This window comes from Aulostomus chinensis, chromosome 17 (assembly GCF_037954235.1).
Source record: "Aulostomus chinensis isolate RoL2024-O1b breed Wild chromosome 17, RoL_Achi_v1.0, whole genome shotgun sequence".
NCBI classification, from domain to species: domain Eukaryota; kingdom Metazoa; phylum Chordata; class Actinopteri; order Syngnathiformes; family Aulostomidae; genus Aulostomus; species Aulostomus chinensis.
In genome coordinates this window covers 5,293,195-5,432,500 of record NC_141336.1, presented here as the reverse complement: position 1 = coordinate 5,432,500, position 139,306 = coordinate 5,293,195, and the positions used below count along the sequence as shown (strand labels likewise).

Below are 139,306 nucleotides of genomic sequence, written 5' to 3'. Positions count from 1 at the left end.
TTTGCTCAGCTTGCGCCGTTAATATTTTCTCCTGTTGGTTACTTAAATCAAGCATTTCGGTCATTCTTAGGTAATCAAACCTTTATGAAACACCTGGGAGAGTGTCAGCAGGCTGATAGGAGGGCTGGTGGGGCGGGCATGCACAGGCAGTGCCAGTTGGAAAGCCCAAACTGCCTGAGGGAGGTACTTCAGCTGACACACCTCTGCAGCCAGGACTGCTGAATTGAAGCCCGGGACTTACCAAACATCTAAATAACAGCACTGTAATTTGTGGTGGTGTTCAACTGTACTGGGTCATACCAAGAGGCAATCTGACTGGGAACGCAATTTGGCTCCGGCAATTTTCGTCTGGACCTGAATAATGAATGCACGGTCTTTAAACATGACGGAGCATCAAGGTGTGTTTTTCTCTGTCTCATTTATTTCATCTCCGCTCCACACTAACCTGATTTGATTTCATACCTCAGATTGTTTCTCCCAGTCCTTGGCCACTTTATTTTAAGAGTAGTCACGCGAAGACCAAAAAAAAAAACAGGTCCATTTCTTTCTTTCTTCAAATCGCATGCAGACAGACAGGAAAAATTTACTTCACGCCTCTGTAAATAGTTGTCTTACTGGACTTCCTTTGTCCCCCTGTGCTGTCACTGAAACCGCTGTTCTCCCTCTCAATATTTACTTCATCAAGTGTGGGTGATGAAACATAGACCTATTGTCATAGGAATTTATTTCACCCGGCCTCTTTGACAACCTACCAACGCTAACATAGATAACCCAGCGCAACATCTAGGACCGTCATCATCATCACGCCCATCGTCATGTCTGGTGGTGCAACATGGTCCACTGAAATCAGACCTGCCCTGACAAGGATACTCTTCCCGTGTGTCCACTTAAAGATTGACCCCACAGATTTCCTCAAATCAGATCTTCTTCCATCAGCATTATGAGATCCACTGTGTTGTGTCCCAGTGCGGTGTCATGGGATTACATATAAATATCATTCCACTGTGAGACGCACTCTGACGACTCGTGACAGCACATTTACCGCATCCAGGTTAGTCGGTCTGATCCGCCATCATAAGACAGAGGCCAGTGAAGAGCTGAGCTCGACCGTATCCTGCACTCACACACACTTGGTTAGAGTTGGGACAAAAACAGCTTGCTTTTAATGTCCCTGATGATGATGCCTTGATTATTTTCTGTAAATTGTTTTTCGTATTAAACAGTCTTTGGTTCCATCTGACAACAGGTGTGGGTCCTCCTGATTTCTGTCTGAACTTTGAGCCACCTCATGACGGAATGGGGGCCCGTCAAAGGTTGGTGAGTTCATAGTGTGTTTGACACTTTTTGGCTAAATTTGGTCCACAGCGGTTTTTGTGGATTCAGATGAGAGAGCTACACACTGGTTTGTTTTGTAAGTGTGGTTATGTTGGTACTGAGGGGGCCATGTTTCCAGTCTGTGTTGGTCAAACCAGGGTTTTGGCATTTAAGTAACCTTTCATTAGGAGTCTGTTCCCCCTTGCTAGGCTTATGCCTTAGTTTTAGTTTTAGTTTCTTTTTTGTTTTGAGGTAATCCATGGCGGTACTTGTTAGTAGATGTGTTAGGAGAAGCGTTCGGACACGCGTTCACAGAAGTGTTTGTAGAAATATTTGTCTTGGGGGCATCATGCAGCAGTGTTAGTTGCTGATCATCAGTTGCTTATCAACCCACTGTGTGAGTGTGTGAACATCCCTTGCCTGTAGCTCTCTGAAGACTAGGGTTGAGAGAGTTAGGCTGTTTATTTTAGTGTTAGTAGGGGTTTAGACTCTATTCATTTTCAGGCTGTTGTTTGTGTGTGTGTGTGTGTGTGTGTTTGACCTTGTTACCTGGGTATTTGGAAATGGTGGACATCTGCTTTGGTGAGTAACACTGTTTTGTTTCTTCAAACTGCAATATGTCCTCCCTAGCTTCGGTGATTATTCAGTCTCCTTCAGATGAGCTGTTGGCACAATGTACCAAAGATCATCTTGTAAAGATTGCACAACATTATGACATTGAACTCCCTGAAAAAAAAAAATTGAAATACAAAATGAAAAGCAATAAATCCGAAACATAAATCCAATTTTTTTCCCCACATCTGATGTTTCACCATCTGAACAACAGAGTGAACTTCCACTGTTAAAGCAGGAACATGACAGGTTTTAACAAGAAAAAGATTTGAATTGGAGTTTGTGAAGCGAAAAGAACTGAGTCGGCTAAACCGGACTTAGAAGGCCGCCAAATGAGGCTGACACGAGATGGAATGCTGGGAGTGAGACCCTTTTGGAAAATAAATATGGTTTCTTCAGTAGTGAAGACTTTGAGGCCTTGTGTAACTTAGTGATACTTGAACACTTTAAGAACTTTGTGCCTGCCAGCATTGTCACTTACATAACGTAAATTCTGGACTATAAGCCGCGACTTTTTTTCGACGCTTCATGCCCCGCGGCTTATACTCCGGTGCGTCTTATACGAGGATTTTACCTTCACCCTGGGGTGTGGCGGGCAGCGGCAGCGGGCAGTAATTCCCTATTGTTCCTGATGGTAGCTCCAAGTACCGTACTTAGGGAAATTCCTCGCCAAATGTTATGGTAATTTCTCTAAGTACTGTACTTGGAGCGTCCAGTCCATGCCGCGGTGCAGTGTAAAAAGAGCATCACACGATATTTTCAGTCATTTGTACTAACCCTCAAGACGGAGAGCAGAAGAAGGAATGCTTATGATGCAGCTTTCAAGTTAAAGGCAATCAATCTGGCGGTTTAAGATGGAAATAGAGCTGCAGCACGTAAGTTTGGCATGAACGAATCGATGGTGAGACGCTGGAGGCGGCAACATGACGAACTGACCCAATGCAAAAAGACTACAAAAGTTTTCAGAGGTCATAATAGCAGATGGCCCGGCCTTGAAAACGCTCTGGAAGACTGGGTCAACACGCGAGAACGGGCGGCCGAGGTGTTTCCGCCGTGCACCGCGGCTTATTTACCGGTGCGGCTTATACGTGTACAAAGTTGATTTTTTCCCTAAAATAAGCATCTGCGGCTTATATAACGGTGCGCTCTATCGTCCGGAATTTACGGAAAGTAAATGACTGCACAGAGCCCCTCATGAAGCTTCTTTTTTTGTCTGATGAATATGTTTTGAGAGTAAAAGTACATTTGCTGATAAATTACCAGTTGATGGTTTTGAATATTATCTGACGGCGCAGGGTGGAATGTCTCTTCAAACGGAGTTGCCCATCACACTAAAATTTTAATACCAGTCACACTTGCAATTATTGCAGGCAGCAGGGTCATTGAAAGAACCGAGAGGTGGGCAAGTCAAGTCTAATGCCCTGCTGGCCCCTGTGTGTAAGTCAATTTGCAGTGATCCAGGTTAGAAAGATTTGGCCCTTAAGTCTCAGCACAAAATCTGACTATCAGGCATTCATTCCTAAAGGCTTTCTTTCACCTCCTCAGTCGACTGAAAAAGTGGCGGTCACCATTTTGCAAAATCCTGGTGCTTTGGTCTCTTTTGTGCGTGAGTCTGTTCTGCCTATCTGCAGCTCTATTGACACAGGAAAATGTGTTGTTGCATGAGGGAATCACTCCTTATGTTCAATGACATAAGATGGAGTTATTGTCAGGTTTAGCCTCTTGTGCGATGGTAGTTGGGCTGCGGCAGAAGCTTCCAGTGGATGGGGGTAGACATCATCCTGGGAAATGAATTGGCTGGCCATCAGGTGTAGCCCATCTCCACTGTGATTAACTCACCGCCAACATTGTTTACCGCTGCGCCAGCTGAAACTGAACCTGAGTCTGAGGCCACTCAGGGAAACAGACCGCAGTCAAGGTTCCCTACCTGTTTCATACCAGAGCCTCTGCAGCCTGATCTCACGGTGATTTCGTCAGAGAACAAAACAAGATCCTTCTTTGACGGCATTGTTTGAACAGGTGTCTCCTGCAGGGGATTTCTCTGGGTGGTATTGAGCATAATGACCCTCTTTTGAGGAAGAGCCTATTCTCTAAATTGTCATATCATCCAAATTCAGAGAAGCGGTGTTGACGATTGCACGCGATAGGTTGGGTCACACGAGCGTTAAAGACACATACGCTTCAATCTTGCAGCATTTATTTCAAAAGCATTTTAAAGCGTAATGTTTCTGCTTTCATTAGAAGAAGTCACATGTTAATTTCCATCCACCACTCAGCCATTTGAGTATTTATTCGTTGATTGTGTGAGGCCGCTTCCCCTTCAAAATCTGATTGCCAGCATCTTCTGACTGTCATGTGCCAAGCTACGCGCTTTCCAGCAGCCAACCTGTTGCAGTTGATCACAGCGAAGTCAATCGTGAAAGCGCTGCCTCTTGGTTCCAAATTCACTTCCACATTCTTTGAACAGGCTCTGTATCAGCTCAAGATAAAGCAGAACCTGTTGTCAGCATATCATCCAGAGAGCCAACGGGTTTTAGAGCATTTCCTTTCTTTTTTTTGAAGTCACTCTAGCGTTCTTTTTGTACTGAGCTTGGCTGTGACTGGGAAGAAGGATTACTGTAGTTTTCACTCGGGAGAATACTGGATTTTGTCCGAAAGATGTAGTTTTAGGGCACACTGCTCAGGGCCCGCTGGCTGTCTGGAGAAGTGAGTGTCAACTGCCTGAACAACTGTTTTAGCCACAGTCTTAACGTGGCACGTATAATCGCTAAAAGTGAGCTTCAAAAAGCAGGACTGTTGGACTTGGATGATTTTAAACAAGTAGAACTAACTGACCTTGGAAACAATTATCCACAGTTTTCCATCTTGTACAGTCCTTATCAAACATGACAATCAAGCAGCAATTCTCCCATCTTTGCTCTCTGAAATATGAATATGTCAAGTATATGTTAGACAGTAAACAAGTGGAGCCTTGTGATTCCAGCTGGGGATCACCTTTGTTGCTTATTAAGAAACGACTGAATTTTTAAATGAACTGATTTCAGGTAAATCAGGTCACCAATGCAGATGTGTTTCTTTTACCATATATAGAGGATTGTGTTGACTAGGGGTGCAACAAAATAGTCAAACGATACAAAATACGAAATAGGGCTCACGATACAAAATACTCAATATACAAAATAAAGAATTAAAAATCAGAAATACAAAAATCAACTATTCTTTATTTTCTTCCTTAATATGCAGACATACAAGTTATTGCTGTATCAGTACAAAATAAAACGCTTTTTGCTTTGAAAAAACAATATTTGTTTATATGTATGTATATATATATATATATATATATACACACACACATTGTCTTGTCTTTTACATGGGAAGCCAAAATAAGTCAACACAACTGATTTGTTGGATGAAGGAGCGTCCGCTATTTGTTCGACCTCATCTTCCTCCATTTTGAAACAACTGTTTCGCTTCTTCTTCTTCTTCTATGGCACTGCCAGTGCTCTTTTTCTTCTTGTAATATGAGTATACAGTAGGCGAGAGGGTAAAAAAATCATGCGCTGCTTTGCATTGTTTTGTTTTTTTAAACTTGATTTTTATTTTGTCTGTCTTTGTATTTTATTTCGTCATTTTTTTTATTTCGCAAAATTTTGTGAATTTTCGTAACACCCCTGGCGTTGACTGAGGTGGTTCAGCAAGGTAGGTCAGTACATTTGACTTATTAAAAGGTTACTAGCAGGTTCCACCTTCTCTAAGGGCCAGAGAGATTATTGCTTTCACAACACCAGTGAGACTCTTGTCTTACACAGTTCTGCCATTTGGGTCGTGTAGCTCTCCCCACCTTATGAACCAGGTTGCTTTGGGTTTGGTTGGGTGTGCTGTCGATTTGGGCAGTGTTGATCATTTCAGTGACAATTGGGAAGACCATGTCCAACGTATCGGTGCACTTTTTGACAGATGGGTGTGGCTATATTAACCATTAACTTAGACAAATGTGAATTTTTCTAAGCAACTGCTGTTAAAGAGGTAAAGATGTTGGCCACGGTACAGTACAACCAGTGCAGGCCAAAGCTGAGGTTATTCAATCCTTTCAAGCTCCAAACACCAAGAAAGAGCTGATGGTTGTTTACTTCAGCAGCACCCAAACTTCCCCACAGTTGTGGCTCCACTTACCAACCTGCTTTAAACTAAGGTCCAATTTATTAGGACGACTGAGTGCCAACCATCTCCCGTAACTGCTCAGTCTCTCCTCTGTGTGTCCCTAGTGTTGGCTGCCCCGCAGTTTGACAAGCCTTACATGAGTAATGTTGGAGCAGGAGTGGTGCAACGACAGGAGGATAAAACAGGGGTAGATAAACCAGTCAGCTTCTTCTCTAAAAAGTTCACTGCCTACCAGAGAAACTATTTAGTGATGGAGAAAGAGGCACTTGGTTTGCAAGGGTTAAAGAAGGGTTGTTTTCACTCTGATTCTTAAGGTGCGAGGTGCCAGGCTGCAGAAGGGAGTGGGAGGGAGGCCCAATGTGGTGAGTTAACTTTGGTGATTATACAGTTTTACAGTCCACTTTAGCTCTGCGGGGTTCCAGATGCTGATATTTCGAATCACTGGGGGATACTCCGGAGATAACATGCTAAATGACTGAAGAAACTGTCTTGCTTGGCACTTCGGATGAGCGGAGGCTGCGTGTCCTGACATCACAAATTGATCTACCAGACAAAAAAGTGAAGAAGTGATCACTTTCTAATCACATTTCATGTTTTATTTTCATGTCCAGTCTCACTTACATCAGTCTTGATAAATCTGATTTGGGCTGGCGGTCTGAACTTTGATGTTCAAACGTTTCCACTCGGTGTGTTGAGGGGATTCTCTTTCCGGTAAACCTCCTCCGCTATCACTCACCCAGGCTTAAACGAGCCAGAGAGGACTTAGTGTGGGTGGGATGGAAATAGGTTTTTCTCCTCCAATAATGAGCTTATCAGACCATTTACACGGCTAAGAATCATTAGCAGCCGTTTAATGAGGTGTCTAAATATAGAGGAAGAACATAAAGGGGCGGCGGAGCTCACTGCACCCACAACTTCACACTCCAGAGTGTGTGTGAACATTAATTCACTACCGCTCTGCTCCTGGATGGGCCCTCATTCGTTTTTTTTGCATCTCTGCGTTCCAGCCTGAGCATTTATGTGTGTGTGTGCGCGTGTACAGGTGAGTGTCCTGATCTTGTTTGTGCAAAAACATGTGTATTTTCTTTCTTCTGCACTAGACTTCTCACCTTCGAGACCTTTGACTGTATGCAGTCACGCTACAACAGGTGGTTACTGTCATATTTGATGGAACACTATTGACACCATTGGTCAACAGTTTCTGGCCTGAACAATTTCGACCCACTGAGATTCATGTCTGAGTGTTTTTTTTATGTAATTTAACACAGTTATAATGCCATTCATCTGGAATCAGAAAAAAATACTTTCAAAAACTGAAGAAAAGAAAGCGGAGTAAACAAAATAATATTTTCATACCTATCCAGACAATGAAGCAGATCTCACAGATAAGACGTCTGTTTATTGTTGACAAAAAAGAGCAAAAAACATGGCCAATAGCTTTTTTTTGATTAAAGAATCCTTGCCATATCACCCGGCAACTCCAACTTGATTCCATAGATTAATACAACAGATACAATACTTACTTACTTTGAACACCATATCATACTATAAGATTATTTTAAAGGCTTATCTGTAGATTATGGCCGCAATTTGCCATACAGATTTGCAATGAGTAACCAAAGCCAACAGGATCAAATATGCATGTGACAAAAATATGATTCCCGTTGTGAAAATGCTCGTAATGCTTGTGTTTATCGGGGTTTGAGAGAAGACCACTAGGCCATTTCATGAGATCAGCCAAACAACAGTAATGAAGGTAACATGATATTAACAGTGAAAACAAATGTTGAATATGCAGCTGACTGTTGTATGACTCTGTGCTGATAGACAGTAACTAGTTAAAGAGCAGCGTGTTCACGTCGGAGCAGAGGCGCACGCGGAACAACTGGAAAATTAGATGTTGAGACGCTTCGTTTACTCAAATTATTGGATCAGAGAGTTTACGGTCCAAGTCTGGCTGCTGCCGGCTTCGCTGAAGTGATGTGAGCAACTGTTTGGGCCGAGGGGGTCCAGTGGAGTGTGTGTGTGTGTTCTTGTACTTGCTACATATTGAGGACTAGAATACGTATTTAACCAACATGTGAGGACATTTTAGCCGGTCCTCACATCTTCAGAGGGCCGTTTGAAGGTCAAGACTTGGTTTTCGGGTCGAGGCTAGAATCAGGTTCTGGTTAGGTTTAGGGTCAAGTGTAGGCAGGCAGTTGAGATGGTTAAGTTTAGGGTGAGGGGCTAGGGAATGTATTACGTCAATGAAAGTCCTCACAAAGATATAAGTACAAGGATGTGTGTGTGTGTGCTGAGGTGGGGTGGGGGTTGTAATGGGTAGCGTAAGTTACAGTCTGGGGCAGCTGGAGCAACACCCACAGAAAAAAAAAACATAGGCACTCAGACAGACAGACAGACAGAGTCACACACACACACACACACACACACACACACACACACACACACACACACACAATCAGTTCAGTGAAGGTTTACTGATGACCGAATTGTAAATTAATATTTTCTACCGTTGATTTTGAGCATTTGACAGTGGAAGACAGCAACAGGATCCAACCAGGCTAGAATCTTACGTTACTGTACAGTCCAGAGGTTTCTGGAGGAAGGATAGGATTCTATAAACTGTCCCTTGAACCAACCAGCATCACCATCAGTTCTTGGCAGAAGCTTTGTGTTCAGTGATACAACAGGAGGAATACCACTACCACTACTACCAACATTAACCAATAACCAAGGAGCTTTTTGCTAAGTAACTCTTGTCCTTTTCCCAGGTGTTTTGAAGACATTTTCTGAATAAAATTCCATAGCTTTTCCACACCCTTGAGGGAAATTTTCATATATTTGCTAAAAGCCTGCTTACACATGAAAAGTAAACAGAGAAATCTATGTCAAAATTTAACTTCATACTAAAATGGATTTTAAGCCATGTGGTGTTATACAACATAAATGTGTTAGATTACATCAATATCAACCAAGTTTTTTCTCCGTAAATCTTAGCTAAAGCACATTTACTCAAATATACAGCTCTTTGGGAAGCAAAACATGGGGGGCTGGAGCCCATCCCAATAGCCTGTCCCAGCGAGAGGCGGGTTACACTCTGGACGGGACACCAGTCTGTCACAGGGCCATCAAGGGCAATTAATGAATTAAGGGTTCAGTACTGTACGTTGCTCAAGGACACTTGGACATGGTCACTGGGGGAAGTGAGGATCAAACCTGCGACCCTTCGGTTGCTAGATGGCAACTCTACCTCTGAGCAATGCCGCCCCTCCCTATCAGCTTGTATTGCATGATACAATTACAGTTATTAGCATGAGTAACAGTGACCAAAGTCTATACGCTTGGCCATTTGGGGTTGAACAAACCAAATAAAATGGACAATTGGAGCATTTCTCAAAATGTGTGTAATATTCTCTCATGTGAAACTAAGAGGTTTTCTCCCAATACCAAGCACAATGTACTTATTATGAAACAATCCTTAAACCACATTATACTGCAGTATGTTGTTGCAACTGTAACTGAGTCACCTTGGGGGTCCAGAGCATGTAAACATTTGCAAACCCCTGATTGTACTGTAGCACAATTACCACAAAAAATGCACTCGTTTCAGTGTGTTTTTGCAGCCAATTTGGTCATCGTGCAACTTGCATAAACACTGTCCTACTACTGTAGACAGGCGCTGTGAGTGGGTGGTTGGGGGCTCAGTAAGATTACTCCTCCAGCCTCTTGGCTTTAGCCCCCCCCCAGTTTGTTACAATAACTCAACCAATGTAGCAACTGCAGCCATAAATCAGTGCGACAGCAGCCCCTCTGTTGCTCTCAGTGGCAGCCCAGAGATACGCCTGCAAACAGGAGGATCACGTTTGTGCACTCAGAGCAGACAGAAAGACTGTTTATTTAAACCACAGAAATTATTTCACCACAATAAAGTTTAGAAATTGATTGGAAAAAATGTATTCATGTTCTCGTCAGAATGGTACAAAGCGATATTATTTAAAGAATCGGGATCAATGTATTCATGCCAGAACTATAATCCTTTTAATTCAATGCTTTTTCTCTCATAAACTTGCCGGTTTCATGATCTCTGATCTCCAAGGGGGAATTTGCAGGGTTACTTCACTCCAAGTCTTTTCACCCTGCATGACTTCTTAGAGGTTTTCCAGCTTAAATCGAATGGAGACAGACTGCTAACAACAGGGAAAATGCCCCCAAAAACTCCCTTTATAAACACTTAAAGTGAAATGTTTGCCATAAATAAGCTATTTGCACAAAGTAGATCCTGTAAAAAATAAAAATTCTGCATTCCTCAGCACAACTGGAAAGCCGTGAATGAGTCACTTGTGACCAACAGCCATGTTGGTAAAGTAAAAACGTTAACTCTAATGAAGGCTGCAGAATACAAAAATTCAAAAAAGTTAGTCAAAAGCACCTAATTTAGAGAAATTGATTGATTTTTTCTGATTTTAAATATTTTTTCCAAATAATTTGATCTTTAATGACATTGTAGTTGTTGTGCGAGGAAAAATGTTTGTAGTCTTCTTAATGCAGCACTTACACACACACACATATTCTGTATAACACACACACACACACACACACACATATATATATATACATATATATATATACATATATATATATACTGTATGTATATATATATGTATATATATATACACATATATACTGTATGTATATATATATATGTGTGTGTGTATATATATATATATATATATATATATATATATATATATATATATATATATATATATATATATATGCACACACACACACATAGTCAATGTTTCTTCTTTAATTTTACTACTTTCTATATTGTAGACACATACTGAAGTCTTCAAATATATGAAGCAAAGTATCTGGAATTATGTAGCAAAGACCAAATTGTTAAATAACTGTAAATATGTTTTATATTTTAGATTCCTCAAAGTAGCCACTCTCCTTGGCCTTCTCTAAAAGAGCTTCATGATGTCATCACCTGAAATGGTTGTCCCCTCACGTTCGCCTTTTCATGGTTCATTTGTGGAATTTCTTGCCCTCTTTTGTCCCCAAGTGCAGTGGAAAAACCACCAAGCTACAATGAAATTGGCTCACATGAGGACTGCCAAGGAAAGGAAGACCAAGACTCTCCTCTACTGCTGAGGATAAGTTCATCCGAGTCACCAGCCTCAGAAATCACAAGTTAACAGCACTTCAGATTAAAGCCCAGATAAATGCCACACAGAGTTCTAGTAGCAGACTCCTCTTTACATCTACTATTCAGAGGCGCCAATCAGGCCTTTATGGTCGAAGAGCTGCTAGGAAACAACAACTAAGGAAAAGCAACAAGCAGTGGGGATTTCTTTGGGCCAAGAAACACAGGGAATGAACATTGGACCAGTGGAAATCTGTGCTTTGGTCTGATGAGTCCAAATTTGAGATCTTTGGTTCCACCTGCCGTGTCTTTGTGCGACGCAGAAAAGGTGAATGGATGGTCTTACATGCATGGTTCCAACTGTAAAAGCATGGAAGAGGAGTGGTGGTGCTTTGCTGGTGACACTGTTGGGGATTTATTCAAAATTGAAGGCACACTGAACCAGCATGGCTCCCACAGCATCCTGCAGTGACACACCATCCCATCCGGTTTCAATTAGCTGGACCATAATTTATTTTTCAACAGGACAATGACCTCAAACACACCTCCAGGCTGTGTAAGGGCTATTTGACCAAGAAGGGGAGATGGAGTGCTGCATCAGATGACCTGGCCTCCATCTGACCTAAACCCAGGTCAGATGGTTTGGGATGAGATGGACTACAGAGTGAAGCCAATGAGGCCAACAAGTGCTCAGCATCTCTGGCAACTCCCTCAAGACTGCTGGAAAACCATTTCAGGTGACGACCTCACGCGGCTTATCAAGAGAACGCCAAGAATGAGCAAAGCAGTAATCAAAGCAAAGGGTGGCTATTTTGAAGAATCTAAAAATAAAACATGTTTTGAATTATTTCACACTTTTTTTGTTGACTACATAATTCCATATGTGTTAACTTATAGTTTTGATATATATTCGAGTCCCTGTTCGACTCCCGGCTTGGGCACAGGATCTTTCTGTGTGAGTCTGCATGTTCTCCCTGTTCCTGTGTGGGTTCTCTCTGGTACTCCGGCTTCTTCCCACAGTCCAAAGACATGCAATTGGGGACGAGGCTGATTGATACTCTAAATCAGGGGTGGGCAACCATGTGCCATGGAGAGCCGTGGAGAGCCTTCCAACCGAACACTTTAACAGGTGATTCCACTGATTAACACACCTTCAGCAACAGAAGAGTGTTAATCAGTGGAATCACCTGTTAAAAAGTGTTTGGTTGGAAGGAAAACCTGCATACACACGGCTCTCCATGGCACATGGTTGCCCACCCCTGCTCTAAAATGACCGTAGGTGTGAATTTTAGTGTGAATGGTTGTTTGTCTCTATGTGTTGGCCCTGCGATGGACTGGCGACCTGTCCAGGGTGAACCCCGCCTCTCGCCCGTAGACGCTGGGATAGGCTCCACCCCCCGCGACCCTTAATGTAGGCATAAGCGGAAGACAATGGATGGATATATATATATATATATATATATATATATATATATATATATATATATATATATATATATATATTTGATTTGTAAGTTTTAACCTTACTGTATTTATTTTATACTCCATAGAACCACAGAATTGTGTATTTGTTTGTATATTTAGCATTTCATTGTATTTTTAAACTTCCCGCTGTGCAGCATCCTGTGATTTCCCAGCCATAATGACACAATTTCCCACTTGGCTGATGTGGTTTCTGTAATCTGTATGGAAACAAGAGTGTGTTTCCTGGTGGAAGCAGGGGTGCTGATGTTGTGTGGAAGTGGTGGTAGCGGTGATTTAGCAGAACTGGTGTGGTGGGCGAGCTGTTGAGAGCTGGGAGAGGCCGGGATGGGAAGTCTGGGAAAGTCTTAATGACAGACTTGCGGCGAGACGAGACACTGAGCTGTAACCATGAATCACATCATAATTAATGAGCAGGTTCCCATGGTTGGGGCTTGTTTGATGCTAAAACAAAAGCTATCTGGACCACGCAAGCATTATTTACACACACATTAGACAGATGGAGGGGGGCGCGCAAGGTTAAAGAGAGCAGCTTATGTAGTGTTTGTGATAAGAGGAGAGCAGCAACATGACCAGCAGGTAATGTGGACTAATGAGGGAGTATGGGGTCCAGCTGGCTGTAGAGTGACGGAGAGGGCCAAAGGTCCTGCTAATGATAGCCTCGGCCTCCAAACTACACTGGGGGGGATCACACAGAGGGGCAATAAAGCCAAGTCTGTCTGCATGAAGACGTTAGCATAAGACATGGTGCAAGTGAGCTTGTGAACTCATGTGTCACTCGCTTTCTCACCTTCCCAGCACTGAATCACTGTCAGGTTCTCACAGGAAAGATGAGAGACACAAAGAGAGAAGGTTTATGGGATTTCTGTTAGAGCCGCAATAAATAAATTAAACAATTAGAAACGGTTAATGTCATATGAGCTCTACAAACATTTACAATACTGTCATGTATAGTTGTGATACAACCTCTGATTCATACATTTACTTGAAAAGTTCTTCAAGTAGTATTCCTAATCTTTTGTCATAATTTATCTCATCAACAGAATTTCAACCCATTCTCAAGTCGACTATCACGTCAGTGTATGACCCTGGATCAGTTACCTACAAAATAACCACAGTACACCACAGTGACCTCACCTTTATTCATCTTTTTATGTTTTCTCAAAGCTTTTTCAGAGTGTTATTCTGAAACATTCTGACCCGAAGTCATACAAATTTGTTCCTAGCTTGTTGTTCGCAGCTAAGCTAATATCAACCCATCTCTGGTTTGCGCTCTGGTTCAGTACACTACTTGGGCTACTCACCCCCGTTTCTGTGTTACGATACTACTATGTTACGTACTACTATCATTACATGCCTGTGACGTACTCGCAAAAAGCAACGTCGTTCTCATTCTTTACATTAAAGGAGCCCATTCTTCACATCCTTTGAGAGACTGTTGCTGTGTCCAAAATCGCGTACATTCCTACCTTCAATTTAAAAGCATGACATCTCCGTATGTCATTAAAAAAAACATTTTACCTTTGTCAAAAATCAATCTTTTGTTTTCTTGAAGTAAAGATCGTGCTATTTTGAGATGTTAAAATAAATTACTTGTGATCTGCATCAAAAAATGATTGCAACTGCAGCTTTTCTCAGCTTACGTAGATACACAGCAAAGGATCAAAATAATCAACGTCAGAGAAACTAAAAAAAAACAAAATAACAAAATCTGACATTGATCGTGTTGTAGATCTGCACTGACAAATGTGTTTACAGTTGATTGTACGTAGAACAGACGTGTATTTTCTTGGTTACACACAGATGTCAAACTCTGTTCTTACTCACCACAGTGTATACAAAACACATGCACTTCCTTTCACAATAAAAGCAACCACGCAGAACCAAAAACACGCTTCCAAGTGTGTAATGCGAGACAAAATTTTAAAGACGCTCACCAATTAAAAGGAACAATTAAAGGGAAGATGTGCAGTGGCAGCGAGCGGGCAGGCTGTCAGACACGCAGAGGGCGGGGCCAGCTGGGTGTGAGCAGGAAGTCTGAATGGGCGTGAGAACAGGAAGATGAAAGGCTGAAGGAGAGCTGGGATCATTGATGACACACACAAACACACTGCCAGGACATTCTCACGCTTTAGCAGCAATGCTAATCATCCCACTGCTAGCTGTTAAACTGAGAGATGCTGCTGCTCTGTGGTGCTTACACAGAGACGTGCTGAAAATAAATACAAACACTTTCGCAAACATATGCACGTGTAAGTTCTAACACAGACACTCACACACAGAAATAGAGCTGATAACAAGAATAGTTAAAGTTTCACACTTTGTCACATGGTGAGGGGTGTGTTTGCATGTATGCATTTGCAAGATAATTCATGTATTTTTTTTTGGACCACAAGAGCTGCAACAAGTGCATTTGTCTGCGATGAAGTGCAATATACAGTAAGAAGCAGCATCTTACAGTAAGAAGCAAAACCAGCATCTGTGTGTGTGAGCCACCTTAGCACGTAAACATGACACACATAATGGCTAGTTGACTAATTTCACTACGTTAGTTTGGTTTGGCTGGACAGTGACACGCAGTTATTTTTTCCAGCAGAGGTGGTTTAAGTTGTTTAATGCTGCTGGTCAGCTGGTTTCTCCAATTTCTGCCTTGTATGTTTCCGCTGGAGTTGGTGTTTCCACGCCACTAATGTTAGTGTCAAATCCCATGTTCCAGTTGAATTTAGAAGCCGTAATTTTCAAGTTCACAGTTGGAATTTTCAACCGAGGTCCAACTTCCTACTTGAGAACTCGGAGATACCTGACGAACCCCTTGGATCACAACTCAAAATGGTTTCTCCATGCATCAATAGTGTTAAAGTTTTGATAATTTATCATTTTCAGCATTTATGTCTTAATTGTGTAAGATTAAATCAGTTGCACACCGCATGATTCTATTAATCTATGCTTAGACATGTTTGCATGTTCAAAAGACCATTTGGAGCTCAATCGACTAGTACTTTGAGAAGCTGTCAACAATGTTTTTTGTCCAATTTTACTCCTACATCTCCAAGCGCATGGTCAACCCCCTGTCAGCTCTAACCTTCAAGCTCCGATGTGCTCAGATTGCAGCATATTTGACAATGAAATATCGTCCTCCTGATCAGAAAGTGCTGCGTCCTGAACTTAGTGTCGACTTCACTTTTCAGACTGAGAGCTTCGTCCATTCATTACATGTATATTTTAGGGGGCCATTCCATATAGTTGACTCTTAAACAGCCTGTCTTTGTTAATAGCAAGAAAAACCAAAGGCCTTTTGTGGACATAGTTGTATGGAACTATTTCACAGTTGTCAGTTTCAGTGTTCTCCTTCCATAATTGTTGTACCTATTAATCAATTTTGAGTGATGAGAAGCCGAAGCTCCAGACAGATCATTCTGGCTGTTGACAGTCATCAATTAAGATTTGTTTGAGCTCTTAAACGGTTAGAAGTGTGTTTATTTGGCTGGGAATAATGCAGTTAACAGTTTAGGCATTTTGAAATCTGATTAAAAAAACTTTTAAAAAGGTGTATTTGGGCTGAAAAATGGCACAGAAGACATACATGCAGACGTAGATTACAATACATGTTATACGAAGCCAAACTTCAGCTGGGTTAAGGAGAAAAAAGGCACAGACCTCAAAGAACTGACCTCTGGTTCCCCAATAATGATCTATCTATTCTATTAATGGAACTATAAACACCCTTGACTGTTTTAGTTTTTAAAAAAGAGCTGAGTGTAAATGTTCTTTACATTTCTTAATTAGATGTGTGTCATTTTTAATGAAGTGGCCAACACTGTTTGTCCATATTTTCAGCAGCTGTAATGAAGTCTGGAAGAATGAACTTACTTTTTCAGCAAAAACACTCTGTGTTGTTGGAATATTTTACCCACAGCAGAAGAGAGTGAACTCCTACTTCCTGATATCTGAGATTAGAGGACAGAATCCTCCTGTAAGAGTCCACGGAGGTGGCGCTCTTGTCACATCCCTTATGCTGTTTCCCTGTGGGCCGCACAATCATGTATGAGTTGCCGGACACTTCACACACTGGCGGGATGGAGCTATTTTCAGCCGGCGTCAGAGAAAAGCTCAGTGTGTTCATGTGTGTGTGTGTGTGTGTGTTTCCGAAGAGAAAGCCGTCAAGCAGCCAAACCAAATGCATCGCATTTGGGTCGCTGTGTAGTCACTTATCGGATGATTGGAACGTACCACTGAGGATGTAAAAGGTGCCTCATGTCCACAAGTCATTCTGAAAGGGGGTCCAACCTGGGATTAGCTCTATGAATATTATTCTTGAGATTGCATCTGCTTAAATACACAACCAAAATCATAAACCTGATTAAGCTAAGACTCCAGACTGCTAGCATGATTCCTGCCTTTTCAATTATTTTGTTGTGATTATGGTTGAAAATAAAAGGTTTCCTTTCATTTCACAATAAAGTACCGTTCTAAAGAGGAGGACTGTAACCACAGAACAGTGGCATGACATAGATTTATAGAGGCAGAGCACTGGGATAATGCTAACTCTCCATTATATGCAGGTGTCTCTTAGTGATTTTTTTGGTGAATAGTTGCACCATCCTATTAAACAGCCAAGTTCCAGTTGAAATTCTGTGCCAGGTACAGCCCTATAACTGATAAAAGTCACGCTTGAGCGTATAATGCTTTATAAACCGCTTGCTTCACTTGAATGGAGTTGCTGTAGGGGTGCCAGTATGAGTAAAATGAGGTTTTTCCTGTGGCTCTTGCATAACAACTCGAGCCAAGTCCCACAATTATAAACAAAGATGGGGAAATGAGTGTCATGTCACCTATACGGAGTTTGAACAGTCAGAAAGACAGCGGACATGTTTAGGCAGGTCAGCAAGTGTCGACGTGCTCACTGTAGCAGCTAACCAGCTACTCAGCAGAGATGCCAGTGAAGCGTCGGGGAGCAAAACCACCTCTGACCTGCTATCGCTTCCATCAGCAGCCTGGAGGCCTGACAACCAGCATCAGGAAGACAACACGGGCAGTGAAGCACGACCAAGAAGAAACAGAGATGGTTACTATGACGCTGCCAGATGCACTATGAGAGTGTGTTTCTGCCTCCGTGGATGCGTGTGTGTAAATGGTGTGTGTTCAGATGTTGTGTAAAGTTTTGCCCGTGTTGCGTGCGTGTATGTTTGTTTGGTTTGGCTCTGCAGCGTCTGCAGCTTGAGAAGCTCTCTTCATGCATTCAGTGAGACGAATGAACGAACATAGCTGGTCCTTGGTGTCCTAATGAGAGAGGAGCTGACTGGCAGCACATCCAGGTGAGATTACACTCCTCCCAGGCTCCTCACTTCACCTGATTAGACTTCTGACTGCTGAGAGAAACTTTCTGAAACTTGCTCTCCCTCTCACAGAGGGCATTAGCTGCTTTCACCAAGTGCAAAAAGTTCAAATGGACCCTCACTGATTTAAAGGACGTGACAAATTGGCAACAAAATGTTGAGGTTGATGTTTTCGTCTTGTTTTTTTTTTTTTTTTTGAGTATAGAGGTTATTGCATTTGCTAAAGTAAAGGCAGGGGCTGGATTCACAAAACAATTCTTATGGTAAAATTTAGGAGCTGCTTCTTGGGAATTATCTTTAGTCTTCTCAATAGCAATTCCCCAAAATATCTTACAATTTTTGTATTTGCAGGCAAATACAGTAGTTAAAACTTGTTACAATAAACTTGTTTGTGAGCATGTACCTCGGCTCTAAGTCCTCACCTGCAGCTGTAGGTTTGACTCCCACCTACAGCTCTTCGCTCCTGAATTTCCTCTCTCTCTCCAAAAAAAGGTTATACATATACATTTACAGATTAAAAACTAATAACCTTGTGTTTGTTTGGCAACAAAGAAAAGACAGAGGGATAATGGGCAAATGCTAGCTTTTGTGAGCGAGATGAAGAAATATTTTAACAAGCAGTGAAATATTTCACAAACTTTGCGACAGCAGTTTCCCCGGATTAAGTTAGTTTTGGAAGTTGTGATCAGAGTTTACAGCCGAAATGAAACGTTCTCCAAAATTTAAAGTTGTATGTTTGCCTTACAGAACTTTTTTTTTTTTTTTTAAATCACAGGCAAACCTCATCTCAGATGAAAGCTGACCACTCTCGTTTTTCCAGAATCTCATTTCTTCATAAAGGTGTCCTTTGTTGAAAGGCACTTCAGTCTGGTGTGAATTCTGCTTTACTCTTGTGAAGCATTTCCTTTGGGTCCAAATTTCTACTCAGTTCAGATGCAGCGAAGTTAAGTCATGTTGTGCAAATGTGCCGCTCTATTCTTTTACCTCTATTTTTATCCTCCGTGCCTTTGGCCCAAACTCAGATCTCCATATGCTCCCACTGTAGTGGACAATAAATCTTCAGATTTGCAGGATGAACGAGTGAAAGCTGGAGAAGATGGACCTGCGATGGACAGGAGGACAACTAGGTTGACTGTGCACAGATGGGATTGCTCAAAGTCGGTCTGGTTTGAATAAATCACAAGTTTATTGTGTTGTGTTGCTCTGTTTTAAAATCTGCTACAGTACCAGTTAAACTTCATAGCCCTCCAGTAGGCTGAAATGAGTCAAACCTGTTCCTGTTGACTGGTGGATTTTACCTGCAAAACTTCACAAACTGAGCTGGTGCTAGGTGCTAATGTAGCTCGGAGAAAAGAGGAGCCCCAGCTGAGAAATAACCCTCAGTCTTGCTCAAGAGCACAGCGGCAGAACGTTCCCCCTCCCCTCCTGCTAATATTACCACGTGCTGGAGGAGCGTGGATGTGTGCCGCCTCTCTGGAGGGTGATACCAGGGTCTGCTGATGTGCTGTTGACAGTGTGCTCGGGATGGAGGCAGCTGGGAATGTAGGGCCGGCGCTACTACAGTTTATGTCTTGCTAATCAGGCCTGTCCCGATGTTAGCTAGGAGCTCCTTTGCTCTCATACACAGAAGTTCAGAAACAAATAACTGTGTCCTTCGTTTTTCTTGCAGTTCAATCTCCTCCCCTCCCAGAGATCATCTGTGCATTAAACTGATGTTTTTGTGTAATACTGTGCTACAAGGGTACATCAATAATGGTTAGTTAATACTTAATTAGCCTTTTGTTGGCAGATATCTAATCTGTCTGATTATTTAATAACAGTTTTCATGTTAACAATATTGATTACAGCAAATATGGACGGAAAAAACTAGATGGTGGAGTTGGGGGTAAAGCTGAAGTGTCACATGTTCCCTACAACAGGGAAGAGGTAACAGAGGCTGCGTTCAGCGGACCCGAGTGGCCTGAATCCGATTTTTTTCACTCCTATGTGACCCAGATCTGATTTTTTTTCTTTTTAATGACGGTGTGAACAGTACAAATCACATGAAATGAACATGAAGCTTTACGAATCAGGTTTGGGCAACAATTAGAGGCGGTTCTAAATCAGATGCAGGTCTGACTGTTTTAAATGCAACCTCAGGATGAACAGCCACATGACCTGTATTGGAATCCAATGCAGCTTTTATGTCAAGATTCGTCACCATTATGCACAGGAGGAGAAACCGAACAAACATGGCAGACGTCTGCAATAAAGTAGCCACTGCTTCTCCAGAAATTGCACATAAACAGAGAATCTGCAGGCAGGGGAGAAATGTTGGGACAGGGAAGCTTCTGGTTCCATTTTGTGTTGGAGCTCTTCCGGTCTGAGTGCCCGCGATCCTGACCACGTCAACAGTCAATGAAGAGCACCAACGAGATGAAACGCTTTGGCCAAAACAGAAGGCTGCACACATCAAAGGAGAATTGTGGTATTTTCAATCCAGGCCCCAACTCTGATGGTTTCCGCCAAAAATGACGCCATGATGACCACGTCCATGCAGTTGTCCTCCATAATTTTAGCCACAGGCAGTCTGAAGCTTTTGTTTTCAGTGTCTGAAAACATTATTAAAAGGATCCTTTCTCTCGGTTTCACTTTCTGTAGCTGTGTTGTTTTGACATGTTTACAGGAAAGTCATGCTGGAACTCATCAGAGCATTTAGCAGCTGTCAAAGTGGATGGGCTCGGACATGGACAGTAATGTTTTACTGTTGCACCTGTGGCAGCTGTTTTGTGTTTACTCATCGTCATGACTAGTTGGGAAAGTCGGAACGAAGCAGATTTATAAAACAGCATGAAATAGTTTAAGATGAAATGAAAGGTATTGATGAGGGACACTCAACATTTGCGCACAAAGAAATAGAAGGTGATCAAACTGACACAGTCCTAAAATAACATCAGATGGGTCTTAATTAATTTTGATACCCAAAAAGCATTGCACACCACGGGTGAACAAACAGGACTCCACCTCTCAAAAGCACCCCCACTGTAAAGATTGTTTTTTATTTGACTCAAGCCACTCAAACAAGACCTGGGTGCTTAGAGACCAAACTAAACAGAGAGGAGCGTACACACACACATCCATTTGTCTTCATTTATGTATTACACAGTTCAAGGGTTATTTAACTTGGCAGATTAAGAGAAACAACATATTTTCCCATAGAGGCAGGCTGGACAGATTAAGTTATCAGTCCCTGTGGAGGAAAATATAGTCTTAATATCTCAAATATAGAGAGTGTTCATGAGAGGAAAGAATCCAGATCCGATGCTGATGCTGATAACAGCAATTAGGAGACTGATTTGAGTAAATTCTCTTTTATTTTTGTCTCATCTGATACCAGTTAGTGTTCATATGCAGCTTTACGAGTTAATATCCTTATCTGCTTGTGCAAAAAAACATCATGTATACAAATAAGTTTGTATAAGAATAAAAGGATATTTGGATAACAGTTATTTTGTGTGACTAAGATACAAATACTAGCTACTATCGCGATGTACATAACTGGGTAATAAATTGACAAATATTCTACAAAAAAGAGAAAAAAAAGAGGTCAGTATAGATAAATATTGAAATAAAATATAAATAACAATAAAAATACTTTCCAGGCATAAAATTAGTCATTTTAAAAATATTTTGTATGTGGTTAATTGTTCTTTCTATGTCTGACATGAACTTTCAGCCAACCTCCTCAAATCAGGAGATGTTATTCAACATAAGGAGACGTTGAAATAACGTTTTAAATATGGGATATGAGCTGGATACAACAAATTTATAACTGAGGAAGCAGTGACAACAATACACATCCAACCCACAAGTGAAGTCACCGCGGGCTCATTGGTTGACCCACGTGTTTGTGGCACAAGGAGGAACCCTCTCCTGATGTGCATTTCCTGGTTTATATAAGGGTCCTCCATGTCTCATAAATCTATTAATACCCCACCACCCATCTGAATGGAGCGGGCCTTCGAATGCACCAGTCTCCCCACGATGCAACACAACACAGCCTCTGGTGCACGTACACACTTTGGGCTTTGTGTGGTTGTTTGTTATCAGCAGGAACCTGAGTCTACATGAGGGAGGAAATGTTACTGGTTCCCACCATAACTCAGCGCAGGCGTAATCAGTGCTGGTGGCGTGATGAATGGAAGGCTACGGTACACACGGGCCTTTGTCGCGAGCCCTAAACAATGAGTCAGACGGGTATATCTAACAATTATAACCACCCTTCAAGGACTTCTTAACATATCCAAATGCGGTCCAAACCCCCCCTCCTCCGCTTTTCAGCGCCAGTCATGTGGTTTTGTGAAATGACAGGCTCCACGTTCTCACACACAGTAAATCAGATACACTCGACTCAGTAAATCACGGCTGGCGTTTACACTGTTTGACCTCCGTCAGGCCGTTAGCAAATGTCTGAATATAGAAACCAGCCATGCAGAAAAATGACAAAGCAGCAGTTTTCTTAGTGATAACCTCTGTGTTCTCACACTTAAATGTGGAACAGAACATCTCAGGGGGGTCTGACCTCTAATAAGGCAGGTCAGAGATTCAGTTCTATCCATCTAACTCACTACGTTACAGACACCTGAGCCTTTCATGCAGACTCTACAAATAAATACTTGAATGTCCTACAGCTTGTCAATGCTGCTTCTATGTATTCTGGCTCATTCCCACTTTCCAAAGCACATCGTTTTAACAAGTTCCAATGCACCTATTTGAAAACCAGGAGAGGTGAAGGAGAGGCACTCTGCCGAGGGAAGACAGGCACATGAGTACTGGTGTTAAAGCACATTCACCTGCTAGGATAGTGGCAGAAACATTCGGAAAGCTGACTTGCTGAGGGGATTCACACTTTCAGATCCATCACTGTAATCCAGATGCTGTACTTTGAGTGTACCTTCTAAATCTCTCCAAAACAATTAGTCAATGTCTCAGTCAGTTGTCTGGATTGTTTGTAAGACCTGCCCCAAAAGAAAGATGGCACGGTATCTGTCACAAGATGCACTGCAGTCCCCACAAAGTATGATTGTCCGTAAAATACACTGCTGAAACACCTCAGGTCAGGTTTGATCTTGCTTGATCAAAATATTCAAGTTGATAATATTACTTGGTATACATGCTGCATTTAGTTGACAATAACTTTTTTTTTAAACTGTCAAATTAAACTACTTCAATCCACTGAATGTCAGATTCAAAATCGTTACGAAAATCAAAGTGAAAACCTGAAATCACAGCTGATCCAACTCATAATCTGGCTCAGTCGAGTGTACGGCCCCCACGTGTGTAAGAACTTCCAACATCTGGGGATGATCTGGATGAGGTGGACCATAGTGTACAGGTGGATCCCTGCACAGGTGGATCAGGGCATCAGTACCTCCTGGACAGTCTGTGGTGCTACTCGGGTCAACTGGATTCGGAACCGGGGGAAGATGAGGACCAGTCAGTGGCTTCATGTTTTCGTCATCAAGAACTGCCTACACACTCCAACCACATGAGGCCTTGGTCTGCACCAGGAGGAACCCAGGCCCGCTATACCAGCATGAGGGTCGACAATGGGTCTGAGGACTTAGTAGTGCTGGTGCGACCCTCCAAGGATAGATCTCCCCAGACCATCACTGATCCCCCACCATACCTGTCATGCCGGGTGATTTCACAGACGCCACAGTCACAGGTGCTCAGAATGAACCTGCTCAGAAGAGCGGGTAGCATTCAGTTTTGATTAACTTTTCTGCTCGTCACAGCCCAAATAAAATGACTCATTTATTGATCATAATTTGATGTGTTTAGTCCAATAACATTTGGAAAGCCAAGACGAGCAAAAAGATTAAATCAGTCAATGAAATAATCAAATTCATTCCCTCATTCAATTTAGCCAAGCAACAAAGCACAAGTTTGCAGGCTCGACCAGCAGAAATCTACAGTGCTTGCTTTAGTCTCCTGTGTGACCCACAGAACGTGCACACAAGTGTTTGCTTTACACCCCAAAGCTGAACTTTTTTGGCTTTGTGCGCTACATGAATTTAGGAATGGCCCCATCTCCGAAACTGCATCTAGTTCATGCTTCCATGGGCTTGATGAGGAACAAGCAGAAAGAGACTACAAGATTCCCACCTCAGTTACCAAAAAATTCAGAAAAAACGAAACAGGCCTGGCCTCCAGAACACTCGTGAAGCAATTTTTCCTCTTGCAAGTTTACAGTGGAATATCATTCTTCAAGCTCAATTTTTACAGCACAAAAGAAATGTAATTATTTCACCATAGCTCCTGGAAAGTCAATGATCTTTAATGAGCATAATTAGTTCGTTTTATCAGATTGTGTAAACTGCAGCACAATGAGGACAATTTTCCCGCAAATTAAGCTGTGACGACTATGATTTATTAGCGTCAAGGCTGAAAAAGTTGACTTTACCAGTCCCTTCCTTACACATGCACACTTGAGTGCCAGTAATGAAGGGTGTAGTCAGTGTAGAGTTAAGCTGCTGAGGTTTGGACGGAGACAAAGGGATGCGCATGGTCATTATTGTATTAACCTTGGATATAAATGAGGCTTCTTCACCTTGTTTTTTCTTACCTAAGGTTAGGAGAGCATCAGTAATGAGCGGAAAGAAAGGGTGTGTGAGCGGGCGCACGAAAGACAGTGAAGTGTGTGTATTTGCGTGGAGTCGATACGTGTGTTAGCCGTGCATCACTCCCCGGCATTTAATCTGCAGGTCATAGCAGGCAATTTTACCAGATATGCGAGACTTTGTTTTGGAATAAAATCTAACCACCTATTGGTGTTAAAGGCCACACCAAGGCTATGCTCTTACATGTACGTCATGGAGTCTCAGCGCATCCCAAAGTGTTACAGTAAATGGCATAATGATACATTCGTCTGCTCTAATTATCTCAGCCGAAGAGGTTACATGTCTGGGTGAATTTATCTGTTTGCTGCCACTTTGCTGCCTTCACTTTATGATGTTCCAAGTGGTCTTGGATGCCAAACGGGGTCGGTTTTGTGACGTCCTTCAAGGTTTCACTGCGTCTCACTCTTTGAAGGTGGGTACCCTTCCCACTCAAGTCTTGCTTGTGCAACAAATGTCCAAGTCCAGGTGTCCTCTCCCTCCCCTCCACTTCCTGTCATGTCAGGTTAAGCAGGAGAGACGTATACTCACTTTCCCTCCGCCCAAATACAAATGCATTGTCTCATTTTTCTTACATGAACATCTGCACAGCAACGAGCTCTTTGAAGCCTTCCAATCTGGATTCAGGGAACACCATAGCACTGAAACAGCACTGGTCAGAGTCTCTAATAATCTTCTTATAGCTTCAGACAGAGGTCTTGTCTCTGTGCTTGTCCTTTTGGACCTCAGTGCTGCATTTGACACCATCGACCACAGCATCCTGCTACAGAGACTAGACTATGACATTGGGATTAAAGGAACTGCCCTAAAATGGTTTAAGTCCTACTTATCTGACAGGTTTCAGTTTGTTAATGTTAATAATGACTATTCAGAGTACAGTAGAGTTACATATGGTGTACCACAGGGTTCAGTTTTAGGACCGATTCTCTTCACTCTTTACATCCTCCCATTAGGTGACATAATCCGGAAGCACTCGATCAACTTCCACTGTTATGCAGATGACACACAACTTTACTTGTCGATGGAGCCAGACGACACATGCCAGCTTACTCATCTGCAAGACTGCCTGAAAGACATTAAACCCTGGATGTCCTCTAACTTCTTAATGCTCAATTCAGATAAAACTGAGGTAATCATTTTTGGACCTAAACCACAGGGACACACTCTTGAATCGGATCTCTACTCTAGATGGCATCACCCTAACTCCGAGTACAACTGCAAGGAACCTTGGGGTCATTTTTGACCAGGACCTTTCCTTCAGCTCCCACATAAAGCATGTGACTAGGACCACCTTCTTCCATCTGCGAAGTATCGCTAAGATTAGGAATATCATTTCCCAGAGTGATGCTGAAAAACTGGTGCATGCATTTATCACTTCTCGGCTGGACTACTGCAACTCTCTCCTGTCAGGATGTCCTAAATACTCCCTAAAGAGTCTCCAGCTGGTCCAGAACGCTGCAGCGAGGGTTTTGACGGGAGTTAAGAAGAGAGAACACATCTCTCCCACTTTAGCTTCTCTCCACTGGCTTCCTGTAGGATCAAGAATCAACTTCAAAATCCTTCTGCTGACTCATCAGGCTCTCAATGATAAAGCTCCATCCTATTTGAAAGAGCTCATTAGTCCCTACTGTCCCACCAGAGCACTCTGCTCCCAGAATGCAGGTCTTTTAGTGATTCCCAGTATCAATAAAAACAGACTGGGAGGTAGAGCCTTTAGTTACCGGGCTCCTCTACTGTGGAACCAGCTCTCTCCATGGGTCAGAGAGACAGACACTTTAACTACGTTTAAGTCCAGGCTTAAGACCTTCCTCTATGACAGAGCCTTCAGTTAGGACTGGTTCAGGTAGCTCTGAACCACTGATAGCTATGCTGCTGTAGGCTTAGACTGCTGGGGGACACATCAGGTTACATGGAGCCCTTCCCTCCTCTCCTCTCCTCTCCTCTCCCCCTCTCTCCTCCCTGCACATTTTTGGAACTGTCATTACCATTACTTGTTGCACTTTGTAGTTTGGCCTTGGTGTCTTGCAGTCTCTCTGTGTTTCCACAGATCCACCAGAGCCCCAACCGCCGCCTGCATCGCCCTCCCCCCCTTATTCCCTACTGTTACACCAGCCTGCGCTCCCCTTCCATGAACCAGTCTGCCATCCAGTCCCCCATCAAGCTGGCTTGCTCTCCCTGCCTCCCCTTCCAGAAGCTTCCTTCTTCAGCTGTTATTAACATTTCCATGTTTCCCACATTTTGTATTGTAAACTGTTTTCTTCTCTGTAACAACATCTACTGCACGTCTGTCCGTCCTGGGTGAGGGATCCCTCCTCTGTTGCTCACCCTGAGGTTTCTCAGATTTTTCCCTGTTAAAAGGGTTTTCTATGGAGTTTTTCCTCAGTCGATGTGAGGGTCTAAGGGCAGAGGATGTTGTTATGATGCCATGTGAAGCCCTTTGAGACAAACTGTTTGTGAAAACGGGCTATACAAATAAAATTGCCTTGCCTTGTCTCATTTTTGAAGAAGAATAAAAAGTAAAACCTGAGAACAGCACTTCAGCTAGCAGGGGTTTCACGCATCTTCAGCTTAAGCTTCATATTGCAAGAGGTATTCAGAGCTCGAAGGAGAAAGGAAAAGCATTATTCTGCATCTCAAAAGTTGGTGTTTCATCAAAATAAATACAAAAAAAAAAAAGGGTTTTGACCAGATACCAGATCTGCCGATAAATGTCTCTTGTCTTGGTCAAATGAAAATCATTGCAGCAGTAATGGTGGTGAAGGACCAACAAATGGTGAGCAGTGACAACACAGCCTCCTGCAAAAGTTCCATCCCCTGGCTTCTCGAAGACCTGATGAGAATGAGGATTGCACGGTGGCCCCCAGCATCTGTGTGTGTTGCGTGTGATTGGGCTTTGTGCAAACGCAAGGCTATCTAACTGATAGATCACATTACGGCAGACATATAAAGGTGTTATTATTTGGGTAAGTGACACCATTTATGACTGGGTCTTAGCGAGGCTTGCAAACAGAAAAAAAAGCCTCAAGAAGTTTATTCATTTGTGTGAAATGGAAGTGTCACAAACCAAATAACATCTACCAAAGGGCACTGATGAGAAACACTGTATATAAAGTATGTTTCATATATATTTTCATATACTATATCTTCTCGAACAGGATTAGTAGGAATAACGTTAATGTGATGCAAAACTTTCCATTTGTCCAGTAGAAAAGGTTCTCAGTTTCAAGGTGAGAGACTTGGTGAGAGGCACAGAGAGAGACCTTAGTACACCTATGAAAGAAAACAGCCTTCTAATGTTTACCTCCAGAAACATCCAACAGATTTGATCCAGTCAAGTCCCCTTCATTTAGAGTGGACAGGTACTTTACAAGCAGCAACTATTTACAAAGCACACACAGTTATCATGACGCTTTTATTTATTTCTCCAGTTCACCTTGAGATTACTCTGTACAAACACACACACACACACATACACTGGGTGTTTGATTAATTCAAATGTGAACAAATGTTTTCAAACCATTGATTTCATCGTGGCGGCACGGTGGTGCAGTGGTCAGCACTGTCGCCTCACAGCAAGAAGGTTTCAGGCTCGGGCACAGGATCTTTCTGTGTGAGTCTGCATGTTCTCCCTGTTCCTGTGTGGTTTCTCTGTGGTACTCCAGCTTCCTCCCACAGTCCAAAGACATCAAGAGGGGATGAGGCTGATTGATACTCTGAATTGACTGTAGGTGTGAATGGTTGTCTGTCTATATGTGTTGGCCCTGTGATGGGGCAACCCGTCCCAGCCCGAAAGCTGCTGGGATAGGCTCCACCTCCCCGCAACCCTTAACAAGATAAGCAGTAGAAAATGGATGGATGATTTCATCATATCAAAAAATTCTGCCTGGCAGAAAACATTCAGCTAAGGTAAATTTTTCTTGGCTTTCATAAGGTGAAAGGAACCAGCCAATCAAGATGTGATTGTCAGTTTCATGTTAGACCCTGTTCAGACAGTGCTAAGAACACTGCAGGCTGAACTGCAGGTGTGGCTATACAGACTGAAAAGCCTGTTAATGACAACCTATGCCCACAGTGTACGTGCATATTCCTTTACAAATCAGAATATCACAATAATCTGATTGCGTATGAGTGATGTACACGCCTGCCATAACTCCATCCATCCATCCATCCATCCATCCATTTTCTTCCACTTATTCCTGTTAAGGGTCGCGGGGGGCTGTCGCCTATCCCAGGGGCTTTCAGGCGAGAGGCGTGGTTCACTCTGGACTGGTCACAGGGCCAACACATAGAGACAGACAACCATTCACACTCACAGTCACACCTACGGTCAATTTAGAGTATCAATCAGCCTGTGTTAATCAGAATATTGGGGGGTGTGAACAGGTTCATCAGAAATGCCCCTTAACAGAATATATATACCTTATGTCTGCACACATTTAATTCACAAACAAATATTTTCCAATTTTTGGTGGACATGCGACATGCGTCGCTGCCTCTGATAAGAGCGCTGTGTTTACATGTTGCCTCCGTGTTGGAGGTGAAGGTGCACCATTCTAACACATCTGTGAAGCAGTGCTTATTGTGCAATTGTGTTACATGAGCTTACAGCATTTAAGACTATTTATCATTGTTTTTACTGTGAGGTCTTTGTACGTTTGTTTAAGAATGAGTTTAATGCAACTTACGTGAAACAGAAGTTTAGTAAGATCGCCTAGCCACGAACTGCAAATGGAGCAAAAGAAAAAAAAAATTGTTTTGGAATAAGTGAATTAAAAATCATGAAGTTATGTAATTTTTACAGTGCAGTAGGACAGATTTTAAAGTAAACAGGAGGGCAGATACATGTCTGTCTGGGGAGCCTTACAATAATGTCAAAACACACTGAAAACAACAATCCAAGTCATTTAAGGACTAAATTTTCATCAGAAATTAGTAAATGTGTGCCAGTCACTTTGTAGGAGTGAGAGTCGGAGTCAATGTGGCATTAATGAGCGTTTGCAGAGTACATATCCTTACTAAGTTGTTTCTTGGGGTTATAACAGTTCCTGGTCTCCCCCACATCCCATCACAGAGGTCATGATCCACCAGTACAGCACCAGTCATTCCTGTTACTGCTGCTACTGTTATAACAAGCTGCACGCCATTAGAGTAACTTCTGCAGTAGTACTCCTGACAAACACACACACACACACACACACACATTGTCATGTCCATTCAATTTCTGAGCCAAAGCGAACGAGTGAGAACAAGAGAGGAAGAGGTCATTACAGCAGATGGGAAGCTCTTCCACAGAACCACAAGAGAGACAAACGGAAATGATCCTCTGGGAACTTGAGCTGTGGACGGAACGACAAGTTGACGGACACAATAGTGACAGTGACAGCCTGATGTCAACAGTAATATATCACAGGAAAGATTTACTGTGAAAGTGTAATTAAGTATTTCAGGCCTTGAGTTTGAAGCAGCTTTACTCACCTCACCACATTAAGGAGCGAGGGGACACTGTTTGCTAGTGTGAACAAACGCTGAATGATATTTCTCTGGTGGAATCAAATGCAGCAGATGTGAGAACAACTATGACTTCATTTGTATATCGTAATTATAAAACTGAATTATATTCATGTGATTCATCAGTGTTCCTGATTCTAACTTTGAAGTGTCAACGCAAAACATGGTTGTCTCATCATGGTGTTTCTTTTATTTTCAATTTAGAAATAAAAAAGATCTGTCGGACATCATATGATCACGATTCACAGATGCTTGCAATTTCATAACAAAAGTCAGTGTTACGTGACATATTTCACTTTTATCAGTGAAGGCATCTCTACATCAGGCTTGTTCGTCTCAGGCAGCTAAATATACCTTAAACAATTATGGTCCTGCTCTATTTAGGTGGGCTACATGCTGGCTCACTGCTAGGACTGGCACGAGCTAAGTAGAACTGGATCAGGGTCAGACAGGGAACAAAATTCCCCCCTTGCAATTTTTGTTCTAGATGGACCAGCGACGGTGGGCGCCATCTCAGTGCGGGTCGTTGCCTGGGTGACGTCATGTACAAACTCCAGTGGTGTCATGTTGTTTCCAGGTTACTGGGTTCATGTGTAGAAGAGAGGACAAGCAAATGATTTGGGTTATTTATCACAAACAGTAAGTTAGAAACTGTGCCGCTCAGTTCAGATCCACCAGAATCAAAAGAAGTGTCACCTTTCTGAAAGTTTTTCATTTTAAGTCACGCTTCAGTATTGAAACACACGACACTCTGAAAAGATTGTTTCATTTCTCTTAGGGACGTTTGCAAACGCAACTTCGTTTTGAAAACTAATGTCACGGATACAGTTGGCCTGATAGCTTTTGTCCATGGTGGGTGACAGTGGGTGGCTACATTTTTGGGATTTCCATTCCAGTTGTCCTGTGAATAAAACTAAATAAAAAAAAATATCATCAGTGTGTCATGTTGTGATGACATCAGTGATAAGTAAAGGGACTTTTAATTGAACCGTGGACATGTGGCATGTTTCCCTCGACTGGAGGTGGTAATAAAAACAGACTATGGGAGACGTTGTCTTTGGCGAATGGAAGCGTTCTCTCTTATGTGTCTCCGTGAAGATCTCAACACAACCTTCTAATCTGTCTCTCTCCATCATCTTTAACATCATCTGACCTCAAATCTGTCCTCAAACTCTGCAGATATTTGTTGAATTCTTTCACAGCACCCATCATCTTAAAAGACAACATTTTAAGAATAAATTAAAGGATTATGTGACCTCACACTGCCTCTATGCAGCATGTCAAGGCAAATGAAAGGTCAGAGTGTTTAAAGCGCTGTGTCTTTTCTTCATATTTCTATTCTTGCAGGATCTTTTTACAGCACGTTGCCACTGAAACCTTCTCAGAGGGGCGTGCCAACAGCAGCCTCCCCCTTTCCATTAAACACAAGGAGGAAAAGCCAAATCGCCCACTCTCGCAGGTTTTGTTGTTGAGTCACTCATACAGCGCTTGGCCCCTGCGGCTATGAGTTTGAGATGTTTATAAGTATTTCACCCATCAAACACTTGCAGCCTGCTGTTTGCCCAGACAAGCACAGGTAGGCACGGCGAGGGTGGCGTGTTTAGGCAGAGACGAGGGGTTTAGCTTGCTGACAGGAATATTCAAAAGAGGAACAAAGAAGCACATTAAATCACTCAGGAGCCTCTGTCACACTAAGTTGTACGTCTCTTTCATTGAGGATCAGCAGAAAGAAAAAGTGGTTTTGATTTGATCGGAATTGGATTTTATCGGCCACAGCAGCGTGTGTTGGCATGTTTTCATGAGGATAATTACCCAACTTCAAATATCCAAATATGCAACATCTCCCACGTGCGCTTCACTTGCTGACATCCGGCTCTCTGAATGTTGAAGACAGACGTGTGACTGTCCGGGCTTCTGAAGGGCCCACTGAGGACCCGTCAGTCTCTTAGACTCACACTTTCAGCTTCATTTGATTACCACAGAGCATTGATTTGTTTCTGTGTTTGGTCACAACGTTGCATGAGGATCTTGAAGCCGGTTGTTTTAACTTACTGTCTACATTCATGTTTCCGATGCAGTGATTACTCCTGCATAAATTTGGGAAATTATTAAGCTTTTTTTCACTTCATACCGATGCGATAAAAACAAAAACAACAACCTCAGTGGGTGTTATACACAGTCATTAGCCATTACAGTGCTCCAGGAATGAGGCGTTTTGTTGAGCAACCTGAATACTAGGATCTCCATGGATTCCCTCCACCAAAAAGCCAAGGATACACATCAGTCTATCGGGTTGATCCACCAAAACCAGCGTGCTGCTCACTTTAATCTGAAGATGAGGATGTTCAGTTTTATCTTCCATGATTGCACTTTTATGAGTATGTGCTGTTTGTGTAATTGCACGCGTGTGTCTCAGTTGTGAATTTCTTCAGCAGCGCTGCCTGAAGGCACAAAACTAATTTTGGTGAAAACTGACAATAAAGTTATATCACATCTCGTGAAAAAATACGTGTAAATTCCCTCTAAGATTACAAAGTCTATCACATTGCCACCCAAAATACTGTAAATGCAATTGGAAATTATTTTTCTTGAACTTATCAGGGCTGGGAGAACATCGGTCATGTTAGAAGTTGAAACCTGGAGAGTTGAAATTGCTGACTTTGATATTTAATCTCTTTGCTCTTCATTGTGAGGCGGCATGGCTCAGAGGTAGAGTGGCCGTCTAGCAACCGAAGGGTTGATGGTTCAATCCTCACTTGCATCAGCGACCATGTCGAAGTGTCCTTGAGCAAGATATTGAACCCCTAATACCGATGGCCCTGCCATGTCACGGACTGGCAACCCGATCAGGGTGAACCCCACCTCTCGCTCATTGTCAACTGGGATAGCCCCCCCCCCCCACCTGTGACCGGTAACCCTTAACGGATAAGCAGAACAATTAAACAGTACAAATACAGATGTAAATGTTATTTTTCTTCATTTGTCCTTGTTGCTTGTAAATCATGAAAATCTCTGTGGCTTGTGTGTCACTCAAGCTATCATTTTGAATTATGGGCCGTGTTTGTTGTGTTTTTGTTGACTGCTGGTGCTGAGTTCATGACGCGAATCAAGTTTTTACTGCAGAAGCTCTGTTACTGTATTTTTTGAAATGCGCACAATATAAAGAAAAACCGCCGACAGCCTACACTAGAGCAGCAGAATTCACTGAAATTAATCACAAAATGAGCATTTTTCTATTTCGTGTTTACAGACAAAATAACATTGAAATACTTGTAATACAAAACTTATTGTCTAATGAAGTAAATAATATAATCAATTTCAATCAGGCCCATTGATGTGCTTTTGTCAATTGCTGTCGGTAATTTCCTGTTGCTAATTAAGATTTTACTGTTGAAATTTAATTACTACCTTTAAAAAAAAAAAAAAAATTAAACATGCATTATAAATGTTAGGACAACTTCACATTTATGGATGGTATGTTGCAACAAATGCCCACAACTTGGGCTGCACAATTATTTAAAGTTCATATTCAAAGCGTGTGACTGTTGATTCAGTCTCTATCGGCAGCAGCTCGGCTCAGTGACAGACATTTGCTCACTAAGAGTTGACGTGTCCTTGATTCAACAACCGCAGTCCCTCCAGTTTCAACATAAGAAAATAACACTGACATCAACATGTGCCTTTGGTCGTGTTACTAGATTGAACATGCTGTCAATCAAATGCTGGTGCTACTGCAGGTTTTGCTTTGCCTTCCATGTAGAGTCAACAAGTAAAAGACACTGGTAAAGGTACTCCTGGTGGACTGGGATGGGGTTCGATTCCCTACAGTGTCCTGCTGACTGTTTGGTGTTTACATGGAAGCCCACAATTCCCACTCCAGTAACTGGAACAAGTGTTTTTGTTAGGGAGTGTAAAACAAAGCACACATGAAGCAGAATCAACACAAAAGCACATTTTGCAGGGAACTAGAACAAAAGCACAACAGAACACTAACAGTTTTAAAGCTTCCTACATGGATCATTGAACCATAGTTCAAATAATAAAACACTAGAGGTGCCACATCCACTAGCAGCAATACTAAGAGCCAACAATAAGTCCATTCCCAACACACACACCCAACGGCTACTAGGCTAAATACATAAACACAATATTGTATTATTACTAATGTTTTCATGTGCAAGTAGATTACTTATTTATGTTTTAAGATAAAATATATCATTCAAATAGAGAGATCCATAAAATACAATATGACGAGTTAGTGGGTCACATGATGTCTGCAACTATTGTGTTCATAAAAAGTTCCTGCCGAATTGTTAAATGTGTCTGCTGCTGGTGAGGATCCACCCAGCGTGTGTGTGAGTTACCCTGCGTATGTGTGTGTACCCCATCTGTGGGTGGGTAACACACATCAGTTGATGTTTATTTGTTGTAATAAACACTTCACACTTACCACATTAATATTCTATGCATCGCCTCATTAATTTTGATGTGAAATTATCTTAATGACTGATGAGCCATCAGACACATAATCAATGATGAACTTGAGGTCAGAGTACAAAAAAATACTCTCAGTACTAGTAGGCAGAGTACTTGATCATATAAGCCAGTGTTTTTGTTGTTTTTTTGTCTTTCCATGAGTGAAGGAAACCTAAACATGGAGCATTTACCAGCTTTAACTGGCTGTTGTTAAGAAGGATGCTCGAATAAAGTGTCAGTGTAACATTTCTCACTGTTGAATTCGTATAACTCTCCTCGGTATGATTTCTATTCATGTGGCATTTTTGTGTGAATCTTTCTTGAAATTTACTTCCAGACTAAGGGACGTATGATTCTCTGATGGTCCCACAGGCTTGAGCAGCCTCATAAAGGGGGGGAGGGAACAGAAGCGAATGGCGATAGCTGCTGCCACCCGCGCTGCTGTTGGCCTGCTGGCTCAGGTCTGGGATGCGCAGGTGTCGGCTCGTCAGCTGTCGTCTCTCTCTTCCTCTCAGGTGCTTGGCTGGCTCAGAGCCAGAAGGAGGTTTTAAAATGATATCCAATCCCTGTTTTTGTGACTCGGTCTTCAACTTGTGCCGTAGCCTAATTTGACCCCACTTAATAGTTAAGCGGGTGAAGGTGCGAACATGTTTGGTGCATCCTGGTGGTGCTATGAAATAACACCTGTGACAGACTTCTCTCTCTCAATTATCTAATAACATATAATCTTCCAGGTAAAAAAGTACCTATGATTATTTTGTCCGGTAGTAACACTGGCTACAATACCAAGGCTTTAGGTAGCAGAAGCCTGATTCATCTGTTAAAGTCTTTAGAAGCTTCATAAAGTTGGTTGACAGATTTGGACAATCGGCTGACGTGTGTCCAGGTTACAGAGCAAAACAGAGGAGAAGTGAAATATGAGACGGGATCAGAAACAAGGCCACGGTCAGTAGTTTGTTTGCTGTACTGAAACATCTCGATGCCAAGGTAACGTGGATGGAGGTGTACAGCTCTTTTTCTAAAAAAAACCAACAACAACAACAACAAAAACTGATATGCTTTGGTTACTATGATACAGAATCTAGGCGTCAAGTACATTAGTCAGCACAAACTAGAGAACATCCTCTATGCTTGTTCTGACACATGAGAACGTGGTGATGGAAGGAGCGTTATTCTCTGGATCAGCTGTCCAGTCTGTATGAACACAGGGAGAATGTAAGCAGAGCTGCAGAATTATCCTGAGGGGTCAGAGGTCGACACATTAAATGACGTAAAAGGAAAAAGATGGACGATGACACCTGATGCTAACTCTCAACGTTCAGCTGTTCTGGACCTCGGTCCCAGAGGAGGTATGCAGGCGTTGCGGCTTGTAATGTTTTCACTCCTCGCCACATGGAGCTGGTAGCTATTTCCTGTTTGACAGGACCTTCACATGAAGCAATGAAATAGTGTGAGCTTGAGTCTGTATGTCACAGAGATGTGAACATGAAACCGAGTCTCAGCTGCAAACTGAAACGAGCAGCAATTCGTGGTCATTAATGCTGATATTTACATTTATTTTCTCATCGTGATCTTTCCTGATGTAAGAACCGTTTTTACATTATTTATGTTAATGACACAAGTTTGCGTTCTCTGATTCCTGCATCGTAGCTCATAACCATAAAGTTGACATTTGACCTTGAGTGTCGTGTAAGGCGCCACTAAATTAAATGAATTGTTGTTATTAAGTTTCCAAGCCTTCAGCTTCATGGTTGCTCTCTTGCTGGCCCCAAAGTGAACACCAACAAAGACACTCCACACTCTCGCAGTAAACCTCCACCCCCTGCAAACTTTGAAAAAGTTAATGGCTGTGCAGTCAGTTCCCCGTTTTTTTTTTGTTTTGTTTTATGTGAATGAACTTTAACTTAACAAATTACAGTCCAAACTAAATGAGAAAAACAAGGCAGACTATTGCCGCAAAGCAAAATGTGATGGCTTAACTTCAGAAAGAGTTCGGTGAGGAAAATGCAGCCCTGGCGAAAGTAATGGAGGTGACCATGGCAAAATACATCAATGAGGCCGAAGAAGACTTGAGACACGAATTGACATCATGCACGCTACCCTGTCACAGCACACTGAAGAGATAACAACTATGTGCTCTGAAACAGTAAATCGTGTACCGTGAATGTGGAAAAATCAACAGCTTGATGTCTGAAGAACCTACAAACCCATGAAGCTAAACTCATTGAAATGAAGGACAGGGCATGCAAGGATAACCTGCTCATATTCAAACTCAAAGAAGGAGCTGAAGGCACGAATGCTCGTGCTTACCTGTGCTGAAAAGATGCTGCATGGTTCCCCGCCCTCCGACCCTCTCTGGCTGAGCTGATGAGGTGCCACCATCTTGGGTATGGTCCTAGTCAAGGTATGCCCACGCCCGCTGATCATCAAGTGCCTTTGATAGAGACCGCTTACTCAATGAAGCGAGGAAAAACCCTCCTGTGGTTGAAGTTCACTGCAGACTACAGCAAGGCCATAACAAGATGTCGGAGACTGTGCTACAAACTCATGTACGAGGCCCGCACTCACGGATGTGAGGCTTTCCTTCTCTACCCAGCAAGAATCAAGCTCTCCTGGGGGGCAACATCTACACTTTTCAAGATCATCGCTTCCCTGAAGAAGGACTAAAAGCGTCAGTTGGTGAATAAGCAAAGAAAATGGTAAGACTGAACTAAGATGTCCCATAAAATCAAAATCTCCAAGAACCGTTCAGACTGGCGAGCCATGAATTATGTTCCTCTCCATCATTGCTCCTTATAAAGAGATCTTAATATGACATAAGCTGCCCTCCTTTGTGGTTATGGAATGTAGCTAATCTCAATAGCCTACTCAGACCACACGTTTAGGGTCCTTTCTGTTTAGCTTTGTCTTTCAAGGTTTAATGGTAGGATTGATATTGGTATTGATAGTGTGTTCTACTATGCATGTCTTCCTGATCCACAGTTTATAGGCACCCCTTATTTAATTTGATGGAGGGTGGAGGGGCAACGACTGTTCTTCCATGATGACTGGTATATTTTTTGGGGGGTGGGGTGTGCTGTCTTCTTCCTTTTTTTTTGGAGAGGACTGTTCATAGCCTTTTTTTTTTAAACTTTTCTTATTTGTATTTCTTTTCTCTTTTTTTCCTGTGTTCTCTTTTGTGCAGTTGTGGAAGTGTGTGTGTGGTTTACACGTGTGTGTGTGTGTGTGTGGGGGGGGGGTGCTGGCCCGGGTATCGATCCTATCTAAACTATTTATGATTATGATTATGATTATGATCATTTTGTTCTTTTATATCTATATGCCAAACTACAACTTACACAAATATAAATAAGATTAACATTCTGTCATGGAATTCTCGGGGCCTTAATTCCCCTCAGAACGGAACAAGCATTCTGAAGCTCCTTTATAGGAAGAATATTCGCTTTGCCTTTATACAAGAGTCATGTCTTCTTGAGGCTGATGCACACAGATTTAAGAATAAGCACTATCATGTCATTGCCTCCTCCTGATACACCAAGAAGAGCAAAGGTGTTTTTATAGCTGCGAAATGCAACCTGTGCCCAAAGCACAGGTGGATCAGATGATGGTCGAATCACTTAATAGCTTGTCATGGGATTAAAATGGCTCTTATTTGTGTTTATTCTCCAGACTGTTTCAACCAGCGTATTTATGACACACTGGCTTCTACATTAACAGATCTTCCAGAGAGCCAGCTTTTAATGGGGGGTGACTTCAGTGCTGTATGGCTTCACAATTTTGATAGAACAGGGGTAACAGAAAGTAGAGATCAACTACTGGCATCTATTGCATTGCACAAATGGTCTACTGATTATGGGGTGATTGATAGCTGGCATATGATGAATCCCTCTTCTTGAGAATTTTCCTTTTTTTTCCTGCCTGCTGTAAGACTTTTTCAAGAATCGACTATATCTTGCATCCAACACTCCTTTCAGTGATATCTGCCGCGCTGAAATGATTCCGATCATCATCTGATCATAGGGCTTAGATGCACCTATCAGTTTGGAAGAATTACGGTAAGGCTGGCCATGAAAGCACTGGACAGAGGCAGATCTCCAGGCCTGGACGGACTACAACCAGAATTATTAGATGCCTTCCATCCCAGCATCTAGTTGGGGAATCATCCTCTTCATCTCATCTCTTGATACTAAGGGGAAAAACAATGGTATTTTCTCTCGATGTAACTTCATAACTAAAGCCTCATATAAACCGCTATCACTTAACAGACTCTGGAGGACAGATACTAATACCTCCTTGGATCTAGACTGGCACACACTATATGGTCAAACATATCCTTGTCATCCAGAAACCCTGACCATCAAATGTCTCAGCGATAACCTGCATTCTGATTTCTGTCCAGACGATACCACTGCTACTTTTCTCATATGGCTTGGCGGGTCCAGAGGTCAACAGATTTTGGCATAATGTTTCATCCTTACGTCTGGTATTCTCGAGGGACCCGTTTCTCACTCACAGTGTTTGCTTCGACTTAATGACACCTCATCGAACTATAAATAACAAGCGTCTTCAATTAGATGGTCTCACAGCTGCTAAAAGAATGATAGCCTGTCGTTGGAAACCACAACACGCACTGTTGGTGAGGGCATGGCTTTCCTCCTATCGGGATACTGCACAGCTGGAGCTCTCTACAGCACGTCTACATTACGCCACAACATCTAAAACTGATTGCTGGGCCAGGTGAATCCAGAAAATACATGAGATGTTGTAAATACAAATGCTCAAACTAGCTTTCTCAGATGTTTACATATGATTCATATTTTCCATATACAATGTCCAGCTCTATGCTTGGAATGTTACGCAGACTTCATATTGCACATGTACATAGTATATTATGTATATCATTTGGTCATTTCGCATTCTGTGTTTTTGCTACTTCTGTGGATATCACATGATGGAGGAAATCATCATATATTGGATTTGTATACATATATTTTATGTATATTCTGCATGACTTCTGTGGATATCATCATATGATGGAGGAAATCAGTATTTATTTGATACTTCTATGTCTGAAAGATGTTTATTTTATGTATACAATGGGCACGAGATTCCTAGCTGGCAAGGGGAAAGGATGTGTGTGTGTGTGTGTGCGCGCATGTTTTTTTAAATTATTATTTTCCTCTCTTTTTGTTGTTGTTTTGTTTTCATACTTAGCTTCTTTTTCTTCACGTCTTTTAACCGTTCGACCCCGTCATTCTATCATGTTAAGGTTTAGAGGGTGGGAATGGATTGGGTGGGTTGGAGAGAACGAGGGAATGCGCGGAGGAGAGGAGGAGCAGGCTTCAGAACAAGTGATCTTTCACTCTACCTTTGTTAGTGTTATGGATTCAAGGATGCTCTAATCATTCTGCTTTTCCTTTGTTTCTTTTTTGGATGTAAAGATGCTTCCCCTCCACTGTGTGAATAATGATTGAAGAAATAAGTAAAAAATTGATCACAAAAAAAAAAACCCACCAACAAAAACACATTTCTGGTGAATATATGTACATGGGATCATAGTATAATATACAGTATATGACTCTAAATCCTACACACTGCCTCCAAAGGGGCTTCTGATACATCATCTGCAACATGCATTCAATCTTTTATCATCGCACTCTGTTGCCACTTGTTAAGTGATTCAGTCTCATATATTCAACAAAACTTTGTCTTTGGGGGGGGGGGGGGGGGGGGTTTGCAGTAAAAACCTGCACTAGAGCCTCATGACTCCACAACAGGAGATACTTGAAGTGTTTGAGGCAAGAGAGACAACAATTCAAACCATTTTTAGATTTAGATTCAGTCAGCTGCATTTTTGAAGTCCTGACTGATGAATTCCTTCAAATGGACGCAGCTTTGAATTCAAGCCTGTATTTTTCATGAGTGGATCCAGGCTTCCTCTGTTTCTGGGGAGGATGAGCGAACCAACCGGCCAGGAATAATCACTGACACAGCATGTGTGTGGGAATCAGAAGCGTGTGTGTGTGTGTGTGTGTGTGTGTGAGTGTGAGTGTGTGTGTGTTGGCTGGTAGAAACCCTGCACGCCATCTGAATCCGGTAGGTGAGAGAGAGGAAACCTGAGCTGGACCTCAACAATGAGCTCGCATCAGGTGGTGCCAGACAGGTTTTTCGGTGGCCAGTGATGTACAGCTCAGGTGGTTATGTTGCTCCTCAGCCAGGAGCTCGCTGATGGTGTTTTGAAGCTGTGAAACCCAACACACTCAACTGTCAAGCACAAGGGTTTTAAAATTGAAATAGTTAGGATTCGCCTCCTCTCTAGGAATATGATGATACATTTTTCACACATTAAATGAAAGAGATTAATAAAGCAAGATGCTAGGGGGGCCGAGAAAGCTCACCGCAATGTGAAAGCCAAAACGAAAATAAAAAAGCCTCGATGCAAATACAAAACAAAAAACGCCACAACAGAAAAAACAGCAGTCCAAGTCTTCACTTGAGGAGAGGGGCCATTATTGAGTGGAAGAAGACAGAGAAAAGAATTCTTTCATAGTTCAGTAAGTTTTCAGAAACGTATGCAATGATGCAAAACTCGTTCATCGATATTATCCTTTTTTTGCATTGTGGCGTTTGCATCGCGATGATCTTTCCCAGCCACCGTCACATGCACGCTTATTCTTCATTCTGATTGAAGTCATATCAGTTGAGGATGTCAGTTGCACTGTTTACATGTGATGTGACACAATCCAGTTAGCTGTTTAAACAGAGCAGATGCGTGAATAAGTCATGTGACTGATCAACCACATAAATGAAGATAGGGATTTGTCATCTGTTTCGCGCGGCAGTTGCTATTCATTTTATGCTTTGATGTAAGGGTTCCCTGCCATATAGGCGTTTGATCATGTTTAATTCATTTTGAAAATGAATAAAAATCAAACCCTCCACTGGGGGTCAGTTTTGCATGGGAGCATGTGGAGAACATCACCACCCATCTGTGTCAAGACGGAGCACGCGAAGCAGGAACGCGGCCAGGCAACAACCCCTTTCACTGTATACAGGACATCATTTTTCTTAAAGTTGATTTATGAAAAGGTTTAAAGCAGCCCTCTGAAAATGATTGAAATGTATTTCTGTTTGGGCCTGTTTACTGGGATTGAGGTTCATATGGAACATTTTATCTTTTCGGGCTTCTAAATAATTGAATATTTGACTCCCTGTAAACTCAGCTGATGCTGCTGAAGATTAGGCCGGTTTCACACCAAATCTAGCACCTCGACGAAGACGCTGACTGTCTTATTCATTTAAATGGAGAGATTCCTCTGAGCATAGGAATCATCGCACGAGCAGACTCGTGATTTTGTGAAACCGGTCTTACCTCGCCACGCACGGCGTTCCAATGACCCGCCATTGCTAAATGCACAAGACAAAAATAGTTCTCATTTAAATGTCACGCCCCAATACATTGTGGTTTTGGGAAAACAAAGCACAAAGGAGGATTGTCCAAAAAAAATATTTTGTGGCATTATTGCCTCATATTTAAATATCTCCAATGATAGTGTTATTGTTAAAATACCTTCTTTTGCTTTTTGTTCTTTGGCATAACAAAACAAGACTAATATCAACTTTAAAGGCCTAACCAAAATTGCCTTCTCTGCACTGATTTTGTGATTTTCAGGATCATCCATGTGTGTCTTAAGAATGATGGGATGGATCAATGTTAGAAATGCTTAATAAAAGCTTCAAAAAAAGAAAAGATTACATTTCCTGGCAAAGGAAAGTACTTTTTTGCTGTTTGAACTTTCGAGCACCCAAGAGAAACTCAAACTCACGAACGCTTGCTGAAGTAATTTGGTTGAGTGTACATCTCTGGAACATCGGCTGGAACAGATACACTTCAGTTTCAATCAGTGCAGCACGACAAGCATCGCTGCCACCTGAAGTGTATTTATACCAGACCATTTTCTTTAGTTTGAGTGTGCCAACTCAAGCCGTCCTTCGAGCTTTTAAAAGAAAGTCTTTCGAAACATCAGTTGTAAACTTTATATTTAGACTCACCTCACCTTCACCAGCTGGCAGTTTACATCTAAAATACATGCCTTCAAGGCTTAGATTTAACAAAATGGTATATAATATATTCCGTCTTTTCCAGACTTTAGACATCGAGTGAAAGACACAAGTGTTCAGCTTTGCCATTTTTTTTCCATTTGACATTTGTTTGAAATTTTGTCACAATCAGCGTACGGCTCTTGAATTGAATTATGACCAAAACATGTCAGAATGAACTCCATCTCATGCACTGCACAGGAGAGATGTCTGTCTAAACCAATTATCCTTCAACTATGCGTGGTTTATGAAACTTTTTTCATAGCTGATGCGTAAATTAGTAAGAACTTCCCTGTTCGACAACAAATGTTCTAAACATCTTACTACAACTATTTTCCAAAAAAGTACCAAGTACTCACCTAATTTCGTCATCCAAATTTCAAAGAAAGCGACCCAAAAAAAGGTGTGGATTTCAAGCCAAACTCAGAGTGCTAATCATGGAGCTGAAAGAAGAGCTTTGTTCCACTGAGGTTGGAAGAAGCACCAGAGAGAGAACCGTGACCTGGAGATGGAGAGACGCACCACAGAAAAGCTTGATTTATTTTTTAAATCCAACTAAAACTGGACTCTCATGACAAATGTAAACACTCCAGAGTGTTTGCGCTTCCCAAATGAGCCGAGTCTTTCTCTGTGTTCCGCAGGTCCCAATGAGGCGCTAAACCAGGAAGTCAAAAAGCAGACAGCGGAGGAGGGTGAATGGGAGAACAGAAACTGTGCATTTGTAGATGGATGAAGGGACAAAGTGGGCTGTCTCAATTTAGATTCTTCACTCAAAAAGTGAACAGTACTGTTGCTTTTCAAGTACTCTCAACATTATTTCTGTCCTGCAGAACTTTTTTATGACTCAACACAGCAGAGTTAGCGAGAGGCTAATGTTGACCCTGACCAAAAACTACTTACAACAACGAAACCCTCACATCAGTTTATACACTGTAACGCATAAATAAAATGAGCCTTTCAGCAGTCCAGTTAAAGGGTTGTAACTTGACTACAACTGTGCCTGTAAACCCAGTGACTTTCACTTTTTCAGACTCTGCTGGACTTCCCCACGAAGCATCTGGGGCTCAAACTCTGTCAGACTTTGTTTGAAAACGACTTGAAGCTTTGAAGTGTGGGCCAACGCGCCAACCTGCCTCCACTGGCCAGGCTGAGTGTTGCTTGGCTGCGGGGGGGGGGGGCAGAGGAAGTACAGAAATATGTTCTGATTTACATGCACTGCTGTGTAACACAGACCTAAACTGCCCAGTACTGCAATATTGAGCTTACACATGCGTCTGTGTTGAAAGGAGTTGAGCTGAGGTGGTTAGTCTGATGTCTTGGTGATGTCAGAGGTGAGGTGGGTCATTTAAACGCTATCAGGGGGTGAGTCAGCCTCTTCACAGGAGCCACTTGCTGTAGCTGCTGTCGTCTCAGTTCGGCTGTGTCTGAAGAGCTCCATCCAACCATTAGTCCATCCATCCATGATCACCGAAGAGAGGGCAAGAAGACAAGCCTGTTCGGTTAAAACACTAAATTGATGCCTCAGCACAAAGGGTCCTCCAGCAGCTCCCCAAATCTCTCATAGGTCTTCAGTTTCCCTTGCAGGGGAAAAAAATGCCCTTCTTTCTTGTTGTCAGACATCAAAGCTGAGGCCCTGGAAGGAGATTTATATGCTCCTCAGGTTGATCCATGTTTAAACACGACTTTTCTCTACTTTGACAGCTGCTGTGGTTGGATTATACAATAGCCTGGCAAACCCACTGTACAGGACAGAGGATGGTATAGTCCATCCTTGTGTGAGAAAAAGCCAATGAACCACATTAACCATGCTGTCTTGCTACAAGAAACCCAGTGAATCATCGATTTAACTAAACTTGTGATGAGACAAAAAGGCATTCCTCAGGTGAACAGTCATGAATCATCAAATACACATAACCCAAGATTTCATCACCACTAAAGATTTGTAAGCACCTGTGCTCCAACATCCACCAGTCCATGGTATTGATCATCCCAAACTAGTTGCTTTGTCATTTTTGAGTAACGCAAGTGACGTAAGTATGAGTAAAGCAATGCGAATCCACCACTTTGATCCGGATTTGACCTCAGAGGATGAATCCTACCTTGGAAGTAGTCATTTCCCCAGCTACACCATGAGACTGATCCATCCATCCATCGATTTTCTACCGCTTATCCTGTTAAAGGGGAATCCTGGAGCAAAACGAACCCAAGGTGTGTTGGTGTATTATGAGGATTTCAAACAATTGCAAGGATTTGTTTTTACAGCATCCAAATATAACCTGGTTTTACCTCTAATTAGCTCCCAACGCAGGTTGTGGGGGCAGCGGGGAAACAGATAAATCATAATAACATGCACTCAAAATAGCAAAACGCCACGGTGGTAATATAAGTAGAGCCTCTACATGTAAACCGAAGCACTGAGAACTTTTCAAGTGTACAGAAAGTTTATTGAAAAGACAACTCCATAAGGACAATACAGCTTCTGCAGGCAGCGGCCATCTTGGGAAACTTAGCATCGACAGTCAAATGTCGAACGTTATGCAACTTGAACTGAAAAGTCACAGGAATCTCGTGTGGCTCGTTGTTGGCAATTTTACATTCACGAAAGTTGATTAATAAATGTAAAATTACGTGGAGCTAAGTTAGCATTGATAAATGTCAGATTCCCAAGACTTTATTGACATTAATGGATTTGAACTTGAATGCCTGAAACAAGTTCTGGTTGTCGATGATATTTCAACATTTTGTCCTAGAGCGTGAAATATCAAAACAAATACCCTATTATTAAATTTCAGTGCTTGCTAACAAGTCTACAGTGATCGGTAACGTTGACCCTAATTACATCCAAAACAGTAAAAGTGTAAGTTAGTTGTGGTGATGTTTAAGTCATGCGTAAGTATCATAATTTGATCGTAGCATTACGTTAGCTTTGTGATGCTGACAATAAATTTCCTCTTCTAAAATCGTTTAAGTTTACTTGTGAAGATTATTTTAGGGAAAACAATGAGTAAGTCAGTTTAATTTTATGTGAGCCACAGAGTAATACAGTCATCCAACACCCAATGTAAAAATCCCATTAGCTTTTGGTGGAGGGAGCCAATGGTAATGCTAACGTCAGGGTAGCCCAACCAAAATACTACAGTCCTACCACATTTAAAAAGTATATTTCAATAACAGCAGGGCACAAGTAGGTTAAGGTCGCGGGGGCGCCTGTAGCCTATCCCAGCAGCCTTAAGGCGAGAGGCGGGGTTCACCCTGGCCGCCAGTCCATCGCAGGGCCAACACATACAGACAGACAACCATTCACACCTACAGTCAATTTAGAGTATCAATCAGCCTCGTCCCCTCTTGATGTGTTTGGACTGTGGGAAGAACCTGGAGTACCCAGAGAGAACCCACACAGGCACAAGGAGAACATGCAGACACCACACAGAAAGATTCAGAGTCCGAGCCGGGGCTCAAACCCGGAACCTTCTTGCTGTGAGGCGCCAGTGCTGACCACTGCACCACTGTGCAGCCCACAAGTAGGTCATTTTATGTTAAGGTCAAAGATCTTAGTTTTTAGTTTTTTTTTTGTTCCTAATTTCATTTTTCTATCTGCAATAGATGTGGAGACATAAACACTATTAAATATTAACAAATCTTTCAAGTTTGTTTGAAAACGCTCCTTTTTTTTCTTTTTTTTGAATTTCAAAAGGTCAGAGTTCTGTTTTTGTACTTTTAAGGTGCCATACTGAATTGCTCAGACACCAATATTGTAGTACTGCCCCACAGAACAATTTGCTCTTGTACATTGTCAATTCTGTTTACGTGTTTTAAGTGTCACAGATGCACACCAGAGCCATATATACAGCATCTCACGTTTATCATCAGCGTTTGCTACAGCGCTGATTGTCTGAGTGTGTGTTGAGTGTGAGTGTGTGTGTAGGAGTCTCATCACACATGACCATGAATTTGGTCCTTGTTACTCAAGGCTCAAGTCCAAGAACAGAGAACAAAGCTAAAAACAAACCAAGATGTGCTGGTTATTTGGGTATAGTCCTGGTGGACGGATGTACCATACTGAGGAAAAAAAACAAAACAGCAAGTATATGAAACTTAGGATATTATGAAAGGTTCGAAAGGCTTCATCAATTCACGCGTGATAAAAAAAAATCAAAAAATGAGCATTTATTCTTTCTGTTCGGGCAAAAGCTGACTAAAAATTCCAAATAACAGTTGCAGCGTTCCCATCTGACAGCAGCAACGAAGACACATTTCTCCTTACTCTTTCTCTTTACAGTACAGCACAGGCAGATCTCAACACGTTTGATTTTAAAATGTCAATTCAGCTCTTCAGTCGAAACCAAGAGTTTGTTTTATCTTTCCATCAGCTTTAAATTACCTTCAACAAAACAATAGAAACAACGTTTAGATGGTCACAAACCCCAGGCAGGGAAAATGGGCTGTATTGATGCTGCAGTGATAGCTACCAACTAGCTGCTGCTGTTTTGAGGGTGGTTCCAGTGGTGGACAGTTTAACAGGAGATAGTGGAGACATCGCGTTCGGAGGCGGATGTTTGTTGATCATGGCGAGTGGAAACTGCTATTTTAGCGGATGTCGCAGTAGGAAAAGACTGTATTTCCTTTTTCTTGCAATGAGTGGAGGCCGCTGCTTTGGATGGATGTTGCAGCAGGAGAAGACGATTCTCTTCCATTGTCTCTAGCGACGTGTGGAGCTTAGCAGTGCTGACACATCCTTAAACATCATTGATTTGTGACCAAAGCAGACCAGCTTATCAGTGGTAAAGGAGGACCTTCTGGGAAGAAGACTTCTGAGGCCTGCTAACGCTGTCTGATAGATTGGCTTTATATCAGCATCATGAAGTCATACGAGTGAAACGTTCCCAGAAATACTGAGGCCGATATATAAACAACAGTTTTCTTCAGAGAGGATGGAATTTAAGAAAACAGGAGAGAGATCAAATCTATCATCATCATATCTGTCATTTTCTGAGGCTAACTCCAGCACGGCTGGACAAGAGGGTCTGACAATCATAGAAACTGGCAATGTGAGAGTGAAATGTGCAGGAACACTGAGATCAGTGCGAGATTTGGCTGGAGGGGATCTGGCGGATGTCAGAGACAAGAAAGACCTTCGATTGGGGAGAAGACGAGCAGACAAGTTGCACTAAGGGTTATAACAAGTCTGTATGTCAAGACAAATTCATCTCACAATTTCATATATGAGACAGGCATGGAGGTCTGGTGTCAGGAAGGATCAGTGGGATATAATCTAAAACATCAAATAGTAAACTTATAACGAATCTTGTTTTTTATTCATTATTTTGTGTATATTGAAAAGGTAGAGTGTAAAACAGAATGGTAACAATATCTACTAATAAATAAATAATATATTGATAAACGAGAGTGAAAATACCAATGATGTGCAATGCTAAAAAAAGAACAATCGAACATTTAAAGGATGCAAATATTAAGTACTTGAAAATATGAGGAATTTCCAGGGCTTTAAAAATATCCAGATTTACTCATGTAACTACATTTCAGCACCAGGTACTTCAGAACTAACGGCTATTGAGACTGAGCTCATCTTAGCTGTTGTGTGTTTGTTAAAAATCTGTGTGCTGCAAATGTGTTTTTGCACCAAAATCATTTGAATTTATCAGGCCCACCCGTCCCCTTCACACACACACACACACACACACACACACACACACACACACACGCACACACACAATCAAAGTATGGAAGTACGGAGGAGAAAGCAGTGGAGTGGGGAACAAAATGTGCCAGTAGCCCTGCAGGCAGAGTTAAACACTTTCTCCTCTGCATTTAAAGCTGCAGTATCTGAAATGATGTCTTGAATATTAAGATGGCAGAATGTCAAGTACCCCAGTCCTGTCAGTTAAGGCAGCAGGCAGGGGAGTTTGCCAAGGTTGTACAGCACCCGTTGTACTAAGGTAGTCATACTTGACAAATACAGTTGAGTTTTGACCTCCAAAATGTTATCAGTTCCTCCTTGAATCCCTGTAGATGTTTGTACTATAGTATCTGAAGAAATTCTCCCAAGATGTTCCTAAGGTGTAACGTCAATGAGAATGGGATGGACGACAGATGGAGGATGGCGGTCGCTCGCGCAAAGCCATTAAAAACATCCATAAATCGTGGACAGTCCAACAGTGCGCTAGATTGCAATCTACTGTAGTTGAGTTTAAGAGATGGAGGAGATGGCTTGTTCAGTTTTTTACGGGTTTCAGGATTCATTCATTTGGATGAAGAATTCAAGCAAACCCATATACAGTCAAAACAGGGATGAAACTGTTAAGATTTCAAACAAGTTTCTTAAAGTTCAAGTTTCTCAGGGTGCTGGAGCAACTCCAGTAGAGAGTGAGATTGACAGATACATTTGGGCGTAACACACTAATTACTTTTTCTAAAATTGACAAATCTGGCAAATAGAGAAGAGCAAACTCCCGAGGGCGGATATTTCATGTCGTCGTTCATATCAGTCTCTTCAGCTTCTGTGAGGGTGCTTCCTCTCATGCTGGAGGTTTCACAATGTTCATCAAGTGTGGATGGATGACAAGCGCCGTAGTGAGAGGAGCTGCACCAGCAGTATGTGCTGAGTCATGCTGAAAGGTGGCATGTTGCAGCTTTAAATAAAGTATCAGAAGACAGACGTTGTCTAATGATGACAGCCAAGTAAAAGGACGCGTGGAGCCACAGCTTAGAGGGGCTGATTCGGATGCAGGGTTCAGTTTTCTAAAAGGCCGTCACGCTGAGCTCACAGCTGACGTGCTCATTCATAATGAGAGCTGATTCGGGACTTAATCGTGCATTAGGCCTTATTGTTGCACCTCCGGTCAACTGATAACAGTGCTCAGTGCATCATGCTGTCTCAACCCAACGCCCCGGGGCTCGACCTCACAGCGAGCTGATGGCATGACGTAAGGTCCGACTCGGCCCGTGTCATGTCTGCGCAGGCTGAAAGAGAGGTGGGGAAAAGGTCAAAAAGTCAGTCAGCACAACCAGACTGCTATCAGACCATGTTGACATTCAGATTTACCACAGATACATCAATGCACATAAATCAGCATTATTTGTTAAGTACAATATTCCTTTAATTCAAATTCATCTAGAAATATTGTTAGAAATCAAGGATACAGATTTTGTATAAAATCTTTGCAGTAAAACTTTAAATTTTTTTAAATGTTAAGATTAGCACATTGGTGCAGTGGTCAGCACTGTCGCCTCACAGCAAGAAGGTTCCAGGTTCGAGCACAGGATCTTTCTGTGTGGAGTCTCCATGTTCTCCCTGTTCCTGCGTGGGTTCTCTCTGGGTACTCCAGCTTCTTCCCACAGTCCGAAGACATCAAGAGGGGACGAGGCTGATTGATACTCTAAATTGACTGTAGGTGTGGCTGTGAGTGTGAATGGATGTCTGTCTCTATGTGTTGGCACTGAGATGGACTGGCGACCTGTCCGGGGTGAACCCTGCCTCTCACCTGAAAGCTGCTGGGATAGGCTCCACCCCCCCAGACCCTTAACAGGATAAGCAGAAGAAAATGGATGGATGGAGGGTTAAGATTAGTTAAAATAGTTATCATAGAAAGTTCATACAACAAAAATATTGTACTTGAATACTGTACATTTGCAATATTATTTTAAGTAAATTAAAATTTAAACAAGTATTACACATTAATTTAAGATGTTTTGCCAGTGTTTGGCATTCTAAATATTCTCATTTTTTGACATGAAATTTCAATTATACATTTGTTTCAAGATTATAAAGGTATTCATATATATATGATAATATTAACTAAATATAGATGTTTTTTTTCTACAATTATAAAATAACTACTACTACTACCAACGTAACTATTCATATGCATATATTGTATCAAGTATCATAGTGCTTATATGTATTTCTTTAACTTATGTTTAAATTGAATTTTACATCATAAATATATTATAGATATACTTGTGTACATAGATATCTACTTAAATTTAGTATATTTTTAATTTCACTTCACATTCTAAACACCTACATTTTCTCACATCGGCCATAATTAGTAATAATTAAAAATAAATAAGATATTTTTCCTACACTATTCTGTAAAAAAAAAAAAAAAAAAGGAAAAAATCACAATGGTAATAAAATAATGATACTTTGTTTTTGTTTTGATTTGTCTATAACCTGCAATTTCCCCTTGGGGCTTTTTTTGTGTGTGCTTTGACTAATAAAACTAAGCGACTCACGTCATTTGACAAACTAAGAGTGAGCAGAGTTCTCAACTATGTAAGCACATCACGATAATGTGTTTTACTGCAACACAACACTTTCCTCTTCCTGTTAAAGCGTCTCCTCAGCTTTCATCACGTGTCCTATAAAACATGAAGCTGATCCAGTCCATTTGATGCAATGAATAGGTGGATGATATCAGGAGTTACGGCGTTCCTCTCTCAGTTCAGGCTTGCCTATAAAATGCGTAGCCTTTGGTGATGTGCATGCAAGCCAGGCGTGCCGCATCAAACACTTCAGATTACAAAATGACTCAAACTATTCCACTGTGCTCCAACTGAAGGTCTGGTGGTTTTAAGCTGTTTTTTTTTTTTCTTAAGTGTCTTAATGTTAGGCGGCTACCGTTGGATGTTTGGATAAATTACAGTAGAAAATCATCAAGGTAACATCCTGCTAGTTGGAAAATGGTTCAGTTTATTTTCTTTTTATAGCTGTAAGTCATAACAGAATGAAAGACTGCATATTGTCACATCTGGACACGTTCTTTTTACTTCCACAGAGACCCAACAGTTTCCTCACTTGGTAACAGCGGCAACGGAAAACTGTCAACTGCCTAGACCAGTTGGGTTTGAGGTCTCTGTTCTAAAGATCTAAGATCTAATTTAAGATCAATCTGCAGTCTGAACGAGGCCTACAACTTTGGATACACTGTATGACTTTACACAGGATTTTATAAAGGATTCACCATTGTACCACGTCCGTCCGTCCTGGTGTCACCAGTCAGGGGGGCTGTCAGTGTGGCAAGTTGGCATAGAAATCTCTAAGGGTTTGACGGGTATAGACCTCACTCAGCAGGTGTGTAAAAACAGACGTTTCTCCAAGCTGGCTTTGGACGCAGTCATATACTGTAGTGTATATATACTCGTGACCAAGCCAACAACAAATGTGTACCATCAATGGTATTTTGTCCAGGATTCCCTGCTGTCCAGCCCTCCCAAATCACAAGCCAAGTCTCCCTGTCTCCCTGCCAGCCAATAGTCATCCCATCTCATTCCAGGTCTGAACAATAAATATCCTCAAACTTGCTCTGCATGTCTACTTTTGAATCCAGAAAGAAGGAACCTCGATCACAAACTAGCACGTACAATATCGGATAAATTTCTCTGTTTTAGGTTAAAACTTCTCTCCTGTAAAATGTAAAAATAGTTTAGCCAGCATTCTTTTATCAGAACAAAAATGTGATTCTGGTTAGCCAGCTGACGTCCTCATAATATAAAACAGGCCTGTTACTTTGTGAGTTGTAAGCGCTAGCATCATGATAGCATTATGATATCTGGGTTTTAAAGCCCTCTGAGGCAAACTGAGACTGTAGATAAAAAGTCAGATGTGACTATCATGGGGTCAGAGGTGATTCAGCTTGCCAGACTGATTCCAACATATTCTATTCACTATCATTAAGGAACTACCTGCCACACAGATACTGCAGCATCAAAACAATGGCCAACAGCAGCAGCACACCTTTGTTTGCACCAACTTCTGGCTCTAAAACCTTATGAGAACCTCTATCAAAACAGCTTTTATAGGCAAATTTCTGAGAGTGATAGATTGACCACATTAAACTTGATGAGGCACCTGAGACACAAACAAATCAGTCAGTCACTTACTAATGTGCAAGCTAATATTGAGTTTAGCGAACATGTTTAACATTAGCGTAGCTGCATCAGCTGCATGTTTGCTACCAGTTTTGATTGTTACAGTAAGTGTTCACTGAATAGTTTTTCCAGTGCTGACGGTGCCATGACAACTATAATTCATGCTTGCTCCTGTGTCACCATCTACGGGTGTTGAACTCAAAGAAAGATATAATTTGTGGAATTTTTGGCATGTCTAAAATTGGGAGGAAAGGGGTAAGAGAGGCTTGACTAGCACATATCTGCCTGCTCCTGATCTAACAGCAGAATCAGTAAAACTAACAGTGGCAACTATTGACCTTACTCTAAATAAGACAATATTCTGATTAAGGTGTTAAAATGACACTTCTTGTATTGTTTTCAATCTAAAAAAAGTAGCTGCTTCAAGGACATGTATTCATCTAATAGTAAAGCATGTTACCATAAATAGGAAATCCATGTACTGTATGATAAAAAGATTGGGAGGATGCAGGCGTGAGCGGGGCGTGTTGGCCTATTGTCTGCTCTGAATACAAACCCACAGGACTTAAGCATGAGTGTCAGCTATCTGGATGAGCAGCCCAACCCACTTCTTAGCCTCCTAAATCATTCATTCCTCCTCTGCGCACACACTAAACTTTCACTTTTCTCTGGAAGTGCTCATTGTTTTGAGTCCTCCCCCACACTTTGATGTGAAGGGGTCAAGCGGAGGCTCCCTCCTCGTCCCCCGGGGGAGGTGAAGAGCAGAATATTCAGCGTCAGGAACATCTGGGAGAGCGCGCTAAGCAGGGCTTACTTGGCAGGCGGTTGGTATTGGCACCGACAACCTTCCTACCGGGGGCCTTTCATCTCCGTTTGAACATGTGGACTTGGCCCTAACCCTGGGAGGAGACGGAGGGCTCACCGCCAGCGGAGAGGCTGAGGCGTGGTCGCTCCAAGGAGGAATCCAGCTCTCCCGTTGTCCTCAGGAGCTCTGCAGAGCATTCCTCCTTCCTCCCCTTCTCCTCATCTATATGCAAGCCCCCTTGCGCCACTACAGCCTTATTCAAATATATTTTATTGGTACATCAAGTTGCAACTGCATGTTTGAACAGAGGACAAACTGTGATATTCAGCTGCCAGTGTTGATCACTGCAAAGCAACGTTTAATTCCCTGCAAGGAGGCAAAACATCTTCTACCTTTAAACTCCACAAAAACTAAACTGATACAATTCTTGGAAGATAGGAGAACCTTGAATAAAGGTATCAGTGGATATATCAGGTGCAAATTATCACTATTATTATATCTATTATTATATTATTATTTGTACGAAATTCATTTTTTCACGTTTAAAACACTATGTAAACAAAGGAGCATAGAAATACCTACAACATAAGTAATTTCAGCCACTAAATATCAAATCAAAACTATATGACAATCGAGGTTTTGCCGCAGTAAAAACTATAAGGTGGACACAAGTGATGAGTGAAGTAGCAGTAAAACTGAAATAACAAGGGAACGAAAAGGTCTGACAGTTGTGGACAAGGCTATAGATTTACTCATAATACGATGGATCTTACAGGCTGCTCCTGCAACCACCTGTAACTGGAGCGTCTACTGCTCCTGTTTTCTTGAAGCAAAAGTTGAGAGATTTGTGACAACAAATGACATAACTCAAGGTAAACTAGAATCAAGACTGTTGTGCTCCTCTACCAACCAGTCAAGTGTGACTCTCAAAGGAATTTACAGTACACGTAACATCACGCACCATTAGCCTGTGAATTATACAGTCATGGCAACTATAGTTACTGAGCATTCACACCCGGGACCTTGACATTTGATCACCAAATGGTTCATTCTTTAGTTCCATTGAATAGTTGGGCCAAATCCAAAGAAACTCCCAAAAAGCGTTCCTGAGGTATTGCATGAATATTAATGGGACAGACAGAAAGACAGACAACTTGAACGGAAATGTCTCCAGCCTACAGCTGTTGATGGCATGGATGCATAAAATTAGAAAGTAATGTAATATATTACTTTCTAATTTCTAATACTCGTCATCGTCCTCCTCCTCCACTTATCCAGGTCCGGGTCACGGGGGGCAGCAGCCTCAGCAAGGAAGCCCAGACTGTCCTCTCCCCAGCCACGTCCACCAGCTCTTCCGGGGGAATCCCGAGGCGTTCCCAGGCCAGACCAGAGGTATAATCCCTTCAGTGTGTCCTGGGTTACCCTGAGGCCTCCTCCCGGTTGGGCATGCCTGGAAAAACTCCCAAGGGAAGCGTCCAGGAGGCATCCTCACCAGATGCCCGAACCACCTCAACTTACTCCTCTCGGCATGGAGGAGCAGCGGCTCTACTCTGAGTCCCTCCTGATGAGCAACTCCAGCGAAGGAGAGAGTCCAACCCCTCTCAAGGACTTGGGTTCCAGACCCGGAGCTATGTGTCGAGGTGAGGCCGACGATATCTAGCCAGTAACGCTCAACCTCTTCCAAGCTCTGGCTCCTTCCCCGCCAGGGAGGTTATGTTCCATGTCCCAAAAGCCAGCTTCCATGTCTGGGGAGACCAGCGTATTGAAAATGCTTATAAATTTGCTTGATTATTCCCATTTATGGCATCTCTGCTCCAGTGAACCATCTGATTTACCTTAAACAAAGTGGATCACAGCAGCCATTCATCTTCTCTGCAGATAATCTACCATGATGTGAGGAAGCAGAAACTGTGAGGTCTTCAGTTAAACATCAAGCGAAGCCGTCATTACGTCACCGTGGAGACCACTTTGTGTCGGCTGTTTGAGTGATCTGAGAGAACAAGCATCAAATGGGCCATGAAACCAATGTGTGTCTCCTCCAGCATTTTACATCAGTCGGTGGTGTCCAAGCGTGATGACATTCATGAACAGTAACAACACCTTGTTAAGTAGCTTGTTAAAGACTGTTTTCTCCTGTATATATATATATTTATATATTTATTTATATATATACATACATACACGTGGTATCTGGGTTATGGTTATATGTGTTATCGGGGATGTTCTGATCTGCCCATTCTAAAACTTTTTGGAACCAGGAGGACGGGATATTTTTTTTAAATGTACATAACAAATGTGGCAATGGAGGTATAAAGAGATTGTCAAAGGGAAAAGCAAGGGCTTAGTTTGAAGTTACAAAATACCTACATTCACTGTCGCAAATGCGCTATTTAACAGAAATAATGGCACACACCTTACACAATTAACAGCAGGCGGGGGACGTAGTGGTAGCTAGTATTGGAGGCTAATGGCTGGCACCTTGGGGGAGGAAAATGTCTAGAGTTTTGAAATATTTTAGATCTGAAAGTGAAAACAGTGCAACAGCCTTTTGTCACATCTGGCACTTCGCAATAAGGCAGAAACGACAGAGCTGCGTTCCTCTCTATGAATTTGATACGCCACCTGAAAACAAACAGATAGTCCAATACTTTGACCTCAGACAACGCAGGCAAAGACACTGAGCCAGCCAACACTAGAAGAGACTTTGGGGGAAAAAAATGAAGAAATAGCCCGAGGACTATGAAAAGACCAAAAAGATCATAGCCAGGGTCGCTGCATTAATCGAAGTGGAAGACCAGCTGTTGTCCGTAGAACCTAACATGGGATTTCGTCGTCCTCTGAAGCCTTGTATGACCAAGAGTAACTTCTCTACCGGCCCTTTATGACAAGCTTGGTAACCACGTGAGTAGGTCTCTCGATCTGACTTGCCTGCTTTCAGGTTTGTCACAGACAACCTGAGTTCTTCTGGTTGCCTGATGTCAATGCTCAGCCTCACCGCCTAAGGTGTCAACTCCAGTTATGATTTACACCGGGTGATGGTGCTGTGAGAAACGCAATCAAGGAATAGACAAGAAACAAGACAAGACATTTAGAGATATTTTGTTAACATGGTAAATTTGTGCTGCTTCACTGATGAGCTATAACAAGATTTCTTTAGTCGGTTGGTTTAAAACCAAGGCTGCAGTAACTGGAGTTTCATATTCTATGAATTGTTTAAGTGAAATTAAAAACCCTCACAGAAAAATTTAGATACAGGTTTTTTTTTTCCCCCCTCTTAATGTCTTGTAGAAATATCAGATCGGTGTTATGGAAAGGTTCAATCAAATCAAAATCAATAAATCAACTTTATGAATTTGTTAAGAGCAGCATGCATATTACAGCATCGCATAACCATATCCAAAGCAGATAGTCCAGACGAATACACCAGGAGCTAGAATAAAGTGCAGAATAGTAACATACGACTGTATCCGCAGGGAGTTTAAAAGTCTGACTGTCATAGGAACAAAAGATTTCAAGTGACGGATCTTTCTGCAGGCAGGTAATGCATGACAACACCCTGATGGCAACAGAGAGAAGTCTCGTCCGGGGACATGCCCCAGGGACCTGAGTTGTGGACCAGTTTTTTCAGGTACTATAGAAAAGTTAACCTGATTTGTGGACCAGTAGTCTTCAGATATCAATGAAAAGTTAGCATATCAGGCGTAGATCTGTTGTCTTCAGGTGTTGTAGAAAAGGTAACATGAGACTTGGGTAGTCCTCAGGTCTCTTCATGGACGATAGAAAACTTAAAAAGACGGACCAATAATCTGTATTGACTAAAAAAGTTAACATGACAATTGAGGACCAGTAGCCTTCAGGTCCTCTAGAAAAGTTCACCTGAGTTGTGGACCAGTACTTTTAAGGTACTATACAAAGGTTAATATGAGGGTTGTGTACTAATAGTCTTCATAGACTAGAAGATGTGAAAGTTGTGGACCTGTGGTCTTCAAGTCTCCTCATTGACTATAAAAGAAAATAGTAGCCTTTGTAGGCTATGAGTAATGGACCAGTAGACTTCAGGTACTACAGTAAAGTTAGCCTGAGTAGTGTACTAATAGTCTTCATGGCCTATGAGTAATGGACCAGTAGTCTTCAGGTACTACAGTAAAGTTTGCCTAAATTGTGTACTAATAGTCTTCATGGACTATGAGTAATGGACCAGTAGTCTTCAGTTACTACAGTAAAGTTAGCCTGAGTTGTGTACTAATAGTCTTCATGGCCTATGAGTAATGGACCAGTAGTCTTCAGGTACTACAATAAAGTTAGCCTGAGTAGTGTACTAATAGTCTTCATGGCCTATGAGTAATGGACCAGTAGTCTTCAGGTACGACAGTAAAGTTAGCCTAAGTTGTGTACTACTAGTCTTCATGGACTATGAGTAATGGACCAGTAGTCTTCAGGTACTACAGTAAAGTTAGCCTGAGTTGTGTACTAATAGTCTTCATGGCCTATGAGTAATGGACCAGTAGTCTTCAGGTACGACAGTAAAGTTAGCCTGAGTTGTGTACTACTAGTCTTCATGGCCTACGAGTAATGGACCAGTAGTCTTCAGGTACGACAGTATAGTTAGCCTGAGTTGTGTACTACTAGTCTTCATGGACTATGAGTAATGGACCAGTAGTCTTCAGGTACGACAGTAAAGTTAGCCTGAGTTGTGTACTACTAGTCTTCATGGACTATGAGTAATGGACCAGTAGTCTTCAGGTACGACAGTAAAGTTAGCCTGAGTTGTGTACTACTAGTCTTCATGGACTATGAGTAATGGACCAGTAGTCTTCAGGTACGACAGTAAAGTTAGCCTGAGTTGTGTACTACTAGTCTTCATGGACTATGAGTAATGGACCAGTAGTCTTCAGGTACGACAGTAAAGTTAGCCTGAGTTGTGTACTACTAGTCTTCATGGACTGTGAGTAATGGACCAGTTGTCTTCAGGTACGACAGTAAAGTTAGCCTGAGTTGTGTACTACTAGTCTTCATGGACTGTAGAAGAGTTAACCTTAGTTGTGTACCAGTAATCTTCAACACAGCTTCAACCGGATTCTGGTGTTGGTTTACACACCACATAGTAGGATGACATATGACCCTGATGCCGCAACCGTCCTCCTCTTTCTACTATGGCAACATCTCTTGTTCTCCTCCATTGTTCTTCTCTCCAAGTAGGTCAGCTATCGTGGGCCATACATGCGTGTGACCTGAGTGCCGTGGCATCCAGGATTCCAGACACGTTTCCCATTCTTCCCAAAACAACTGTCGGGTTAATGAACACACAGCCCAGGACATAACATCTCAGCAAGCATTATGGATGTCCAGCACAGCTGCGGGGAGGCTTTCATGCAAAGCGGGATAATGTTAATCATTTCCCACAGTGTCATTAAGGAGCAGATGGAGGCCCGCCAAAGACTCACCTCATTGGCCCGCCGCTAAATGAGACAGGAGGACGCGAGATGGCTGATTGGCTACAGGGAGAGTCTAAATGAAGCGAGGACATTATTTTCCAATAAACACATGAGCAAAAGTGATGAATAATGTAATAAACCTTCATATACAATCTTTGAAATATATGTTTAATGCACAATTTAGACATTTCTAACCATGGCTAATTTCTTGCAACAAGAATTACATAGCTCGATAGCTCCATATCTTAAAAACTGAAACATTTTTACAAGTTATAAATTCAAAGAGAAATACACGACAAAGGAATAATCAGTAGTCCTATGTGAAAGTTTGTGACACTAAAATTAGCATACCTTGGAAACTGATTTTTAACTAACATTTCCGTGGTTGTATAGCAAATACTTCATTAGTTAAATGCAGCATTTTATTTTCTAGGTTCTGTTAACTGCAGCGCATCTCAGAAATATGAGAAGTGACCACAACCGCTGCACCAGCACCAACACTGCCAGTCAACTTGGAAGTTCTTGTCCATATGGATTTGTAGTGATATTTTGTATCTTAAAACTTTATGTCATCATTCTTTTTGTCATTTTACGAAATCAGCTGACAAAACACAACATTTTATTTTTATAATGTGTCAGTATGAAGGGCTGAGCCAGATTCCTCGGACCTTTACACTCATCAGAATACTTAGATTACTTCAAATACTGAGAAAAAAAAAACCTGACCGTGACCTCGTACCCAAGAATAATTCGGTCCCTTTTAACATTCCCGATGCACATTTTCCAGCTTTAGATTTGGGGAAATGAAATCACCCTTAGAAAACCAGTAGAGTAACATTATCCATATGATAACCAGATGTACACATCTGTATAAATCATGGATGGACTCTTACATTTAATCCCCGAAGATGGAACCTTTTGATTACCACCCTGCCCGCTGAGACCTGCCACCCCTGAACGCGACGTATCCTTTTAGAATTTCATAAGATTAAGGCTGTGATGTAGTCACACATCAACAGCTGTAATCTGGTCTGATTATGGACAGTTAGCACCTTTTTTGTAATTATTACATAATCCTGACTGTGTTTCTGTCTTTAGGCAACCTACAGTTGGTGTCTGGTTATGTTTTGACACAAAATCCCTGTAAATTACACAATACAAGAATAATTCTGTCTCTCTTGCTGCCTGCTTTTAGGTGCATTTGTCAAATATTCCTTGTGTTCATCAGAAATATGTAATCATTAATATGTTTAAACCAAGAATTTTACACATGGGCCTTCATTTCAAACCATAAAAAATGACTCAACATGTAAACTTTGGTATAAAATACTTTAATAAATAATATGATTGTTCTAAGAACAAACAAAAAAAAATTCCACTAACAAACCACGACTTTTACCAAATTTTGTACAAAATAATTACAATATTCTGCACATTCAGCCCCTCTTCTGGAGCAAAAACAAGATAAGATTTACTGACAAAATATGATTTTGGGTTTTGCATGATTTACATCAGCGTTTTAACAAAAATATAACATATTAAAAACAAAATCATCCACGAAGAGTGATTTTTTTTTCTCACTACTGCTGTGGAGGTATTGCTAAATGTTCTTTTCCTGTGTGTTCTTAGTGCAGAGACTTTACAAACATGAGACAACAAGCACAACAACATGAACAACAACACAACTTGTTCCCTTCATTAGACCAGAATAGATACATGAGGGGAGGTGGGGCTAAAGAGGGAAAATAATTTAGGATTCACACTCAGCCTCTGCCAGATTTCCAATCAATCCGCACAATCTTTGATTTGTCTAAGTTGGGGATTCAGTGTCTCGCTAAAGTGGATCGTCATCATGAAAGAGTTTTCATACTCACTAAACACCTCGCTGCCCTGCACGGCATCTCCGCTGTCAACAGACTGTAAAATAGGAAATTTATAGCTTTGACATACAAGAGGCTGGCAGCAGGCTTTAAGCTTGTTTGGACCTTGTGACCCGAATGTGTGCATTGAAAATCAATTGTTGGTTCAAACCTGGTTTCGTTCGCGCTATTTGGAATCCCTAATTAGGAGCGAGGTTGAATATGTCAATAAGAGATTTTTTTTTTTTTAATTACTGAAAACTGAAGGAATCATAACATCAAAAAGAAAAGAAATCATGATAGATAAATGATCAGCAGTTATGATCAGTTCAGGGTCATGTCTTCAGACTCCTGAGGGGAAAACAATGACTTATAGCGGCTGTGTCCTTTGACCGATGGTAGCCAGGTTGCTCGCTTGTGCACGGATATACTGCAAGATAACGTTACCGTATTTAAAGGTAATAGCAAATGTGTCACACCAGCATAAAATGCAAAATAAGCACAGTTGTGTTCAGACTAAATGCTCGATTGTTTCATGCAGGGAGATTACTGTGAAAGTCAATCTGAAGACGTGAATATCTCAAATTTGTGACTTGTATTCACGACGCGCAAGTCGCGCAAGTCGTTTGAACAGATGTGAGCGGTGTCTCAAACTTTTGCCGATCTGATGCGAATGCCGCTCAGAAAACCGGCAGTAACGTTGACCCAAAAGCAAAGGAGCCGAGAAGCAGGCTGTTGAATGAGCTCTCGACGCTACCTCTGAACCAAAATCCATTCAGAAAACCATCCTATTAAGAGTTGTTTGTTTGTAACGTTGTGGATGGACCAGACTAAATATGAATTGATGCACCAACATGATATTATTATTTCAGCATTGCTTTGATTATTTCAGTTAAATCTCAGCAAAATCGAAAGTGGGAGCTGCAGATAGTCTGCATTTGAGTTTCTGACGCATCTGGCTCTTCCACCAGTATAAGACGGTCATAAAACTTCGGCAACAGTTGTCGGCAAGCATAAACCTCAGACTCACTTTGGTGTTCTTACATTGGGCACAAAGCCCCTGCTTCTCTTTTTTTTTGTATGCGAAAGGAAAATATTTGCAGGTTACTTACTGACAACAAGGTGACAATTTGCTTTGTGTTTGGTTTGAACACAGTGTAAGACCCACAGTACTTCCTGATGAACGGAGTACGTAAAAGCAATGTTTGAAGTCTAGAATGGATGAAATTAATAACATGTCTTGCTGAAGCCTCCTAATTTGTGGGTGTTGGACGGCTCCAGTAATACAGTTTGTGCAGGGGGACACTGAACTCACACCTGAAATTACGCTAAATTAAATACTTCAAGGTGGTGGATCTCTGCAAGTATGCCAGCTCTTTTTTTCTTTTTCTTTTTTCCAGGGCTTTCTGAATATTTCAGCGAACTGTTTCAGGTATGATTGCCCAAGACATTTATTTCTTTTGATATTTCAAATTTCACTCTGGGAAGTCTTGAATTGCACAAAATCAGTTTTCCAAAGGGAGCAGCAGCAGCAGCCCTAAAAAACATCTGTAACAAATAATTCTAACACATCAAGACACACAATCGTGATCCTTTTTCTTTTAAAACCGATGATTCAGTGGAACCCTGGATGCAGTCGGAATATCTGTAATACATCTGTCCTTGTGTCAACAGACACCAATATGCGGAATGAAATCATTGAAAAAAAACAACAACCACAAAACAATCTTATTCTTGAGAATAATTATGATACAAAGCATCACTTAAGTTACCAAAATCAAATATACACAGCCATTTGTCATATTTACATATGTACAAGGAACATATACTGCCGTATGAAGAGTTGTTACTAGGACATGCTTCCCTTTATATGTATTCAAATTTAGCATGAACTCTGCAGGAGGAGAGAAAAGGAGGAAAATAAGGACTGAAGGCACTTTTCTACCAGTGCAAATACTGAAAACACCTCTGCAGGAGGCGGTTACTTTCAAAGCTTTTAACACAAAATGGAAAACATGTTTATGGATGTAAACAAATTAAATGCTAATCATGCCAGGTATTGTACAGTGGACTCTCTGCGCCAACTTTCAAAGAATTAAAATGCATAAAAAAAACTAATTTTTTTCTCAACATTTTTGAATTAAAAAAAAAAAAAAAAAAAGGAAACATAAAAACAGGATATCAAGATGATGTAGAAAAGGCCCGCAGGTTTGGGCTAAGGCAAACAGGAACCGAACGCACCAAACAGTAGAAAGGACAGCTGCCAGCCAACCATGTTCAGTTCGATATCCAGTGAGTGTTCATGGAAAACAGCTGTAAACAGGAAACTAATCAGGAGCAGTGACAAGCGAATTCTTCTCAATTCATCCAGTAATGCAGAAGCTGTGATGTTTATTTTCCGTGTCTTTTTTTGTTTTTTTTTCTGTCTTTTTTTTGTTTGTTTTTGGTAAAATAAGCCTCCGTGCAGCAGACGCAGAAGTTAAATAAGGTGTGACAAACAAAAATAGAAAATTAAAGCATCTGTAATCTTCATTTTGGTGCTTTTCAAAGTCTGAAGATCTATTTTTGAATCAGGAAGGTCCTGTCTCCATTAACGGTTCATACATAATGAACCTCATGAATGTCCTCGCTCAGCTTGGCGGCGTTCAGGTTTTTACACCGGTTGTCTTTGGGGCTGTATGCTGTCCGGTGCGGCGCCTTGACCCGACCGCTGCGCATTGTGCAGATGATGCCTCCTTTACCCATCATCCCCTTGTCCTGCGCCCCTGTTGTGGAGCACTTTTGGGGCGGACACTTCTCAGGTATGCCCAGCACCCTCTCCTCGTCATCCTCCTGCTCCAGCTCTTGCTCCCCGTCATCGTCACCCTCGGCGCCATCACATGACCTGTCAGGCGGGCTCATCAGTTTCTTACATTCATACTGAATGTCTTTGTCTCGGTTGTCCTTGGGGGCGTTGCTCCGTGGTGGCTCCAGACGGTTGTTGACCGTCCTGTCCTCAGATCTGGTGCATCTTTCACGCTCTTTCTTCCTCTTGCGTGTCCACCAAACGCAAACAACGATGCAGAAGATCCAGAGAGCGCAGAAGACAACGCACAACACCGGGATAAGGTAACCTGGGAGGCAACAAGAGGACATGAGACTCTCTAGATGCCTGAGGTACTCTAAGTCCAAGAGGACAGACGAGACTCACCGATAGGTGCATCCTCACCGATAGGTGTCTCCACTTTGACCTCCACCACCGCCAGCATGACGGTGCTGTTGTGGCGTTTTGAGAGGGCACTGATAATGGCGCTGGCTGCCTTCTGAATCTGCCCTCGGTCTCTGTCCTTTGACCGCCCATCCTGCTCAAAGGACTGCAGAGACAGAGATAGGAAAATGGGTCAACGGAGATCTCTAAGGGCACATTTCCAATGGCTCACTTCAGCTCGGGTCGGGTGGGGTTGGGTCGGTTTGGCCCCGTTTCCACTGGCCCCAACACGGTCCTAACCATTACCATTTTGGTCCCTGCTACACTGGGGTTCCAAGCGAGCCGAGCGGGGACTAAAATGTGGCGTGAACACATAGTGGGGTGCTGATTGGGTAACTCACCCGCTTACGTCGTCTACTTTGTATCATCTTGGCCTTGATGGAATACTGGTCATCGCTTGGTGAAGTCTTTTATTCTTTTCTTGGATGTTCTGTTTCACCGCTTGAAGCCTTGCCTGTCTGACGTCCCTCACTTTTAGTTTAAGCAAACACCACAGGCCGAGCAGCAGGCATCACGCTGCCTCCATGTCGTCCGTTGTTGTTGTGTCGCACACGAATTACGCCGGGGAACTCTCAACTGGTGAGTCCACCCATGCTGATGTGGTACCCAGTGCTAGTGGAAACGCACCTGAACCGAGCCGCACCAACCACACCCCACCCACCAGAGACAAAGTGAGCCGGTGGAAACGCGCCCTAATGTACTTATCAGGAATCAGTAAATATTTTCATGGTTACGCCTGGGAGGAGTGGACAGACGTGCAGGTCTAGTTCTATTCACACTTACACTACAGCACCTAGTTCCCTTGAAGACTCCCTCTGCTTCATTCTTTCTTCAAAATACCCTCTTCTCATGTCAGGAATATCATTACACGCTCAAATACAAAGGCGTTTAGTTTAGAACTCTTTCCCACATCCACAATTTAGTCAGACAGAAGCACATTCGACTAAATGCTTCTCAAATGTTACAGATGTTCTTAAAATGGCTACAAGAGTCAAGAGTCAGTCATGATCAACAGGTGGTGACCCCTGGATTCAACACCCCTCTAAAAATAAAAGTGATATTTCATACAGCTAAAAGATTATGACATAAAAAGGTGCTTTCGTCTCGGGGAATCCAACCGCTGCTGCCTAAAATCTGACTTCTAGTGAGCTGGTAAAAACCCTCCTGGTTCAGTACAGTAGAGAAGAAGAAAGGAAAATGAGGCCAATTCACCAAATGGTCAGAGTTTTGCTTGGGGCTACGCAGGACAGCCAAAAAAAAGAAAAAGAAAAAACACACATTCACGTGTCAGAATAAAAGAGATTCTCCTCCTAACATCTGGCAGGCTCTGCACCCCCATGCCGAGACCACAGAGGGTGGAGTTAATTGCCTAATAAGGTGACGAGGGTGAGGGAGGGCAGGCGGTGGAGGGACGGAGGAGGGATTAGCTGCACAGTTCAATTAGGACGAAGCAATAGAGAACAGGCTAGCTGTGTTGGCGGCTCAGCCGGGGACAATCACTCCTTTTTAGTCTTCTCTGGAGGGAATCAGCAGCTCATTCACACACACCTCTCACCCCACAATCACACCACCGCAGTGATTGACAGCGCACATCACAGCCACACTGTTTTGTTTGTACTGAACACACAAGAGATCACCCCCCATTTTTGCGGCTCCTGCCAAGTGTGGTAACTTTCCGAGCGCACCAATGTGTCCAGGTGTGCGGAGGTGTGAAAGTATGCACCGCTCTAGTCATGAATGCCTCTCAGCAGAGATCATCAGAAGTCTGAACCCTTATCACATCTCTTCTCCCTCGATGATGGCAGGCTTTTCACCTCTTCAGCGTCTGCCCTCGAGCCACAAGGACCCCCCAGAGACCCTTTCACAGCCTACATTTTGACCAAATTAATCAGGGTCCTATTCTAGTTAGTGGTGCAACCACTGAAGTGGACCAGCATGCCCCAGTCACAAACTGGAACGGGGCCATTCATGCTCTGGGCTTGACAAACCCTCTGATATGATAAAGATTTCACCCACACTTGGAAATAAGCTCTGACATTTCACTGCAACACTAGTCGGCAGCGAGTGGGAGGAAGGGTTTTCTATTTTATGTTTTGTTATTTTTTTTCTAAATCAAAGCCTTGTTGTGGGGTTTGGGTGGATTTCAGGCTCGCCACTCCTTTTCCTGTATCTGTCACTCAAAACTGTCCTGTAAACATCAGAGGAGATCTAATCCCTTCCATTAAGAGCTTAGAGCCTCAAAGTGACTGATTTGTGACAAGCTGATTCTCCCGGAGTCTGGGTGGTGGCGGAGCCATGAGGAGGGCGAGGAAACATAAAGCGGGTAGAAGCAGGAGACATAAAAGGCGACGGAGACGACAAGAAAAAGAAGACAAGAGAGGAGGAGGATTGAGACGGAGCAGCAAGGTGCTCTAGCACAAATCTCCTCCAGATGTTTGCTGAAAGCTTCAAACGCCTCTTCTCTCGTGTTTCTTTTTTTAACAAACAGAAAATAGGTTGATATTTTAGCTCTGGAAGTGATTTTCAGGAGCGTGTGATTCGATAAAGTGGGAGGGTAGCAGAGGAGCGAGAAGGCAGCTTCTAAATTTGTAGCTGCGATTGACAGGATGTAACATCAACATCCAGAACAAGTGGGAAACAGAACAAAGTTGAAATGTCCACGTTCTAGAGATGCTGCTCTAAAGTTAAATACTAGTTATATGATCCAGGTTCACTCCTGCTCAGAATGGTTTGCTGGAGTGTGCTATCATGGTGATCGCAGGGACCCTCCAGTGTTCTGCAGGAAAAATTTAGAACTTTTCTAGGACATTTTTATAACAGGAGGACGTCAGAGTGTGTCAGCGGGTTTCGGAAGTTAGTTGGGGATTCCAACCTCAAATCCCAAGTTTGAAGTTTGGGGTTCCCTGCTGGGACTGCTACCTCCGCACCCAGACTTAATTGATAAGCTGCTGAAGATGGATGGGTAACATGGATATTGATCACACTAGCTAGAAAAATGACTGCTGGGCTTAACCAGCAATCAGCATCACCGTTAATCAAAGACGTGTTGTTATTGGGGGCAAAATTAGTACATGTCCCTGGGTGCTTTACAATTGGGGGGTCTAAAACCAAGCATGATACATCAATGTGAGTGTGGCCAACAAGAGTGTTTGTGTGTGGTAATCACCATGGCGACCTCCACGGCGTCATTGTTGGCGTAGGACAGGTCACAGAGGATGAGCAGTGCTCGTTCTGCAGCCAGTGTCTGAGTTACAGGGAGGTACCTCAGCTCCGAGCAGATGTTCTCCACTGTGGTGCCCTGTGATGGCACACGCGCGCACACACACACACACACACACACACACACACACACAAACACACAGAGGTAAAACCGATTATTCCCTACACTGCTGGCAAGGAACAATAAGATCAGAACCGATCATCATATTCTTTCCCTCACCTGCGGCACTTTGTCTTTTTTGAAGATGAGCGTGATGCGAGCACAGCTGTTGTCTAGGTAACCACTATTAGGTTCACAGTGGGTGTGCAGGGGTGTCGGGGGGTCCGGCGTTGAACACACTCCCCATTGGTGGCAAGGTGGCGAGAAGCAGGTTAGGAACTGGTGCTCCACACACTCGTGACCTCCGGGGCAGGACAGGGGGTTTGTGTCTGGAGGAGGAAGACTCTTCGGGAGGAGGCAGGGCCGGCGACCACACCTCACCTGGAGGGACACGGTCCATGATTTAATGATTTCACATGCTTCCCAAAAACACACATCTCCAAGGAATGAAAAGGAAAGCAGCCAGAAAGGCCCGTAAGGCTGACCTTAGAGCACTGAACATTTCCATTGACACACTGACAGGCGTTGCACTCCTCTTCCCACCGGCTGCCGTGAGGAAACTGTAGGCCGGCGTGACGACACGACTTTCCAACTCCAATGACTGGCGATTACAAAAGTAACTTCAGAAATACAGGGAGCTATTCAGTCCAATCCTTCACATCCTTGATATTTATAGTTGCTGCACCTCAAACAAACCTCCTTTGACATCATTTGCCCGACCGCAGTAAACCATTTATTCTGCACTGGAACAGTTTGTTCTCTGTAATGTGCTACCAGGCAGCTTCTAGGGCTGCGTACTTAACTTTTAAGGACACCGACTGAGTTACGTTGACAAAGTGAGACCATGTGACGTCACCACTGCAACATGTTCAAGCCTGACACACAGGACAACGTTGAGCCCAAGGCGGTGTGAAGTGTGGCTTCAAAATCAACACTGGAATATTTGTAACGTGAAGTACAAAGCTGGTCAAAATGACACATCTAAGCTGAGGGAACACCCGGTCTGTCACAAAATATCAGTGATACCTAAATAATCCATCTTATTTGGTTTGCTATTATTAGGAGGAAGCATGCAGATGGAGAAATTTGGACTCTTTACAGCTGACATTTTACTTCTGTTACACACTCAAAATAGATGTACTAGCGTGTACCTAAAAGGGTACAAATGCTTGTTGCTTGGGGGTTACCCAGCTTTGCACTTGTGGCTTTCTGAAGGCCAATAATGTCCTTTTGAAAATGTACCAGAAGTTATAAAACTGTTCTTGTCTTGTCCCTCCATTTTTGAGTGTGTATTATAGATCAAGTAAAGTACCATACATGTTCCAAATTTAAGGTGCTGTTACTAGTAATGTGAACGTGAACATATCCAACCCTCTTCTCTCTTCATATTTCAAAATAGAGACATACGAGATAAAAATCCATTTCGGCGCAGACCAGTTCCATAGTGTCACATTGGTCTGAGCCCACAGCCCAGTTAAACTCAGCCCAAACACAGCTACAGCATAGATGGTACAGCTTTTGGCAGGGGTCCTGGAGTGTGTTTGGTAGTGGTGCTGGAGTGTGTTTGGTAGTGGTGCTGGAGTGTGTTTGGTAGGGGTCCTGGAGTGTGTTTGGTAGGGGTGCTGGATTGTGTTAGGTAGTGGTGCTGGAGTGTGTTTGGTAGGGGTGCAGGAGTGTGTTTGGTAGTGGTGCTGGAGTGTGTTTGGTAGGGGTCCTGGAGTGTGTTTGGTAGGGGTGCTGGATTGTGTTTGGTAGTGGTGCTGGAGTGTGTTTGGTAGGGGTGCTGGCGTGTGTTTGGTAGGGGTACTGGAGTGTGTTTTTGCCCTCATGGCCCCAACTTTTTCTTCTGAATACCTGTACAGCTTTTGGGCTGAGGTGTCTCTTATTGAACAAGAGGACAATTATACTATGGGGTTGCTCTGAGAATGCATGTTAGTGTTTTAGTGCACAGTAATTAAAGGTCAGTATTACGCAAACAAAGGTAAACATCTACATGTCTTGGTCCGAGCGTTGCGGTACTCACACTCTTGGCAGCGAGGTCCAGCGTGTCCTGGGGGGCAAACGCAGCGGTAGCCGTTGATTTCATCCATGCAGGTTGAACCTTCGGCGCATGGAGACGACTGGCACTCGTCTATGTCTGAAAAATACAAACGCAGAGATGCTGAGTCACACTCAGAAGTGTTAGCTATAAGCAGTCCTGGGGCTAATTACCTCACAGGAGATGGCATCAGTCTCTCCCAGAAAATTGAGATTAACACAGTGAGCTCTGTTTGATTTTAGTCATTTAACACAAATACATTTAAACCCATTCAACAAGAGATATTCAAAGTCTCCTGCTACCACAACAACTGTGACACGGTCAGCTGAAGTGTTCCCCGGGTTGCAGGGTGTTTATTTGGGACGGGTGGGTTACATGGCACCCAAACTACCTAGTTTTCTATTCAGGATCATCTAAGTGGTTTGTCTCTTCCACAGTGTCTCTGGTGGAAAATTAAATAGTAAATGAAACCCTGGATAATACACATGACCTCTGTTAATTGCATTATTTATCTACAGCAGAGAAGTTTAATTCTCCTCTTCCTCTTTCATCGACCGACCTGAATGTTGTATTTAAGTATTTTCAATTACTGATGGAATTCAGAGAATTGCTTGTTTGAAATGCTTCACTACAATGACACAAGAGCTTTTCTGAGGAGGTTTCTCCCAGAAGGCTACGGGAGACCGCACCGCCCCGTCTGATGAACCTCTCTCTGCTCTCGGATCAGCGCAGAGGGGAAGAGGTTAAGACCGTCTTCCTAAAAGGCTTCCTAATCTGTCGCCCTGAAACAATTGGCTAGCGGTCCCCCACCACGGCCTTTCACCTTTGAACCCCCACCCATCCGACCCCCATGCACACGCCCCCTCCAGTTCCCAGGGACTCACTGATGCGGCAGTCCGGTCCGGCGAATCCGGGTGCGCATTCGCACCGAAACCAGTTAACGCCATCAACGCAGATACCGCCGTTGTAGCTGGAGGGGAGAAGAGACGGGAACACATGGGAGGACAGCTGGAGCCAAACAGTTTTCAAAGACCACATTTCTTTGTTCAAAGATCTTCTCTGTAGGCCTAACAATCTCTGCTTCCCCCTGCAGCTTTTTGAAAACCCCCGTGTAAAGAAAGAAGTTGGAAATAACCTCTAGTGCGCTGAATCTCTGCCAATGAACACATTTGTGAAATTTCTTGAGATTGTCTTGGATTTCATAGAACACCTAAATCCAAATTTCCCCATCTTCCAGGAGAAGATGTTGGAGCAGGTTGTGTCCTCTGAGTTACGCAGCCGAGAGCCAGTGAGCAGTATCAGGCAGAAGCTGATCCCTGATCAATGTCCACCCTTCATATGTAAATCCCTGCTGACCACATACTGAGTTGCTGAGGCCCCCCCCAAACACCTTCCATTCTCACAATAGCCTCAGGTCGAGGCCCATGAATGGTGTAGGGGGTGTCTCTTCACACTCTTCAGCCTCCCCTCCCCAAACCACCACTAATCCACCTGTCAGTCATTGTAAAGGAGCTGAGGGTGAGGACGGGGGGGGGGGGGGGCCTTTTGTCCTGGGTAGATTCTCTGATCTACAGAATCTGTCTGGAGATGCAAGTCCCCAGTTTTAATCCTTTTTTGGAAATGTTTTGTAAATAAAATGTCAATTAGAACTTCCCTGAGAGAACACAGAGACATTCTGTGACAGTAAAATGACGGAGCAGCGTCAGCGACAATCAGCTGATTATGGCCTTTCACAGATTTATCAAAATCAGCGGATGTTGGCCAAAGACAGAGTTGCGGATCATTAATCAATAATCCATTAGCAAGATCATGTTCAACACCAAATCAAATTATATACAAAACAAGGCAGGACAAAAAAAGAAATGGAAATCTGTTTTCAGACCACCGTCACCAGTCTCACACTCAAGATGAGCCAAAACAATACATCCAGCAATGTTCTCCGTGACGAGACCGGTCTTACCAGGGATGTGGATTGCAGTCATCAACATCTGCAAGAGAAAGAAAAAAAGTCAGTTAAAAAAAATTACGATTTTGTTTCTCATAAACTGCTGAACCTGGTTGAATCCTTTTCCTCTGTGACAAAGAAGTCTCACCACCAAGGCCATTTACCCTCTACACACAACACTGTGATACATGTTGGAAAGGTATGGCTTGAAGGTAGGAAAACTAGTTCAAATGACATAAATCATAGATCCAAACTAGTACCAATACTGCAAACACAGTGTTTATATATCAGGTGACCTGGGGACTGGAAATAAAGGACACACTTTCTAGTCATTGCATTTCATTGTCTCCTATCTAAATATTTAGAGCAAAATTCATTAACTCTTTCACATTATAAACTGAAAAAAGAGAAAAAAATATTTTAGGGTTTCTGCAGCACTGCATTTGAGCTGCAATTTGCAGAATTTCAATCCGGTAACTGTCAGTCTCAGCTGAGTCAAACATGGCTTCTCCTGCTTTGCCAAGAAGGGCAGTATTTACATCGAAATGTTTTTGTTTTTTTGAATTTCAGGCAACTTTAGAACAACAGCTGATGAAATATTACAACTTTTGATTTTTTTTCCCGACACCGCGCATGAATAGCTCAGATGGTCAGTACAGTTTGTTGCAATGATAACTGGCGTAACCTTTTGTCTTTTTTGAAGAACGCCTGAATTTGATGGATATATTGATGGCTTGTCAGTTCACTGTGTTTTTCATCCTCACGTGACCTATACGAGACATGCCGATGCGTACTCTGTGTACAGGTGGGTCCTTTCCAGCCGTCTTTGCAGATGCAGGTGAAGGCATCTCCTCCTCCCACACAGGTCCCTCCGTTCTCACATGGACCAGAGTCACATGTGCTGTTCTTTGCTGAAACCAACAAACAAGAAAAGAGCACGTATATGTCTTTACTTCTCTTTCCATGTTGGTGGGTGAGCAGCTCTTCCTGTAATCAGTGTGAATGACAGTGTAATATCACATTGCATTATGACACTGTCATTACCAGCACCATAACGGTGTAATTAGAGTGCAGTGAGTGCCTGACCTGTGTTGCAGGTGCTGCCACCCCAGCCTGAGGGGCAGCTACACAGGAAGGAGTCTCCGTGGTCGTAACATGTCCCACCATTACTGCAGGTAGTGGAGTCACACTGACTGTCCCCTGGAAAAGACGAAGCATGGGAAAAGATTTCAAACATATGACTGCTTGCTTGTTAGAGGAGATTGAGGATGCTGACACACATAAATCCTGACATGTTGAAGACATCATTCCTGAGAGCTTCATCTGACAGATACTGTCATGATTCAATAAAATTTTACAATCACAACTTTCAAAATTCTCCTTGAATCCCAAGAGAGTGATGCACGTTCTACTTCTGAGGAAGAATCAGAAATAAATGCAGACGCATTAAGTGTGTGATCCACACAGGTGAACTCACGGGAGTGGCAGGTCTTCCCTTTCCAGTTGTCTATGCAGTTGCAGTAGAAGTCATTGAGCAGATCGACACACTGGCCTCCATTCTGACATGGGTTCCTGTTGCACTCGTTCACGTCTGGACAAAAGCAAACCTCTGCTTCTTAAAACACTGCTGTAGTTACTGATGTGCTGAAAAGCTAAAGCCAGTGACCATCTAAGAGCTACAGATGAGCCAGCGAGCACATTACTAGCACTCACTGGTCAGCTAGGTATATATACTGAAATAAATACTGGTAGGACACAATAATCATGGCATTTTACGTTGTTGTTTTTTAATGCATTATTCCTAAATACTTACTGAAAACTTTTTACTACACCATCTGTGTTGACCTGGATCATATATGTTCGAGCTTACGCAAACAACAGAATATGATATCCAAACTGCCTGGATCTGGGTCACGGGGTCTGTTGTTGTTTGTAAATTTAGATGTCATCCTTGCAGGGGTGATTACATATGAAGTAAATGTAAAGCTGTAGCAGTTACAGATACGATAAATGGGGAGAGTGACGCGCATTTGTACCATTTTCAAGTCAGATGAAATGTTCCACTATGGAGAGAAATCGTGTGGTGTGGTGTCAGTGAGACTTACTCTGCCACATCGATCAATTCAGATCAATCAATTCAAATATCATTTGTGAGAAATGGCTGACAAAGCAACTTTTTTAAAAATTAGCACTGCGATGAAACAAATAATATGGAGGGAAACCCTGCTCTTCTTTTTAGATGAGAATTATTGAGTATTTACAGGTTGATTACTTGTGCAAGTATCTCACATGAAAATTGGCTTCATGTTTGGTCTGAAAACAACATTGAGTTTAAATAACTGAGTCATCTGCAATGTGGACCGGACAGATTTAGAGTCAGTCAGCTGGTGAAGATTGATTTTTATCTCCTAAACAAATCATCCTTTGTTTTGTTCTCCCTTAGATTCTCAGACTGATGATCATTCCTGTGGCCAGTGATGGGATTCTCCCGGGACACATGAATCATGGGAATCAAGACTTAGGCAAGGCGCTTCCCTGAAACACTCATCGTATACCTGCTCTGGTTCACACACCCACACACACTCACCGACATCACACAGGTTCCCCTCCCAGCCATTTGGGCAGAAACATTGAAAGGAGTTGATGCCATCGATGCAGGTGCCGCCGTTCTTACACGGAGACGATGCACAGTCATTAATGTCTGCAGGCAGAGAGGGAAGAAATTCATAAACAACGATTTAATTCAGTCAGAAAAGCTTTTGGAATGTAGTGTCATGTGTGTATGCATCATTTGTTTTGTTATATGTTCAATCTCAGTACACTGAGGGGGGCGTGGCCTTCTTTTGATTACTGACACACAGGACGCACATCCTTTCACTGTGGACACCGGAAACATCGAGCTGTTTAACCACCTCCGACCTGTATATACTATCTACATCGCGGATAGCTGGACTGGGTGATGAGCAGATAAGGGGATATCATGGTCGTCTTGATGTCACACAGCACAGATATCAGAGGGCTTCTGTCTTCACTTTCACACCAACAATCAACACAATTGGTGTCATTTCCTACCAACCTATCGTATATGAAAAAACTCAATTAGACTTAAAAACCTGGTTTTGTTAAACTGAATCTATACCTTGTTTTTTTTTGTTCCCGCACAGTACTGTATGGTAAAGCTTAAATCTGATGGCCCCCAGCAGCTTGGAGGCTAAAGTGTGTGCGAAATTACAAGCAATCATCTTTGGCCTTCTTGAAAACTCTCACGTGTCTACCAAAACTGATTGTGGATAATAAAATAAACACCCAGCAAAAGTAAAATAACAAAGATTTAGACGGACATTAGAGAATGTTTCTGCAGACATGAACGTCTCTGGCTGCATCCTCCTGCACGTGTTTTGTTTTGAATCTCTGCTGTAAACAAAAGCAAGTGGTGATTATGGAAACAGATTTGGAATTACTGTAAGAATCATGTGGTTCCCAGTGATGAAGATAAATATAGTCTCTCAGTGTGTGTGTGTGTGTGGGGGGGGGGGGGCACTAATAATGACTCACTCTCATGGCAGTAGATGCCAGTGAATCCCGGCTCACAAGAGCAGCTGAAGTTCCCGGCAGGCAGGCTGATGCAGCGCCCGTGGGGTCCGCACACATTGGAGGAAATTTGCCACACCCTCTTTTGGGTGTCGTTGGTTGCCACAGCAACCGTGCAGCTGTCTATCACTTTGAGGTAGAAAAGTGTAAAGACAGGTGTTTAAAGAGTTGAAACACAGCAATAAAATAATACTACTAATAATCCTCACATTCAGTTACCTTGACAGTGGTTGGTCTTGCAATGGTCCTTCAGCTCTGAACAGGTTTTGCCCTCGTAGTCATCTGGGCAGCTGCAGCTGAAGTCTCCCATCAGGTTGTGGCACTGGACCTTGTTGTGACACGGGTTTGGGTTGCAGGGGTCACTTTGCACCTATAGATAGATAACAATAAGGTAAATACATGTTCTCAGAAACAATGAAATAAGTGAATGTGGATGCTCCGTACCTCACAGGTTGTACCAGAGAATCCCTGAGGGCATTTGCAGATGAATTTATCCAGCAGGGTGTGGCAGCTCCCGCCATTCCTGCATGGACTGCTAGCACAGCGGTTCCTCTGAATCTCACAGTGTCGGCCCACAAAACCTGGCTGGCAATGACACTGGTAGCTCCAGGCCACCTCCTAGCAAAAAGACAAGGCTTTAGCCCAAACTCTGCTTTCCCCGTTAACTCTGAAGTATCAGAACTCAGCTCCTGCATACTCCTTTAGCTTTGACAGATGCTTTAAATATTATCTCCGGCTTTCTGAATCTCACCTTGCAGCTTCCTCCATTCTGACACTGTCCGTGGCAGTGTTTTATGTCTGGTGGGAGATCAAAAAAATCACAGTGACAATGTCAGGGTTTAGTTTGTGTTTTTATACATTTAGGAGACGGAACATGCACATGCACATGCACATGCTACTGCTACAGGAAAAGCAGTCGATACAACCAAAGCAGTGATTCATGCCCAGAGGAAGTGTCACATGCAGATTCAGAGGTTAAGGCGAGCTGTGGAAATATTGTCAAACTGACCCTGAAGATTTTCTCTGACAGATTTGAAAGTTCATATGTTGGGAAATGTTTTAGTCTTGGAGCCTGAAGGAGTTAGCTGGGGTGTGGCAGGAGGGGAAGAGAATAAATCAAAAGAAGCTAAAGTCCTGCTCCCTTTCCTAGCTGATATTTGTTCCAATAGCATCTTCAAAGTCTGCTGTTTTAGTTACATAATTTGTCTACTTAATGACCAGTGAGTTTCCTCTACTCACCTAATCAGTAACATCTGAGGAAGCTACATATCCTCCAGGTCTTAGCTAGTAGCATGCTGTCAAAGCCTCATTGTAACTCAATGTCTACTAAAATGTATTACAAGGCTAAATAGTTGGGACAATGTGGCACTGTAAGCAAAAAAAGACTAACACTATTGATGTGTGTTAGCAATAACTGGTGCTCTGGTTCTTCGGTAGCTATTAGCAGTGAACCGAGCAGCTTATTTGTTGGTTGATATGAAAAGTTGGAACGGAATCCAGAGAAAATAAAGCTGCGGTGTTTAGAAATCACTTTCTTTCACTCTCCTTTGACAACTGTCACAGGAAAGTGATGACTTCAAAACAACATCAGGTTTGCTTCACACTTTGACAAACCCTAATCCACGACTGATAAATGATCAAGGCCACTAAGAGTATGAAAGTATCAGTATGAGCACATTCATTGTTAGATTATGAAACATAGGATAATGTGTCATTGTCAAGCCTTTGCTAAACTGTTATTTTATTCAGATTAAATCCTTTTTACTCTGCACATATTAATAGTTAACTTTTGATGACTACTAGAAGTAAAGTGACAATGCATTATTAAGGGCCTTTATCATGCAAAATTATGCACTTTAGCCATTTTTGGATTTTACATTTCTTAGAAGCAAACAAATTTCACCAGGGTATTTTTTTTTCTTGCAATAAGTACAATTATCTCTCAATGGAATAAGTGACATTCCCTGAACTGGTCTTGTCTGAAGAACAAGCCTCTCTGTATCTGGTTGAGGTTTTATGTGTGAAGAGATTCTACCTTATATTAAATGTGATTGAATTATTTAAAAAAAAAATCAAAATATATTTGCTAAGATTTGTGTGTGTGTGTGGGGGGGGGCAATACATATGATGCGTGACTATGAGCTGCAGATGCTAGTGGAACAAAAGTTAGCAAGCAAAGAGGGTTCTATTAGGGTTCTATAAGTGAAAGAGGTTGGTGCCTAATGATTTGCTGGTTTGATACTAACTGATGTCACACTTCCGGCCCACCCATCCAGGAAAACAGGTACAGAGATATCCACCAATGACGTTTTTGCAAAAAAGAGCATTGTGGCAAGTCTTCCCTGCACACTCATTAACGTCTGCAAAATGGAGTCGAGAGAGAGACAGAGAGTGAAGAACCTGCTCAGAAGCCCCGTCACCAAGCTTCCTGTGTTACAATTACAACAGAGGGTATGTACTGATGTCACTTCCCCCTCCATGATACCCAAACTGAATGGCAAATATCCTAAAACATGGCTGCCGTTAACAGGGGAAATAACCGTTGACTGTCTGCTTGATTTAAGGCAGTTGGACTCTATCAACAGCATTCATGTTTCTCAAATTTTAGGGGACGCATTTCTCTCACTGACACGGCAGAAGAAGAGGTCGTGAAGCCAGAAATAAAACTAACCACCTTAGTCATGAAGAACTGGTTTCCTCGGTTCACATGTACCAGTCATTTTTTTCCCCTCCGTAGTTGAATTCTTTGTGTATATCCAGGAAGACTTTTCACTATGTCTTACACTAAAAAGGTGTTTTCATTTTCCATTTTGGGCATTTTTTTTACTGAAAAATGCAACAAGTACCTCAAGTGAGCATCAGCTTTTTGTAAAAGTGAGGGATTGTTTTTCAAATGTGATTTTTCAAAAAATACTGAGTGAAACATGACAACTGTTGGCGCAGTTTATATGCCATTGTGATAAAAAGCAATCTGGTGTAGTTACCTGTTTGAGCAGCATCAGGTCACTTGAATGTTTAATTTATTTCCTTGCAGCATTCAAGCTGAAAGCTATGATGTGACATCATGCACATACCTACTATTAACACATTTTAAGGAGGGGCAGAGTTTTTCCATGGCTTGATTTCTGACCGTTATCAGAACTAGATGACATGCTAATCCCTATTTCTCACTACTCGTAGATCTGCCAAAGTACATTTCTACATCACACACACACATGCACACACACACAATTCAACAGAGCGCCATAAAAAAAAATGCTGTGGCTGCTGCACCCCTTATTTTTCCACAGCTCTCCATCGCCCTCACCTTCCCGCCCTCCCTCAGGGTTAATGTCTCTATTGCATTCCCTGAAGGCCAACCTGCGGCATTCCAAGTGGTCAGTTTCAGAGGCAGCGCTTGCCGCAGTCGCCACACCGCCTCTCTCACTATAAACCGACACAGTGCATTAATACTACTCCCAGGAGGTAAGTGGCACCTGTTGGCCTGCTGAAACTAAACACCCCCGTACCCTTCCCAAACCCCCCTTACACATACTGCCGCGACCCCCTCCTGCTTAACCCACTCTCTTCAAGGTACCACCCAGCTCTCTTGAAAGGGGACGCATGCTGAGAATACCAAAATCCGTAACTTAAGCCACAACGCTTTAGTTCCTTCCCGCGCATGTTTACAGGTTCCAGGCCGAAGTCTGAAGGGGTGGGGTCTCCACTATGCCAGTCTCACCGTAGCGTACATACTCGCCTGTTACACCCCGTCTGGAGCCAAATATAACCCTGAATATTGGTCCCAAGGCTAGCAGTTGCCAGGCGGGGGGTTATTTTTAACTTTACTCAAGTCACTTGGCTCAAGTGGCAGATGATACCCAGCGAGTGTCTGCGCTGGGCGTGCGTACACACAAACACACACACATTTGAAACGAGTGCCTTCCTGCAGCAGTACTACTGGTTAAACGACACGGTAGGATAAACAAACAGCTAGATATGCTGTAACTCTGCAAGCAAACGGGATTCCTGGGATGAATTTGGACGCACGGCATTCACGACATACATGACACCACACGGGAACACACCAGGTTATCACAACCAAAATGTCAGATCAAACAACATGCAACAGTCCTTTGAATACTTATCATGTATCTCTGACATTACCTCCAAAGTGCAATCCAAATAATCACAACTGTTTTTCATTTCAACCTATAAATAAAGAATTCAGCGATCAATTAGCAAGATCAGCATCCTACCTATTTGGCAGGTCTTTCCCGTCCACTCTGGGGGACAGATGCATTCAAAGCCGTTCTCCCTGTCAATGCAGGTCCCGCCATAAGCACAGGGGTTGGAGGCGCACTCGTCCGTGTCTGAAATCAAACAAAATGACAGCAAGATAAGAAATGCATGTGGAAATGCACGAGCACTGATTGTTAATTTAGGTCATAGGTGATTGTGATACTTTTCACCTCAAGGATTTTTTTTTGCTGTCTTTGTCACGTAGCTAGTTTTTTGCAAATTTTTTGGGGAAATGCAAGCCTTCTGGCTAGCTAAATAGCGCTGTGAGACGAGCAGATATTATGTTAGAAAATACATCGTTTTCTCTGTGCTCTGATTTCATTCTATCACTGAGGACTTCATACCAGCCACCAGTAAAAATGCTAACACTGTTTCAAACGCACAGCCAGTTGTTTTACATTAAGTCCAAAAATTTAGCTGGCAAAAAAGTGAGAAAATAATTTAGCCAAATATTTATTTTGATAACAAAGTATGTTAGGATAAATGGCAAGCAAAGATATGCAGCGTAGATTCTATCCCTCTGTTATTCATGTGAACATTTCAGGAACTTCTATCTAAAAACAGCTCACTGTGGATCAAGAAACAAACAACTCAGAACAAAAATTGGAATAATCTGAATGGAGCTTCAACATATGGTCGTGAATCCTGATCAACCTTCATCTCATCAGTGAAGAGTCAGAAGTCTTCCAGCCTCTCACCTAAAGCACAGGTAGGCCCAGACCAGCCGGCTGGACAGTGACACTTAAAGCCTGATGGGACTTCATGGCAAGTGCCTCCATTGGCACAGGGGTCGGAGAGGCAAGCGTGCTCGGCTGGAGAGAAACAAAGAAAAATGTATCTGCTATCTGAACCTTCCAGGGCACAAAGCCTGGGTTTTATTAACTTGGTTTATGGTGCATTTGATTTACAGACTCACCGATCTCGCAGTTCTTGCCAGAGTAGCCGTCTGGACAGGCGCAGTTGTATTCATCCGGCTCCGTGTTCATACACGTGCCTCCGTTCTGACAGGGCCGGTTGGTGCCACAATAGTTTAGGTCTGGAGAACAACACACACTAATTCAACCTGCACCCTTAAATGGAGTAAATTAAGATTAACCAAGAACAAGATTAGGGTTTTTCTCAGTCAAGTAACACAGCAAATTTTCAAACCCCCCCCCCCCCCCCAAAAGAAAACTCTTATTATCAATCCTCTCCATAGCTGGACAAGTGGATAGATGCCCTTGTTAGCATACCACTGTAAAAAGGTTGGCACGTCTCTTTTACTGCACCATCTATGCTCAGCTATAAAAGTCTTTGTGAGGCAAATTCACCGGACAAAAAAAACAACAACTTCTAAATATGAACCAGGACCTTGAATATGTTATGTTGGTGTTATGTCAGAAGTGTGTGCAGCCTGAAAAATGTCAAAGCAAACTAAAAATAAATAAATGATGTGTAATTCTGGTGTGACAAAAAATTGTACAGGGTTATACAAAAAAACAGAGGTATTATGCCATGTCAGGCCTATTGTAGCTGATCAGATCAGAACTCCGTTTAGAAAACCAACATTTTGAAAGTGTTTGCTTGCCATCTTGAGGAAAGATGTGACAGGCCGTAATTTAGTTTTTGTGCAAATCACCATCGTGAGTTACTTCAGCATTGTTTTGATCTGTTTAGTGCAATTAAAACAGAATAAGAATCTATTTCAGTGTCCCAAAAATCAACAGATACGCATCTTTCTGGGGGTCTGACCTTTGTCACACAGCAGGCCTCCCCAGTTCTTCTCACATGTGCACTGCCAGGGCTCGTTGCAGGTGCCGTGGACGCAGCCAGGATACGGTGAACACTGGTCACAGAGGGGACCCTGCCAGCCGTAGTTACACCTGCAACACACACCAGGACCAACGTTTACCCTGATTACACATCAAGTACACAAAGTCCTTCTTGTTCTTATTTCCTTCTTTTCTTTTTCTTGCATTGCACCTCCTTCCTTTCCTCACTTTCCTTTCTAATTTCTTTCCTTCCTTCAATCCTGACTTTCCCTTGCCCTACTTTCCCTCTGTTACCGCCCAACTTCCTTAAAATGAACAAAAACATGAAACTGCACTTATTCCTGCACTTTGATCGGGTTTAATGGGAATTAAGGTATTCCTTGTTCTTCTTTTTTTCTTCAGTGAAGGATCTGACAGTTTATGATTCCTAAACAACATTCCAGTTCAACAAGTGCAACACCGGTGAAGAGATTTGGTGGAAATAAACAGTTTTTATTTGATAGGTAGGAAGAATGTGTTCTTACGTACAGTACAGCTCCTGCCTGAGAGAATATCAGACACAGATGCACTGCGAACAGTTACAGCAAATTCAAACAAGTCTATAAGTTTATCATGTGTGGAAATACAGAGGAGGGCTTGATGGTGGGCGGAGAGACAATTAAATGTCTACCAGGTAAAAATCAAGCAATCTGCAGGTGTCAATCAAAGAAGGAAACACTACCAGCACACCAGCTGAAGGCAGCTGAAGTGACTCGTATATCGCAGCTCCTAATCTTTGGACACTCGCTGCCAGGAGACATTGCAGAGATGTGTGTTGGTTTCGTGTGTGTTGGTGTCCTACTGTGCTGCTGCAGCACACACGCAACATGGTTATTCAGCCTTAAGTTATGAGCTGAGAATGGTCTAAAAATTTTTTTTTCTAAAATTAAAGTTTTTGAATTTTGATGGAAGACTTTTGTCAAGAGTGTACCAGAATCCATAAACATTATTTTACCACAAAACTGTTGTTTCGTATCGAAATGCCCTTTCTGGAATGTCTGAGCCTCATGGAGACCAAGTGACAATTTCAAATTGCTGCTTCTTTTCCCATACAACAGTTTAAAACCGAAAGTTATTAACTTCATAAATTTAATCCTCACATTGGAAAAATAAAATCTTATTTTTTGACTCTGTAAACGACAAAGAAGACATTCCATGTGAATGGAATTAAAAATGTCAACTAATCATGAGTTTCAAAGCTCAAACACCAAACCAATACTTTTGTTACACTTGTTGCAGTTGTGCCAGTGCACTCAGAACTTTGCAAGCTTGCTGATGTCATCACCTACTTGGACTGTGATTCTCTACACTTGAAGCTGACTGATCGGCCTGAAAAAATTAATGAATCTGTCTGTGTGCTGCTCATTGTGACCTCTAGTCAGAATTGGGCCTTGTATTTTTTCACACTGCAAACAAAGTGCGCTAAGATTCATGTTGACCGAGGACACGTCTTTAGTTCGGACAAAAATGTTTGTCCCTTGGTCCGGATTGCGGTACGAGTCACCGTCACACCTGCTGTTAAGGTTCTGACCCAACAAGGTAGGCGTGAAAAGAGTGCAATGCATCAACAACACCACTCATAATTTACATTAATTATACTTCTTTTACTCGTCTTTCGAAAAGTTTTACCTTTAAATATGCAAACTAGGCATTGACAAGTTAAATATGATCACATTGACAGATTCGGTTGACGCATAAGAGTGAAATGTTTCCATGGAGGGACTTTATGATATATCTTTTTATCACTTCATAAATCAGAAAATACTGTACATACCCATAAATTTTTTTTATTTTTGCCATGTTTCTTCGGACAAAACTGTCTCTTAGTCAGGCTTTGACTGATATATGAATTAAACTTCCACACCTTTTGGAATATGGACATGAGTGGAAAAGGTGTGATGTCTTTGGTTCCATGCAGGAGGAACAATTCATTTTGAGGGAACTACCCTTAAAGAATAAAATATTAGATGTAGCCATGAAACTTCGAGACGTAGGCAAAAATAAAGGGCCTTCTAAATTCATTTGTGCTAATTTCAGAAAATGTAACACTAGAAATCAAAAGTAAATTATCAACTAAATGTGTATTTTGTTAGTTTTCTATCAGCCCAAAACTGAAATGTGACAATGAAAAGTGTAAGTGCCTCAAAAATGAATCAGTTTTTTTCAATTTGGTGAACCTGAAGGTTTGAGAACTTGAGGAATTTCAGAGCTCCATCGTAGACTTGATGGTGTTTGTTGCAGATGCATTTCTCTAAACGTGTCATGTGTTGCGTGCCTCCTCTAGGGCCTCTTCCTGTGACGTGAGCTCAGCCGAGGTCAAACTTGGAATGAGCGGCGGGATTGTGGAACGGAGGGTTCGTCGTCTCAAAGGGGAGGCCAGTGAAGGGTTAGCTAATCTGTTGGTTTATGGCAGCACTCTGTTATTCCAAGGCCAGTGGTAACCTTGCCCCACCTGTCCTGTCATTTCTCCGTCTGGGCTATTTTAAGGAGCAGCTCCCCTCCACTACCACCTCCCTTTCCCCACTCAAGCTCACAAGCACTTCAAAATGGATGCCCACCAAATACGACACCTAGTAGTGATATACTGCGCTGAGTAGCTGAGGACACACTGGCACAACCGGGTATCAAACTTCAGTCCGTCTTTAGGACAGACCAAAACGCAGTAGTGAATATCAGAAATGGTCAGGTATAAAATTAGCATCAAAATCGTCTAGTCAGATTTGCAATCTTGTTTTTGTTTGGGGTTCTGTATCAATACATTTTGCTAATAAATGAAAGTTACTCATTTCAATTTTGAAGTCTAAGTGGGTGATTCATAAATTAAGGTTATAAAATGTAGCAGTGGAGTGATTCGTTTTTTTTTTTAATATTTCAAACACTGAAATGCTAACAAGAAACAGTTTAAAGGGTCAGTCATGCAATTATAAAAAGAACCAGCCAACAAAAATCAGGCTGCTATCTTTTATAAGGCCAATACATTACCTTTTAGTTAGCTAATTTCTCAATTACCTTTTGTCTTAAATGCAGCTATAACCTAGCTAAAAGTTAATGCCGCCAAGCAGTGTTACGTTTGTCACCTCTTAATTTACACAGTGGTTTTAAAAGAGGGCTAGCAGGTTAGCTTGCTAACTTTAGCAGATTTCTCTGCAACAAAATAGATGGCTAATGACACAGTTCGTCATTTTATTATTTCTTCACACTTCTATGTACGTGAGCCAACTTGTTCTGGCTAGGGTTGGTCTTTTGAAGGAATGCATTTATTGTCACTTCAGTTTCTTCAAGAGTAAAAATGTGAATGATTCACTTTGTTTATTTTGTTGCAAATGCAGAATCCAGACCCACGACACACAGAGGATTCCATTTATGAAACAATAACGTCAGAGTCTACATGGGTTGTTATCTTCTGCATCTTTTTCAATGCCATTGACGCCACAGATTAGAGTCGATTGGAATACACCTGATGTTACTTTGTCACTTGTCAACCAAGTCAGTTCTCTGAGCTGTGCTGTGGACAATCCTCCTTTACTCAGGAATAATCGAATATTTGCGGATGATGTGAGGATTTAGTATCAAGAAACTCATTATTCACATCACAAAGATGCAACCAGAACTTCTGGTCAAAAACGTGCATGACAAGTTTTGAAATTTTATGTGATCTTGCACAATAAGTGCAACTCAGTTATGTGTGTGTGTGTGTGTGTGTGTGTGTGTGTGTGTGTGTGTGTGTGTGTGTGTGTGTGTGTGTGAGACAGTGCGGCGTATTGTTTACTACAGTCGGCGGTGCTGTCCAGCGCTGCGGTCAGCGGCGGTGCCCTGCACAGTGTCAGCCCTGCAGCAGCGGTGGCAGCACGGACAGTCTGTCTGGCTGCAGTGTGGGAGAGCAGGGAAATGGCTCGGACAGCCACAGGCGAAGGGTGGCATTACCCAAAAGCCCAGTCGCCGGCCTGCTGCCGTCCCATCAATGGAAGGGGCCGCAGGAGCCAGCCAGAGCCCAAAATATCCTGCCTGCCCACAACCCCCGCCCCGCTTCTGCCCCTCAGACAAACCACACCCAGAGGACGGGCCGGTGGGCAAGGGTAGAGGGACTGTGTGTGTGTTTGTGAGCTGTATTTGTTTCAGCCTCGCGCCCAAATCCAGCGGACGGACTTAGCCCGCTGTTGCCTAGCTACGTTTTTAGTAGTGTCACATGAGGGAGTGTAGGTTGTGAATGCGCTGTGTGTAAGAAACAAGATACCAAACACACATTTTTAGTTTTCCTCTGCCAGGCTCAGAGCTTTTTTCCCTCTTTCTTTCTTTCTGTAATTGCTTTTCTCTCTTTAACCCTTCAGTCTCACCCTTTATTTCTCCCTCTCCTTTCTTTTGTTTGAATGCTTTGTTCACCTAAAGGATTTTTACAACAACTTAAATGTATTTTCTATAACAGCTTTTTGGCAAGGGAGTGGAGAGTGGGATTGACTCATCACAGTAACTGGTAAAGTAACTGGTCAAAAAAATAAAGGGGGGGGGGCTTGTAATGAAACCTGGTCCTTTTGTGTCTAATATCTTCTCTTCCACGAGCACTGCAGTGGTTTAGTATTCAAAGTCATTGTTGGGCTCTTGGAACACAGCAACACTGAAGCGTCCCAAAATAAAAGATATAAGAAACGTGGCTTAGTCGGTAGTTTTTAGCTCAAAGACCCAGAACACACAGATTTTGTAAAAAGATGTTTTAAGTCATTTTGCTGTTGTTAATCTCCGGTCTCTCTTGGCTTGCAAAAACAAATTTCTGAATTCTAGAAGTCAGGCTCCATCAATTCAAGATGTCCAAGTGTTGACAAAGGCTTGGGGATATTTGGGTAGTATTAGTTAGCATTACTCAAGAATCGATTTGGAGAAAAACAAAACTGTGAAATAAGTTTTCCAGTTAATCCAAAAACATTTTATTTTCGGGGAAAAACCAAAAGTTCTCCTGAAATGGTAAGAATGTTAGTTCATGTAAATGCAAACTATGCGTGCATAATTGAGGAGAGTGCAGTGGGTCACAGCTGAACAGAGTTGTTGTTCTGTACATCATGAAAAATGTTCTTAATAAATAAAACTTTGTTAATGTATTATCCCTTTGGCCTCCATATGAGCGCTGCCAAATCTGACACCCTTACCTGACCCCTATTATACACTGATTTAATCTGTTCCACATGAACTAGCCTTTCTTGCAGCCTTCATCATGCATTTAGGGGTGTGTGTGTTCTGATTGAGGTGAAGCTCCAAATCACATGTTGAGGCACATTCCAGGGTGTTCCTCTCCTTTCCAATCCTCCGGCCATTTCGAATAAGACATGCCGGCTTCATCTCTGCCTTTTTTCTTTTTTTTTAAATCTTAATTCAATCAAACCTGCCTCGGTACACCCCACCACCACCACCTCCACCACCGACCCCACCCCTTCTCATCACTTGCCCTTTCCAAACACTTTTACTGTGTGTATGTGTGTGTTGGCTTTCCAAAGTACTCACGCTCCACTGTGTCTAAATGTACAGTTCAGCTCCACATGTAATCAAATCTAAATATCTCTCCTCCTCCCTCACTGCCTCCTCCTCTGTTCACAGAGTTGCTACAACAAACGCCCGCTCAGCCTTTTTTAAATGCATATAGTCCAGTGTCGTGGGGTCATAAAAGAACAGAACTGGACCGTCTATGTAGCTATACGTATACATGTATGAGGAGCATGCAAGTTACCAGCCAAATCCATGAAGTCACAGAAGTCAGGATATAATAGTGTGTTCATTCTGCTGGGAAGTGGAAAGTTCCCTTTTGGAAATGTTCCACTTCCCAGTAAATAGCACTCACATCACAACAAACATGGTCGCCGCCAGAAAATGTGCTCTATTTCTGCCGTCGGAACACAAACAACCTCCTCGCCCACGTGAAGGAAATGAAATGAGATCAATATTTCAACTGATTCCTGTCAGTTACACTGTTGACAGTAAAGCCCCACAGAATAATGCTAACATTGGCTTCTGTCTACAATGAGAAAGGGTTTCACCAGCAGTCAATCACAGGTCGAATACTCTGCAGTACACACGAGTATTTCACCCTGGACAGGTCAACCATTGGCTCTCACAGTCACACCTACAGTCAATTTAGAGTATCCAATCAAATGTTTTTGGACTGTGGGAGGAAGCTGGAGTACCAGAGAGAACCCACACAGGAACAGGGAGAACATGGAGACTCCACACAGAAAGATCCTGTGCTGGAGCCGGGACTCGAACCCGGAACCTTCTTGCTGTGAGGCGACAGTGCTGACTACTGCACCACCGTGCTGCTCCTCTCCCTTAAACCCCCAACTTTTACATTTTGTTTTCACAACAATGCTCTTTGTGCACAGATTAATTTAAAAAAGATCATTTGAGTTTAATTCGTGAGTTTAAGGCAGACTAGAAACTTTGGAAAGAGCCTTGCAAGCTTTTCCCCCACTCAGCCTTCACGTTAAGCTAAGCTAAACTGATTAAAACTCAGCTAAGCCAGGCTAAGATAGGTAAATCACTGCCTGTCTCCGGCTATGAACGACTCTGATATTACAGTAAATCCAATTTTATGAATAAACTGAACCAAAATACTGAACCGTTAATTTGCACGATAAATGTGCACTTGTAAAGAATTCATTTAGTCAATCTCTTTACTAAAAATTTACTGGAGTAGGCTCTGCTCTTGACAGTCACATTAGGTTTGCTTGACAGTGAAACTTCCATACAGGTATAGATTGCATGCTGCAAATTGTAGTAAATAACAATTTCCATACAACTAGAAAGTTTAAACCAGAATGTATTCCAACACGCTTGACTTGAGAATTCATTTTCATTTTGTGTTCTCCATACTTTTATATCAAGTTAGAGGTTATTTGTATTGTTTCCTTGTGAATAAACAATTTGAATGTGGTGTCACTTATTTCTTCGAGATACTTTGTTTCATAATGACTGTCCTGCATGAAGCTTTCTGCAATAATGGGGAAAAAAAAACTGACTCAAAAAGGCTAAATCTTAGTGGGTGAAGGACCGGTGGCTCAACAGGAACAAATCTCATGAAGCAACCATGAGACGGTCGTCTGATAAGACATGTTGAGTTTAAGTCATATTGCATGAACAGTAGTTCTGCCAATAATCAGCTGTTGCATGACACTGCTTTCACAAAGTTGAGAGTTTTGCTGCTACAAAGTCCAGATAAGCGTGAACTTCGTGCAATAACCCTGGAATTTAGCATCTGCATAGACCAAAGGCCAACGGTATTGCTGAACTACATTTGGGATTTTTGCCAGAAAGCTCAGCAGAGTGTTTATGAGACTTGTGTGCGTCGTTGAGGAAAATCTTCGTCACAAACGAGCCTCACTTCTATGATTTACAGCATGAATGCCCTCGCTAGCGCCGCAAAGCTAACATTTAGCTGCGAAGAGCTACACCACAGATGCATGTCTCCAGCATCACCACAACTAGCCTGAGGTATGACGTCCACAACAACCTCTGTAGTCATGTTTAGCTCCTTGATAACAACGTAACATCTGAAGCTAGTGTTTACCACATATCTTAATTCAGGCATTTAACCAAAACTTATTGACTTTGAGGTGAGGAAACTGGACGCTCAACAATGCTAACTTATTTCTGGGTTGTAAGGCTCATTCTTACGCCACGCGATTGCAACTTTGTTCCACATAAGTACAAAACAAAGCCAGTTTTATGTGTTTATGTGCTCTGCTTGTTGTGTGCAGCATCGGGTGGAATCCACACTTCCTCCCAGGCGAGTGCCAGTCATAACAAGGCCTAGGATAGGAAGAGGTGATGTGGGCTTCAGACGCTGACACGGGGGAGTGGTGAAGAGAGAGTGGGGGCATGCTGCCTTTCTGCTGCTGGAGGAGGAAACTTAGAGCAACAAAACAGGCCTCTGTGAGTGTGTGTGTGTGGGCAGGAGCGAGCCAGCTTTAGAACAGGAAGCAGAACAATGGCTCCTGGATCAGAGTGGAGCTGAGGGATGGAGGTGCAGAAGTGAGAGGGAGGGAGGGGAATGGGGGGAGGGGGGGGGCACTTCACAAAACTGTTGTTCTGCTTGGTATGTTATCAACAAGCCAAGCCCCTCAACCTCCATTACTCTGTTGTTTCACTACTGTTATTCTCGTTAATGTTGGCTTTCCAGCCAAACAAGGTCATATTTTATATCACTTGACAACATCAAGGTGAACAGTGTGGAACAAACAAACAAGGCTGGGACTCACTTGCATTCCCCCGGCACGCTGCACGACCCATGCAGGACGCTGCATCCTTGCTTGCAGGTGGCTTTTGGGATACAAAGAGATGTGTTTGTGTTAGCTGCTGTGACAGAAACACGAGTTCACCTCAAACTTCACATGGATGTTTGTCAGATGCTCTGTTTTGTAAAATCATTAAAATCTCATTTCCTGTGTGTACTTGTTGTCGAAGGAAGACAATCTTTGCTGCGGGCACAATGGTAGCTGGATGGAAAGTGAAAGCTTCTGCATCTCCAGCAGTGAAGACAATTTCCAAAAGTCCTTTACTTTCTTGCAGAGTGAGTGAAACCCGACATGAATGTCACTTAACTTATTTTCCAAAAAGGAGGAAGGATTTCATTTCTCGGGGAAAAAAAATATTTGCATTAAATTTATCAAAACACAACACTGGTAGCAAAAACACTGTCGCTCAACAGTTAACTGATGTGATTTTTCAATGGTTTCAGCAACTGCAGGTAAATCTCATCATAATTAAATGATACAGCCTGTTTTTTTTTGTTTTTTTTTCTCAGCTTTATAAATCAGTTAGGACAACAGCATCCTTGCTCACCAGTTTTGCAGTTTGGCCCCGTCCAGCCCTCCATGCAGCCTTGGTTCCCAAACTGGTCGCACACATAGTGGCCGAAGTAGTCGTCACGGGGGCGACACACTTTGTTGCACTTGCTACCGTAATAGTGTTCGTCGCAGCGCACTCGAATGGTGTACTTGAGGCTGGCGATCAAACTTTCATACTCGACCGTCAGTTTCTCTTCTCCTGGGTTGATCATCCCTTTGTAGATGCTGCGCTCGATCAGCAGCTCCTCATCTGGACACGAGAGAAATCAGAAATGTGACAAATGTTGTTTTAAAAGACGGACAAAGGTTCTCCAGGACCTTATGCTGTAAAGAGCTGAAGTCAAAATGTGGAAAATGTAACGTAGTCGAAGGGATGAAGGTTGTGGTCAGGATGTGGTGTCATTGTCCCACCTGACTCAGTCGTAAGTGGTCGTTTCATTAAGTTATTCTTCAACCATCTGGAGCCCAATCATGATGTCGCACCAAACATTTGTAGCTTCAGTTAACGAGTAACAAAAACAAACGCACACGAAAAGTGACCACGAACTTACGTCAGTGTGACAAGAACCTAAAAAATGAAAATTTAGTTGATGATATGTACTTTGATTTTTTTTCTATAGATCTTTTATCCTCAGATAATGATTCTTTCACTCATCTGACAGCTGTTTGTCATTTGTTTATTCAAAATTAATGTAAAAAAAAATTGCAAAAAATCCCCTGGGCTAAAAAAAAGTCTTAAATTTCTAAATATCCATTCAAAAGGATTTAAAACATAAACTGAGAAAATCCTCACACTGAAGGAATTTTTTTTCCTTTTTAACTGATCAAAACTTGCTACGGAAATTATTAATTCAGTTATTTTTAGTTATTAGCTAATTCCGAGGATTATAAGCCAAAAACCCCAAAAAACGTAAGTTAGCAATTAGCTCAAAAACACTACTGTGCCTGAGCACCATCTTTTGTCTGAAACCAAAAGATATGAAAGTCTTAACACATAATAAGGAGAGGATTTGCTAAATAAATCACTTGACAGCTACAGACTGAAAATGTTTTGTTTTTTTACAGACGACTGACGACAGAAAGAATTCAGCAGGTCAAATATTCGGGTCAGCTTGGTAGTAAAGTACGAATTCCAAGCAACAAAAATTCTGAATGACATTCCAGGGAGCAGGTTTTATTCCAGTTATGGGAATTGGCCAAACAACCCGGTGTTTAGTGAGATTAGAAGGTCCATGACGCCCAGTGTTAACACACCAATCAAACATCCCTCTGTTCTTCCCAGAATGAGGAGGGGGAAAAAACCAAAAGAGGTAAAAGGGTGAAGAATAGGAAAATTAAGCAAGTACAAACGGAGGGTGTAGAGGGTCTGTGAGGGCTTGATAACCTAACTGCTTTTTCACTTTTCCTGCTTGTTGAAACGCTGTCCTCCCCCTATTCCTCCCCGGCCTCCCCCTCTCAGGATATCCAGCCCCAACTCCATTGGAGCCAGGCCGGAAATAATAAGAGCCGCGGAGCAGACGAGGAAGGGCGACATCGGAAAGACCCTTTAGCTTGTTCTCAAGGAACAGAAGCACCATGACCCAGCAGGCTTTGCTGCATCATACCTCATCCATCACTTTATTAGAGAAATGAAAATTCACCACATTTGGAGAAAGATTGCAATGATACAGCATGTGAAAATTGGATAGATAAATAGTGGTGTACTTTACAAATTTATCTTAATTTTTAATAGTTACTCCACTTTCATAGTTTGGCAATGGATCCCTTGGAATAAATATGGACAAATCTACGAATCTAATAGAGGACCATCGCTAGCGGAACTGTTCTGAGTGAACAATCGCTTCACCAAAACATAAACATAATAGTAAGTCCCTGTCACACAGACATCATTCCGCCTGTTTCCGCTCCTAGCATTCTGACTCTCTTGTCTCTGGGACAGGCCAGGTGTACAAAGCACCTGTGCCGGACACTCAAACAGAACATTGCAGAGTCATGGAGAGAGCTGCAATCGCAGGTAGGCAGCGCAGCACAGCGCACGTACCACCGCACAACAGATTAACACTGGCCGACTGACATCAGCAAATGCCACTGGCAGATGCCAGTCAAACGTGTGCATTTTAGCTGATGCCAATGTTAAACCAATAACGTGCATCATAACAGAATTACTCAAAATCTGAAAAACTGCTGTTTAGCTCAGAGATACTGACCAGCAGGTCCTGTAACGCTGCCTGAGGGGAAACCGGAGTTTAATAGTCAGGGAAGTAAGTTCATATGAACCTGGGGAGGGATGAGTGCGTAGTATAACAGCACAGAGCACAATGCAGTGACAGAGTGATGTTAGCTTAGCTGCTAACAACAAGCTAGCAACAGAAGTGTTCAACTTCCTCTAAAATAGCAGCTCTGACAAAACCGTAGCAACATAAGGCACTGCTGCTTGTATTTTGAAGAATAGATTCCTGTTCTGGAAGAGATTTGTAGGCAACTGATTCAGTTTATCGCCTAACAAGACAAAAAAAAAGATTCCTGACTTTCACGATCGACACGAGAGCCTGTTGAATGTCAGCTGTTCAGTTGACAAAGTGTCACATCCCTAGTTTAAATGTGGACATGTTCCCTGTTTACAAATCTGGGAGCTAAAGTGGAGGCAGATTGCAAATCCATAAACACAGTTTAGAAATCTGTGTGCACAGTCATAATCTGTGCACACAGATTTACAGATTTATAAACTGAGCTACAGGTTTGCACGTCTGATGTCGATCCTCTCAGCCAAAAAAACAAGAACTGAAGAAGCTTCTTGGATGAGAGGCGAAACGTCTTCACTTACGAGAGGTGAGCCCAGCTGCCTGAATTGATTATTCTTGAGAATTACGATGACCTGGATGACTGAGAAGATGCACAAATACAAGGGCTCCATAACAGGTTCGATAACTTTAGTTTATTCACTTTACTCGCAGGTAAACTTGAAACGGAGAGAATATTCGCTTTGTGTTCGGTCTGTACACAGCATACCAATGAATCCAGAACCAATGCTGAATGTAAATCACATTTCTTGACTTCATGAGTGCATCTCCTTCTTCGACATACCCTCCTGGTGCTTTGCTTTAAGTGTGTGAGAACAAATTTAAGATAATTTGACAATTTTTTGTCTTCTTTGTATCAACTATGTGACATTTAAACATATTCCTTCATCATTAACATAACTGCTGAAGTCTGACGCTGTAGAAAAAGAGAGAAAATCCATTTTCACACTGTCCTGATTTACTGAGTCTCAGTGCGAGTTAACACACTGCCACAGATTTCAGTCCCACACCCACCACCTGAAACACCCCGGCGCTCACTCACTGCTGTTCATCTCAAGCAATTAGATATAAAAATATTGACCAATCATGAGATCTCTGTAGTGGAGGAGACATGCTCAGAGAGGTGGTTGTTACTAGGGAGAGCAGCAGAGAGGGCCATATAAAACCTGCTTATATAAACAAGGAGGGCGCTTCAGATCTGAGCAGCTGATCGTGTCAAGAGCAGCATGATTGGCTTCATTTTAGGAACAAAGAGGGACCGGTTTCAGGGGTTTTAGTTACACATGCAACAAGCTGCATGTAACCTGAGTGATTTGTTAAAGGGCTGACACTTTTGCTTTGACCTTTGACCTCTTCACTGCCAGTCCTATATAACTGAAGGGATCTCCGAATTGGTTCGAATGTATCACTCAGTTTTATTCCCTGACCTGCTGAGGTTCATTACTTTCTAGAAAACAAGGCCGTGACGGTTTGAAACATCTTCCTTTCACTGGGAAAAGATCTAAATATCGCACTGTAAAAGAGCTGGGACAAGCGCATCTCTGCTTGCCACCAGAAAACATCATCAATCAATACTGGGGCAACCCAGGTGTTTTTTGTGGAATTTTCAAACAAAGCAGCTGGTAAGAAGACTTGTAAGGCTGGTGGATGTACGGCGGTATCTAGTGCGGCTGGAACATTGTGTGAACAGATCTGGGCAGCAGGTTGGAGTGGCCTCAGGAAAGAGAAGGCTTTGTGAAGGCTGTTTATGCTGCAGGAAGCCCCCGCCTGTTTAAAAACAAAACACAAATGGCAGAAGAAAAGAGCGCCAAGCTGTTGTTGAATCGGAGCTGGTGAGTTGTTGCTGAGTGAGGGGCCTCAGTGGAGGGCGCAGACATGACACCGGCTTAGATGTCTGATAGCAGGGGAGCAAACGTGAGATTCCCCCTGATCTGCAAACATATGAAAAAGCAATTCACTTGTCTCCCACCGCTTCGTTGGTAGCCGAGTTTGAATAGGCCCTAATATTCCAGACATAATTGGAATAACAGCCCCCCAAAAAATTCCCCTGAATAACCACCTTGATCAAAAGAGACTGAGCCGATGGGAAGGACCTCTCCATCAGATTGAAAAAGGTGGTGTAAACCTTTGATAATCTGTTCCATATGGAAATATTAGCATGTTTACTTCACATCTGCCAAGTGTGTACATCGCAGTGACCTTTGACCAACCAAAATGTCTTCAGTTCATCTTCGAGTCCTAGTGGACACTTGAGCTAAAATTGAAGAAATTCCTTTTTAGGCAAGATATCGTATTCATGAGAACTGGTTGTGCGTATGGACAGGCAACCAGAAAACGCCATTTGATAAAAAATTGTTGAACGGCTTGATGGCTGAAAAACCCGAAATATATATTTTTTTCCACAAAATGTTGATTAAAAGTTGAGAAATCCACTGAATCATCAAGCAAATCAAATACAGTACTGCTGAGAGTTCTGCTTCGTTAAAAACAAGTATTAATCCCTATAAACATGGACCCATTTAAAATATCAACCTGAGCGTGACCACTTCTTCCTCTGATATATTTCTGACTTTAGATCCGTCACCATGGTGACAGCAGGTGGAACCTGATTAAATGCTCTAAGGCAAGCAAACACCAACTTTTTTAGTGTCCGTGTTGGCAGGAAGTTGAAATCTCTCATCAGAATCATTTCCAATAAACGCAGCTCCGGACTGGTCGCTCGCTGACAGGTCCTGTTCTGGTATTCTCACCTCAAGCACGCCGACTGTTACCGCAAGCTAACCATATCAATCTAGTGCTAAAATGGGTTTTGGCAATCATCCATTTGAAAGTAACCACTAATTTTTTTCACAAATTATTGCTTGATTATTTTCAGTGACAAATGTGTGAAAAGCTCAGTGGTGGGTGCAGCACTTAGCAACCTGCAGGAAGATCCCTTCAAAACACAGGAACTCCATGGAAACCGCTCATGAGTCACTGTTCCTGCGAAACGTCTGCTCTAGCGGGGCACGCTCTCGGATCCCAGGTGTTCTCTCACAGTTATTGCCTCAATCAACCCCCCCAAGCCCTTAACCTCTTCATCTTGTGCTTTGGTTTGAACCAGTTGACAAGTCCAGTACAGTTGGTTTTCATACGGAAGAAAATTCAAGGAGGAGGAAATTATCTTTAAGCAAAAATACATCCCTACAGACAATGTTAAGTTGTGTGAAAAATGTTTGGATGCTGTCTACCAAAAAGGTAGAGTGCACCTGGTTACAGGAGTCATGTAGGTTAAAGCTTGCAGGGTACACAAGTAGTTGGGTCGGACCGAGTTGGATCACGTTCTCACCACAAATGGAGCGCACTAGAGTTTGTTTGGAGGAGCGCCGAGGCCACCTCTCCAACAAGGTCTCAGCCCACTTGTTTGGTCCGATCTTGGTGTGTACCAGAGCAGGATTGCTGTGTTCACACCTGCCCAAACAAACAACCCTTATTAAAACACCCTGATTCTACCAAGGAAGAGGAGCACACCCCAAACTGTACACAGATCTTAACTCTTTTTCTCTGACTGTACTGGGAAGGTCAATTCATGCCAGTTCACCTCATTTTCTAACCACTTTGCTGCGATGTACACATCTGTGATTTATTAGGAACTATACAGTTGAGAATGTGAGGAACTGAATGGGCCTCCAGGGGTAAGATCAAACGTGCACTCCGGTAGACTTAAGTCAGGCTATGTGCTGGCACACATTCTGAGGACTCAGATCAGCTTTTGGGCAAAACACACCTTGATTGGGACATCCTGCTCTCTCTCTCTCTTGCTCTCTCTCTCTCTATTTATGCTTCAATCCAATTGGCCCTCTCTCACCTGCCTGTGCTGGATGCAACACGTTCATGCCTGCTCCCAAAGTGTCACGTAGAAACAGATGATTGAAAGGAAAACAGACAGAGAAACTTCAACAAACTGATCTCCCTAATCGGTGATATTTTTTAGCTCATCCCAAGAAGCAGGTGAGGTTTCACTTTGACAGGACACTGCAATGAAAATATTCCGTCTGCACATGAGGGGAGTTAGGAACTCTGAGCTGCCCGCCTGCCTGTCACCGCCTCCTGACCTCCCTCGGTTTGGCCATCACACTGTCAAATATACAGGTGGTCTACCGAGCAAAGGCTTAAGTGTCCCTGCACCAGAGCTGCTGTCCAGGCTGAGGCACGGCAGTCTGGATGCCAGCCTGTCACAGCGTTTCTGGATAATGAAGTGGCGTGCGGTAGCTGGACAGCTGGCAGGATGCTAATTAGGAGACACACATCACAGGAAAGGGGGGGGGCAAAAAAGTGTGTAATTAATGGCTTAACGAGGCAATACTTGAACAGGCTTAATATAGAGAATGAGCTGGAGACGGTCCCTTTGACCCTGGAGGGGGTGAGAATACAAGGGGAGGGGGAGAAGAAACCGACAGTGGGAAGGCGATGAGTGTCCCATCAATCACAGGTCTGCACGAGAACAGTGCTGATAATTCTGGATGACTGATCGTGTTCTTGCTCAGACAGAGAAACAAGAATAAAAGAGGGAACACGTTCTTCTAATTCCAGCTAGCTGATCGGTGTCTCTCATCATTCACAAACCGCATCGACTGTTTCTTCACGTCGTCACCTGAATGTGCTGCAGCTGTTTCTGTTACAAGCTGATCCAACTTTTTCACATCCAGTTCTGACAAATAAACTCAGTCTGTTTGCCAGCTCACACAAAGGGAATCTGCACATGTTGCTGTGAGGAATCATTTTCATGTAGGCCTACAGAAGGCCGACTAGAAATTGATTTAAAAATATAAAAAAAAAAAAAAATATATATATATATATATATATATATAGTATATTTCACTGCAAACACCAAAGCAATTTGGCTTTAAGTCTTTGTTAGAAGCAATTAAGAAAGACACTTTAATGGGAATCCTCTACATTAAATGCTTGACTTGAAAGGACTTCAGTTGAATTATTTCATCCATCCATTTTCTATACTGCTTATCCGTTAAGGGTCATGGGGAGGCTGCAGCCCACCCCAGGTGACATTGGGCGAGAGGCAGGCTTCATCCTGGATGGGTCGCCAGTCAATCACAGGGGCATCAGGAGCAATTAGGGGCTCAGTATCTTGCGCAAGGATACTTCGACACAGTCACGGGGGGGGAGTGAGGATCAAACCAGCGACCCTTTGGCTGCTGGACTGCCACTCCAGCCACGCCGCCCCCTGAATCATTTCAATTCCGATTAAACATAAAAGTAGTGAAGCCCCTGAATGTTTTGCACTTCAAGTCTTGAATTGTCGCTAAATTCTGAAGTGTACCATTATTACTTTCAATCTGTAATAATTGTGACGGCTTGTGATAGTTGTATCAGGCTTTGAGTTGTGATCTTAATTGCCCCTCGGGGATAAATAAAGTTATCTGAAATCTGAAATGATGACTCAGGTTTTGAATACAGATCAGTTTGAGGATGAAAGCAATATCAAATCCAGAAACAGACCAAGACCAACTCAGCCAACCCCAGAGTAATTTTCTGCAATGTTAAATGGATCGGCCCCAAAATTCAGAGGGTTTTCATGGGTCCGCGCTCAACCCCTTAACCACACTTGGTGGAAAAAAGGCCTAAACCTACGAACAACCCCAAAAACATGACCTCCTTGGAGGAGTTCATCTCTTGTATTGAAAGATGTGAAAGCACATTTTCTATGAATTGAATGGCTAAATAGTGATATTATAGAGACTACATGGCTGGTTGGTGTTGGCCACGTTTTTTTCTCCCCATTCGTGTCTTTGCTGCCTACATTTGTGCCATGTGGAAGACAGCAAATATGACTATAACACAGTGAACTACATGAAGATTTTTTTCTGTTGTCACACATAACAGCAAGACAAGAGTGTCACTGCTTCTTTGTCACTGACCATCTGCAACAGGTCGGCTTCTGTTCTCGAACTATGTGACGAGGCTGCCCACCATGCATTGAGAGTAACAGAGCCTCTACAGGAATGGCGCTGTGCTGTAAGGTGGCTGATAATATCTTTGCCACTATGCTGCTCGCTGATGATGATGCCTCCAGAGCGTTTATTTTTGTTGTTGTGGCGAGGGAGGGAAGGGACACAGAGGCGTTCCTGACCTCCCTGTTACATGTTCAACACTGATCCATCACACAGTGCAGGATGGATAGTGACTGGCAAGACTTTGGAGTGCACAATGTATCTGAATTCAAATGAATCCCAAGTCGTCTTCTCCTTCATGTACATGAGGCCCATCAAGTGCAGATTAAGCAATAAGACTAGATAGTGAACTTAAAACAGGGAGGGGGGACTTGTTTTAACCTTACCGTTGCTGTGAGTGGCGTTGTCCTTGTCCCACGCTTCCACCATCACAGTAAACCCTCGCTGCAACAGAGAAAGAAAGAGGGGGGGGGGGGCAGAGGTTATCAGGGTGCATGCTGATACAAAAACACTACACACTCACACTCCAGCTGATAGCAGCATTGCAAGACGTTGTGGAGTTCACACAGAAACTCAGATAGGAGCTGCTCATAAACACTTTCAGATGTTTCGCATGAAGGTGAACAACGCTGGGAAAGTAACTCCCATTCCCACGCTGCTGTCACTTATTAGCTTCCATCGGCTAGACGCTAGTTAACTAGTGCAGCCACCCTAGAGCAAAACATTCGCCTAGAAAACATTGACGCATTTTATGATGTCCAGTCATTTCTGGATCAGGGGCTAAGACACTGTCCTTTGGAGAGTTTAGTATGTTGGGAACAAGCTCATGATGTTCACAACATTTCTACAAAGGTGAGGTGGCAGGGTGGCAGAAGACGTGACCACAAACACTCACAACCATGATTCCTGAACCAGGGGCTGTGCACACCCAGGGCCAAAAATCCCTCTCTCCGGTGTTTTTCACATCCCAGTTCTGCAAAGACCTGTTTCATGTCACTCCATGCACCTAAAGGCTTCAAGATCTGGCCAATTAGAGGCACAGCAGGGCTGTGGGAGGGGCTTTTGGGGTCTTTCATTATGATGTATAAGTTCATCCCACACCCATGGGAGCAGCCGACACTGCAGAGAATTGACTGTCAAAACCATGCTGCGAGCTTCCATCCATTTTCTATACCGCTTATCCATTAAGGGTCGCAGGGGGGGGGGGGGGGGGTGGAGCCTATCCCAGCTGACATTGGGTGAGAGATGGGGTTCACACTGGACATTTCGAGACTCCATCGCAAGGCTATCACGAGCAATTGGGGGTTCAGTGTCTTGCTCAAGGACACTTCACCATGGTCACTGGGGGAAGTAAAGATCGAACTCGCGACCCTTCGTTTGCTAGACTGCCGCTCAACCTCTGAGCCATGCCGCCCAGAGTGCGGGCTTCCAGTACCACATTAACGGTGCTATCCAAGCCACTGGTGCTAGCCAGGCCACTGGTGCTAGCCTAGCCGGTATACCATTCTACCATCATCTGTGGAGGAAGAGGGGTACACAGTAGGAAGATCATGGTTCAAAGGGGTACAGGACTAAAAAAAAGTTAGGGAATGGCTGATTTAGAGGACACTAAGAGTGAAAGTTGACCAGATGGACAGTTTTAATGTCAGTGAACGCAGGCGCTATCCAGTAAATAAACAGCTTGTAGGAAACCTGCTGTCATGTGTTGCAAATAAAACTGCATCATATGAAGTGTTGACACACTGCTGTGATTCAGTGCTGTGTGGATATTGTGCATAAAAGCTCAGCATGCCTGCACACTATGCCCTACTTTCCTGAGCAGACGCACTCCACCATCCCGCAGCAACAAACTCAGGATTGTTTCAGGTGCAGGAATATTTTTTTCCTTTTTTAAGGCATCGGCAAACAAACCGAGATGGAGCTCGCTGTCTGTCAACTGCATGGGGCCGGACGAGCAGCTGTGAGTTCCCATGACCCAGGACTGATTCAGAGGGACCGAGGGCGGCGGGGAATATTACAGGGGAGGTTACAAAGTGGCGCCGGGAGAGATTAGAGACAGAGGAAAGACAGAAACACAAAGGTAGAGAGCTATAGTGAAGGTAACGGTAAAGTCCTCAGAGACAAACAAGTCAGACATGTTGGTACAGGTATGCCATGCTTTAGGGTGCGCTACTGTTGAAGTAAATTACTCAACAAAACTTTATTAGATCAGGACATTCAAAATACAAGCAATAGTTCTGCTTGTGCTTTCAGTGGGAAGTTTGATAAAATTCCCTGTAAACATTCTAAAAATGTTGGTTGACGCAAAAGATGGATCAAACATTCAAGACTGTCTCTTGGAATATTATTAGTAATGACACTTAACAATGATGTTAACGTATTAAGAATCTTAACATGTTCTTTAGGCGGCACAGTGGTGCAGTGGTCAGCACTGTCGCCTCACAGCAAGAAGGTTCCGGGTTCGAGTCCCGGCTTGAGCACAGGATCTCTCTGTGTGGAGTCTCCATGTTCTCCCTGTGCCTGTGTGGGTTCTCTCCAGGAACTCCGGCTTCCTCCACAGTCCAAAGACATGCAATTGGGGACGTAGGTATGAATGTGAGTGTAAATGGTTGTGTGATGGCCCCTGCGATGGACTGGCGACCTGTCCAGGGTGAACCCCGCCTCTCACCTGTAGCCGCTGGGATAGGCTCCAGCCCCCCCACGACCCTTAACAGGAATAAGCGGAAGAAAATGGAAATGTTCTTTAAATGTGAAACTTTGACGTCATTAGAACTTGCTGGGCGGTCTTCACCAAAGCATTATTCATAAGGGCTGCTAATGATTGCTTTAATTTTTGATTGACTAGTTCATCTCTGATGTATCACAAACTAATAATGGCTCCCTTATTTGACAAAGATAATCAGTTTGCAGTGGAATAAAAAAGCACAAATATTCACAGGTTTGTGAGTTACTGCTTAATACTTCAAAACAAATTCTGTCAATGTTGGGATGTTCGTTTTCTCTCTTGTTACCTGAGACGTTTTTGTTCCAAAGCTCTTTTGATTGATCTGAGGCGAATTCATTGGTACCATTTTGAGTTTGATCAGCATTTAATTTTCAGTGAAAAACTCCTTCAAAGTAATTTGTTTACTCTTCTCTGTTCTATATACATTTATTGTAAAATATTTTGGTCGTGCAAAAGAAGAAATCCTCAGAACCTAAAAGAACTGTTGTTTTTTTTCCCTCTGATGTTTCCAAGAACACAACCAAAAACCGTAATTTGCCAACGATTCCCATAGCAACTCTTCCCTGATGTGACAACATTGTGTTTGGCTATATTCAGGCAAAAAACATACCAACAAAAACAAAGCTTAGGGAAACATTGTGGTTTTAGGATGGTTACATGACCCACACATCTCAAGAGTCAAAGACAGTTGGAAAGAGTTCAAGAACCATCATTAGTCATAGTAAAGTTACCCGACTTTTATTGTGAAATTCTTGGTCTCACAGAGGAAATGGGCAATCCTGACTCAAAGATCGTCTTTGAGGATGCAGACGGGAACTGAACAGGGGTCACCGTCTTTAAACTAAAAAAAAACCCAAAGGAAGAAAAAAAATGCTGGATTAGCGATGGAAAATGAGAATAACAAATTCTACAAATTAAATAGACTTCTGTTGAGTTTGTGCCATCCAGCTCCCTCCCCACCATCAGACCACAGGTAAGTGTTTTCAGAGGGGAACCAGCAAAAATATTTGATAAAGAGTCAGCTGGCATGGAGGAAGCTCGCCATGTGAGCAGCACACGGGAATCTATGACCTCACACAGCTCGTCTGGATCAGACGTGAAATGTCAAGACTCCTGAAAGAGAACATGAATGGTGAATGTTTTAGAGGCTGCTTGGACACTTTGTTTGAGTAGGAGGTCTAAGGGACAGAGGAGCAGCAGAGAGCGGGGTCTTCTTTGACCTCTGACCCAGCAAGATAATGACGCAGAAACGGGTCTTCAAGATTCCCGCTGCCTTCAGAGGCGTCTTTCCTTTCCCCACTTCATGCCAAAAGTGTGCAAATCCAAATCCAGGTCTTGTGTGCCTGTACCCTTTATGTAAAAGCTCAAAGGTTTCACAATGTCCCAGAGAAAGTGTTAGGAGGAGTTACACCATGGCTATCAGACAGAGAGAGATAGAGAGAGAACGAGAGAGAGAGAGAATGAGAGAGGCTGGACATCTGAGTGGAGAAAGCTGTGCAGTTACACCATCATTATTTGATGAGATGAGGAGGCGGCAGCAGCCCAACACCACAGTTTCTCCTCCGAGGGGACACCAATGCACCGCTGCTTAAGATCAGCAGGTTCTGATTCAGTCTAGAGGATGAAGAAGTCACATACGTTAACACTGTCCTACAGCAACTCATCAACTGAGTCCCAGGATATGTCCAAGAAAACTCCCCCAGCCTTGACTCCAAACTAAAAGGCTTGGCTTTTAGTTTGGTTATCATGAGTGAAGCAAGTGGACTGTCATGATATTCCATGTACTTTACACACTGATGGTGCCACTTTGACGCAATCTACCAGGAGAAACGGGGATCAAACCAGTGACATTTTGATCACATCATATAAAAAAAGAGACTGTATCTTCTGAAATGATCTTTTTACATGCACCTCAACATTAGAGCCCATCAGGATGAGAGAGCGAAACCTCGCCGTGTCTGCAGTATTCAGGGCCAGACACACACTCATGGCAATGGCGCGTAAACAGCGGTGTCGTGTGATTATCCTTGGCAACACTCTTAGTTGTGATGCCAATACAAAGTTGCCATTTCAACACATCCATCCTTAGCAAATACCTGGTCAAACACAAACTGCATCTAAAAGGCGGAAGAGTGAATGATGCTAATGTTAGCAGCACACCTGGAAAGACATGCTTGGATAATTTTTTTTCCAACACAAATTGCATTTTTGTTAAAATAGAAAAAATACCGTCACTTACTGGTACTGAATTCCTGGTACCAGTGTGAAATGTGAACGGTACAAACCACTTGAATAGGGGAGATCGCCCAGAATTTGAAAATATTAGCGCGATCCTCTATGACTTATCAATTTGAAAAGATATGCGTCCTACTGAAATAAATGTTGTTCTGTTGACCAAAGTGATGAGATGAAGAAGCTGTCACACACAGGCGAGAAACACATTTGGTGTTAACACAAACTGGGATGTCTTCTGTAAGTCAGAGGGACGTTGAGACGTCTCGGTGTTCAAACTACTGAAGAAGAATCTTTCACCAGTAGGGACGAGCCCAGTAGAGGCTATTCCAATTGAGGCCACCAGACACGCGAGGACTGAGGGTCACATGCTACCAGCTCATGAAAACCAGCCGTCCTCAAATTTCATGCCATGTTCTGGCCCCTGAATCTGAATCTCACTCGTGTTGAGGCTGCTCGATGCTCCCGACATATTTGAATCCAGGCTGCACTCATTTTTCAACCCTTTCTTTTTTTGGCAATTCTTTGTCACGAGTACATTTACGCTAATTAGCTCATCACCTTTTACTCAGCAATGACTGAGAGAATGAGTACTTCTACAAATTATTTTGTCCTAATTCTTAAATAATGTTAAAGATTTTCAAGCTCAGTCATTTGGTAAAAGTCTTGGTCATTTTTTTACTACATCCTTAGTAAAACTGTACCTGCTGGCTAAATCTCCAATTAGCGTTTATTTTTTTGCAAATACCAGATTTTTTTAATATTTGATTTCCATCAAAAATTTTGCTCAATTTTTTTAAACTGTTGTTTAGAACTATTTAATTAAAGTTCCTGATTTACAGGGAGAAACAGGTTTTAAGAAAAAAATGAGAAAAAAAGCTTCTTTTTTTTCGAAAACTAAGGAATTTTTATTATTCAAATTTGTTGAAGCGACATGGGCACATCCAAAGCTGGACATCCCCCCACTTCAGAACTCACCCCCATCCCCACCGTCAGACCCGTCTTTATCACCAAGGGATGACACAGCCGTGATTTATGGGCTCGATGGGCGGCCGTAACTCTGTCATGAGTGAAATAAGATGACATTATCATAATCAATCTTCTCCTTTGTAATCAATTTTAAATGTCATGGCCGGCGGCTCCCAGACAGATGGGGCCGTCCCACGGCCTCCAAGCAGCCCGACACACTGGGTGTGTACACGTGTGTGATGAGAATGAGGTGCGTTTCTGTGCAGTTGGAGTCCATGAAGGGCAGCAGCTTGCGGATCACAGAGTCACGTCCCCGCTGTCTGCAAGGGAGACGACCTTCTGCGAGCGCATGCATGCTCTGCCCGTAAGTGACAGGGTGGAAGACCGCAGGGGGGCGGAGGGAGGGGACGTGTCAGGAGACACTTGACTCCTCCGAACCAATTTACAGGAGTCAGAGGGATTTGAGTTTTGATTAGGAAACGAGAAGCCGTCCAAGGCATCACTGCCTTCACCTGTTCAATGAATAAATTACTGCTTCACCACACAAAGCCTCAGCCAGCATATATACTGTACCAGAATACATTATACTGAGAGTATACTGTACCAGAATACACTATACTGAGAGTATACTGCACCAGAATACACTATACTGAGAGTATACTGCACCAGAATACACTATACTGAGAGTATACTGCACCAGAATACACTATACTGAGAGTATACTGCACCAGAATACACTATACTGAGAGTATACTGCACCAGAATACACTATACTGAGAGTATACTGCACCAGAATACACTATACTGAGAGTATACTGCACCAGAATACACTATACTGAGAGTATACTGCACCAGAATACACCCTAACCCTAACCCTTACCCTAACCCTAACCCCTAACAGTCCAAGAAGCAAGCAGAGCTGAAAGCAAATTAGGTTGAACTCAACTAACCATAACCCAGACTAAACTAATTCAACTCTCAGGTTTAAACCTCAAAAGTTAAGAAACCTTCAGCAGATGAATAGAACAGTGGATGAGCATCACTTGGTTAAGTACAACTGAAACATTCAACTCCAGAAACGAGAACAGAAACAGACTGACTGGAGGGGTCTGGTAGCTATTTCCTTTGACACACAGGAAGTTATGATATTTATTACAGATCATGTTTTCCCCAAAATGTTTAAAAAAGAAGATTCACCACCAACTATCACTTCCAACAACAGAAAAATTACTATCAAAGGAGTTTTCCAAGTGATCGAGGAATGAAATCAAGAGGAATATTCCTTTAATTGAAAATTTACAGCAGCAGCAAGAAGGCTGAGACCCAATTAACAACTTCTCCCGAGTTGTGATCAGAGGTAGGAAAAAGAAAAGCAGCTGCAACACCTGCTGTCACGTCACACCTGTTCGCCGATCGATATGAATAAAACATGTCGCTCCCGGCAGAGACGAGCTGGGATGGTTAATTTAGCACGTTATTAACAGAACAACCCCTCCACCGCCTCCCCTCTCTGAGGACGCCTCGCCGCTCCACCCCTCCCCGCCGAGTCCTTGCTACAGACAGCAGATCTAATCAAAGCTAATCAGGTCGTTATACAGAGCGGGAGATTGGCGAAATGACCCAATTTGCTTTTCCGAACAAACTGTGTGAAATGCTATTTTCAGTGACGGAGGGGAATTCTGTGAATTTCATAGTACATTTGATCTGCAGGGGAGGAGGCGATGCCACCTTAAATCCATTAGCCAGTCCTCAGATTCAATCAAAGCCTGGAAAACACATCTTATACTGTAACAGATCTGCTCCAGCGGTGCTCCTCCTCCTCCTCTTCCTTGCACCAATCAGAATTACCTCTCTGAGTCAAGACACGGATGGCAATGAAATCAACATTGCGTTCTGTCCGTGATCACATGCTGCACTGTTGCACTCACAACCACAGTACATTCGAGTTTAGCGTGTACTATAGTCATCAAACGCTACGTGAAGTCAGTCCTTTTAGTCATTTGAATGACTTTGAATCAGTACTAACCCCAAAGAGTGTATTTTTTCCTTTTAAAGTACTCACAAATACGGGAGGGGTCACAAAGGTGTTTTCCCCTTCTGCCTCACTTCTTTGTAGCTCCAGAGAGCCAGGCATGCTGATTTAGCTTAAAAGTAAAGGAGACTAACAGCTAAAAACAACAACAACAGTCACAAACCAACAGCACAACAGTACAAACTCTCAAGCATATTGTCCAATATAATCCCCATATTCAGCATTCCATACTTCCAGGTTTGCACTACAGAAAACAAAGGTAGAACCCAAAGTTTCTAGCTCAAATCAAAGTGTGTCAAATCAAAGGACTCTAACAATATCACTTACATTTATGAAGGGAACACGCCAATTGGAGATGATCTAATTATCAATGTTTCCTCGAAGCAGACAAGAGGATAAATCCCTTTCTATCCTCATCAAGACCTTCCCACCCGCTACATTTTGCTACGCTAACTAGCAGTCAGCTGGTCTCTGAGGGTCTCAGCTCCCTGATGGAGGACAGAGGAGAGAAGAGGATCTATAATCTTGTCCGATTCTGGGGAGAATCGCCATGAAGAGGATTTCCCCAAAAGTTTGAATCTTCCCCTGACAATGTGAGTATTACTATGAACTTATACCTGCTAAATGTGTTATAAATAACTACTTAATTAGCTTCACCTGTAGAAGTTGCTTGGCTGAATGATTGAATCAAGCCTGGAGGTTTGATATCCAGCAAAAATAACCACTAAATTGGTTCTAAATATAGTTATCAATTGTTATGCTACTTAATCAGGCTGAGAAGACAACCAGTTCCAAGCACAGATCCTAAACACTGTCTTTGGACGCAGCCGTAAATTCCGAGCTGTGTGCCAAGCGAGGAGCCAACACCTGAGGCAGGCGTGAATACCAGATCCAGCATGCAGCACCGGAGATCATCTTATGTAAACGCTCTCAAATCCGCTCCTGACATTTTGGCGAACACAGCTGCTCTCCCCTATCTCTGTTTCCATCTCTGTCTCCGAGCTCCACGCGTCCTCCTCCCTCGGCTCGTCTTCATAACTGGTCACAAAAGCCAACGTATGAAGTCATTGTTGCGGGTGAAAGGTGCAGCACCAGCAAGGTTGAGGCAGTGACATTTACACTGTGGGAAAACTCCCAAACGCTTCATTCAGCACTGGGCTGAGAATAAACAGCAAAATAAAACGAAAGGAGTATCAAGTGTTGTTTCAGTCTTCAGTGGAGGAGATTTCTCGCACGGTATGTATGGACATTAAGGGACACACTGATTAATTGATATTTGGCATTGGCCAATACGGTCCAATGTTAAACCAATATGGCTGCCACAGCAAGTTCAGAATATTAATCGACACCGCAGGGTTTCTTTCTTTCTTTCTTTCCTTCTTTTTTTCTAAATCACAAAAAATGCACAGGTTTTCAAAACCAGACATACCAACAGATTATTTGAAGGGTCCTTCAACAAACACAACGTAGCTCAAATAAAAACAAAAACACCTCAGTTTAAAACTACTGCAGATGACATCAAAATTACGATTGCACATCACATTTCAAAATTCCTCCCCAAAACAATGCCTATGCAGTAACCAAATTCTGTAAAAACCATGAAAGTCAGTGCTTCTTCTTCAAAGCTCTGATCAACCCAGTTGTGATCAACAGTCACATGACCATAAAAAAAAAGTCTGTGTAAATTCAGCAGGAGGATGCAAGGTGTCTTTTAGGTTAATACACGTCTGTATGTCCATTACAATATTAGTAAGATTTACTGACGGGTAGAGTTTTTTGGCAGCCTGTCTTAATTTTAGTCTTAGTCTAGTCTTTGTCTCAAGCTAACATTTTAGTTTCTATCAGTTTTAGTCACTATCGTACTTTTTTAGTCTCGTCAAGTTTTAGTCGACTAAAAGTCTGAGCATTTTGGTCTAGTCTTAGTCGACGGAAACGGGTGACATTTCAGACTAGTTTTAGTCAATGAAAATAATATTTTCGCCTCTTTTCAGTCATGCAATTCTATTTAACCCAGTCAATAAGCACTTAGAAGAACAGACTAAACCAACATTTTCTTTTAGCCAAACCCATTTAACAATTCAAACCAGGTTATCTTGTTAACAGACTTGAGAATACATCCCTTCGAGACACTGATAAGAATTCGCAAATTTCGTTGATGTCGTTTACGCTAGATTGTAACTTCTCTCTCACAGGCAGTTGCGTGCGGCTTCTAAATAATGCCGTGCGCGTGGGGCGTGAGGAAGTGATGTCGCGTACATCTTCTGCGCAGACGCAAAACTGTGGAATATCTGAACAAAATCACGTTGTAACATTTCGTCTTGTTTAGTTTTGGTCAACAAAAATGCAGAGAGATTTTAGCAAAGTTTTTATCTCGTAAACCACATTTAGTCTCGTTTTGATTAGTCAGCATTACTGCATTATAATTCTATAAGTCTAGTCATCATCTCATGACCAGCACAGCAGGTCCACTGATGAGCATATTCAGTCATACTTTTCGTTAACGAAAGCAACACCACTGGCGGGGAAGGTTTGATTTCACATTTTGTAGTTCAAGACTTCATCTTGAAGTGGTAAACGAACCCACAGTCAGTAGAAGTGTGACTGGAACAAATTAACTGGCAAAGAGTTCAGAGGATTGAGTGGATGTAGTGGATCAGATGTGTGTAACAGTGTTTGTTGGGTTTCTTCATGCAGGGGCTATTGGGAAATGGAAGCTACTATCAGAGATATTTGTTGAGAAACGTGCTGAACCTTCACCCAATCCTGCTAGAGAGCAGTTACAGCAACCTGCATCCGAGTTGCAGCCATTTACACAAGAAGAACATGGTGGAATGTTCGTTTGGGACAGTTTACATCAGATGTCTTCGCTCAGGGTCATGGAATTGTTGCAGCAGTTTAGGTCCAGACAGTTTACTTGTTAAGTTCATTTTATTTGTCCATGGATAAAATGACAGTCTTGTGGGGGAGTTGCGGGCTAATGAACACAAAAGAAGAAGAATGGCTCTGAAATGTGTCACTGCTTTCTTAAAAAAAAAAAAAAAACACATCATAAAGTATGCAAGACTTCAAACTTGCAAGGCCACTGCCTACACATCCTCAACCGTTGATCATGATGGGAATCAAAATTTCCACTACTGACGTGAGTGTCAAAAGAGCCAAATACAAATAGACAGTGAAATGATCCTTCCCCACTCTACTTCGGACCAAAACAAGCAAAATGTAGGTGTGATTGCGGCCTCAAAGCTAGAAAACAAGCGAGCCAGACTGGAGCCAAATCATTTGCAATGCACAAACTATGCAGCTACAAGTATTTTCTCCTGGCGGGTTCCTCGAGAGAAATGAGAAGATGGACAAGATATGTGAGACATGAGATATAAGGAGGTAAACAAATACAAGAACAATGGAGGGCTCAGTCATCTGCATCAATCTCTCCTCCTCACTCCGCCTCTGTCTCCCAGCGACATCCAGCTAAGCTCCATTAGGCCCTGAGAACAACTCAGGAGTCAAGTGGGAAATTAAGCTGCAGCGAGTGTGTGTGTGTGTGTGTGTGTGTGTGTGTGTGTGTGTGTGTGAGAGAGAGAGACAACAGGCTTTTAATCACCACTGAACATGTCATTACCTCAACCTCACCTACACACACAGACACACACATTATGGCACAGAGCGTACGATTACGAACACAGCCATTAATACACACACACAAACACAACTGCATGAACATGAAGCACTGAACAAGATACACACACACATACATTTACTTAAACAGGATTAAGAGTCTCAGAGTTGCACGCATTAGCAGCGAGAGAGAGTGCTCGGACCATCAGGTCTGCAGGGTTTCCAGACCTGGGTGAACCCACTCATGAAAGTTGATGGCTTCTGCTCCCACTGTGAGGAGTTGCCTTTCTTTCTTACTCCTGGTGCGTCACGTTTGAAAGTCACATGCACAATCAGTGCACCAGAAACAAGTCAAGGGTGTTGTCAAAGCAGAACCCAGGTATCTTGGACTGGGAAACAACCTTCGGTAGCTGTAGTAAAAGCAGCATGGAGGGCAGTGGTGGTTTTTATGATGGATTTTTATGATATATTTAACTTGTTTTTCTCAGTATCAACTGAAAAATGTCAGAGAACTGCTGCTTGATGGGTTGAATATGTGACTGAAAAGAACACCATAGTTGCCAAAGGAGGCAACAAACTTTCTTTGCCTCCGTGTATAATGTTAAGTCATTACCGAGTCGCTAATTCTCCAAATTACAAGTTTATTTATACAAGTTTCTTCTTCTTCTTCTTTTGGCCAATGTCTCAGTCAATATGTCAGTATGAAGTTCATTAAGTGGTAGTGATCTTTGGTATTAGCAGAAAAAACAAGCTAGCAGGCTACAAGTGAGCTAAATACCAAGGTTTTGCTAACTCTGCAGCTATCTATGAAGTCTAATTCCACAATTTTAGGTGAACGTGACTCTTCTAACACTAAAATACTATTTTTATAACAAACTGTTGAGTGAAACACTGATTGTTTAGATGAAGATGTGATTGTAGGAGTAATGTGGTCATATACAGAAATAATGCAGAACATCAGCTAATTGTCACACTGGAGGAGCTGCGATCAAAGGAGGTGTGGCCTGAATGGACTGATAGATGTTGCACTCTCTCTCTCTCTCTCTCTCTCTCTCTCTCTCTCTCTCTCTCACTCACACACACACACACACACACACACACACACACACTCACTTAGGAAAAAGCCTCCAAAGTATTTGTTTAACTTTGTGGTGACCTGTCGTTTGTCTCTGTAAACAAGAACACGAGACACGGACATATCAGCAGCCTCACTTCAAACCAACGCGTCGACAATCGATGAGGCTGACAGACGGAGCAACTAATCACACATTTACATGGCTGCAGCCGGAACCAGGTCATCTGACAGGGAAGCAGCAGTGGTGGCGTGGGAAAGATGAGTAGGCTGATGCTGAATTAGTTTGGAGGTAAATTACTGACTGGACAGAATGTCTGATAATCTCGTAACTGTCATGGAGGCACGCTATGCTACGTTAGGTTGCATGAACAAACCACATGCCTGCTAGCTTGGGGGGGGGGGGCTATTAGTGACAGGAAAATGGCCAATTGTTGAGCAGGTCTGTGTTGCTCTGGTGAGAACTGACACAACAGACACAGAGCGTAAGAACATAAAAAGTGTTACGAAAGCAGGATGGCTCATCTCCCCAGCGGAGCCTGTTTTTTTTCTCCTTTGAGGTCTTTGAATTAGATTTACACTAAAACTGAGCTTCATCTCAGTTTGAGCAGGCAATTTTACAGATTTTCACAATACTTCATAATATTTGTGACATCTTACAGATGCAGGTAAGTCGCCAAGTTTTTGGAAAAGGCTCTTAATGCACATCATCCCCAGGGTAAGACAACAGAGGAGAGCCTTCTCTGTGCTGCATTAGGGAGCTGAGACCCTCAGAAACCAGCTGATTGCAAGCTAACTTAGCATGATGATTGAGGCGTCATCAAATACACTTTTTTAATACACTTTCTTCTCTCAGTCTTTGGAGAGGTAGGGAAAACAATAGGAAACAAGTGGCATATTGTCGATTCTGAAGATTACCCCGGGCCATTCGCGGTAGCCACCATGGTGGAGGAGATCATTCTAGTTTCCCACTGTATTGAGTGAGAGATCTATGAGGCACACACAATCTCCCGGTACAAACGAATCTGAAGCTGTATTATTCAGCATTTGGAGACCATCGATCCCTCCTCTCTGATGTTCTGTGGTTTTCTTCCCTGCTTAAGAAACTTCCTCCCTGCAGTTTCTTATATAATTCGAAGAATTTCATCTCGAAGAGCAACTCTGGCACCCGGAGGCTTCTGACGTTTACAGTGAGTCAATGTTGCCTCCTGCTCTGACAGACATCAAATTTCGATGCCAGTGAATGAAGATGCAACTCGCCTGATGACATTCAAATTTAGAATTACGTGGTTCTAAAAGGTGAATTCCATTGTTAACAACTGGGGAAATACTTCAGCGGTTCTAGAAGTCCATCGTGATGATGTACATGGGAGCAGCAGTCGTTCCACCCTACAACACCACACCTCCATTCATGAGGGACATCCCCCTTTCCCCAAACTAATCAACCATCAAAGCCAACTGGAAGGAGCACTCTCGTCATCCACTTTACGATTGCTCACTGATACTCCCCCGAGTGAGGCGATCTGCCTGTTTCCCTGATGCTGCTTCAATGAAACATTTATTCTGGAGTAGGAGCAGAGGGAGAAGGTGGCTCGCCACCCGGCCCAGCTGAGGAGGACATTCTGGCTGGAGAGCAGACAGAAACGGGCCATGAAACTGAAGGAGATGCACCTTTGATCTTTGATCAAGTGGCGGAGGGGTGAGGGGAGGACAGAGACGCTCTAAAAATACCCAATAGGAGAAGAGGGAGACGGGGATGGTGTGGGTAGGGAGGGGGGAGAAGAAGTGAATGCTTGTTTTTGCTCCACTCACAACTGTAAAAAAGATCTTAAGCGTTTGAATCCTAAAAATATACCTCCCTCGTGATTACGGGGAGGGGCGCTGCTTCCTCTCCTTCCATCGGTCAGCCCCCCGCCCTCCTTCAACCCCCCCCCCCCCCCCCCGTCCCTTTCATGAAAAAAGATGTCACTAAAGACCCAACAGCCGGAGGGGTTAACATGAAGGGGAAATGATCGGCGGATGAGAGGCCTGAACAATGTCTTTTTTTTTCCCCTCTGCCACTAATTCGTGTCAGGAACCAGTGGCCCAGATACTGGGGCGACCGAAGGAGTCCACTATAGCAGCACCAGAGGCTACAGGCCACGGCAGTGAACAAAACACACTCTGTCAGTGACGGCCGCCGCGGTTTGTTGGCCAAAAGCCGGCAGATGACAAAATACAGTCTATGAAGAGAGAGATACTGGTCTGCAAAAATCTTTAACATGATGCTAAACTCAATTAGAAAATAATGAAAAGTGCATTTTTTTGGGTCATTCAAGTAGATTTATGTTGGGTTAGAAACATGGTTCACCAAGAGTATATCGATGTACTACTGAGCCTGTATGGATGTCATATGATGTCATCATGGTTGTCAAACATGAGCAAAATCATCCAGAGAATGAAGCCTTGATACTGGACACGCCCACATACAATTGGTGGAATTTTACACTGCAAAATATTGACACATTGTTGACATCTCGCCAGCTCCGCCCACTAATAATGCATTTTAATTGGTGCTGCACAATTAGCTGAAATGAGTCACTAATCATAATGTGGCCTATTGCAATTTCCAAATTGCAGGAAGGCCCAGTACTTCTTGAAGGCTACTTGTGAGTCAAAATACCATTTTAAATGAGATACGCTGGTGCTGCAGAGACGTCCCCAACCTAAAATAAACACCTTCTTTGAAACGGATCCCTAAAAACTCCAGCTCCTCTCATTCAAATGGGGCTTTCGCTAAAAATGAGAAAAACTATGTAAAACACATAATTCCTTCAAAACTCCATAAATCATTCACAATATCGGTCAAAATAATTGAAATTAGGAAATATTTCATTATCGTGCAGCCCTAATAGCAAGTGGGCTAACATTTGTGGGCTAATACGGTACGTGGTATCAAACTGGAGCGCAGACTCATGTACACAATGATACTGACGCAGCAATTTGGTCAGAAGTAAAGGTGTTTTTTTTAATATTTATTCCTTCATTCATAGAAAGTTACCACCCTCAACTACCACAAGTATCTATCAGAAGACATCTCATTGGGTTCTGGAAACTGACGTTGAGATTTCGGATCTTTAAACGGATCTTTCAGGAATTTTAATGTTGGCAACTATGAAAGTGTTACACCACATGGTGGGCTTTTAGTGGGTATTTTCACTGTGGTTCGTAAATATGTGACATACCTTGTTATCTCAGCATTTTTGGTAGGAGAGAAAACAAACTACAACTCCCACCACTGGACTACAACTCCCACCTGGTTTCCAATTGCTGCTGATTGTCCTGAGCACGTTTGAGCTGGTTGCTGCACTCATTGTTCGTATGCCCTGTGAATGGTCGTTTGACCGAAAGCTTGGCAATAAATTCTTGCTTAAGGATTTAAGTGTGCAGACGCTTTCCTTTGCCATTTTCAGGAATTTGAATGTTGAAAACACTTTTATGTGCAATTTCTCCATTCTTAAAGATTCAAGATGTCTTCATCTTGAATCTTTAAGAATTAAGGCCAAGAAAATACAAATGATTCCGTATCAACTATCTTTGCTTGTCCAAAATTTTCACGCAAGAAGCTCCATCAGCTGTTATTATGGCCTCAGGACTTATCAATAATTTAAATTTACGGGCCAAATAATCCTCAGTATTGGATTTCAGCAGATAATCAGTCAATCTCCTAAGAAATCTTCAGTTCACGGGGGTTGGCACACGCACACACACTGACATTTAAAATCAGCCTCTAATCACTGAGCCTGATGAGAAAAAAAAAAATTCAGCCAACTGAAATGTGATGACATTTTTAAAAGGCCGTCAATTGCTTCGCCCTTGACGGCCTTTTTCAAAGAAGCTGATACCCTCCCTGCCTTTGTGCCCCCTCACACACACACACACACACACACACACACACACACTTGTCAACCTCCCTGGAGGATAGTGGAAAATACTGACCCCCACACACGCCGAGTGAAACAATGACCCACTAACGGGCTGAGCATGAACCTGAGAGGCGGCGAGGTAAAGGCATCCCCCGGCCCAGATTGAACTGGGATCTTCACTTGTTTGAGTCGTTAGTGACACTGATATCCACCGCCTGTGTCACACACAACTTAGTGGTAATCAAATCCACCCACAGGGCCCCAACTTACTACTTCCATCTTCCCATCCGCTGACAGCTGACCATGGCGAGTGATGAATGGGGAGGTCACGTCGCAGGCGAGCGCACAAAGCACTCAATATGTAGGATATGTTGTTGTGCCGTGACGACCTTTCTGTTGTTTCACAGCACCTTGAACCCTTTAAATACTTCTTAACAGCACTGATGATTCCTTTACTGTAACACAAACTTCCGCAACACCTTCACACTCCTACCAACATGTGTAACCTGTTAGAATCCAAACCTGTGACAGGAAATCCAAACACATCTTGTCTTCCGCCAGTTTATCAATCAGCTGCTTTACTGAGTCCTGATCGGTTTGTAGGGTCGAAAACAGTTGGGCCGCATGGTTTGGTCAAGTCTCCCTCAGTCTGTCTGCTTCCTTCTTATCACTGCAACATCTCTGGAAAGCTTTGAGGGGGTTTCTCCTACTCTGCCACAAAAGCTCACAGAGTCTCATGTGAGAAATGAAGAGATTTCAATCACCAACGGTCAAAGGGCAAGTCCACCTCTGTCCGAAATGCACACAATATCTGTCTAATTCTCGTCAACGCCACATTTCAGGGACGCCTTGAGGTGATTTCTCCTAAATTGCCACAAACATCCACTAGAATTGAACTTAAAAGATAAGGGTCAAAGTTGATGGTCACAGGCATACAACCCTAATGCCTCATTTCAAATTGTATTTCTGGGGTGAACCCAGCATAGAAATGCCACAGATTAAAGGCAAGCGTGTCAGTACACATGTGTGACATCACTGTCCTGCAAGGAGCAACTGTCAGAAAATTATGCAATGATCAATGGAGCTGAGCAACTCAAGCTCAAACGATGTCAAATTGCTTCCAGCTTCAGATGCATGCATCAGCTTAAGAGAGACAATCATAAGGGACCAGACCCATGTGTGTACACCAACTGCTTCAAGAACAAAGTCATTAAAGGTTCGAGGTCACCCAGAGCCGAATATGATGTCCACAGATTGTTGTTTTAGTCTGAACAACAACAAATACCCATAAAGGTTTCATTCTAGAGCAAAATAAATAAAGAGCAGCCAGTCATTCTTACATTCTACATCTGTAAGATTAAAATAATCCGATAACTTCAGCTCTCACTGCCCAAATTAAAGCTGAGACAAGTATGACCTTGTTTTATTTTTCGATAAATCAAACCATCTTTCAGCCAGTGTCTCAACCTGAAGTGAGCTGGCTGCATCACTCCCCAATAAGTCTTAGATCTGCTTTATTCTGAAAAAAACAAAGATGTGAACTGAACACACATCAACCAGGATCTGACACGTTTCAGCACAAGCCTTGTTATTTCCTTAAAATGTGAAGTCATGAGCTCATTAAATGTGTTCAAGTCAAAAAATGTGTGGAGACGCAAATCAATGTCTCAAAATAATACTGAATGTTGCGCTCGGAACTAAAAGATGTTTTATTGCTGCAACAAGCTACATTTCATGACCTGCGTTCTTCTCGGATGGTCATTCTTGTGGCTCTCTGTGTACTTGTCCCAGCGGCAGACTGAGAGACCTGCAGCTGTTTGAGGAAATCAAACCTGTAATGTTCCAGTCTCTCACCATAAAACCTCTCTGATACACAGCTCTGGTTGCAACAGCAGTTTTCATAAAGCTCTGATGGCCAACAACCTTCCTCTTTCCCACGCTGGCCAAATCCAAATAAGGACCAGGGTCAGGTTTGGATTGGCTGCTGCCACGACTCTGTTTAGATTAGATAATCAGTTACCTGCCACTTTTTACCCTTCAAACCACCGACACGCCCCCCCTCTCTCCGCACACACCGCAACTGGAGGAAAAGCATCAAAGCGTGAAACAACCGCTGTGCGTAAATGTCCTGCGTCATGCGCTCCAGCCAAGTTGCCAAAAGGTAAGGCAGATGGAAGAATGAGAAGTACGCAGAACTGCTGGAACCAAACGTTTCTTTCTTTTGAAAACAAAATCATGTTTTCTTTAACTAATTAAGTAACTGCAGTTTGGCGAGTGGTCCTGGTGAACCCACATGAATAAGTTTCACCCATAAAAAAATCTAACTGAAAGACCCTTTAAAACTCCCCATCCATAAATCCCCTCACCCCACCCCACCCCCGGTCCACTCACCGGCCATGCGAACTGGAAGGGGATAATAATCTTCCCGGCTTCGTTGATCCGGTTCTGTCCGGTCTTCTGGCCGCCCTTGAACTGAAAAGTATTCCCACCGATAACCTTAGTAGTTTCCGAGCCGTAGGTGCACGGTCTGGTCGTGACCTCCGTTTGGAATTCCTTCAAACACACTCGGAAGTAGGTGTCGCACTCGTCCGCGCCGCAGTCGCCCTCCGCCGCGCTCCTCTCCGCGTCGCAGCAGTCGCCGTTCAGGAGCTGTCCTTGGGGGTTGTCCACCGAGACCAGCTGCAGCTCGAAGTATCCTGTTGACCGACACACCTGAGGGGGGCGAGACGGGAGTTAAACTACAGCTCTCAGAATTAAAATCTAATTTGAGACAAGTGAGAAAATCCGCAATTATTCGATTTATTCAAATAATCTTGAAAATATAAGCAATTTTAAGGTGACGGCTGATTTTTTTTCTTTTCTGGTCAATACTTGAAAATCGGGCACAGTTGAACTTCAGGACTAATTCTGCTCACTCACAGCAGCTGTACACTCTGAGATCTGTCTCAATCCAACTATCTCGACCCCACATCTGCCTCAGTCCAAACTCTCATGCAGGTAGACGTATTATTGCGCACTCAATTGATGCTTCCATGCCCAAATCAGAAAACTCTGGTCCCAACTTGTAGTTGAGGAGAATAATTCTGTTTCAAGAAACAAATCTCCAGCTCATGTCACAGCAGAGGGTTTTAAATGCGCCCGTGAGATGCAAACCTAATTTATCTCCCGGAGGAAATTTAAGAAATTCCGGGATCACATGATTTAAGTCGAACTGGAAACTCAATTAAGGCTGGAATTTAACCCCCTCCGAAAGAACTTCCAGTAGGCCGATATCAGAAATTAAAGAAGCTCCACAGGAGTTGAATAAAGTTCTCACCTCGGCCCGCAGCGTCAGGAGGAGACACACTAGTGAGAAGCGCTGCAGTTTCCACGGGTTACTCCACATGTCTCCGGCTGCTCAGTGTTGGTGACCATCAGTGAAAAGAAGAATAAATATGTCTCAGTGAGGCAGAATGATGAAGAAAAGCTCAAGTATCCTCCTGGTCCTGGTGTCCGAGTTATTGCTACTGGGATGCCTGCAGGTCTAGAGGACGCTCCTCCGCCGCCGCCGCTGCTGCTGCTGCTGCTGCTGGTCCTCAACAAGACGCGCAGACTCCGCTTCCCTCCGCCGCTCGAAGCTCTAACAAGCTGAAGAGCAGCGGCGGCGCGTTTCTGCTGCCCAAACCCAGAGCCGGGAGCTTCGTTGACGAGTGACAGTTCAGCCGGCCAATCACAGGCCGCCTGCGTGGAACGTCTCTCTGCTGCGACCCAATCTGGAAGAAGGGCGGGAGGAGAGAACGACTGATGGCTTTACTGCTCAAGTTTGCACACACACACACACACACACACGCGTGTTTGGCTTTCTGCTGGTTATCAGACTGAATTCGTTGAAGCAGCTGTTTGACTTCACCAATAACACCAACATATAAAGTTAGTTTACTTAGAGGTTTAATGTGAATATAATAAATATAGAGAGGATTCCAGCTGGAGTCGGGGTTAAAATAATAGATGAAACAGTCGATGCTGCAGGGCCACCTGAGCTGCTCCTCGGTAAACTGGAGCCAGGCAGGAGAAACATGGCTGCCAGCGCCCTCTACTGACTACACACACACACACACACACACACACACACACACACACACACACACACACACACACACACACTAGATTTTAAATCCTACAAAATAAGATTAGACTAATTCAATTAAATTATAAAGATGATTATTGTATAATCTAAAGGTCAGGAAATGTAACAATGAAAATAAATGAAGCATATATATTTACAGATGCATACAACTGCGCAAAAATATGTCACTCATTCATCACTCAAGTGATGCAGATCGGGTGACATCAGCTAAATTGGACCACTTTTTGGTAAATCGCTTGGGACAGTCACACAATACCATATATGCCTTTTCTGTGTGTTTTTATGATTAACACTGACTGTTTTGATATTTTTGAGTTCAAAATTATGTAATAAAATACAATTATTTGGGCCCTACCCTTCTTGAAACATCAGATGTGCCAACTTTTTGTGCATGAGCAGTTTCAGGTAAATGGGGCCAGCTGATCAGGTAAAATGGGCCGCTTATCGGTTCAGAAACTGCAAACTGCAAAGGGAAAGAGTATTTAATCATCAGCTTTAATTTTAAAACACAATTGCTTATACAGTCAGATAACACTTAAACTGCATGAAACAAACATATTCATTTGTACCATTGAAGAAAGAGGCACTGCAGCCTTGAGGGCAGGGATGGTGGAGTGGATGGTAGCACTCTTTCAGTGGTCTTGCGGGGGGCAAAAGCAGTCTCTGGGAGAATATCTTTATTGAGGGGGAACTTCCCTGCCTGGGCGTTTTCAACTGTGGCAGCCTTTGCCCAAGCCCTGCTGAACACCACGAAGAATTCCATCCTTGACAGCTTCTGCCCAGCCATCATCCTTGTCCACTTCCACCCTTCCTGGTCCCAGTGGTGTTTCAGACTCTTGGAGAGGGCCTTGTCCACCGCTTCCAGCGCATGGGTGGTGTGGGCAGGGTATCACATGATGTGCGCATTGTTGCTCTTCAGTAGCTTAAAAAACCTCAGGTTATAGACATGGCTATTGTGTTCGTCAAGGAGGAGAAGGTGGGGCCCGTTGTCATCCTTATGGAGTGACTTAATGAACATTTGACCCCACTCCAGAAAGGTTATCCAGCCAGTATCTGAACACATCATGCTGGTGTTTTCCAGGCATCCCTGTAGCCACTCAGACCGAAGACGCTTCCCCTTAAAAAATACTCATCGTTCGGCTGTATGTGCCGTCTGCATTGAATGCTGCCAGACGAGTCGTTGTCTCCCCCTTCTCTCAGCACACGCCTCCACACATGGCTGGCCAACATGTCCAACGACTTTTGTCAAACCAAACTGGTCCTGAAGCCCAGACTCATCACAGTTTCATATGTGTGGCCGTGTGCCCTCAATACCCAGCTTAACCAAAAGGCTCTTGTATTGTTTAAACCACTGACCACCTCTCTGGTAAGTCCAGCCGCCCGTGGTGCAGACGGGACCTCTGGCTTGCGCATCCCGAGCTCTGGGTTGCACTTTAAAAGGTTTGAAAGCAGTAATATCTGGTCCTCCCTGCTGTCTTGGAGAAACCAGATATGTTATTCTTGGCTGCAAAATCAAAGGCCACTTGCTGGACATCACCGCTCGAAGCGCAAAGGTTTTGAGGGTGGCAGCAAGCTCCCTTTCCACCTCTTCTGGAAGATAGGGCTTCCGCCCTGATGCATGTTCACTGCCAGTCACCTTTCCATTGAGGCTTCTTTGCAGCGTGGATCACAGCACACCTCATGCCCGTGATAAGAGGTGAACACACTGTTATTCCTTTCCTCACTCCCTCCCTGCATTCATCTAAGGCCCCCTTCATTCTCTCCTCTGTCCACAAACTGTAGGGGTTTGGCCTTGCTTTTCGTCCCTGTCTTATCTCTGTATCCTCTCCTCTCTGGTCCTTGCTCCTCCTCTCGTTTATCTCTTTCCGTCTCCTCTCATTTCCTCTGCATTCCTTTCTCCTCACCTGTTCTCTCATTTCCTGTCTCCTCTGCTTGTCTCCTCTCTCATCCTTCCTCCTCCTCTCACCTCCTTCTCGTTTGCCATACTCACTGTAAATAAACTGTGTTGTTACTTCACTAAAAATATCTACCACCATTATTACTGGTAGAGGGTCATGGTGAGCGCATGTGTGTGTGTGTGTGTGTGTGTGTGTGTGTGTGTGTGTGTGTGTGTGTGTGTGTGTGTGCGTACACACACAACAACGCACATAGATTTGGTATGCCAGCCTACTGACCATGCCGCTTTCTAGTGCAGTCTTGATTTCAATTATTGCCCATCCACCATAGCAACCATAAACCAATCAAAATCACCTGTTACTTGTCAAGCACAGTTACGACAGCAGTTTGAAATCCTTTGCAGTCGTTGGCTCTTAAGTCCAGAGGGGCTGGGACCCCTAAGCCTTAAATGGCCCATTTTACCTGATGGCCCAAGTCCTGCTTGAACTGATTTACTCGAGAAAAGTTAAAAAGTACGGTCTGTTAAATGTACTGAGAAGTAAGAAGTATTCTATTTTGCTTTCTTTATTGCTTTTCAAACATGGCAGACATTTGAGGGTCCCTGACGCGTCTCTGTTCTTTTTAGCAGGCGATTATAGGGAGATTAAGGTGCGTTACCACCTGTATTGGAGACTCTACAAGTCATCTGCCCCCTGAAAAACAACTCTTCTCTGTCTCTAGTTTTTGTCTGTCGTTGATAAAAACTAAAGTAATATGTGGGGGGTTTTAATTGAAAGAGAAGTATGGACAAATGTCTGTCTTAAAACATAGGAAGTAAAAGTAAAGAGAATGTCTAAAACAAAATGTTATTCATTGTTAGAAAGCTTAGAACAAACTGGTGTAAACCATGTCAAAGTACATCAGCTAAAGCGGGTACCATAGGCACATTAATCAGGTAATTAGCGATCGAATAATCGTGCTAATCAATTATTGTCACCAACAGTGCTAAATAGTTAATCCAGTGGTCATGGATGGTCTTGTTATATTCTCAAATGTCCAGATAATCCAGATAAGATCAAACATTTAGTCAAAACCACGTTATTCCATACAGACTGATTAAATAGCTGAATTAGTATAATCAGCGACGTCTGTAGTCAAGTATGTGGTGAGTTAAAGTAAATCAGGCAAAACCAAAAACAAAATATGGTGGTGGAACTAAGTACACATTTAAAAAAATAAAGAATCACAGTTAAAGCCTAGTAGTGTTTGGTATGCGATAGAGAACATTTGGAATGTCTCCAAATGGCATTTCATGACCCTGCCCTAACCACCTGACATACTTTTAGACAAGTGATTCATTTTCTGCGATGTTTTGATGGAGCCTTAGTTAGGTAAGTTTTGATGCCGTGGCCTGTTGGTTCATTCCAGTTTATATCTCCCACCTCTGGTAACCTGCACACACACGTCTGCAGGCAATAATCTGATCCTGAATCGACCAAGGTTTCAAAATCCAGTCCAGTTTTTTGGAGATTGAAAGTTTATTTATGAAAAATTGCAAAGAGCTGTTTGCACAAAACAACATTTTGGATGCAATGTTAGCTAAAAAGTAACCAGAATCCAGTCAAAAATCTGGCTGAGTAGCATGTGGTGGGCAGTCTGAAGAGTCAGTGACAATTTTTCTGTGTCAAATGAGCCCAACGTGTCGGAGGAATCAAACGTCAATTGTTGTGAACAGAATGAAGGACGTCAGTATTCCGACCAGCTCAAAGGATTTTTCTGATCATTTAGGCTGAGATTTTGGTAAAAGTTGCAATGCCATATGTTGATTTGTCATAAATACTTAAAGTTTTGTTTGTCATCTTGAGTCCGTAGATCAACAGAAGAGCACTGTAACAATACTAAATGACCACCTTAAAACCTGAAACCCAAGGATTCCCCAGATGGATATTTGACACATTGGTCTTTTATCCTGAACAAGAAGGATCCAGTGTCCGCAATGGTGGGATGATCTAATGACAGCTGCTCCCCCACACAGATCTTCCTGCTGCTGCTTTAGTTCTGGCGGCTGGTCAGTCGGCAGCCGCTGCGTCTCTGCGGGCAGCAGGACGGAGTCGGACAGGTGGCCTCTGACACCCTGCAGCAGATGTTTCCTCCCCGGGAAGCAGGTGCAAACACACATTTTGCCATTTGCACATACTTGTTTGCATATGACTCATTCACATGCCTGCACACAGATACAAACGCCTTGTGTTCATCTGGTTACGACATCTCTTATCAGTGGTGATAGGGAGGAATGTGAAACTGCTCCACCAGATAAACAGGGGAAGTAATGAGTTTAATTAGCTGCATAAAGTGTAACGAAGAGGACATAAATTTGATGAGTTTTATGCACTTTTTATCCTGTGGTGATAGTTTTTAGGGCACAAACATTGAACTACCACTGTCTTATTATTATTATTTGCATTTTTAGGGCCTAAACTTGCATCAAAATGTGGTTGATTTAAACAACTGTAAAATGTACGGCAGAGGTCGGCAATTAAGTTTAGCCTGGAGCCAGATTTTTTTCATGGCAGGCCACGACCAAAATAATGGCTGTTAATGTGAGTCTTGCATTGTCGAAGAGGGAGCCAACATTTGCGGTGACGAGCAGCACATCAGTGTGTGTTTCCATGTTTACACTCCACCTCAACACACACCCACACCCACACACTCCTGTGGAGTTCCGCTCCCTCCAGGCCTGTTAGTGACTTCTTCAGGGGCTTATTAATGCTTATTATAAGAGCCAGAACCACAGCTGTTACAGCTCAAAAGCCCTGAGCAGCAGCATCTCTCCGGTCACACTGGGTGGGAACTTGTTTGTGGATGGCGGGCTGTCGTCTCAGGTCGGCATCATAAACATCGGCGGCGCTCACATCGTCATGTTGCTGAAGTTAGTTAACTAGCCTTCACATGTGGATTTCCGATTTAAGGCAGGCTAAAAAGTACATCTGCTGCCGCCTCGACCGATGCCCCGCCGCCATCACTGCTGCGTTCTTAAAGCCCAGTTCTCCGCCTACTCAGTGGAACTACAGCAGCAACAGTCCTCCTGACTAATCGAACCATCTGGCGTGCCACTTCTTTTGGGTGAAGGGCCACTTCCGGCCCACAGGCCAGTGTTTGCTGACTACTAATGTACAGTATCTAAATCTGAATCTGAATCATCTGAATAAATGAATAAATATCCGGTCAAAATAGCCGCGACCCTTAAACAGCTTTTTGTTTTTATGGGGAGGACAGACTGCCAAATCTGTTTTACAAAAAGATGTCTCAATAGTGCCCCAAAACATGATAAAAGTAGGCAAAAGCAACGTCCCAAGACCTCCAATAAAGTCTCTTGGAGCCTTGAACTAAACCCAATAAAAAGTTTGATTTTGACTTTTTGATAAAGGTTGACATAGTGTTTAATAGCTAACTGCGTAGGAGTGGTGATTCCAAAGCCAATGATTGGTCAAAAGCTAGCGACACCACTGTTTCTTTTACAACAGTTACATGTATAAATTTACACATCTATAAAACAACAGTTACTGATCCGAACATTTGCGTATTGATCCATAAAAGGGAGCTTACACCCACAAACACAAATACACAACTTTACAATACCAGAGTTAAAGATACAATGGCCTTTTTTCCAAATCAAATTTTGAATTATATCATATTTCATTATTTCAATAACTCTGAGCTGCAGGCATTACATATTCTCCATTTCTACAATTTCATTTAGCAGACGCTTTTGTTGAAAGCAACGTACAACACAAGCAAGAACTTGTAAGTATGCATGACAAAGGGCTTCTAGTTTGATTGGCTGCAAGTGCTGCCATCTAGTGGCAAAAAAATGCATTTTTATTCTTAACATAATGTGTTCATATAACTGACCACAAGTAATAATTCAACATCAACAACACCTTTCAACATTCAATATTCAACATTGTCAGTGCTAAGTATTCTCTAAAAGCTGGATCTTAAACCTTCTGACTCACTCTACCCCCGAGGACAAAGAGGAGAAGGGTCAGATTGAAGTGCATAGGTGTTCCTTGAGCAGTTAAGTCTCTCAAAAGGAGAAAGGGACTCAGTGGATCGTATGGAGATGGGTAGTTCATTCCACCATTTGGGAACAGAGGGGAAGAGTCTGGCTAGAGGTTTAGAGCCATGCTGGGCTTGGAGAACCAGCCGTCTCTCACAGGCAGAGCGTAGCGGGCGAGTGGGAGTGTAGACCTGGATTCCAGGTAGGCAGGAGCCATTCTTGTCACTGTTTTGTAAGCCAGAAGAAGAGCTTTGAATTTGATTTGAGCTTCTACTGGAAGCCAGTGAAGAGACATTAACAGCGGGTTGACGTGCAGTTTTGGGCAAGTTAAAGACCAGGCATGCTGCTGCATTCTGGATCATCTACAGACGTTTAAATGTACACACAGGGAGGCCTGCCAGGAGAGAGTTGCAGTAGTCGATGCGTGAAATCACAAGGGCCTGTACTAGAAGCTGTGTGGCTTGTTGTGTCAGGTAGGGTCTGATCCTCCTCATGTTATAGAGGGCATATCAAGAAGGCAGAGCAGTCAAGGCCACATGTACCTTAAAGGTCAGCTGGTCATCAATCATGACAGCCAGATTTCTGGCAGTTTGTGGGCACGAGTTGATTTGAATCAGGCAGAACACTGATCTGTGGTTGAAGAGAGGGACACACTGGAAAGAAAATGAGCTCAGTTTTGGATAGATTTAGTAGAAGGCGGCGTTCCTTCATCCATGTGGATATATCAGCCAGACACACTGATATCCTAGCTGAGAAAGTTGTGTCTTCAGGTGGAAAAGACAGGAAAAGCTGAGTGTCGTCAGCATAGCAGTGATAGGAGAAGCCATGCAAGCAGATTATTGCACCCAGTGAGGTGGTGTACAGTATAAGGAGAAGAATAGGGTACCAAGCACTGACCCCTGGGGTACCCCTGTCGATAAGCCATGCGATTCAAACACTTCTCCCCGTCATGACACTCAGGATGTACCTGTGAGGCAGGACTTGAACCACAATAGAGTAAATCGTTATAGTAATAGTTTTTTCTTCTGCAGATGCTCAGAAACTTGGCTGAAGACTGCGCGCCTGAGAATTTTGGACAAGAATGGCAGAGCCTGTAATATTCGACCTGGGCTAGGTTGATATTGGGCTTTTTGAGCAGTGGGGTGACTTCTCAGTGAAGAAGGAGGCAAACATGTCCAGAGTCAGTGCAATGGAGGGCTAAGGAGGCAGCACAGATCTCTTGATATGTCCGTCCATTCTCATTAACACAATAAGTCTAGGAAGCCTTGAGGGGATTTCTTTAAATTTGGCACAAATGTCCACTGGGACTCAAGGATGAAGTGAAAACATTTGCAACAGTTGCAATGTGGCATTTTTTGTTTCAGTTTTAAGTTGAACTTCAAAACTTTATGCAAATAAACTTTGTGTTACCACAAAGTCAACCCTGCATCACTTGGAATCCCAGAACGCTTTGAAAAGTGAATTATGGATAAAGAAGGAATCGAGGAAAGCTCTGCTTCACAGTCCTGCCTGATATTTTTCTATTTCACTTCCCATCTTTGAGATTTTGATGAGACTATTTTTAGGCCAGTGCTGCTTTAAGCAGACACAGTCTCACACTCCATGAAGATAAACTGTAAGAGTTAGGGTACTTGTACTGTAAGTGATGACTCCTGGCTTAAACTTGAATGAGTACACCAACAACAAAAAACCTGAGATCCCTTAGATGAACTTTTGGAGGATTAAAAAAATTCTGCAGTAGATAAAGTCCCATCGCACATTGCTGGGGCCTCTAATGCGGAACAAAGACTAAACAAGAGCCCCACTGAAGTCTCCACTTGCTGATCTGATATGTCCTAGAGTGCAGATATGATGCTGTTGTTTACAACCACATCATGTAACACTCCAGCTGAGGTATTTGTGCCTTTTCACAGTGAATAGGCAGCACAACATTATAGGTATAAGCACTACATTAAACTTCTCTGATGGTGCTAAATCTGCGTCGATGTTTGGATGCAGCATAGAGACAAATAGTTCATTTTAACTTCTCCAGTGTAACAAACCAAAAATATTCTCTCAGAAACTGACGTGTCCATTTCCTCTGGCCATTATTTTCATGTTTATTACCATCTAGTCTCTTGTGCCCATTTGTCTTTGAACAGTTTGATAGGAAATAACAAAAAAGCCAATGGCTGCAAAACTTTCCTCTTTGCCCAAAGCACCAAAAAGTCACATTACCATAAGTAGGACAAAGCCTAAGGGGATATGTGGTGTAACCGTACCGTATTATCACTTGGTGATGTTTTCTCGTCATCCTCCAAATTAGCCCCCCCCCCCCCCCATGCTATATGCAAGACATTACACTTGATAAGAGTTAAATTTAAGATTGATGTTTTAATTTAAGCCTGTGTGCAGCTAAAGCCTAAACCTTGTCCTAAGGTCAAGTTTCTGCCTAGGTTACATGTGAACCCAAACAGAGCTAGCACAAACAACAGCTCCACACTTTATGAGGTACACCTGTACAAATCACTTCTAACAGAGACATCCAGGCATCTATAGGTGGCGCTCGCCAAAGACTTTCTAACATAGCAGGCATGCCGTGTATCATTTACAAGCTCAGGTGTGTCTCTGCATTGATTCCACTGATGCAAATTCCTGCACATTAAACACACCTGGTGATTTGAGTAATTGTTTGATCTGAGTGGACATGAAATATTAAAGTCCTGAGTCAGCTCTGCAGGTGATTACCTGCAGGGGAGGACTCACTGGTTTGTGACTCGCACGTTTCGTTGCTTCATTCTGATGTACTGACTAAGCTTCTTTTTTTTCTTGACAATGCTTCGAATCAACCTAATTCATAGTATAATACCTGTTTCTCCTCAAGTTTGTGGTGGTAGGTGATGATTACAAAGAATGTTATGAAAGGTTTAAATGGTTTTCCTTTCTTTGGTAGCAATCCCAAAAGGCAAGCCAAACAACTTAAAAAAAAATCCTCATAAACTGATAAGAACATTTTTAAAAATATATTTACATATGTAATTTAATATATCGGGGTTTTTTCAATCAAATTAGTCAATATTAGACATATAACAGTTCAAGGAGGGGAGATGGATGCACAAAGTTAACGTGTCACATGTCGCTACTGTGGGTTGTAGGGTGGAAACACTGGTAAAATGACCTCCTCTGCAGTTTGGGTAAGAGAACATGCTGGACAAACACACTGAAAAAGACAGAAAATTGGTAAAAACAGTTCCTCTGAATGCTTGTTTGTTTAATGGTTAAAGACGAGACCATAAGCAAACCTGTGATAGCTGACCAAATACATGCGTTGATGAATTATCCCCACAACTATCTGCACATCGCGTCACTTGACTAAAAACCTCACAGAGCAAAGCTGGATGGTTCGCTTGTGGGTCTTCCAGGCATGTATGACAGGAATTCTACAGAACCGTAAAAATTATAACAAAATGTTTAAAAAGAATTAAACTGATCATCTCATTGTATCAGAAACAACACAATTACTTGTGTGTTGTTGTTTTTTCCCTACATTGAAATCGATTGATCCTGTACTGATATAGAGCCCAATTCCCACAAGCCAAAAAACACCCGTGTCTTAAGCAAGAGGCCGCAGCTTGAATCACCATTCATTCCCAGGTCAGATAACCCTGGAGTAGACACAGTAATTTGTTGGCACCGGTCAGCATCAATGGGAACACAAAACCCAGGTTAACATGGTCACTTGAAGCCAGTAAACAGCACTAATCATTTTGGGGACGCGTATGACGAGTGGTTCGAGCTACACCGTCAATAAACATGGAGGTGGTGAAATCTTTTCAACTCCGCCAGTAACTTAAGTGACCGGGTGAAAACAACAAAACAAAAACCTTGCTGCCCGTCTCTGGGATTGAACTCGTGTTATTTAGGATGGCTTGGTAGCTAGCAGGCTAAAACACTTTGAGCGCTAACATCTAGAAAGTTGTTGTTGAAGAGTGAGTTTTACTACTCAGAACTTTATCTACCAGAGAGCGCTTGACTTGAAATCTTTTCTACTTTCTCAAATATATCCGCCAATACTATAAAATCTCAGCATGCAAAAGCATCCACATCATGACATACAAATCCTGAAAGCAAAGCTCAGATGACTCATACCAGTAAAATAGGATTTTGTAAGAGCAAGCATCAATTATCTTTTCCAAACCGACATTAAAGTTGGCACATTTGTATTTCAGTCTTTAAGATCTCTCTCTCTCTCTCTATGCCTCTGAGCTTCTGTTTGTGAAGGAACGGATGTCTGAGGAAGGAAAATACCCACAAACACAATCGCTTTCACCTTCACCCACAGCTCCTGCACACATTGTTGAGTGCACAAACAGGCCGATGGCTGAGACAGCTTCCATAGAAACGTTTACAAGTCCCGTCCTGAAAAATGCAAACACAACTGAGCAGAGCTCTTATCTGACAAAAGAGTAAACTTTAGACAGTCTTGTTGCGGCTTGTCTGTGTGGTCTTTCAACTACAACACTGCGGGATCGTCTTCTCCACATGGATTATTGTCTTAGTTTTCCAACCCTCATTTAACCCAGCAATTTAAACGAAAATGCAGTCTTGTTGGCAGGAACAGAGAAAAATATGAAGTTAATTCAGACACACAACCAATGCCTTGCTCAAGAGCATGTGAAGTTTAATTGTTGAAGGAGTGGAGAAAGTTACTCTCAACTTCCCAGCAGGGATTTAAAGTTATGACGTTCAATTCCCAAAGCAGTGACTATCCCGACAGGTCACTGTTGCTCATCACAGGGTGGGGTGAATGTCTGGGGATGAGCTTGGAGAGCAAACAGATGTCCAGGAGTCGTCAGGTACCTGAGACAAGCATGTCATACCAGCGTCTGAGAGGTCCATGTCCAAGAGCTCTGCTCCAGTAATCATGACTGCTCTGTGCCAAGACGAAAAACAAAAACACAGGGAGGCTTTCTGCACTGTGGTGCATTCAGGTGCTGCTGCAAAACTCTGGAGCTTTGCACGTCAACTTTTAGGGCCATATTTTGAAAAACTTTCTTTGCTTTTGCTTATGTTTTATGTCTCTAATGTTCCAGCTAACACGTTCAATGAAATAAGAAAACAGAAAATCATTTGGATGTGAGCTGCCTTGATGTGCAGTCTCGTGTGATTCAACAAGCCGCTCAGATGTGAAGCATCACCGGCTGGTGAATAAACTTCATGACCCACAATCCTGTCATCATAAATAGGTGGTGTTTGGTCCCTCTCCATTGCCTAATGCCACTTTTTGAATCTGATTGGTTGAATTTAGCGTCATAGAAGGTGATAGACAGATGGTTCCTCCAATCACCAAGAATTTTGAGCAAGTGCCTGTTTCCACAGAAGACTTCCCAAACTATCTGGTGCATTGGGTAAGTTGAGTAAGTTCCTCTCATTTTCATTTCAGGCTGCCACAGGAGGGAAAGGATGTTTGTGTTAAGGAGCGTGATGTTTCACACGCTACCTGGCTCACCGCAGCAGACTGGGCTCTGTTCCCCAAGCAACCTCTGAGAGAGACTAATACGCCATGGCCTGTAGAGCTGGAACAAGGAGCTTGTTGATCCTAAATACAGTACAATACTTAAAATAATGCTAATGTTGGCAAATAAACCAAAATGTAAATATCAAAGTAAGAAATGGTTATAATAAGATGCTTTAAATACTCTTAAACAAACAAACACATGTTGTTAACAAACAACAAATGTCCAACCTGCTTCGCCGTGAGCAAAACCAGCACTTTTTGAAGACTTTTATAAGGATAATTACCCCATATGCTAACTGCAGACCATTTGGTCTCAATCATTCTGACATAAAAACAAAGGAATATAAAAAGCATTCAGATAGTGCAATACATCCCCACAGAGAGTTTTACGCCCTTAGACTGAGTCGCTCAGGCCCTAATTGAAACTGCAAGCAGCGCTGAGCAGATCCTTGTGTGTTTTCCATTGAGCGGGAGGGAGGTGAAAACTGAAAATGAAGGAGCAGACTAATGCTGCACCTCCACCCGCTAGATAAGACACACTTACTATATTGGGTTATAGTGACGGGACTCAAAGCTTGAACATGTCTTCAGGCTGCGCCTCTCATCAGGTGAGTGTAGCCTGAACAGTTTCCTTTTCAATGGTGACGTCGGCTACCTCACCATGTATTGCTGTTTGATTAAAAACGCATCACCAACTTTTCATGGTGTTTTTGAGCACATTTTAGATGGACTGACCCACCAGGAGTATATTAAAGTGTAAAATGTATTTTGCCACCTGGTGGCATTGCAACTAATCTGCCTCAGAAGTTAACAGGTTCTTACCTGTCCCACAGAGCTCTGGGAGTCACATGACTGGTTAAATATACGCTGCTTTGCTGGCAGGAAAATAACGGTGCAGTAACAAATGGCACTGGCGTCAATTTCATGCCGTGAGAGTTGGCTGTACAATTTAAGTCCACAGACGCTGAATGACAAATTGCAAAACTTGAAAGGTCAGATATCACTGAAACAGCTGGAGCACATAATATTCCAGACCTGCGGTATCCAGACATCTACAGGCACCTAACAACTTCACTTCACTTTGCAGTCTACTAGCTACAAATGGCGAGGTCAAATATCCCTTCAACTTACTTATGTTAGAATAATGGGCAGTGTAATGTAAGATATTGAGGCTAGGAGGCATTTAATTCTGTACTTGATATGACGTGCATCTGGGTTCTCAGTGCTGCGTTTGCTTGCTGCAGGCACATTACATGTCAGTAATGCCAGTTATGTTGTCTTCGGGAATCTGATAAAATGCTCACTGCTTTGCATGTCTTGACTGTTCTGGCCTCTCAGGGCACAACAGCCATCCAGTGAGGTCATTTTTTTCGAAGTGCATACACGAGACGAATGAGCTGCCTGGCGCTCATTTGAACAGCAGCCTTTCCTACTGGTATGGCAGCGTTTTGTTTTGGACTGTTGCTGGGATAATGTGACATCGGCAACCAGAGCTCTATAATACACCATACGCCCATCAGGTTCGGTGAAAATCAATCTCATAGGTTTTACATAAACCTGCTGACCAACAAACGTCCCTGAGAATGTGACCTCCTTATCATTTTGGCCCCTCATTAGCATTCTGGCCCAAAAACATGGACATGGAAAAACAGCCTAGATTGAAAATGGACACATTTTCCTTTAAGTTAAAGCAACAAAACTCCTTTGTTAAGTACAGGCAAACATTATGGGTGTACGTTTTGTTGACCTCCTGTAGGTAGACGGGGTCAAGAGAGTAGAAACTCTGGCTGACCTCAGTCTGTTCCTCCTCTCACCTCTGAGGTTTAATGGCTCACACCTTCAGAAGAAACGCCATTTGATCACCTGACAGCGCGCTGACAGGCTGAAGCCCACTCTCTACCACAGCACATACCAGCCGAGAAGTCAAGCCTGCACTCAGACACTTATCTCCATCGTCAGTGTTGGAACAGGCATTCCTAATGGAGCATTATTCACCACTTAGCCCTCCTCCTGCCCACACACACATTTACCCTGATCATATAGTTTCACTGTAAAAGCCTCCCTTATCATCCATTCAGATTGTCTCAATATTTTGACTGACCGGGAGATGATCCCCAGATTCCACTCTCAGGGAAACTGCACGAAAAGTTAAATTAAAGTTACCTAGAAACTGTGGCTGGCCTTTTGAATCCTCATTAATGGTTGTCTTGAACTCATAAAGATATTTCTTCCCTCCTGCATTAATTCTGTGTGAATGCAGGAGGAGCCAGCCACATCTATTTAACCAGAAGCGACTGATGGCTAAAAACAGCAACACTGGCCAAATACTTTCATTTACCAACTCTCAATTATCTAGTATAATCTATGTAAGTGGTAATGTGTATTATCTATATTTCTAGTAATATCTATTTCCAGCTCTCTGTGCTGTTATTCAGAAATACTTTGATTTGAGCTTAAAGAATGCAACTGTTCCAATTCCAGTGTACTTAAATTTTAGGAATCTTGTTGCCTTTTGCAGGATGAAGTACTACATATTCAGAGCCATAAAAAGTAGCCCTTCCTCCACTCTTTACAGTCATACCTTTGACAGAATACAGAAATTCAGCACAACCACACCCACCAGCACACGCACACATGCAAACACACACACACACACACACGGAGCAGAGCAGGTGAGCAGGTGTTGGGTGGCTCGGTGCTCAGGTCAGTGTGTGAGCAGCAGCAGGTGCTGTCGCTCTAATCCTGAGGTCTGATAACACTGGAGCCATAATGGTTTACTGCCTTCATCAAAGAAGACTGAAACCATTCCAGCAGTCTGGGTGTCTTTCCCTGTCCGTCCAAGGCTGCTTTTACAACCTGAAATCATGCGATGGCATCTTTAAAGCCAGTTTATCTGTATAGCACCATTCAGACACAAGGCAACTCTCAGGTCAACAGTAAAAGTAATCAGAGATCTTTTCATTTGTCATGTATTGAGGATGAATCAAAACATTTCTGTTTCATTACTGTTTTCTACTCTTTTTATTCTTTTTCTCCACATTATAGTCTTGACAAGGGCCAGTATTTTGGGGTTCCAATGTAGTCAGCGGATATTCCTTGTTCCGTCTGCTGCTCATGGTGTACAGTCTGTATAGCAACTTGAGATGTTTGCATGAAGTTGAAACAAAACAAACACAAGCAGAAAGTTTCAAAAGTAGCCTGTTTACACCCAGTTAACAGTTAAAACGACTACAATGACTTTGGTAAATCATCAGATTACAGCCATTTGTCCGACATTGCATTTCAGTCAGTGACTTCCGTCTCTTTGCACTCCCCATGGACTGTTTATGTGGTCACAACTGAGGCCTGCTCAAACACGACTGGTCAAAGCAACACAACGTTAAACCAGATATTTCGCTATTGTGACATTTTCTCCCCTGCCTAAAGATTATGTATCTATATGTATAATGTGAGAGCTGCGTACGATACATATAATAAAGCCAAATATAATTTCAAATCCTGCTAAACCAGGTTGATTTAAGGGCTTGACAACACTGATATCTACATCTGCACACGGACCCAGCCCGGATCTGATATCGCCAGCGTCACACTTGCATGTTCACGGCAGCTACAGGATCTGATTTCAGTGTTAAAACCTCTTAGAAGGGAAGCACAAAGCTGGTCCCTGTCATCTTTCACAGCAGCATATGGGCCCCAGTTCCCACACCCAGCTGCATGTAAACATCTCATTAAACTGTTCAGGGTGGTGGTGGGTGGAGGGGGGGGGGGGTGCTCTCAGCCATAAAAGAAGGGAACAAAACATCCACGCAGACAGTGTCAATTAGGCCTCTGTCAGAGATTGCTGGCTACCTGGCTGAAGGAGCTGCAGCCTCACTCAAGCTCCAGGTAATCGCTGCAAATTAATACCTGCGTGAGCTCAAGGGGCTTTTTTTGTGAACTCTGGAGGGAAAAGAGCTGTTAGGCAAGAATGGATGAGGCTTCCCCTGCATCCTGCACACCTGACAAGTCAGATCAGAGACCTTCATGAGCTCCTCATTAACTTAACACGGGCCCTGGTTTGGTTATTTTTCACGTGTTTGGATCAAACTGATTAGTAGTCATTCCAAAATAAATAAAATGCTATGAGCACAACCACAAAAATGGCTGCAACTAGCAGAAGTATTTGCTCCAAAGTGCGGTCACTCAAAGTGCTTGCTGTTGCCATGAGATAGATGTGTGCCTCACACAGAACTGAAGTCTCGGTCGCTGCACGAGCGATGGAAATTGATGGATGAATTTTCTCCGGAGTGGATCAATGCGTAAATTGTGTTTAGTCCTAGAACACCTTTAGGTAATCAAAAATGTGATTCTTATGTTGGAAAAGAAGGGATTCTTCAGTTTGAAGAGTTTCCTCTCAAGGGTAAACTCGACTGCAAACATCAGTGAATCTGCTAATACGAGTGATTGATTCTAATGTGTAAAGAAGTTGCTTTGGGGTTTTTTGGGGGGGGGGGGGGGGGCTTGTTGTTTTCCCAGAAAGTGAGAATCGTGTTTGGGAATCCAGCACCGTCATACCTGGCAAGGTAGCTAAACACACAGTCTTGTTGTTATTCATCTGATGGTTCTCATTGTTGTTTCAGATAATGGAGATACTACCACTCTCTCTCTCTCTCTCTGTCTCTCTCTCTCTCACACTGTGTGGTCTCTCACTGCCTTGTGGTTTTAGTGTGAATGAAAATATTTTTTGATGAAAAGTTAAAAGATCTGGGTAAACTTATAATTTAGTTTATATCTTAACTGATGTGAAAATGTGGGAGACCACAGACACAACAACCGCGGTGGGATCCCGGAGCCTTTCTCAGACCCTTGTGTTGCCTGTGGGTCTCCAGGCAATGACCTCTCCCTACTTCTCCCACGTTGACTGAGAGGCCGGATTCATTCTCCAACTGGATGCTCTTATGTGCACAGTAAGGAAACGTATCTTTTTTCCTAAGATATTTTCTTATGTCTTTGTACTCTCTGAGTGTGTTTACCTTTGTGGGTGAATACATGATTTTCCCTCACAGATGATCTTCTTCATCCAGGCCGCTCTAAGTGTTTTATCTTTGATGTGTTTTCTCTGGAACCAGAAGGGATCTTTGGACCTGATGGGCTCACTGGCTTTGCATGGTGGCCTTTCTGTCAAGTGTCAGCCTCGGAAAGTTGTCAGTGAATGTTAGTATTGGACTTTCCATCCATCCATCCATCCATCCATTTTCTGTACTGCCTATCTGTTAAGGGTCGGGTGGGGGGGGGGCTGGAGCCTATCCCAGCTGACACTGGGTGAGAGGCAGGATACACGCTAGAACGGTCGCCAGTCCGTTGTAGGGCCATCAGGAGCAATGAGGGGTTCTGTGTCTTGCTCAAGGATACTTCGACATGGTCAGCAGGGGAAGCGAGGATCGAACCAGTGACCCTTCGGTTGCTAGACGGCCACTCTACCTCTGAGCCATGCCACCTACATTAAGCTTTCCTTAATGCCATGTTTCCAATATGTATCATCATTCTTTCTTGGTCTACGATGTTATGTTGAAGGATCCTCAGTTGTTCAAGGATACACAAAGCGTCCTGCAACTTTTACCATAGTTGAGGATGTCTGGGACAAGACAATTCCAGTCAGATTTCTACAGGTACGTCTCGGTGTGGATGCTCAAAAAGCTTCAAAGTGTCTGTTGCTTCAATCACTACCCGTTGGAGACCGTATTGATCACTTTGAATTTGAGTCTTGTTGATAAGGTTCCATCAACCCTGAGGAAAGTTTCACTCCATATCTTATGCAGCAGAACTGTACAACTGATCTGGGATCAGAGGAGGGACGTCTCTGTCGTGTAACATAAGAAAACAACATGTTGGAATACAATTAAAACTTCCTGACCAGAGGAATACAAATCACTTTGCATGTGCTAGTTTTTCCAACCAAGACTTGCATCTGCCTACATTTTGCTTCGATGTCTTTCTTACTTCTTCATCTTCTTTTTTTTTTCTCTGCACACAGTGGTAGGTGGGTGGCGAGCTTGGATGCGGGAGAGGCTTCACTCTCACCACCATCACCACAACCACAACCAGGAGCAACAAGTGTGTGCATGACTGCATATTTGTGGAGGTGGGTATGTTTGCCTCAGCTCACACGAATATTTCTGGTGTGGCTTGGAGGTGATACCCCACACAGGAAACTAGCCTCTTTTATAGACAGGCCCTTTTGTAACACCAGAAGGCATCAATCTTGCTACCACAGGCAACGTACATGTTAAACATGTTATCTCTGAGATGATCTTTTATTGCATTTTTCCCTCTTTTATCAAACACATGTGGGTGGATTAAAAAGACTTGGCGCCCTGTTGTACGAGAACTTCAGTTGCAGCTCATTGTACTGTATTTAGCACAAAAAAACAAATCAAGACCATGCTCATATCTAAATAATGATTCATTACGTCGTGTGTTGGACCAGGCTGCATTCAAGTGACAGCGCAGGGGGAAAAATACATATTGTCTTTGAGCAACTGCGTTTATAGCCCAACGTTAAATGATTGAGGTGTCCTTTCAAGGCAAAACACACCATTGTTTGCCTAACAATCCACAATCTGACGCAGGAAGTGATACACAGGACACAAATACAATGACCAGCGTGGCTGTGGATTGGCGACAACAGAATAGCGGCTCCACGGAGCAGTGGGAAAATGTTGCTGCGAGTTCTCTGGAGCACCCAAGAACAAACCAATGCACATACAATGCAGACATAGAAAACGCATACAGGGAAAAATAACTGTACATAGATTCCAGGTTTTAAACTCACTAAGCATACTACGACAAATATAAATATTATGCATGTACATACGGTGGCTGTGTCGTGTTTAAACTGCTGCTGGCGCTCAGCCCACGCCTTATAGCAAGCAGACTCTTTATTTTGTCCTAAGAACTTGAGCGTAGGAGGACAGGTAGGAAGAAAAAGGAATATTAGGCTACATTTCAGTAAACCAAGAATGTCATGGGCAATGTGGAAAAACCCTGAAGCTGGTGCTGATCCAGTCTGACATTCCGGTCTTCCTCCTGCACTTCCTTTCTGTTTTTTTTTTTTTTTAATTTTTTTGTTGTTGATGTTCCTCTCCTACTGGCTGGAAAAATTCTCTAATGACTAACTGTGTATACAGGATACTACTGACTGGTGTAGAATGTCCTATTCCTCCATCCGTTGTCTCAAACAATAGAAGTTGTGCATTAAACGTCACCGACTGCTGAGTGACTCAGACAACTATCCAAATTAGATGCTATAAGCTTTCGAAAGTTTAGAAGAGCTGTGCGAATAGATCGTTTTGGGCCCATTCAAGTTAACTGAAGGTTAAACAGGAAGTTTAATGGCTCAGCTGACAGGAGTCTCTTGCACTCTAGTGCACTCGTGTTTCCTTCATACCCGGAAGCTGAGAATTTTGTGTTTCATTCACCACTGAGCAGCTCTTGATTCTAGATCAGCTGTGATTATATGCAGGATATTATTTTCTGGGAGTCAAGGCTGAGTGCTGCTGCTTATTTGCCGTTGGTGGATCAGATCAGGTCGGGGGATCTGGCTTTGACGCTTTTGAGTCCAACCAACCAGCACTGGGGTAAACACACGGACCTGCTCGGAGTTGTCCCGCCATCAGAGCAGCACTCAGTCTTACCTCCATCGCCGCCTCCTCCGTTTCCACTCACTCTCTGTTCTCTGTTTAGTGTCAACACAGCTAAGAAGGCCTTCAAACACTGATTTTGTTTATTTGCCTTTTCTCTTTTGTCCGTCTCCCTCTTTGGATAAAAGGATCTCCAGCTCATCATGGGTACTTTGTTGGAGGATTCTTGCTCTGATCACTCTGTAACTTGATGCTGCGGACATTCAGAGGAGCCTGAGAGCACAAGTGAAGTGTTTAGCGTTCACTCTTAAAGTGTGTTCATTTGGGATGAGAGACATCTTTGTACCTTTAAGGGTCTTAACACCTTACAAATTTGTTCCACTTCAACAGAGATATTCAATCACCAAAAACCAGTATGAACAAATTAATAAAAAAATACTGCTGGGATGAGAGCATTCAAACTGATGCGTACTCTGATTTATTATTGAACAATGTTTTTTCATCAAATTATGTATTTTTTCCACATTGCTAAAAGATTGGAGTCCACCAACTACCAATTAGCGGAGCAGCGAGAACCAACCAGAGCTCCCTGAAGGAGGTGTGACATATGGAGAACAAAGAATATAAACATAAATAAATAAATCCAGAATTAACTACTGATATACATAAATTAATTGAAAATAAATTCATTGTAGCAATGTCTAACAGCTTCTTTATCCACATGTTTTTATTTAGCTTATGCATGAATGCATTTGTTTTAGTATTTATTTAAAGTTTATTTTTCTTTTCTTTTCTTCTTCTCATTTAAATCAGGTGAATGATTCCAACATCAGTCTAAAGCCAGACTGATGCCTATCAGAGCTGCCTTTGCTGTGTGAGTGCAGCCACCTGAACAAAAATGTTAAGATAAATAAATAAAAATGATTAATTCTATATATAATGGCTAATATTTTATATATGTGTAAACACATTAATACATAAATGTAGACATGCATGAATAAATACATTTAAACATGCACAAATGCTGTTTTCCTTACATAAATGATTTGTTTTCCATTCCATGTATGTATTTCAATAATTATGTTTGCATTCATCTATTTATTTACGTTTTCTCCTCGATGTAGATTTTCAGTCAATGCTTTTTCAGTCTTGTGAAGCTGTAGAAGTGTACATGTTGTCCATATTAGCGTCTAGCACAGACCTCAACATGGCCTTGACACTGATTACACTGAAAGAAAAAAGAAAAGACCAAGGAAGGCAATCTGATAGGAATGCCGCTGGAATTCCCCGGAATCTCCCCTTCCCTCCCTCCACTTTCCCCCTTCGCTGTTCCCGAATCCATAAGGAGTTTTAACTTGCTGCACAATGGACAAGCAGAGCTATTCTGCGACCATAATGCAAGGAAATGTTACCTCAGTGCAAAAAATGTCAGGACTATAGAGGCCCCCGGTCCTAGAAACAATCAGTGAGGAAGCTGAGGCAGGTGCCCACCTCCTGTGAAA

At 42.8% G+C, this 139,306-nt stretch overlaps 1 protein-coding gene and 1 long non-coding RNA gene across 4 annotated transcripts; both read right to left on the bottom strand.

Annotated features, from left to right (window-relative positions):
* Window positions 1-30,785: 30,785 nt before the first annotated feature.
* Window positions 30,786-43,174, bottom strand: LOC147246117 (uncharacterized). Its single transcript, XR_015109811.1, has 3 exons — window positions 43,160-43,174; window positions 37,011-37,134; window positions 30,786-30,805 (listed from the first exon to the last, which is right to left on the bottom strand). It is a non-coding gene; the product is annotated as an uncharacterized LOC147246117 (long non-coding RNA).
* A 19,761-nt stretch (window positions 43,175-62,935) lies between these two features.
* On the bottom strand, window positions 62,936-118,248 carry LOC147246116 (protein jagged-2-like). 3 transcript variants are annotated; one of them, XM_086182063.1, is made up of 26 exons: window positions 117,944-118,248; window positions 117,019-117,339; window positions 98,464-98,521; window positions 89,822-90,076; window positions 89,239-89,299; window positions 80,943-81,073; window positions 80,128-80,247; window positions 79,910-80,023; window positions 79,169-79,282; window positions 77,177-77,290; window positions 75,682-75,728; window positions 75,375-75,548; window positions 75,150-75,300; window positions 74,895-75,059; window positions 73,927-74,040; window positions 72,817-72,930; window positions 72,426-72,539; window positions 72,134-72,250; window positions 71,355-71,382; window positions 70,279-70,364; window positions 69,380-69,493; window positions 67,842-67,957; window positions 67,477-67,737; window positions 67,204-67,335; window positions 63,981-64,143; window positions 62,936-63,903 (listed from the first exon to the last, which is right to left on the bottom strand). In XM_086182063.1, exons 1-26 carry the CDS (start codon window positions 118,010-118,012, stop codon window positions 63,389-63,391), a joined length of 3,768 nt encoding a protein of 1,255 aa, XP_086038189.1. In that variant the 5' UTR covers window positions 118,013-118,248; the 3' UTR covers window positions 62,936-63,388. The 3 variants fall into 3 exon arrangements, with proteins under 3 accessions (XP_086038189.1, XP_086038190.1, XP_086038191.1); XM_086182064.1 differs by having other exon boundaries at window positions 63,999-64,143; XM_086182065.1 differs by lacking the exon at window positions 77,177-77,290.
* Between the last annotated feature and the right edge of the window lie 21,058 nt (window positions 118,249-139,306).

What these genes read in the sequence shown, in the direction of transcription:
- LOC147246116 (XM_086182063.1), bottom strand. Translation starts at nt 118,012, where the DNA reads ATGTGGAGTAACCCGTGGAAACTGCAGCGCTTCTCACTAGTGTGTCTC. An exon ending in GGGGCCAAACTGCAAAACTG is followed by an intron (nt 89,300 to 89,821) that starts GTGAGCAAGGAT and finishes GTATCCCAAAAG; the next exon opens with CCACCTGCAAGCAAGGATGC. An exon ending in TCTCTGGTACAACCTGTGAG is followed by an intron (nt 75,301 to 75,374) that starts GTACGGAGCATC and finishes ATCTATCTATAG; the next exon opens with GTGCAAAGTGACCCCTGCAA.